General features: G+C 43.5%; 1 protein-coding gene across 2 annotated transcripts; it reads right to left on the minus strand.

Moving 5' to 3' along the window:
• Nucleotides 1–25,026: 25,026 nt before the first annotated feature.
• On the minus strand, nt 25,027–85,606 carry AMOT (angiomotin). Of its 2 annotated transcripts, XM_042974658.1 has the most exons (14): nt 85,227–85,606; nt 76,953–77,025; nt 70,496–70,644; nt 67,638–68,571; nt 60,622–61,099; nt 56,298–56,442; nt 55,111–55,203; nt 52,477–52,622; nt 39,091–39,240; nt 37,914–38,104; nt 29,619–29,741; nt 28,633–28,865; nt 26,839–27,546; nt 25,027–26,478 (listed from the first exon to the last, which is right to left on the minus strand). In XM_042974658.1, the coding sequence occupies exons 4-14, from the start codon at nt 68,507–68,509 to the stop codon at nt 26,381–26,383; spliced, it is 3,237 nt and encodes a 1,078-aa protein (XP_042830592.1). In that variant the 5' UTR covers nt 68,510–68,571; nt 70,496–70,644; nt 76,953–77,025; nt 85,227–85,606; the 3' UTR covers nt 25,027–26,380. The 2 variants fall into 2 exon arrangements, with proteins under 2 accessions (XP_042830592.1, XP_042830593.1); XM_042974659.1 differs by lacking the exons at nt 67,638–68,571; nt 76,953–77,025; nt 85,227–85,606 and having other exon boundaries at nt 70,496–70,582.
• Nucleotides 85,607–144,179: the final 58,573 nt, after the last annotated feature.

Here is a 144,179-nt window from a genome sequence, read left to right on the forward strand (position 1 = left end):
AGTGTTCTGGGACGGACGGCAAGGAGAGCAGAAGTGCAACCAGTTGACATGCAGGGCTGACTCATTCTCCACAGACACAGGCCACCCCAAAACTCGTGTTCTCTGAAGAGTCTGGACACTCTCCAGCTAAACCCCCCTTCACTTTTCTAAATGGCGTCCTCGCTCTCCATAGGCTTCCCTGGGGCTTCAGCTTCTAATTTGCAAGGGCATAACATAGTGGTTAAGACTCCAGGCTCTGGAGCCACAGTGTCTAGGTTCGTATCCAGCTCTGCTACTGAATTGTGTGGCCTGTAGCCAGTTTCCCAACCTCTCTGGGCCTCTTTCCTCCTCAGTAGATGGGCGATCGTAATGATAGCCCTGAATGCTGGGTTTTATAAAGATTCGACAAGTTAGCACAAGTAAAACCCTTAGAACTTGGCCTGGTTCATAGTTAGCACTCAATGAACATTAGCTATTATCCTTCGCCTATTCTGGGAGGCAAGGGATTCTCTTGCGTATCCATAGCACAAGTGGATACCTGAACTGCTGCTTTCAATGCCATTACTATGCACCACATAGAGTGATGTATGGTGGTCTTAACTAGGGACTAGGGACTAGGTAATGCCCCACTATGATAATAATAACAGATATGACTTATTAAGCACTTACTATGTTTCAGGATCTGCCCTGTTAAACACTTATTTTTTTTAATGTTTATTTATTTATTTATTTTGAGAGAGAGACAGAGAGAGAGAGAGAAAGAGAGAGAGAGAGAGAGAGAGAGAGAGAATCCCAAGCATGCTCTACACTGTCCGTGCAAAGCTCGATGTAGGGCTTAAACTCATGAACTGCGAGATCCTGACCTGAGTCGGAATCATGAGTCGAACACCTAACCTACTGAGCCACGTGGGTGCCCCAAATACTTTCAAAATGCACTATTTTATTTAATACTTATGAGAAACCTAAGAGGTGGATGCCGTTGTTTTCTTCACCCACGCCATCAAGGCACAGAGAGGTTAACTATGTAATGAAAAATCAAAGTGAGCTTTGCATAAGGGGTAATTATCATGGGCTGGGGCAATAAAGAAACGCTCTATGGAGGAAATAGAAATTTGCTTTTTCATCACATACTGGAATTTGGCTAAGCAGAAGGGAAGGGGAGGGGGAAATGCAAGCAGAGGAAATCATGGAAATAGAAGGTGAAAAGGGACCCTAGTGTGTGTGGAGTAAAGGAAACAGACAGACTGTCCTGACTGTTCCAGGAGTCAATGACAGAGAAAGGTAGGAGGAACTCAGGCTGATAGCATCCTCCTTCCCACATCATGGATTGAACAACTGAGCCTTGTCACTAGAAGAGCACCAGCCGGCACTCAGATCCAGCAGCAACCTTTTGCTCTGCTTCCCTATTCTGTCCACTTTGGATCATCATGTCTTCTAGACCACCCTCTGGGCTCCCCCGCAAATGGCCATGATATACCCTCGGTTTCCAAGGCCACAATCTCTCCTCCTCAGAACTCCACTGAGATTTGGCAAGGTACGTAGGCTAGGTTATGAGAGTGAGGCTTGTGAGGTCTGAGCTGAAGTTGATCCGTTCCCTACCTTAGGATCCCAAAGCAATTCACATCCAAGCCAGAACCTTGCCAACCTCCCCCCAACCCCCCACCCAGATCTGTCCATATTTAAATTTCTTGTTTCACTGCTGACCCTGACTGTTGGGTTTTGCTCCAGGTGGGGAGAGCCCTCTAGGAAAAAAAACATTTATTTTTGCTACAAAAGTTTGTGAATCTCTCAGCCATGTCAGACCATTGGTGGCATCCTATTGCAGCATATGAAGTCAGGAGAGAAGAGTTAAGGAGAGCTGGATTTTCAAGGAAAGACATATAACTAGAACAATTTTTTCCAGGCTAGAAAGGGTTACTGCCAGCAAAGCGTTTTGTTGCAAGCAAAATTCCAATGGAAAAAAAGCCTCCTCTCCCCTCCCTCGCTTCCTTCTTCCCTCCCTCCCTCTCTCCCTCCCTTCTTCCCTTCCCCCCTCTTTCCCTTCCTCCCTTCCTTCTCCCCTCCCTCCCTTTTTTCCTTCCTTTGTTCCTTCCTTCCTTCCTTCCTTCCTTCCTTCCTTCCTTCCTTCCTTCTTCCTTCTTTCCTTCCTTCCTCCCCTCCCTCCCTTCACTTTCAAAAATGAGAACATTGCAAACAGGGCAAAAAGAATGTCCACCTTACCATCACCCTCTTCCTGCACCCCACCACACACACACACACACACACACACACACACACTTGAGAGCTGGAGGTCTAGGCTCTTTGCATGATGAATCTCATCTTGACAGGAATGAGAGGCCAGGCAGTATGTGAGAATTCTATCTTCTCCCTTGAGCCTGAAATGCATGCCCAGATGTTGCCATGGCAACTCACTAGTAATCAGGCTCCAATCCACACAAGCATGATGCTTCTCTAGTGACCACCCAGTTCTATAGCTTTTATGTTTATTTCCCCTTTTCTGGACATCAATAACATGCTGGAGTCTTAGCAGATCACAGGCTAGTCTGAGAAACAATTATACCACCAGTAAATACAAAAGGAAGAAGAGTAGGCTAAAACTGGTCTGTAAGGTGGAAGACAGTTTATTTGTGGGTCTCCATCAGGGGGCTATCCAACTTAGATACTTTAGCTCTCATGACCTCATACTCCCTTTCTGGTATGTAAGAGGGGTGGGCGCGCTGATTTCCAAAGGCTTTCTCTCCCCAAAATGATTCTGTGCATATCTTTCACATGCACAGAAATGTCAGTGGTAATTGTTTCTAGAGCACCAACTGGGATCCTGAGAATTGAAAAAAGAAGCTATTTAATGAAAAGCCCACGAAGGGAGCGAGGAAAGGGGAATAACTGGGATTTGGTGGTGGCTGGGAGTAGGAGACAAGCTGTAACTTCATACCCTCCAGTTTGGTGGAAAACCACTCAGGGTCAAATATAAGCGGGAAGTGAAGCCACCTTTCACTCTCCCGGCATTTGTACCTTTTGGGCAGGTTGGCATCCCTCACTGTACTCGGTCTCCTAAATTCCTAGATTGTAGGTGCTCATTCTCACCTTCTTGCCTCTATGAGACCACTTTCCCCATCTAATCCCCCTATCAGCTCTACCAACCAAATCCAACATGAGTGTAGGGTCTAGTGTAAGTCCCGTCGCCCCCATGCAAGCTTTCGGTAGCTCTGCAGGCTACACGGATCACTCATGATACTGAACACATAGCTCTCGGGATGCACACCTCCTAATTCTTATCATAGACTGTTCTCCTGTTTTAGCTATTTTTTTTGTTTTAAATGCATTTCTTTTCAAAACTTAGTTACTTTCATATCAATTTTAAATATGGAGAGATACAGAGGTGCCTGGGTGGCTCAGTTAGTTAAGCAACCTGACTTTTGATTTCAGGTCAGGTCATGATATCATGGTTTGTGAGTTCAAGCCCTTCATCGAGCTCTGCATTGACTCTGATTCTCTCTCTCCCTCTCTCTCTCTGCTCTTCCCATGTTCCCATGCTCTCCCTCTGTCAAAATAAATAAATAAACCCTAAAAAAATAAAAATAAATATGGAGAGATACAAAGAAGGAAACAAATGAGCAATAATTTTCCCCCTCCTAACTCTATTGGCACCATATATATATATATATATATATATATATATACACATATAAAGGTTAGAAAATTCAAACTGTGGAAAGGTACCAAATGAAAATCAAAAGTCTTTCCCTGCCATCCCTAGTCCCTTTCTCAAAGATCACTCTAAAATATTTCATGTAGTATCATCCAGAAAAGAAAAGAAGGTAACATATATTGGCATACCTATGTGTATCTATACTACAGGGCATAATTCTTACCCTAAACCCTTGAGGGCAGAAATATGTTGGAATTCAACATTTTTAAGATTTTTACATGGTGATATAGTGCCTTTGACATTTAGTATGTCACTCCCTCAGCAGGGTTTGGGACAACAGAGACATAAATTAGATATGTTCAGTATTAATCAAGCACATTACAACTGATGGAGCAAAGTGAAAATTCACACTACTTGTTATAAATGGAGACCACAAATAGCCACATGTCAGTTACCATCACGTTTCCCCCACCAAATGAATCTAGGCCAAATTTGGGAGAAAAATGTTCTGTTTTCAGAGCTTTGGGGATTAAGGAAAAGTAGATAAGGGATTATTCTCTCTCTCTCTCTCTCTCTCTCTCTCACACACACACACACACACACACACAGACACACACACACACACAGACACACACACACACATAAAGGGGATACTATACCTACTGCTCTACTCTTGCTCCCCTTTCCTCTGAAACACATATATTAGAGATATTTTTGTTATCGGCCGCAAAAGTTCTACCTTATTCCTTCCAATGTTATCCCCCAACATTTCAATGTATGGCTGTACCAATATTTATTTACTTATTTATTTACTGAGTCCCCTACTGGTGAGCCTTTGGGTAATTCCCAGGTTTTTCGTTGTGGTGTTTGTTAGCTGGGTGTGCGTGTGGCTTGGTTTGTTTTCCTATTACAAAGTTGCACGAAATGTCTTCCTTCATCCTTCCTGGTGAACTTTACCAAGTCTACTCGTAGGGGAAATTCTTACCAATAGAATTTGGTAACGTCTCATGTGTTTGGGTCTTGCCTTTTTGGATAGACAGCAAGCTCCAAAGAACATAGTGTGTATCTTTAAATTCTTTGTATCCACCTCAGGGATTTGGCATACAGTAAGTGGTAGTGAATGTTTGTTAAATGACTACAAATAATGAAGATTATGAAAAATGTGAAGGTAATGAGGACGCTCGTGAAGATCCTCATAAAGAGCTTAAAATAAGTAGCACAAATTTCGTCAATTTTGTAGACACAAATAGGTAGCAAGAACTTAGAAATATCTTACCATTTGACCCTGTAGTTCCACTGCTAGAACTTCTGTAAATTATGCCTACAGAAATCATTTTAAATGTAGAGATTTAGGAATAAAAATATCAGTTGGGCTCCACCCAATTGCCACGATGCCGCCATCAGGGACACCAGCCGTATGCAGCCCATCAAGCTGGCCAGGGTCACCAAGGTGCTGGTGGACAGTGGACAGAGTTCATGGACTACATGAGCCACATTGTGAAACGCCCCGTGTGCGAGGGCAGCGTGCTCACCTTTTTGGAGTCACAGCGAGAAGCTCTGGGGATGCGTTGACCTTGTGGCTGGGTCCTGGGTTTCTGGGTGGACCACTTGCCTCACAGGGATGATCTGAGATTATTAATAAAGCATTTACACTGTATGTAAATATATACATAGATATAGATATATAGATATGTATATACATACGACAAATAGTAGTGCTTTTACACTAATAGCAAAACCTTTGAGAATGCCCACATGCTCCACAATGCTGGGGTGTAGTGTGCATGTTTGCAAAACTTTTTCATGATATGGAGACAAGTTTAAGATCAAGTGTGGTGCAGAGTAAGCTAAAAATAATGTATACAATTCTCAACTATGTAGAGGTGTTTTAAAGGCACTGGAAGAGGGGCGCCTGGGTGGCTCAGTCGGTTAAGCGGCCGACTTCGGCTCAGGTCATGATCTTGTGGTCCATGAGTTCGAGCCCCACGTCGGGCTCTGTGCTGACAGCTCAGAGCCTGGAGCCTGTTTCGGATTCTGTGTCTCCCTCTCTCTGACCCTCCCCCGTTCATGCTCTGTCTCTCTCTGTCTCAAAAATAAATAAACGTTAAAAAAAATTTTTTTTAAAAAAGGCACTGGAAGAAAAGTGGAACAAAACATGAGCAGAGGCTGCATCTAGGTGGAGGAAAAATAAGGAACAGGGGTTACCCAGGTGGCTCAGTCGGTTACACATCCGACTTCAGCTCAGGTCATGATCTCAAGGTTCGTGGGTTTAAGCCCCACATCAGGCTCTGTGCTGACAGCTCAGAGCCTGGAGCCTGCTTCGGACTCCGTGTCTTGCTCCCTTTCTGCCCCGCCCCCAGTCCCGCTCTGTCTCTCTTTTTCTCTCAAAAATAAATAAACATTAAAAAAAACAAGGAATGCTTTTATGGGCTTTTTTACACTTTACTATACTGTGCTTATTGCATTTCCACTCTAGCTTGTATTGTTTTGATAAATGGGACCAAGATTTTTTTTTAAGTTAGCTAGAAGGAAAGTGTCATAATCTATTTGAGCTGCTGTCACAAAATGCCGTAGTCTGGGTGGCTGATAAACAACAGAAATCTATTTCTTGCAGTTCCGGAGGCTGGGAAGTCCAAGACTAAGGCACCAGTGGATTCAATGTCTGCTGAGGGCCAACTTCCCAGTTCATAGACAGTGCCTTCTCTCTGTGTCCTCACATAATGGAAGGGACGAGGGGTCTCTCTGGGGCATCTTTTATAAGTCCCTAATCCTATTCATGAAGGCCCCACCCTCATGACCTAATCACCTCACAAAGGCTTCACCTCCTAATACCATCACATTGGGGGTTAGGATTTCAACATATGAATTGCAGGGAGGTTCAATCTATAGCAGAAAAGAGTCTTATTTCCATCTCCACATAGAGGTGAGGGGACATCTTTTGGTGCTTGCTCATACCTTCCCCCACCCGGTACCCTAGTGGATTCTGATAAAGTCCGCAGGATGCATTGCTGACCATAAGGTGTGTGTTCTGTCATGTACCCATTTCATAAACTCCAGCCCAGGTTCAACTACGCCTTCCTCTGAAAGCCTTTTTCTTCCCACCCCCAGCTCTACACACAACTACCCCTTGGACCCATTCTAATTCAGGTTGGCTGCTTGATCATTTTAACAGCTTTTTCATTCTTGATATTGTCTCCGTAAGAGTTGGCTGGTTTCTCTCTCAGATGCTTGCCTACTTGGAGTCCCTAAGACCTGCAGAATAGTCAGACCATTTATCAGAAGGTGGAAATCCAAAGAGGTTAACAAGAGAGTCTGCCTGCTATGGGTCACTGTTTGCCACCGTGAATGGTGCATTTGTGACCATTCGTGGTGCAGGCTCAACTTTGTCATATTTTCTTATTTTTCAAGAGAGGAGAGAAATCCAGATTTTTTTATGTGAACTTTCCTGATTTTTTTATGGTGGCAAACACAGCTCAGGTCAAATAAATCATGCCTGCCAACTACCCGTTTACAACTCCTTCTCTGTGGCTTCTCACATGCAAGGAGTCAATTCAAGCTGTAATTCAGAGCCCCAGATCGCACCTTTCTTCTGCCTGATTGGTTTCCGATGGGTGTCTTTTTCTGAGTTCTTTATTCTTGCCTTGTTTTGGGGACGTCTGTAGAGGGTGGAGCTTGCTTATAAAGCCAGATCCATGTAGTATCCTACCTCTATCCAAGCAAAATCGTGTCCTCAAGCCAGTCTTGTCTTTATCTTAGCCATCATCATATTTTCCCAGCTTACATGCATGATCACATGTCCTAACTGGGAGAATGGAGCCTCTGATCCACCTGCCACCTACCATGTTAAACATACGGGTTCTCTAGGTCAAGAGTTGGCCAACCACAGCCTAGCAGTCAAATCTGCTCAAGCGGCCTATTTCTGCATGGCCCGTGAGCTAACAATGTTGGTGCTTTTTATACGTTTTAATGTTTAAAAAAATGAAAAAACTAATATTTCATGACCATGAAAATTACACGAAATTCCAATTTTAGAGTTCATATATCAAGTTTTGCGCCAATCCCGTTCGTTTATAAATGTGTCTGTGTCTGCATTTGCGCGACGATGGCAGAGTTGAGTAGTTGATACAGAGACTGCATGGCCCACAGAGCTCAAATTATTTACCATCTGTCCCTTTGCAGAAAATGTTTGCCAACTCCTGCTCTCGTGCATGCTCCTCTATGAATTGCTAGCGTGTTCCCAAAGTCCTGTGCTTGGAAAATGCCAGGCTATTGGCAGAAATGAGTGAAGCAGCCCGGATACAAAGCAGTAGGGAAGGACGCGGCAAACTAAACAGGCAAGGAGTCAGTTCAGGCTGTAAGTCAGAGCCCCACGTTGCACCTCCTCTGTAAACCAAGGGCGCAAGCAAAGAGCAGTTAAGCTCCCTATGAAAGTTTGTTCTACTATAGGTGCCACAGTGCTGGGGGATAAGGACTGGAAGCGAAAATGAGGAGAGAAGTCTGTCCATTTCTTCTGCCGCTTTATCTATGTGACTTCTCTGGTGGCTTTTCACTCTCTTGAAACTCTCCACACTCTGGGATTGTCTCTTCCCTCTCTAGACTGGTTTACTCTTTGTTTCTCTCATCTATTTTCTCTCTTTGATTAAACTAGGGTTCTATATCTCCTATCGCCACTCTTTCAGGCACCGGCGTGGACAAGGGGTCACAGAATTTGCCCTTGGCTCCGTTGTTCTTGCAGCTCCCTCCAGATTTACCCAGAGAATGATAGGTTCTAGAAGGAGAGGGAAACCCTACTTAGGCCTATGACCCAAGCTATGTGTGCAAACCTAGCATTCCTAGAGAGCCATGCAATGAATTTTCAGATTTTCTATTAAGTGATACTTTGTCTCCCATTTGCCTACTGTTCTCTGCAAATCTTTCCCTGGGAAATCCCAAGAGGGGAAAACCCTGACTGGCTGTGAAGGATTTGAACGTGCCCAAGTACTATGGACAAATGCTGTCTAAACACTACCAAATTTCACCCCAATTCCCAGCAAAAAAACTTTCCTCTTTGTTCTCTTCTTTCCTCTCTGGCTGTTCCGTCCCAGGCTCTATTACTAACCCCTCTTTTTGTGCCCAACCCTTAAATGCTGCTTTGACCCAGGGTTATTTCCCTGCCCCTTTTCTTTTTGCCCTCTGTACACTCTTTCTACATAATCTCAACCGATCCTGTGGTCTTAAACACAACACTGATGATTCTAAAATCTTTATCTTCAGTCTACATCTCTCTCTCAGATTCAGACACATTTATCCATCTGCCTACTGGTTATCTCATCCGGGCATCCCAAAGACACCTCAAACTCAACATGTCCGCAACTAAATCAATTATCTCTACTCCCCCACCATCGAACCTTCTCTTCCTGTGCACTTTTAGTGCATTGCCCCACTATTCCCCAAGACACTCAGGCCAGAAACCTAGGAGTCATCTTACACTCCTCTCTCTACCCTCCCCTACCACATTCAATCACTCACTATGTCCTGTGAATGCTACCTCTTAATTCTCTCTGACATCCACCCTTCCTCTCCATTCTCACTGCTGCTAGTTGCACTCATTCAGGCATTAATTATTACTTATTGGGGAAAAAAAAAGAAACAACTACAGGAACTTCCTGTCTCAAGTGTGTCCCTTTCAATCCATCCACGAGGGTGCTGCCAGAGTGATGTTTTTCCAAAATGCAAAGTTGGTCATGCCCCTTTCCTCCTTGAAACCTTCTATAACTCTGCAAAGGGTCAAGTCTAAATCCTTGTGTGTGGCATGTAAGACTCTATATGATGTGACTTCTGCTTCGAACACTCATCTTCAAATATGGCTTGCCTGGTTGTCTTGAGAATGTTACATTCCTCAACTCCAAACACCCCATGCTATTTCTGACCTTCATGCCTTTTCCCTGAATACCCTTCTCCATACCACCACCATCCTTTACAAATCCGATAGCACAGCCTATCAGAGCTCTGTTGGGTGACAAGCTGGCTGACATCTGATAGACACTCATCCTGAAATGGCTGGTGGCTACTTCTTGTCAAAGAATGACGCTGGTCATAGCCAATACTTATACAGTGCTTACCATGTGACAGGCAATTTTCCAAGTATTTTCTTCTATTAATCCCTTTAATCCTCATCACGGCTCTAGGAGATAGGTACCACTATCCTCCTCATTTGATAAATGAAAACAATGATTCAGAGTCACAACAGCTTGAACGTTGTCCAGCAAATTTAAACCCAGGCATTCTGGCTCCAGAATGTATGCTTTAAACTCCAGATCTGTCGCTGTCATATTGCGTTGACTGCATCACCACTTCTTTGATTCTCAGCTTCTTCTTCCTAAAACGAAGATAGTTGTTGTAAAGGTTAAATGATAAAGCAATATATGTGAAACGCTTGGTACGGTACCTGATGCTTATTAAGACTTTAATGACGTTACCATCATTGACTGTTAACAGTGAATGAAAACAATGACTCCCTAATGGTGGAGATTCAGATATCAAAGGGAAGGAAATATAGAAAAGTGGTTAAGAAAAGGACTTTGACCCTTAGCTCTGTTGCTTGATGACTGAGTGACTTTAGGCAAGTTACTTAATCGCTCTGTGTCTCCGTTTCTTCATCTATAAAATGGGATAATAATAGAACTAATTTCTTAGGATTATTGTGATGATGAAATGAATTCACAGATGTAAAACACTTAGAAAAGTGCCTGGTTCTTAGATAGTACCATGTAACTGTTGGGTTATGACAATGAATATATTTCTCCAAGCCTCTTGCCTCTTTTGCCCATGTGTATGGTCCACTCTACACACAACTTTGTGTTTGCGACATTTGTGCCAGACAGCTAACTACTTCTTTGTTTAATCACTAATGTCCTTAAAGGCAGATACCTGAATTCTTCACTATATCTCTAAAGCCAGCACAGCATCTAGACCATTGTTTGATGAACGAACGAACGAATGAACGAACGAATGGGTAGGAATCAAAACATGAATAAATAAACAATAGAATTGAAACTCCCTTCCTGCCCACTTTGGGGACTTATTAAATAATTGATAAATGGTACTTAAATGGCAATATGCAAATGACATATTCCCATTCCCTTTGGCTCAATGGGCTACTCCATAGTTCTTCACTGGAAAGCAAGCACGACAGGTTATTCATTTGCCTTACATATCAAACACCAGCATGAAATAATTGCCTTTTTCCAAACCATGGCAGCCTAAGGGTCTGGAACAGATCTAGCTAAGGAAACCTGAGGTTGGCTCTTATCCAGTTATGTCCACCTCTTAATTGTGGAGACCCTCTAAAGGCAAGGGTTTTCAATCCTGACTGTGCATCGCGGTAACTCAGGAGTTTGTTAAATATGCAGATACCCAGGTCTCATAACCGCCTACCAAATTAGATCCTCTGGGAACAGACTCCAGGACCCTGTATTTTTAGAAATCTGCCCAAATGGCTCTAAAGTGGTGCCTTACAGATAGTCAAGATTGGCCAGTAGATGTCACTGAATCCTTCCCAGCCTACGTTACCCACCTGTCCTTCGCTCTAACCTTTACACACTTACTGAGAAAACTGTCCACAGCAAGAAGCTCTGACCATATCCCAAAGACATCCATAGCTCAGGTCACACAGACCATGAGAGAGAACAAGGGCCTTGTCATACATAGCATCTGGGAACCAAATATTTTCCTGGGCATCTTGGTGAAGGAAGCTTGGGGAGGCCTGTACACGAAGCAGTCCTCAGCCTGTGGTTTTTCGTCCCATCTCGATGCATTCACTGCTAAGGTGACGCAGTCTGAAGAAGCGACTGCTCCTTTGGGGGCCTGGAAATAAATAGATATGCTAAATGGAGCGTCAAATCAGAAGCAGCAATACTTAAAAAAAAAAAAAAGAAAGAAAAAGAAAACTATTTTGTTTAATTTCTAAATAGACTTCAATTTTTAATTTACTTCTAGTTCTAGAGAAACAGGAAAGAAACATTGCAGAAGAAGGTACAGAAATAATCCCATCTGCTACAGAATGCCGCTACAGAACCTGACCACTAAAAAAAGAAACAGGCTGTTCCTTGCTTCAGCAACTCAGCTTCTCATGATCCAATCAAGCCAGCCTTACTACAGAAGGTTTCAGCCATTTGCTGGGAAATGTGGCTTTAGTTTAAAACGCAAATGACCCCCTGCTGGCAAACAGTTGTTGATTGCACAAACCTAACACTGACTTTCAGTGATCCTTGTCTGAGAATACAGGCACCACTCATTCACACCATACACCAGTGCTCCCCATGTTTAGGGGCCTCAAATCAGGGTGGAGTTTCTGTTCTTCTCGATTTGTAGCCTTTTCCTCCACTGCTTCTGTGTGCAAGTCTGCGTGAGCCCCAAATGTGAAGAGAAGTGTCTTAGTCAGCTTGGGCTGCCATGACAAATACTGCAAACTGGCTGGCTTAAACAACAGATACTTATTTTCTCACCTTCTGGAGCCTGGGAAGTCCAAGATCAAGGTCTGGCAGGGTTTGGCTTCTGGCGAGAGCTCTCATCTTGGATTGCAGACAACCACCTTCTCACTGTGTGTTCACATGGCCTTTCCTCCTTCCTCGCTCGAGGAGAGTATGAGACATCTCTCTTCCTCTTCTTATAAAACCACAAATCCCATCAGATTAGGACTCCTCCCTTATGAATTCACTCTGCTCTAATTGCTTCCTTTTAGCCCAGTCTCGAAATACAGTCACATTGGGGGTTAGGGCTTCAGCATATGAATTTGGGGAGGGGGTAGTCACAATTCAGTCAATAGAAAGAAGGCAGCTTAGGAAGACTGAAAACAGATACATAGTCCAGCTTGCTAGCAGGTTCTGGAAAGACCCCAGCTTCTGGAAAGAGAAAGAAGCACACTGCAGACAAGGGAGCTAACCACCAAACGGCCGGTGAGTCTGCCCTCCTTAACTCCCATCCTCCACCCCCACCCCCACCCTGTTGCCATCTCCTATAGTTGGATGCGTATGGTTTGCCAAGGAGTGTCTGCTTTAACTCACTTCTCAACAGGCACCCCAGATAGTAGACTTATGCTCCCAACGGCTCATTTTTGCCTCCCTCCAAGGAGAAAGAGTAGGGGAAGTTGGATAAATCGTGTATCAATTACCAACATGACAAGTACTAAAAACAAATATTAGCTAAGGACGAAAAGAGCAGAGACATGAAATACTCGTACAGCAATGATTACAATTGCATTTGTAGAGCATGGCTTACTTTGACTGGGTGCATTCTAGTACATTACCCCATTTGGGCCTCAGAGTAAACCAGGAGTTATTGTTCCCATTCGACGAGTGAGGATGTAGATATAAAGGAGCTTCGGCAGCGCCCAAGATCACAAGCCAAATTACCGTTAGAGTCAATACTGGCGTCTTCAGGAATGTTAGCAGTCATCAATAAAGTAATGGGGACACACTGTTTTACATACCAGAGGTACTATTATGTAGAAAGCACCACACATTTAGTCTTGAAGTCCTCTCCTATTATTTCATATACATTTATTTGGTCTCCTTAGACTGTGAGTTTCTCAAAATCAGGGACCTAGGTTTTTTAGATTATCGAATTGCCCCTAACGTGTAGCATAGAGTTGGGCCAAGAGGACGAACTCACTAAAAATACTTAAATGTTGATATAGTGCTTCACAGCTTGCAAAGCGCTTTCACATATATTATTTTATTCCATTTTTTTTTATGGCAACCACCGGGATATCATTTCAGGAAAGGTCATTTTGTTTTCTCATCCTCGTGATGCCTATTTTAATTCGACTGTAATGCACTCGTTTTATGAAACATTAACTGAGAACTTACCATTACTTTTTTCATTGAACACGGGCACTGATTGAGCACCTACTAGGTAGCAGGCATTGAAGCAGGCACTGCGCCAGATGCTGAGAAGACAAAAATAAATCCTGTGCGTCCCTACCCTGAAGGAGTCTTGTGACTAACTGTGCAATTTGATGAATGTCTGTTAAGTGGTCATTTGGCCTCTGGACTGGACTGCTCCAATGATGAGTATCTAATCATCCTCTAAGCAGTCATTCCATTTTCAGATAGTTCTGATAGAAACTCTTCCTCACCTTGCATAAATCTTCCTCACTTCTGCCACCACCCACTCCTAGCCCTAGCCCCCAGCCCTAGCCCTAGCCCTAGCCCCGGGGACACAGAATGTAAATCTTCCTCTTCACCTGACAACCCTTCAGAATATTCCGAGGCAACTATCATCATCGGCCACCCCCTCTTCAGCTCCCGTGTCTCTGCCTCTGCCTGCTCCAGCTCCCCACCCACAGTCTGGCCTGCTGACCTACCCCCAAGGACTGGGCCCAGCCCCAGTTTCCAGAGCAACTGAAGCTTGAGGTAGGAAGTCCTCAAGTGGCCGCCCTCAGCCTCTTCCATTCCAAATTGCAATCACTGTCCACCCTCTCCCCGCCGCATACATTAGGGCACTCTCCTTGTTCGGTTAGTTCCTGAAGCCCAGCTTCTTCCCCACCTGTGCCCTAGTTTGTACAAGGAGAGCCACCTGCAACTTGAGTGCATTAATTAGATAGGGATGAGGAACAGGGAAGGAGAGGAGAAGTTGCAGATAAGAGAAAGAGGGGATTTCATGGGTGGATCAAAGTGCATGAGATGAGGGTGAAGTCCAGAGCAAAGGTGGAGATGATGGGGTTGATCTTGATCTGGAAGAAGCATGCTTTATCCACAGAGCCTGGAGGGGGAAAAAGATGAGTGCAGGCTGTGTGAGAAGAGTGCTATCTGTGAGATACTTTCTGAAGAGAACAAGAAACTGGCCAAGGGCAAATACCACTGAAATTGGAGCCTCTGAATATGTAGTGGCACCAATTTACTCACCTTTCTCCAGAAACCACAATAACTCAGGTATAGGAGTGGAGAATGTTATTGGCTGGATTGAAAAAAAAAAAACAAGTTAGTGAGCACCTACTTTTTAATCAGGCACTCTATTCTAGGCTCTAAGGATATAATAATGAGCAAAAGTAGAGTCATTTACAATATCAAAGTGGTGCATAATAAGCCTTTTCCCTTTCGTTCCCTGGGAAATCATGCAAAATAGAGTGAAGCCCGGAAGGCTACTCGGGCCCCTTTTACATACCTGGAATCTTCTGCAAATAACTGAGACCAGATAATCCAAATCATTCAAGGGTGGGTAATAAAGAAGGAACTGACACAGGATTGATGAAAGTATACTATCTTTGAAAAAGTGGAAAAGCGTAACAAAAACAAAGCACCATAAAAAAAATTATACCAAGTAGATGAAAATTGTATGCAAACGTTCCTCCATAAAATTAAAAAAAAACAGTGAGATAACCAACCCTTTGACAAATACAAAGTAGACGTGAAGAAACTCTGGAAGAGATGGTGATACAACAGAGGAAGGTTGAACTAGCAGAACTCAGTGGAATGATCAGATTCTGGATATGTTCAAAGGTGGCGCCGATGAGATTTGCTGATGGATTGGACGTGGGAGATGAATGGCATGGGCCCGTTCCAATGTCATGGCAGGGGCTCTGCTGTGATCATTGTCTTTATGTGCCAACTTCACTACGCCATGGTGCCCAGTTGTGCGCTCAAATACTATGAAGATATTTTTAGATGTGATTAACATTTAAATCAGTAGACTTCGTATAAAGCAGATCACCCTTCATAACAGGGTGGACTCCATTAGTTGAATGCTTTCATAGCAAACACTAGGTTTCACAGAGTGAAAGCAGTTCTGCCTCAATATTTGGGGCTTGACAGTTTCTCTCTGTCTCCCTCTCTACGTATACACATACATCTACATATACATATATGCATACATATACACACACATATGTATATACATACATACATGTACAGGTGTTGTTTCTCAGGAGAACCCCAATATACCTCTTTCCACTCTGATTTCCTTCCATTACATTCTCTCTCATCTTTGAGATCTAACAAAGGGGAAGTTCATTGGAGATATACTTAGTTTGTGTTTAGTGACATATATTTATGTGGTTTGCTGTTAGTCCTGTGTACAGATAGATTGTTGCAAAACCATCCTGGTAAAAGAATGGCTTCTAGAAATACCCCTATTGCTCACTCTGCTGACTTATCCAGCATGGTAATACAAAGGTACAAAGCCAGAGTCTTATCACTATATGAATGTGTCTTATGGTACTTGACACTGAAAGTATGTGGATTGAAGTAAGGTTTGAAATGTATGGGTCCAGAAGCGGATCTGTGGAAAATGCCTTTCATTACCTGACTTGTAAAGTGGATGTGCAGTATCCAATTCTCACTAATGCATAAAGACAGAGGCGGTTTTCTTCTGTTAGGAATATACTTGGGGTGCCTGGGTGGCTCAGTCAGTTAAGTATCTGACTTTGGCTTAGGTCATGATCTCATGGTTTATGAGTTCAAGCCCCACATCAGGCTCTGTGCTGACAGCTCAGAGCCTGGAGCCTGCTTCGGATTCTGTGTCTCCCTCTCTCTCTGTCCCTCCCCACTCACGTTCTCTCTGTCTTTCAAAAATAAACATTAAAAAATTACAAAATTTTAATGTGTTGCTATTAACTCACACCTGTTAGAATGACTAAAATCCACAACACAAGAAACAACAGGTGTTGGCAAGGATGTGGAGTAAGGGGAAACCCTCTTGTACCATTGGTGGGCATGCAAACTGGTGCAGCCACTCTGGAAAAGAGTATGGAGTTTCCTCAAATAGTTAAAAATAGAACTACCCTATGATCCAGCAATTGTACTACTAGGTATTTACCCAAGGAATACAAAAATACTAACTCAGAGGGATACATGCACCCTGATGTTTACGGCAGCATTGTCTACAATAGCCAAATTATGGAAATAGCCCTAGTGTCCATTAACTGATATAATATATATATATATATATACACACATATATATATTGAGTGGATAAAGAAGAAATAGTGTAAAATAGTACAGTGTAATATATATATATATAATATATATATATATATAATATATATATAATGGAATATTACTCAACTGTAAAAAAGAATGAAATCTTGCCATTTGCAACAACATGGATGGAGCTAGAGACTATTATGCTAATCAAAGTAAGTCAGAGGAAGACCAATACCGTACGATTTCACTCATACGTGGACTTTAAAACCAAAACAAATGGTCATAAGGGAAAAAAAGGGAGAGGGAAACCAAGAAACAGCCTCTTAACTATAGAGAACAAGCCGATAGTTACCAGAGGGGAGGTGGGTGGGGGGATGGGTGAAATAGGTGATAGGGATCAAGGAGGGCACTTGTGATGAGCACCGGGCATTGTACAGAAGTGTTGGATCACTAAGTCCTACACCTGAGACCAATATTACACTGTATGTGAAGTAACTGGAATTTAAATAAAAACTTAAATAATTATGCATACACTAGATATTAAAGTATTTAATTAGAAGGAGAAATCACAACTAATTATAATTTTTAAAAGCTGACAAACGTCACAAGCATGATAATGAATAAGAAAGACAACACATTATTAATATTTTTTAAGATCCTTTTTTATTAAGAGGACCCTCCAAATTGTTTTAAGTTTCAAGAATCACGAGATGTGGATCTCCCTCTGGGCGTGAGAGAAAGAAAAGAGTTTTAAAAGACAGAGGCATTTTATGTTTTGGATCTTTTCACTTTGGTTGTCGGGAAGAATACATATTTTATGTATTTGTCCTACAACTAGTCTCTAACACCTAGCAGGTTACAAAAAAGTTATTTCCCTTTCCCTTTTCCTAGCTCCACTTATTAGTCCCGTGGGTATAATGGCGGTTCAGCAACTGTCATCCTTCTCTTGGCCATCTACTGTGACATGACATATGCCTTGATTATTTCCCTTCTACCCTCCCTTTTTTGTGCCACTCAGGCCCCTACAACTGGATAAATGCAAATTATCATCGACTCATAGCTTAAAAGAAGTGTAAAACTATCCTGCTTTCCTTCTGTTTTGACTTCAGTTTTTCCTGGGAAATTTATTCTTGCGGATATGTCTTCTTTGGAAAATGACAGGCCTCGTAGGAGAATGGAGTAGGTCTAGTCAAGACAGAATAAAAAGTCAAGCATGGGCACGGCCAGTGGGGGGGGGGGGAACTGAAGCCTGATGAAGAAATCTTAGGCCGGTAGAATATTTTCAGTATATTCAGATTTTAAAACGTCTTTTATCTGTGCCGCATGGCCAATTCTGGATCCATGTGAAAGAATTTATGACCTCAGAGGTAGTATTTAGTCTCATGGAATCAAGGAATGTAAGAGCCAGAAGGGACATTAGAGATCATAATCCTGTGACCTCATATTACAGAACGGTCACTGGGGCTAAATGAGCTGGCCAAGATCATAAATACGGTTGTGGTTGTTTCAAAGACTATAAACCATGTAAACCAATTACAAAAGTAACCAACAACATGTCTTGTTTGATCAGAGCAGTAAATCCACCCACTTAAGAGTCGTATCTGGGGGAAAGAGACAGCCATTTCCCCATCAGTAGTAAGGGTGAATGAAGAAAATAAAATGGCTGCCTATTGAAGTAAGGGTGTGTGTGACAGCTGATGTCCAACCCGGACTTACTCATTTCACTATGTGCAGTTGGGAATCTATTATGTAGCAGGGGGACTGAAGACAAGAAGGCAAGTAAGATAAATGCCAGGAAATTCTCAGCCAGTGTTTGTCCAAGTATGTAGTGTCAGGACAAGCTATATCAAAATCTCCCAGGAAGCTTGTTACAATGCACATTCTTGGGTCTAACCCTAGAACTAAAGGATTAAACTTCTCTGGGGACAAGACCAGGGGGTGTGCACTGAATAAATGCTTGAGGTGATTCCAGTACACATGATTTGAAGATGACTTCAAGAAATAGTGTTCTGGGGGCCCTGGGTGGCTCAGTTGGTTGAGCATCTGACTCCTAATTTCAGCTCAGATCATGATCCCAAGGTCATGGGATCAAGCCCTACATTGGGCTCTGTGCTGAGTGTGGAGCATGCTTAAGATTCTCTCTCTCTCTCTCTCTCTCTCTCTCTCTCTCTCTCTTTTCTTCCCTCCCTCCCCACCCCGCTCCCACCACATGCACTCTCTCTCCTTCTCTCTCTAAAATAACTAAATAAAAAGACCCTTCAAAAAAAGAAGCACCGTTCAAGGTTAACATCAGAGAAAATAATGACGCCACAGCAGTAGAGTCCTGTAAGCATTAAGAAAAGAAGATACTCAGAACAAAGCATGATGATGATAATGCAGCTGGAATAAGAGTCCAAGATATCTGGGTTTTAGTTTTGAATCCATCAACCGTAAAACTTTAGGTTTGTTGTTTTACCTCCTGCAATGGGTAGCTTTCAAAAGATTTTAAGTAGGGGAATGACATGATATGAAGTATATTTGTTGCTGAATCAATATAAATACAAATACAAATACAGGTATAAATATAAATATTTGTTGCTGAATCAATATAATAGCAGCAGCACTAGTGGGGTCGACGTGGCAAATAAGTCAATATGCTACTGAAATAGTCTAGGTGAAAGATAATGGTAGATTAAAATAAGCTGTTGACTATAGATGGAAAGCAGTGAATGGATTTTGTTTGTTTTGTTAAGATCAATAACGGATTGGCTATCAGCTACGAGGAAGAGGGAGGTGTCAACTCTGACACATGAGGTTCTGGCTTGCAACGAATGGTTGAGATCTTAAGGAGTATGTATGAATTGAGGGTTCAGGTGATTGAGCACAAAGTCCAGACTAAGTAGGTCGGGGCTAAAAGCCCGGGAGGAAATGGGGGCATCAAGGGACTTGAGGTGTCTTGGAAGTCAAAGGGCAGATAGAGTCAGATTAGGAGAACTGGGGCGATGGGAGACTGTGGCCAGAGAGTGAGGTGCTGGTGTATGTGATTTCCACGGTGGATCAGTTCTACGTGGTGACCAAGTCTGGGTTAGCGGTGAGCACAGCAGACTGAAGTGGAGTGGTCATGGAGGTCAGTGGAGTTGGAAAGGACAGTGAGCTGCTGATTGGGTCTTTTGGGCCCGGAGAGGACAACTGTGACTCAGGGGCCAAAATCATCAGTGAGCTTGGGAGTGTGGCCAATTCGGTGGATCATGATAAATAAGTAACAGGTGGATGACAGGGACTTTAAAGAAGCTGGACCTTTTTATATGAGTGGAGGAGAAATAATAGCTTAGAACATGCACTGGGGAGACTTTAAAGAAACTACATTCCTCTTTGATATTCAGATTGTGGGAGAATGAACCCTCCTGTTTTTGAGAAAGTAGGTTTTGGGTTAAGGCGGGAGTTGTGAGATCAAAGAAGCTTTGTTGTTTTTTTTTTTAGGTTTATTTATTTATTTTGAGGGAGAGTCAGTGAGCAAGCAGGGGAGGGTCAGAGAGCGAGGGAGAGAGAGGATCCCAAGTAGGCTCTGTAATGTCAGCGCAGAGCCCGACGTGGGGCTTGAACTCACAAATGGTGAGATCATGACCTCTGAGATCATAACCTGAGCTGAAACCAAGAGTCAGATGCTTAACCAACTGAGCCACACCCGCACCCCTAACAAACAAAGAAGCTTTGTAAGTAGCAAAGCACAAATGTACTATCGTCTCGTTTGGTTATATATATCTTGGTTCCAGGAGTAGCACTTTATACTTTTCATCATTAAAAAGTTCATGTCTAGGCATACTGAAATATTTACGGATGAAATGCTATGATGTCTGGGATGCGCTTCAAAATAATACAGGGGTGATGGGCAGGGGTGATAAATGAAGTGAAATTTACCATGCAGTGACAATGCCGAAGCCCAGTAATGCACACTGAGAGGTGCCTTGTACTATTCTGTTTTGTGTAGGTCTGAGTTTTCCTTTAATAAAAAGTTACAGAAACTTCACCTTTATAGATTCAGCCCATTGTTTTTGACTGGCATCTGTTTAATATTCTCATTTTATGAAGCTCTCGCCCCCCTCTCCACAAGCCGCACAAGGATAGATACATACCTCCATTTTACTGACCTCTCTGATCCCGTTAAGGGACTTCTCCAAAGGTAAACATCTGTTTAGCCGCAGATTTAGGACTAGAATTCCCATGTTATTTTGACTTCTGGACCAGTACATTCGATCACCTAATTGAGCGAGTTTGTAAGTTTCCATTAAGAGGTGTTAAAATTCAGAGCAGCTCTCTAGGGCTTTGATCTTGGAAACAGTGGTCTTCATCTGATTGCAGTTCCAGCAAAGTGACATTGCCTTTGCACATGCTATTCCTTCTGCATGGAATGTTCATCCCCATCCCCTAGTTCACCCCGGTTAATACCTGTACATCCTTCAAAACTCAACTTCGTCTTCCCCAGCCCCCACACACATGCTCTGTGCCGTCTCAACAATCATTCCGTCCTTGGCATTAGTTCTGAATCTTGGTCAAACTTTTTTTTTCATTTCATACGCCACAATGAATTGTGAATGTGTGTATGTGTAGTTTTCTGTAGTAAATTAGAACCATGGACTATTTTTATTTTAACTTTGGGGCCTTTAGATAATGGCAACATCTAATATGTAGTTACTCAGCAACTCATACATGCCTGAAACCATTAGTAGAGGTGATCAGCAAATGAAAATACATGGGAGCCTAAATAAATACCCTGGGTTTGGCCAGTTTGGACGTCTGAAGAAAGAGTACTTCTGACGTGTTGTTTTCGTTTTGGTAACCAAGTCCTATCACTCGGGGGGTCTTCACTCAAGTATCAGGGTGATTGCCACCCCGTGTAAAACGTATTCGGAAACTAAATCGCTTACACTTTTTTCCTCCAATAAAAACCTTCCTGCAAGATAAGATGGTGGTAGAGGTGGGAAGCAGAAGATGTTTTTTTATTCTGCAACTGTGTAACTCATATAGACTGTGAATAGCTTATCACAGTAGGGGATGCCCACAGGAGGGGAGGTGAAGTACCACACGGATAATCGGATCAGTTATAATACTGGATAATATCTACAGATGCTCCCACAAGGCAATCTTCGTCACTTTTGAGGGAACACCTGTTTTTTCTCCCCACGAATGACGGCTCACTAAGAACTGGGCACAACGTACTTCTGAAAGAAATGCCTCGGAAACCTTTGTACGAAGGTGCAGTTGACTGAATACCATCTTCTTCGTCCCAAAAAAGAGGAGTGGATTTTCACGCACGGTTTTTAATGCACTTGTCATAAATATGGAGGGAATATGGGGCGCCTGGGTGGCTCAGTCGGTTGGGCGTCCGACTTGGGCTCAGGTCATGATCTCGCAGTCCAGGAGTTCAAGCCCCGCGTCGTCGAGCTCGGTGCTGACAGCTCGGACCCTGGAGCCTGCTTTGGATTCTGTGTCTCCCTCTCTCTCTGCCTCTCCCTCACTCATGCTCTCTCTCTCTCTCTCTCTCTCTCTCTCTGTCAAAACTAAGTAAACATTAAAAAAAATTTTTTTAAATATGGAAGGAATATGTCTCCCAGCTTAATTTAAAAAAATCAAATTTCGAGTTTAATGAATTCTATACCCTCCTCCCATCCATGTTGCAACACCCATCAAGCCAATTTCTCTGTAAAAAGTGTCAACTCAAAGCTTGTGTCCCCTCCTCAGTCAGGGTGGGACACAGTGGTAAACAGGAGGTGCAGGGAGGGCAGTGTAAAGGCAGCTTGAACATTTTCAGTCCAAAAAAGCCGGCTTGTTCGCGGTTTTGATTTGCTTTTAATAACAAGCTCCCTCAACCAAAACTGATGAATTGGCATAAGAACAAGGGTACAAAAGAAACATCAAGGGGCCTTCCAAACTGTTAACTAAAGGATGAATTCTCTGCTTTGGGTGGCCATCATTTTAGCCCTCAGAAACAGGGAGATAAAAAGATGCAAAGCTTTTAATATATGCTGCCTGAATATATAAAGGAAGCGATTAGAGCCTGTGGCCCGTAGTGTTGTCTTAATACTTTATAATCACATTCCGTACTTTAAGCAAATGCAAATTCTGTCCAATGCTGCCCTTGAAAGGCAATTTCAGTGCATAGTAAATTGAAACTAATCACTGATACAGGGTAAATACAGCCTCTGTTGGGTAAACACCAAAGCATTTTCCACACAGTACTGCATTTTAAAATAGCTAACTTTATTGTCAGTGAAAAGATAGGCACAAAGTGGATTCAAACCTGCTTAACTTTATTGGAACTAGCTCAGTCGATTACAGAATGGGGTCGCAATCAACAAGGGGCCACATACATTTTACACCGAAGGCGATTCTTCTCTAGCCATCTGCCAACCCCAGCTATCCATTTTATTAACACATGCCATTAATCACAAGGGAGGCCAGAAAGGAGGTTTGATGATTCCATGTAACCCATCGCTGCTACTGGAAAAAAATAAACAAGCTCTGACACTTGTCCTACTGATGATGAATGACACTCGGGAGATATATTTCCAAGGATCGTGGCGGGCTGAAATTGATGGCAATTAGCCCATCCTGATGCCTTCCTTTGAAAACATGTTCCGTAAGAATGCACACATTTTAAGTAACACATTCCATATGTGAAGGAGCGACTGAGATAACAGGAGATTGTATGGCTAACAGACATGAGAATATAATTTATAAAAGTTAGTCCATATGTATATACTTTAAGCTGCCGCGTTATGAGTGTTTAGGCTCTGCATAAAAAGTAGTTTGCACAATCGGTTTGCTCATTTTCCAATCGTTGTGCCCACCCAACCGCGTAACAAGAGAACACTTGGTATGTTTTCTGCGGCGGATGACGGCAGATATTTCAGGTTCTTGCTCTCCCTGTCACCCTGAAGCTCGAAAGCAACATCGAAAATAAATCCTTCATGAAAACAACAATCGAGATACATGATTTTAAGAGAATGTGCAAGCTACTTTTCGTTAATGAAAAATGGTTAATGGGAGTTTTCCATCAAGTGCAATTCATTCTAATGAAGTTTTTCTGTGCATGGGGCATCAGGGTACAACTGACTTAAATAGGTCCCCAGAGATCACCAGGCAGTACGCGTTAAGACAAGGTCACCCTTCTGTCCTGAGGTGCCAGTAAAATGCATAGATAAGTGGGAGTCCAGAAAGATCCCCCAAGTGTTATACCCTGACAATTGTGAAAAAGGTGATTGACTTGACATTTCTCCCATAAACCTGAATCTTTAGAAGGACACCTATTAGAAATTTTCTGAAAAGGCTGAATCTACCTTCTTTGTAAACACCGTATACGCCATGGACTCCTTCCATCTCTTAGATGTACGATATTACTTGAGCAAATTACCTGGGATTAAAAAAAAAACTGAGCCAAAAGGGACTGCCTCTGGTGTGAGGGGGCAGAGATGCTGTGGAAAGTTCAAAGTAGTACTCAGCCAAGAACTTCCTCCTTTCCCCAAAGTATATGAGGCTAAAGAGACAGCTGCCACACAGCGTGGAACGTATGACATTTGTCACCTTCCAGAATGTGATTAAAATCATGGCTCCCAGAGCTAGCAAAAAATCTGGCAATGTGTAATAACCATAAAAGGAGCAGATGAAAGGTTTCATCTTATTTGTATTTACTTATTTGGCTAGAAAGCAGCAGTCCTCAAGTTTGCTTTCTATTTGAGGACTTTTCCCTTATGACTGAAGGGGCGGTATGAACGAGTATTAGCACAATGGCACTTATCATTTCTATTTGGGATTCATTTGATGACTGAAGACTAACGTGTAGGATGATCACTTCTTTATCGAAATGTCTAGACTGGCTGAAAATCACGTCACTCTCCCTCATCTCTCCCCCGGCCCCACAAAAAGAACTCGTTCGGCAGGTAATTAGGAATGACACAAAAATACTGTTAAATATGCCATTCCCGTGGTCACGGAGGGAGCCTGTAAGATGACCTGAGACAGCCAATCCCATAGCAAGACAAGAAGCGAGGGGGATTGCTCAGGGGGGAGTTTCATGTGAGTCAATGTTGAAATGAGGACCAGTAAAGAGAAAACCTTGCAAAAAGGCACTGCAGGGGAAGCAAGGTAGGAGTCTAGAACCCTGGACAAAGCAACGAGGCCAGGGACATTTTACAAATTACGAATGCCCTGGTCCATGAAGATGCCTTTTCTTAAGATGAGCCTTTTGGTATATAAGGATTTCCCAAAATAAGCATGGTAATTGGCAAAATGGAAAGCTGTGTTGTGTGATCTTGAAAAACTAACCTCTCCAGGTCTCAAATTCCTCATCACTAAAACGAGGGGGTAGGGCTCTATTGCTGAAGTTCCTTCCAGCCACTATGCTTCACAACATAATATATCAGGCCTACTCTTCTATTAATCCGGTTTCTAACTAACACATCCCCAAACTTCTACCCCCCCCACCCTTACCTAACACCCCCCACTTCCCTCACCCTCCCATACCCCTGAAAATTGATCTTAATGACATTGTCTGTGGATCTGTCACCTTAATTAAGGGCAGAGAGGTGACACAGAGCAGGGACCTGTGGCAAGAAGCAGCCCTTTTGTGTCCCTGGAGGCGGCCCTAGGGCAAAGCTCCGGAGCCATGGCCTCCTTGGTCCCTGTCCACATACACATTTTCTGCTGCTCTCCAAAGGTATTCCAAGATGAAGTCACTGGCAGTGAGAAGGGACAGCTAAGGATACATCTGCAGCCCACCTCTCCCCCGACTGCTATTCCCTTGGAGGTTACAGTCAACGATGCCTTTTAAGACGTTATGCTAAGAATTGGGGAAAACAAACGGAGTTATCTGAAAGTAGTCACCAGAAATTCAAAGCATTCAGCCCATCAACAAAAATGCTTCCTCGTTTTGCAAATGATTGGAAACCTGAAACTGGTGACACAGCCAGTGAACTTGTGCTGGAGAAACAATGAACACTAACCAGATTGGTCTCAGGAAAGCCAAGCGAGCTGTGCTCATGGCCACACGCAGCACCTCGCGCAACTCTCCATCAAGGCCTCCGAAGGTCTCACTCCCTAAGAAGGAGGAAGTTGTACAGCACACAGCTAATTTACTCTCCTAGCATCTGAAAGCAATATATTAATTATCCAAATGCATAAATTACTCCAGAGTATATATATGAATGTATGAACCTCCGCGAGGGAACCAAAAGAATCCACTTCCAAAGCACCACTGAAATGAAGATAAACACAATCTCCTGGCACAGGGTAGCTGGGAAATTGGGAGGGAAAATTAGCTCCAGCACCCTTCCACACCCCAATATCCCCTGCCTTTTCTTCAGCTTACACAGCTCCTAAACCTATTCCCTTTCATGAGCCCGAGATGAGAGCTCCCTCTCTGGATGCTGCCTAGATGGTAAGTATACAAAACAGCATAGGTGCAAATTCTCTCCGGCTTCCCACTTCTGAAATCTACATGTTACGCACTGTCTCCCAAACATACTGTGCTCTTCAATGAAAATGATCTGGAATATGGAAATGCTAAATAAAATCACGCACATTGCAAACATTCATGTATACCCAGCGATTAACAGTCCAAGTGTTTGTATAAACCCAAACAATAAACTTTAGAGCACATTCTGATTCATCTGTCTTTAGAGGTACTCTCTGAGTGTGTACCAGAATAGACTGGAGTTTGTATGGTATTACTTAAGTACTATATTGTTTCAATAAAAAGTCCCTTTAAAAAACATCCCCCCCACCCCTTGTCCTCACCCTCAAAATAAGAACAATCAAAAAGGAAAAATGGTTAAAAGCACTCTTGCTGATAAACTGCAGCTCTTGAATAGGCCGTTTAGATGAGATATTCCACCATCTCTGCGTCAGGCTCTTGTCCCAGGATCTGAATGGGAGCTTTTCTTTCCAGAGTATTGGAGTGGAAAACGGGGCCATCTGAATGGAAACAGGGGGTTAGAAACCACTTAGGGATCAAGTAAAGACTCAGACTGCTAGAAACAGCCAGCGTTCGAGCCAGGAAGCCGGTGGCCAAGTGAGACTTGCCTGACACCACCTCCCCTTGTTCACCTGAGCATTTACCGCAACCGGAAGAACCACCTTGACGCACTTCTGCTCCCATCCTCGTGTCCCAAAAAGTCACTTACGGGCTCTGCACCCATCGCTTGGGATCAATCCCCTTTCAAACCCGAACAACTCTGGCCCAACGACCGGCTGTGTGTACACCACAGGGTGCCAACAAGCAATCCGTAATAGTGGGCAGAACCCAAGGCTACCTGGGGTATGGAAGATCATTACCTGTCTTATCTGGATTGCAGGTCAGACTTGGTATAGACAAACGACGTGGTCCAGAGCCGGCAGCTGGACTTGCAGAAGCGTCAGCCTGAGCCACAGCTGGAGTTGGAGCTGGAGCCGGAGTAGCAGCCGCAGTCGGAGCTGGAGTTGGTGCCTGAGTCTGAGCCGGAGCAGAAGCCGGAGACGCTGCTGGAGCCGGAACCGCAGTCGGAGCCGGAGCTGGAACCGGAGCCGGAGCAGCTGGAGCAACCTGAACAGCAGCAGGAGGCGCGACAGCGGCGGCGGCGGCGGCGGCGGCGGCGGCCGAGGCAGCGGCCGGAACCTGAGCGGCAGCAGCTGGAGAGACGGCAGCCGCAAGAGCAGCAGCAGCAGCAGCAGCAGCGGTTGCTGGAGACGGGGCGGCGGCGGCGGCAGCCGGAGGAGCAGCAGCAGCGGCGACAGCAAGTGGAGCAGCGGCTACCATGGTGGTGGTGTTGGTGGCAGCGTTGGCAGTGATGGCGGCGGCAGTGGCGGCGGCGGCGGCGGCTGGCGCGGGGACAGAGACGGGAGCACCAGCTGCGGTTTTGCCGGGTTCCGTGCCCCGCTCCGTCTGCGTGCTGCAATCGCGGCTGCCCGTCTTGGAGTGAGCGGAGAGCAGGGGAGTGGAGGGCGGCACCGGCGAGGGTGTGGAGGGCACGGACTCGGCGCGGTAGTCCCCACCCAGGAGGATACCTACAAAGGGAAGACGGCAAGAGGTCAGAAAAGTACGGGTTCCTCAAATGCAGACATCGGGTTACGTCGTCTTCCTCGCAGGAGGTTCAGGAGAAGCACGAACAACGGGACGCGAGTCTCCACTTGCGCCTCCGAGGAACCCAGGAAATCGGTTCGGCAGGCCCGTCCCTTCTGGTCCTCGTTCTCCACCCCAGCACGGTGTATTAAGCCTTTAAGTTTCCCGCGGATCTGTTTTGATCTACTTTTCCAGCGGTGATTGATCTCCACTGAGCTTGCAGAAGGCTTCTACTTGGCTCCACTTACAACCCCCGTCTTCCATGACCAGCCAGCCAGAAAGGAGTGGGGGAACGATCGGTGGTCACGGATGAGTGCTACGATAACTGTGTAACCTAACGTTCTCATGAAGACCGGGGCCCCCGAAATGCCTACTCTATCCAAAGGACACTGCAAGCATCAGAGGACCAAGGAAGGTATCAGAGGCAACAAAAAGACCTACAATTAAAACACAAAGCTGGCTTTCTCAGGCTCTAAAAATGTGCCTCGTGGTATCCACTGTGCTTCTGGGGTTTTGATTAGAGGGGAAGGAATGGACAGAAATGGAATGAAAAAGTACATTCAGTTCTCATCTCAGAACATTCGGGTAACAAAAACCTGCCACCCAGCTCCATTTAGCTTAACTAGAACTCGGAATCCTTGTATTATGTGGGAGGAGAGAAGGGAGAAAAGTCTGGAATTCTGAACTTTTGACTGACATGAAGGTCACATGGGCTTTGGACAAAGACAAAAGGTCTGGCGTGGCAAAGGCCAAGTCTGAGAAGTTTTTAGAGGAAACTGAAGTTGTCTTCTTTCCCACCCAAACAGAACTCAGAATTCTTATCTTTTAAGGCCTTGGCTTCAACCAGTGTTCTGTCAGTGAGACGTCAGAGTGTGGAGGAGTTCCTGAACAGGCAGCTAGCCTCTCAGGAGGACAGACACCCAACCTGATATATCTTCTGCTCCAGAATCTGGACCATCACTCCCTTTCCTTGCCGAATGGGCACATTATCTAAACGCGTCACTTTAATCTTCTTTATCTACTGTCATTACCTAGGCTCCCCTTCCAGCTCTTGTCATCTCGCTTCTCTTCCATGATGGGGGTGCCGGTCAGCGTGGACGAATGTGAGAGCAGGCCTGACCCGGCATTGGAAATGGACATCAGAGACTTTGCTGGTCGCATGGATGACAGCTGCTCTGTCTTACTTGGCTCCTTCCGGGAACGCTGCTGCAGCACCTTGATCATGGCGTCCTTCTCAATAATTTGGGCGTGGAGCGTCTTAATCCTAGGAGCCAAAGACAAAGAACATATAAAAGACCTCATTGCCACCTCCATGTTCTGGTCTCACTGCCTGCACGGACTTGAGTTTCCATGATCTTTTCAGCTGAGGAGTGGTTTAGTCCTTTCGGCATTGAAAAGCAAGGGGCGGTGTGCTGTGTTTTTAAAAACGCCTTTCTCCACACCCAGATGGATCTAGGAGAGCATCCAGGAGTCGCTGCTTACACCTCAGGAAGCCACAGCAAGGTACCGGTGGGAAAAAGGCCCGTACGTAAGAGAGTAAACGGATGTAGTGGGTGCTATACGGAAGATGCCGAGTCAATGGAACAATGTACTTAGTGAGAAGATGAGGACTTCTTTGAGTGGGCCGCAACTTGAGTTGATAAGTAAATGATCCTGAGTTTATAAGAGATATCAGGTGCCCTACCTCCAAACCCGAATGGATATTCTTTCACTGTGCATTCTGCTGTATCACAAGGTGGAAGTCCAATGCTAGAAGGAATACCCAGAGTACAAATACCAACAATACGGTTCTGGCGGAGGGAAGATGGAAAGCAATTACCAAAGCCAATGGGGAAAGCAAGGTAAGGGTCATTGCATTTCAAACCCAAATGAACAGGCTGGCAGGGGTGCAGGGGTCGGGGGAGGCTGCATTATCAGGCTTCTCATTTGTGAATGAAGATGCCTACCCTTCCATCCTGACCTATCTGGTCTCTATACTTTCTTTGCAGATCCACTGGGGTCCAGATTGATATTTTACCTGCCCTCCATGTCAAGGCAACGCTTGTTGGCCATCAAGATCTCTTCCTCCTCTTTCTGGATGCGAGCTTCCAGAGCCGTGTCATAGCTGGTGTTAGGAGAGTGGCTGATGACTGTTGTATCCCTGGGAAGGAAAATGACTGATGAAGATAAGGCAGCAAAATCAACGAATCTTATCATCTCCCTCCCATGTCAAAGGTATTGCTGGAAAGCGGTAAGCTATAGTCAAACTCATTAGGAATGGTTGGTTTCTGGATGACTGACCGAAAAGAACCTCCAAGACGGGAAGGTTCAGCTTTCAGAGCTAGCTAGAAGAGGTTTTTGGCACGGATACAGCTGCAAAAGTCAGTGAGGGGATTCTATGAGAGGGACACAAACCTCCTGGCAAAGAATCCCTTCACGCTTGTAGATCACGGCCAGGTTATACGAAGATCTTTATATTTTCACTTTATATTATTATTTATATGATACAGAAGATATTATAGACTTTCACTTTATTCTCATGATAGTTATGAAGGCAAAATGGCTGGACTTTGATGAAAGTCCGAGACCGTACTAAACAGCCAGTGCTACAGATATATACCAGCAACTATAGAGACAGCACCAGTAAAGGTCAGATTGGGCAAGTGAGCTGAGCGAAAAGCATGGCCTTTGAGTCAGTGCCACTTAATTCCTGTCTAACCTACATTGGAAACATTCTAGTGCCAAATCAAGGAGTCTCTTCCCCCAGCTACATGACTGTTCTCTTGCCAGAGTCTGAACTGCATGAGGGACCATCATGTCTCCTTTCAAAGTGTCTCAGGCCATTAACTCTAATACTAATTAATAAGGAGTAAAGCGTGTGTGCGCGTGGGCGCGAGACGGAGAAAGAGAAGAAGAAGGAGAGGAGGAAGGGGAGGGGGTGGGGCAAGGCTGATGTCTAAACAGCACAAGTCAAAGATACACGGGGATCCTGTATCGTCCTGGTAAGTGAGGTCATGCACCTTTCTTTAGTTCATTTAGAACCAGTGGTAGAAAAAAAAGAGGGAAAGGAATGAAAACGACGTGGATCCTCTTTGAGTAACTTGGAGGGAAAGAAAAAGGGATTAGAAAGAATATTGATGTAATTATATTGGTCTTAAAGGAAAAGCCGACAATAGACTGGGAAAACAATGAATTAGCACCGCTTCATCATACTTCCTATGAGGACGGGGATCTGTGGGAGAATTTTCTGCTGGCACCTGGCTATGTTCTGTTAGCTTACAGACTGTGACAGTACAGACGGGAGTGAAAGGGCAGGGAATGAAGACACAGACAGCGGGTATTAAAGTTAGGGAATTTTGGTGAGTTCCTCAAAACTCCTGTTGCCCCAACATGCTTACACTTGATATGCCATTTACTTGAATGGTGAAACAAACTGGGCCAAGAGAGAGAAGGCCTTGCAGTGGCTCACCTAAATTGAAAACATTTTAGCATCTCAGGATTCTACACTTGCTCCTAGTGCGACCAGGAATGGCCCTTGTGTTCCAAGGTGCTCAAGGGGAAATGGCGTTGTGTGATGTTGAGAGCACGGGCTCTGACTAGAGACCACACGAGGGTCCAAGCCTCCTTTCCCAAGTACCCCGCCACGAACAAACTCTATGCTCAGGAAGTCAGTTCACTGCTCGAGACGTCCGTCTCCTCAGACAGAAGTCATAATTACACCTGCATCTCATGGCATTTTGGGGGGGGGGGGCTCAAATAAAAGCACGCATGTAAAAGATACAGTGCACAGTAAAAACGCCCAACAAACATATCCGTAATTAGAGAGAAAAGTATGGGTAGGGGCGCCCGGGTGGCTCAGTGAGTGAAGCGTACGACTCTGTTTCCGCTCAGGTCATGATCTCACAATTCTGTGTGTTCAAGCCCCATCAGGCTCTGCGCTGATGGTGCAGAGCCTGCTTGGGATTCTCTCTCTCTCTCTCTCTCTCTCTCTCTGCCCCTCCCCTGCTCACGCTGTCTCTGTCTCTCTCAAAATAAATAAACAAACTTAAAATTTGTTTTAAAAAAAGAGAGAAGTATGGGGAGAAGGAGAGTGACATGCAAGAGGGTGTGACTTTAACCAATTCCGGCCCTAGGTGGAATCCTAGGGGCAGTTCCTGCAGTGCAGAGTTCCAACATGATGGCCGCTTCAGAGCCAGGCCGCTCTAAAGGCTGATGAGCGTGCGGTTTGTCACTGGGGGAGGCAGTGCTGGCCCACGGCCACTTTCATTGCATAAAAGACCATTTTGGGGACGCAGAGCCCTGCCAGCTCATTGATATGGACACTGCGAACTCCTCAGGAATGGAGCCTGAAAATGTGGGGCACTTAGTGAATTCCTCCAGAGCTGCCAGGACGGCCTTCAACATCAATCTTCCTTCTAGAAGACTGGGGCCACTGAGCCAGTGGCTCAGGCAAAAGCAAGCAAGCAGCGTTTGAAGGAGCAACTTGACCTAACTTCCAGTACGCTGAGACTACCCTTAAGCACGTCAGGAGAGAGATGCTGGGCTTGAAAACACAATCTGCAAACCCCAGACTGTACATCCCTGATTTCGACATCCTACATCTAAATTCTTTTTTTTTTTTAATGTTTATTTGTATTGTTTTAAAGGTTTTTAAAAATGTTTATCTACTTATTTCGAGAGAGACAGAGACAGCGCGAGCAGGGGAGGGGCAGAGAGAGAGAACGGGAGAGAGACAGAGTCCCAAGCAGGCTTCACACTGTCAGTGCAGAGCCCGACGTGGGGCTCAATCTCGCAAACCATGAGATCGTGACCCGAGCTGCAGTCAGACCGACTGAGCCACCCAGGTGCCCCCTACATCTAAATTCTTAAGTAAACGATTTCTGGCAACTGTCCCTCCAGGCATCTCTCTCCTTCCAATGAGATTATCCCCATCACCTTGCTTACATCACTTTCCAGAATGTCACTCAGGATTCCCTAATTAAAATAGTTAGCCTTTTCAACTTTTCAACTTCGAATCCATCTTTTCCTGTCAGTAGCATCCTTTTGTTTATTTAACATGTGAACTTGACCATGACTGGAGCCCTGTGGTTGAAATTACTGCGATGCTAAAAAGTGGCTAGACATGCATCAGTCCCTGACTGCAGGAAACTTGCAAAGGGAGACAAAAAAATATAAGGGCAAGCAATTAATTGTTACAGAGGTGAGCGTGAACTTTATTACAACAGGCACTGAAAATTATGAGAGCTGGAACGATCCAAGCTGTGTTTTAAAAAGATAACATTGTCTCTGGCTGAAATGTGATGGGGGATTCGGGGAGCAATACGCTGGATTTGGGCAAACCAGTCAGAACGGTTATTGTAATAATCCCAGCAAGAGATACTGACATCATGAACCGATGCAAACAGGCCATAGGAGGCAGAATTGCTACACCTTGGAGACTGTTTACATGTGGGTGTTGGAGAGAGGGAAGAATGAATGAGAACTTTTGGTGTTTCTAATTCAAAAGACTAGAAAAGATGGCATACAGCTCATTTTCTATGATAGGAATATAAGGAGAGATTTTTGGGGAAACGTTATAATGGGTTTTGATTTTAGTTACATCAGAGTTAACACATCTTAGGAATAGCCATATGACCATATCCAACAAGTTGTTGACAATTCTAACTTTAACCTAAGGGATGTCAGGATGAGAAACAAATCTGAGGACGGAAACGGAGAAAAGCCTATAAGGAAGGAACAGGTAGGCACGTATAATGTGTGTGACCAGCTTCTACCTCCTGCTTTCCCTTCCTTTCCTTCTTTCCCAGATTGACATCATCCAATATAAAAACAAAACACTGCACGTTTGGGAAAGGTTAATGACTGGATTCAGGAAATGCAAACTAGTAAATTACATGGCCGATCGGGTTTGTTATCTTTTTTTTTTGAGAGAGAGAGAGAGTGTGTGTGTATGTGTGTGAGCACGCACGCACACACGGGGGAGGGGCAGAGGGAGAGGGAGAAAGAGAATCTTAAGCAGGCTCCATGCTGTCAGCACAGAGCCTGATGCAGGGCGTCAACTGTCAAATTGCGAGATCATGACCCATCAAAGCCCCATGCAGGACTCAATCTCAGGACTATGAGATCATGACCTGAGCAGAAATCAAGAATCAGACACTTAACCGACTAAGCCACGCAGGCGCCCCAATTATCTTTTCATCCTTTTGCTGCTATTCAGAAATAAATTCACCATTGGTGAGCCACAGTCTGCGTTGCCACATCTATTCTTCTAGGTCGAAGTACTCGGTAATAATTTCCCTTATGTAAATTAAGCATCTAAAGAATCTCTAGGAACACGATAATATGGAAGTCATAATATGGGCCATATTATTGTGATTACTTACCATACTTTTCAGTGACTAAACAATTAATAATAAGCCTCAAACAGTAACTCTTAAACAGTTAATAATCCCTAATCACCATCTTGAAATCTAATCACCATCTTGAAATCATCAAATCAGCAGAGTAGTGGTGAAGGTGTCAAAATGTCACTTTCAATCCCAGTTCTTCTTCTTAGTAGCTGTGTGTGATCTTGGGCAAATTATTTAACCTGTTCCGCATACGTAGAATAGATAATAGTACTTATCGCAAAGAGTTATTGTGAGCATAAGCGATAACGTTAAAGCACGTAGCAGAGTACCTTATATAGAAAACAAACAGTACATGTGATTTCTTGCCTTGACAGCTGTCCCTTTGACAAGTGGTGCTTTGTAGAATCAAAGTGCTAACAGGGGTATGAACAGATCACCTAATAGGTCTTCTCACCTGAGAAAAGGCAGTTGTCTATTATTGTATGACAATCTGTACTTGAGGGGCACCTGGGTGGCTCAGTCAGTTACACGTCCAGCTTTGGCTCAGGTCATGATCTCACGGATCATAGGTTCGAACCCCACGTCGGGCTCTGTGCTGACAGTTCAGAGCCTGGAGCCTGCTTCAGATTCTGTGTTGCTCGCTCTCTCTCTCTCTCTCTCTCTCTCTCTGCCTCTCCCCCGCTTGTGCCCTGCCTCTCTCTGTCTCTTAAAATTAAACAAAGATTAATTTTTCTTAAATCTGTACTTTATTATTCACAACGGCCAAAGACCAGAAACAATCCAAATATCCATCAACAAGTGAATAGATAAACTGGGGTGGCGCACCCAGACTACGGAACACTAGTCAGCAATGAAAAGGAACCAACTATTGATACAGGCATCAACTTGTATGAATCTCAAAATAGTTATGCCCAGTGAAAGAAATCAAGCAGAAAGAGTATATACTACATGACTCCTTTCGTACAACATTCTGGAAAAGGCAAAATTGTAATGACAAAAAGCAGACTGATTGTTGTCTAGTGTCAGGTGGGGGAGGAAGGGATCCAGCTGAGGGGGCACGAGGGCACTTTAGAATGCACCCTCTATCGGGGCGCCTGGGTGGCTCAGTCGGTTGAGCGGCCGAATTCGGCTCAGGTCATGATCTCGCAGTCCGTGAGTTCGAGCCCCGCGTCGGGCTCTGTGCTGACAGCTCGGAGCCTGGAGCCTGTTTCGGATTCCGTGTCTCCCTCTCTCTGACCCTCCCCCGTTCATGCTCTGTCTCTCTCTGTCTCAAAAATAAATAAACGTTAAAAAAAAATTAAAAAAAAGAATGCACCCTCTATCTTGACTGTGGGGTGGCTACATTATTGTATATGCCTGCCAACATTCATCAAACCATATAAAATAGGTGCTTTTTAATAGGTAAATAATACCTATTAATTGAAAAAATTCTACAACCACCATTGATACCACCCAAGCAACATTTCCCAAATGTGCATTTACCTATAAGATATTACATTGGGAACATACAAAGTCAGAGATACTAGCAGAATCCACAGAAACCAAGCAGGTCATTAAAATGTGGCACTACATTTACGGATTGCAGTTAGAGAGTTAGAAACCGTTTCCTTCTCTGTCACTTCTATCCTCCTTCCTTCCTTTTTGCTTCTTCCTCTCCTTCCTTACTCAAATACAGGTTGAGCACTTTCCATATGCAACCAGTATCCTAGACATTTAAAACTTCTTAAGAAGGAAAAGTAGAATATAATGCCTTTACCACAGAAAGGGGCAAAGAGCAGAACCCTGGTCAAATTTGTAGGGTCGAATGAAACCACTGGACAGAAGAGAAAGGGCAAGAGATGTTGGAAAGGAAGGCAGAAGAACCCATAGGTTCTGAAATTAAATTTCCTGGATGCCACCTTGTAAATTGGAAGTCTCATTAAGAAAAGAGGAAAAGGAAACCAATCCCCGTGGCCGAGCATAAGAGGCACTATCTTTGGGAAAAAATAGCATAATCCTAGAAATAGAAGGATCTGGAGGAATTATTACAAGGACCCCAGTCCTTGTCTACCTAGTCTACTTGTCTCATTTTGCGGGAATGTGAACACAGTCTCTCAATTTCTTCTGAGGGCTGGATTAATAGGCATGCAAAGAAGCATACAGTCCCAATACAGGATGTTTGCCCAAGGAACTAACGTAAAGTGTTTCTGGCCAGGTGGAAACTGGCTGCTTTTTATCATATTAGATGATAAGCATGCACTTTTACTGAAAACCGTGATTACACGGAAACTTTCTACCTGGTGATTTAAACGAATGTGGTTTAAATTAAATCTGCTTTATGGAAGGCAACAGATTCTGGGAAGAAGTCTCTCAGAAAGTGGGTTCCCCCAGTATCAAAACTTTCCAGGAAGGCAGGAAGGAAGGAAGGAAGGGAGGAAGGAAGGAAGGAAGGGAGGGAGAGAGGGAGGAAGGGAGGAAGGGAGGGAGGGAGGGAGGAAGGAAGGAAGGAAGGAAGGGGGGTAGTTTCTTTATTACAAGGACCCCAGTGACAACCTCCTAGCTTTCTTGCATTTCCTGACCTGAAGTCTATTCTGAAGTTGATTTTAGCAGTGAACCTCCCAGCATCAAGAACGCTGGCTTTCCCACATTTTCTCACACTGCACACCTTCACGAGCTAGATCTTTCTAAGTTTCTGCCCAAAGATGACAAAATTCACCCTTCGTCTCCTTTTCTGTGTTGGGGTTTCCTGAATAACCTTTGAATAAGCACTGGGCACAGGTGTTTTCTTGGGAGGGAGCAGCTAAAATTACACTTAATTCTGCTTCTAATCTGCCTACAAACTCCCCGACCATCTTCTAGCACAGCTGGGGCTTTCGTGCGCTCCGTTACTGCCCTCGCACGTATGGAGCGCCCTGTTCTCCGAAAACAAAGACAGGTATGCTTAAGCCCATGATGACCTCGAAATCCATGCACAGGTGATTTCAAGCCATGTAAGATTTATCAGGTCTCCATGTACTTGGAGGAAGGCAGAGTGTGTTAGAGAAACAGTAAGACGTCCTCCTGGAGAATCAGGAATACGTGTGCAAATCACGAGCCCAGCTCTTAAGCACTGACCTCCTCCCGATTTGGCATGAGAAGGACTCGCAAATAAATGTATCTGCCACCCACTCGACACACACATCACAGCCTAAACTCTGGCAAGTGTTTCCAGATTCCGCCAGCTCACCACCTTTAGGAGAACGTTCGAAACAACACTGTGGTTTTTAATAACTTTCTGGGTAGAGCCTCTCTGGGTACCATATGCTCTGGCCTCCTTAGATACCCGACTGGAGACCAAGCCTCTGTCTGTCTCTCCAGCAACCAATGCCATCTCCTGATGCGAATTTAGTTTTTGTCGTTTCTCTCTTTCTTTTCCAACGGGTGATTATGAACAGCAGCGAGATGGACAGACTGGACAAGAGCACTGTGTTTCCTCCAAAGACCCATATTTAATGTTTTCACGTGCATAGGGGACACGGAAGAGGCAAAAAGTTTAAGAAAAAAAAAATCCTTCTGCTGCTTTCTCTCCCTTGCCAAATGGCATGTGACCGGTTACATGTGATGAACTCATGGACACGGAGAATGTGGCTCCGCCACTCCTGAGTGACATTTAGTTTCTGAGTAGCCTTTCTCCGGAGTGGCTTTCACTCCCGTCCTGGGGCTAAACAAAGAAACCTACACATGTGGCCGAAAGAAGGTGTGGCTCTAGCGAAGGAGGCCTGCGAACCTTCAGTGGATCTCGTGAAGTTAAGGTTCATTTTCAAATTCCTGACCCCAATTCCTAAAAAGTCTCTGTTTAACCAGGTGAAAGGAAACACACTTAGGCAGACACTGGGGAGGGGAACAAAGAGCACTATAGGAGACAAGGAAAGCAACACATGGAAAAATCTTTCAACAGGTCACCTTTCTGTTCTGCCCACCCACCCATGCCCTCCAAGCAAGGATCCCGGAAGCCAGCCACTTACCTCTGCGCAGCTACGGTTGCGGCGGCGTCTAGAGCGAAATGCCTCATCACATTCTCCTCTAAATACTTCTGCTCCCACTTTGTCATATCGGCTTCCAGGGCCAGAATCCTCTCCTCCTTCTCGCGAAGCAACTCCATCAGCGCAGTGGCGCTGTGTTCTGAAACACTGGCGGGCTGAGGGTTGCCCTGGCGCTGGTTGGGGAGATGCCGAGACCCCTCGGGTTAGTGAGAGAACCATGCTGGCAGCCCCACTTGAAGAGCCCCTATTCTTGGAGAGCATGACTGCCCGTGCCACTTCAGTTTGGATCCTGATCCGGAAGCAAGGGGAATTCAGATTTCCTCCCAAGGCAAGATTTCCTCCCAGGCCCCACTTTCTATCTTGGGGCCTGAACAGGAGACTCCTTTGATCAGGAAAGCAGCTTGCCACATCAAATAGTCATGCCGTTCAGAAAGTGGATGGTGGGTTGAAAAACCACTATCCCTGCCTGCCAGCACGGCACACACTAGAAATGGACATTAAACACCTAGGATTGGGCCCCTACCTTGCCCCCAACTTGTTGTGTGGCCTTAAGTGAGTCACGCAACCTTTCCTGGCTCTTGATTTTCTCCCATCTGAAAATGAGGAGGGGTACGGCCAGATGATTCTAAAGACCGGAGCGTGAGGCACCTGGGTGGCTCAGTCAGCTGAGCGTCCGACTTCCGCTCAGGTCATGATCTCGCGGTTTGTGAGTTCGAGCCCGGCATCCGGTTCTGTGCCGATAGCTCAGAGCCTGGAGCTGCTTTGGATTCTGTGTCTCTTTCTCTCTCTGCCCCTCCCCCACTTGTGCTCTGTCTCTCTCTCTCTCTCTCTCTCTCAAAAATAAATAAACGTAAAAAATAAATAAAGACCGGAGCCAATTCTAAAATGTCTGGAGTCTATTTGTACAGCATTTTCACTTCTTATAGGGTCTACTGTTCACATGAAAATAAAAGGTACAAGACAATAGGCATTAAGGATTTTGCCGGGCTACGAAAGCTAAGGAAGCCGACCTCATTGTCACAATCAGGAGGTGGTCTGGAGGAAGATCAAGTGGGGCAAAAACACCTAAAGATGAGCAAAAGTGTGGCTCTTATCGTCAGGTCCGACACCCAATGGAAAACCACCAATCAGGAGCGGTCTCGTTTTAAGTTCTCCGTACCTGCTGAATTCTGAGCGATTCCAGTTCCCTCTCTAGCCGCGTCCGGAGACGATGCTCCAACTGCTCACGTTTTTCACACGCTGCCTGGAGCTGTACGAGGGCTTGCTGCATCTTCTCGACCTTATCTACATACACCTGCTTCTTTTTCAGCTGAAATTCCAGGTAGGGAGAGATGTGAGACGGCACAAAAGAGGACAGCAGAGTCAGTTATGCAGCCCCCAAATCCAGCCTTGTGTTTACATCTCTTTCTGCCCCGCTCCAAGTAAAGAATGAAATGGCAAGAAGGTCCTTCAGGATGAGGAGTACGCTGCCTTGTACTTATCGTGCAGAAAATGCGATGGGGAAGAGGAATTAGGAGCCCCCCTTGGACAGTTTCTGCTTCTCAAAAGCGAAGTTACCATGCAATGGATTATAAGAGTTTTTAAACCTCTTCATTGACTAGCACTGCCCCACTACACGTTTATGAAAAGAACACAGGTTATTTGCAATTTCTGCCTCACTCATGAGCCTGAGTTGATAACACTGGACTCTGAGAACACAGGATTATAATTTCTCAACTTTATGCTAAGCCCTTTACAGATATCTAAAGACTCGAACTAATGAGTCAAATCCAAACCTAAGTGAGTCAAACGTGATTCTTCCTCTCTACAAGCCTATGAACCATAACTAAAAGCAAAGGTAGAAGCAGGTTGGGACAAAGAATTTGAAGTTTTTAATTTATTTTATAATGTTTATTTTTGAGAGAGAGAGGGACAGAGTGTGAGCAGGGCAGGAGCAGACAGAGGGGGAGACACAGAATCCAAAGCAGGCTCCAGGCTCCGAGCTGTCGGCACAGAGCCCGACGCGGGGCTCGAACCCACAAACCATGAGATCATGACCTGAGCTGAAGTCGGATGCTAAACTGACTGAGCCACCCAGGCACCCCTGAGACTAAGAGAATTTGAGTTCTTTGTCCCCTTGTAGTTCATAGGCCAAATCCTGGCTCCATTGGAATAGAGGAACGAGGATCTCAAGGCTCTTTTAAGAAGGCATATACCTCAACACTTAAGAAGATTGGGCTAAGTAAGTGCAGCTTCCCAGCTTGTTAGCAAATGAGGAGGTTATGCTTTTCATCATATTCGTGGGGTGCCTCTCTTGCTAACAGAATCAACCCACGAATTCTTTCTAATGAATACATTCTTCCAGGCTAGTCTCACATCTGTCATTATCATTAATCATGGAAGCTGAGGTTAGTTAAGGATACTTTCACTTTAAGATCTAAATCGAAATATTATTGATGACCCTGTGAAGAGGGAATTGAAGAATTCAGCTCAACTCGAACTTTTCAACACGTTCCCAAGCCCTTGAGCTAGCTAGCTAGATAGTTGCAATGTTAGAAGTTACCCTTCCAGAACTGCCCAGACGCATTTAGCAGGGGGCAAGCCAGCAGGACCATTGCAGAAACCAGGTAACTTAACAGTAATGAGTCAAATCACTGCTGTCGAGAATGTCCAGTCAGACAGCAATGGCATGTGCCGAACTCTCCTTGTCTTAAATGCCTTGTCCCCAAATGAGGATAGCCAAACTTCATCTAGGTTGTAGAAAACCGATCTTACATTTTCCTATCAGACCTGTGGTATACTTTGCCTAAGTGACTCGGAAAAGAAAACTTAAAAAAATTCTTTTTCTATACTTTCTTGACATTTCCTTTCATTCTAAGATCTACTTCAATTTAGCCTTGTGGACCAGTTGAGGTGAGTTATAAGTCTAGATTTTTTTTTTTTATCCATTAGACTTTTTCCTAGAAAATAAAACAAACAAAAGCCATTCTCTTTCTTTCAGCAAGCTTACACTTTTCCTTCCTGGGATGAGTAACTATTTGTAACACCAATGACTAGGGCAATCAAGACCTTTAGGCCATGGAGGTCTCTGCCTTCCTATTTGCTAAGCTTAGAATAATTGGAGAGCAGGGAATATCCTCTAACTTCACCTTTTGGGTTCCATAATCCTCACGAGCTATTTCAAGTTGAATGCATGTATTTGTGAATCACTCTGAAAATCCTAGGGGAGCAGTGCAATGTTAATGCAGAGAATGTTAACTATAATTACTGAGGCTTACAGCAGTTATACTTAAAGGCAATTAAAGTTAGCATGCAGTTCTTGCCTTGATGGTAAAGTACTCCGGTGCAAGCTCAGAGAACTGAAAAACAAGCAGTCCAGGGCCTGGTGGAGGTCTCCACACCCTGCCTTTCTTGAGAAAGAAAACCTTAATATCTTAGCAAAAGCATCTCCAGCAGTAGAAGTCACTGAACCAACCCTTCCAGAAGGGAAGAGCAATAAAGGCCCAGGGAGTTTTCTGAGCTGGGTGAAGATAGGCATGCAGGTCAGACAGCTTTCACAAAGCAGGCCGAGAAAAATCCAATTATGCTTTGCCACTGAGATGATTATACATAAGGTACCAAGACCACGGTTACTGGCATAATTCACCTCCCACCTCCTTTAAAAGAAGAAAGAGTGTAGTTCACCCATAAACACCATGGTCATTTAGCAAATGCTTAATCTGTAGATAACTTAAGACAGAAAAGGACAAGTGTTGGATGCTACCAATGCAAGACCCTAGAGATGAAATCAACAAGTCAGCTGTATTCTAAGTTACGTACTCTGTTTTCTAGATCTCATCTATATTTAGAAAGGAACAAAGGTCTATATGGTTTATTCATTCCTCTACTATCGTCATATGCTTCACTTTTACCTTCATCGTGATAAATCCCCTTTTCTTTTCTGCCTCGCCCCTGTACACGTATCTCCTGTGCTAAGCTCCTCAAATGTTAGATTGTTAATTAGGACATTCTGGGTCCCCAACTTCATCTTCCAATGTGATCAGAAACGCCAGTGGTTCCTTCTTAGGTAAAAAGAGAGGCCACATAGTAAAACGGTTATGGTCATGAGCTCTGGCCTCAAACAATCTGAGTTCTCCCACTCACTAGGTATGCAAACTTAGGTAGGCTATGTAATTCATCCACCAACAACATGGAGATGATGATAATGGGATATACCTCTATAAAGATCAAATGAGATAACACATGACGTGCTTAGTAGACCACCTCATACAAAAAGTACTTAGAGTTGTTCTTTTTTTTTTTTAAAAAAAAGTTAATGTCCAATCACACATGCTCTGGTCCTTTCAACTCTGAACATTCATGCCAGATAGCCTTGATATGGTTCTCATTATTTCTGTAACTCTAATTATCACATTCATGTCAAATTAAGACAAACCAAACAAACAAATAACAACAAAGACAGAAACCGACTCGTAAATATGAGAACAAGCTGGCAGTTGCCAAAGGGGAGGGGAGTGGGGGATGGGCAAAGTGGGCGAAGGGGATTAAGAGGTACAAACTTCTGGTTCTAAAATATATAAGTCATGGTGATGAAAAGCACAGCATACGAATGTAGCCAATAATACTGTAGACACTTATCATGGTGAGCATTTTGTAATGCACGTAATAGTTGAAACACTATGGTGTATACCTAAAATTAATGTTATATGTCAACTACACTCAAATTAAAAAAAAAAAAAAAACACTTAAAGACATTAAAAACACAGCCATTTTCCCCTAGGAAGACATATAAAACTAATCCTTCAAACGCTTTATATGATAGAGCTTCAGATATCTTTATAAGACAAGGCCATTCACTGGAGATACAATTAGAAGCAAGCGCTAAGTAGCCACAAGGACACCCTATTTTCTCCAAATGACACATTTCTCCAAATGAGAAATAAATACTTTACTTAGAGTCAAGGTACTGCTTAAAAAAAAAAAAAAAAAAAAGAGCCTTAGGCAGACCTCATTCCCTACAATACCACACAGAGTCTCAGATATTTTTTTTTAATTTTTTTAATGTTTATTATTTTTGAGACAGAGAGACAGACAGACAGAGCGTGAGTAGGGGAGGGGCAGAGAGCAAGAGGGAGACACAGAATCTGAAACAGGCTCCAGGCTCCCAGCTGTCAGCACAGAGCCTGACGCGGGGCTCGAACTCACAGACTGCGAGATCATGACCTGAGCGGAAGTCGGACACTTAACTGAGTCATCCAGGCGCCCCCAGCTATTTCTCTATTTGACAGCAAATGAAAGGTAAAGGAACCAAGTGGCAATCAGGGAACTTAGATTCTAGTCCTAGCTCTGCCGTTGATGGTAATTTGTTTCCGTGTTTTCGGCCTCAGCATCACAATTTGTAAAAAATGAGGAGGGTTTCAGGAGTCAGCAAAGGAAATGGTCAGCGGCAGGCTAAATCCATCCATCTCCATTCATTTATATATTGGCTATAGATGCCTTCCGGCTAGAATGGCAGAGTTGAGCAGGGGCAGTTACAAAAGAAACTGTATGGTCTACAGAACTGAAACTGTTTACTATCCGGTCCTTCTGTAGATAAAATGCCAGACCCTGGAGTGATTTTCGAATTGTTCCGTGGAGTGCTTCAGAGGCCACGGTGGTGGGTAAGTTGTATCAAATGGCTTCTCTTTTACGTGTTGTATATATTAGGGTTCCACATAAAACTTAACTTCAACAAAGACTGCCACATCATCGAAAATATATATGAATATATACATGTTCTTGTGTGTTGTCTGTCTGCCCTAGCGATTGGGCCTGTCATCTGACCTCACTCCATCATCTTTTCACACGTGACACCTCAACATGGCTAAATAATTTAAGGTCCCTGAGGACCCCATGGTATTTCACACCTCAGTGCCTTTGGATATGGAGATTTTAAGAAATTTAAAAAGAAATCACTAGGCTAGAGAGATGACCTCAGATGGTCTCTAATAGTCTTTCAATTCACAACTATTTTATGGATCTCAACTTCCCCTTTTCCCCTTCAACGTTGACCAACAACTGAGGAAGGAAGCAAAATGAGATCCCAGAATTCTGTATGGGCGCATTCTTGGAGGCAAAAACAAAATAGAAGTTCTGCTTTAGTTTGTGTGTATGTGCATGCAAAAGACAGAACATGTCATGGGTGTACTCTCCATAGGATCTCCGATGATTCGTTTCTCCATGTCTTCAGCATTCAAGGAAGTGAAAGTTCACTTGAAAAGTTTCTAAAGCCGGGGCGCCTGGGTGGCTCAGTTGGTTAAGCGTCCGACTTCGGCTCAGGTCACGATCTCGCGGTATGTGAGTTCGAGCCCCGCGTCGGGCTCTGTGCTGACTGCTCAGAGCCTGGAGCCTGTTTCAGATTCTGTGTCTCCCTCTCTCTCTCTGACCCTCCCCCGTTCGTGCTCTGTCTCTCTCTGTCTCAAAAATAAATAAACGTTAAAAAAAAAATTAAAAAAAAAAAGTTTCTAAAGCCAAGGTAGTGGCTCAGGTCTAGAGATGAGTACTCATGGGCCTCTAGAAAAAGCCAAGTAAATCCATCATTTAAACCAAATTTTCGGGGCACCTGGGCAGCTCAGCCTGTTAAGGGTCTGAATTCGGCATAGGTCATGATCTCGGGGCTCATGAGTTCGAGCCCCGTGTGCTAACAGCTCAGAGCCTGAAGCCTGCTTCAGATTCTGTTTTCCTCTCTCTCTCTGCCACTCCCCCACTTGTTTTCTCTCTCTCTGCCTCTCTCTTTCTCTCTCTCTCAAAAATAAATAAAACATTAAAAAAAATAAAACAAATGATCTCTGGATATTCAGTGAATAGGAGAAATCATTCCACCCATCCAAGTTTTCTTTCCAAAAGCCAGTTTTCAAAAACTTGTCAGAGCTCCCTTTCCCTTGCTTTCTATAATTCTATATTCTCCTAATGTTGTTCCTTAAATCACTCTTAATTTGTGTCTTGATATTTTAGACTCCCCTTCCCTTCCAACTCCATCCCTACCTGCTACCACAAAGGTCTAATGTATGGGTGTTTATTCTTTTGCTTCTATACCAGTGGTTCTTAACTGGGGGCGATTTTTCCCCTAAGGGGTCATTCAGCAATGCGTGGAGACATTTGTGGTTGTTACAGCTCAGACTGGGTTGCTCCTGGCTTCTTGTGTATAGAACATCCTGCAATGCACAAGACAGCCTCCTCTACTCCTACCAATGAAGAATTATCTGGCCCCCAATGTCAATAATGTTGAGGAGATCTCATTCATGCCGCACCTTCAACAACTGCTTATATTCACACTTTAATATTATCATGCTCTCTTTAGTCACAGAATAATCTGTCATTCGAATCATCTGACCTGACCCTGATTGTTGCTTTTCTCGAAGTCTCTCATAATGTGTACTCTAGTAGTATCAGTCATTGTGTAAGATTTTATTCATGTGTGGATTTGTTCGTTTGTTCATTCGTTCATTCAACAGATACTTACTGAATGCTTATCATGTGTCAGGCCCTATTCTACATCTGAGAGGAGCAGTGACGCAACGAAAAGCAAGACAACGTCCCTGCCCCATTAGAGAGCAACATCCCATAAGCCCCATTAGGGCAGGGCCTTTCTTTTTTCCTTTGCATCCCTCTGAGTTTCTAGTTTGAGTTCATGTTTTCACGGCCCTCTTGGTGACCAGCTCATATGAAATAGCTGTCGAACAGAAGAGTAAAAATGAGCATAGCATAGCTCAGCTGTAACACTACAAACATATAAAAAATAAACACGTACATTCATTAATGTATCTACTTCGTTTGGCAAGTCAAGTTAAGGGTGTCACGTCATTCCGATTAAGAGAGAATTTTTTAAAGGGGAACCAAAGTGGGATGAATGGCAGAAAGGCAATCCAGCGAAGAATAGGGCAGATACTCTTGAGCTCAATCAATCATATTTTTCCATTGCACTTCTGCAATAATTTGAACCCATTCCCAAGCATTTGGCAGATCTCTTAACCTCCTTCTGACTCAGGAAAATCTGATCCCTGCAAATGAATACCACGTGATGGCATCTTTTCCCTCCTTCCAACAACTGTGGACGTCTTTCAAATGTATTTTTTTAAGGATGGCTATATACAAAACTACTCCTGGGGCCCCTAAAGCTACCCATTGATCTCGGCCATTTGCAAGGAAGTCATTTAATGATTAACCTTTTCCATGTATGCACTGGTGGACACAGCATAGGGTAGGATATTTTAGAATTAAGGGATCTGGATTTTGTCTTAGATTTATCACTAACTGTATAATCTGCCTGCACTTCAATGTCCTAATCTGTTGAAAGCAGACAAAACTTGCAAGGTTCATAGTGGGAGATATAATAATACGTTTGGAAATGTTTTCAAGAAGTTAAAAAAGTACATAGGGGGTAGGGAAGAATAAGCAGAACACAGAATTTTTAGGAAGTGAAAATAATCTATATGATACCATAATGACAGACACCTGTCCTTATATATTTATCCAAACCCACAGAATGTACAACACCATGAGTGAACCCTAATATAAACTAGGGACTTTGGAGCAATGATGTGTGAATGTAAGGTTCATCTACTATAACGAATTTTGCCTCTCGGTGGGGGATGTTGATAATGGCAGAGGCTATGCGGGTGTGGGGGCAGGGAGTATATGGGAAATTTCTGTACCTTCCCCTTCTATTTTGGGGGGAACCCAAAACCAGTCTTAACAAGTAAACTCTTGGGCGCCCGGGAGGCTCAGCTGGTTAAGCGTCCGACTTCAGCCCAGGTCATGATCTAGAGGTTCGTGGGTTCGAGCCCCACATCGGGCTCTGTGCTGACAGCTCGGAGCCTGGAGCCTGCTTCGGATTCTGTGTCTTCCTCTCTCTCTGTCTGCCCCTCCCCTGCTTGTGCTGTGTGTGTTTCTCTCTCTCTCAAAAATAAACACTTAAAAAAACTTACAAAGTAAGATCGTACTAAGTAATAAAAATATACAGATGGATAGGTAGAGGGGGTGGGATATTATTACTGGCTGGCTGAACATCATCATATACACACACTTCATTGCCTAAAAGACACTGAAACGAATAATACAGAACTAAGTCCAGTGCCATAGAAAACATCCTTCACTGTGTCTCATTTTCATCTTCCCTTCCATTGCCCACAACTCCACTCACTGTGTCACAAATGTCACAATGGAAGGATACTTTCTGGGGCACCCGGGTGGCTCAGTCGGTGAAGCATCTGACTCTAGATTTTGGCTCAGATCACGATCTCACAGTTCAAGGGTTCGAGCCCCACGTCGGGCTCTGTGCTGACAGTGCAAAGCCTGCCTGGGATTCCCTCTCCCTCTCTCTCTGCCCTTCCCCGGTTCGTGTGCATGCACTCTCAGTCTCTCTTAAAATATACAGGTAAACTTAAAAAAAAAAAAAATAAGGGGGTGCCTGAGTGGCTCACTCGGTTGAGCGTCTGAGTCTTATTTCAGCTCAGGTCACGATCTCACAGCACAGAGCAGCCTGCTTGGGATTCTCTCTCCCTCCCTGGCTCTCCTTCTCAAAAGAAATAAGTGAACAAACATTTAAACAAACACAGAAATAAACTGTACTTTCTTTCCTCGTCTCCTCTGCACACAACTAGTTATCTGTTACTCCGTGAGCCGTTAGTGCTTTCTGTTTGATTTGATTCAGCCTTACTCAGGAGCCCTGGGCTCCAAGTAAGAGTTCCCTCTGAAGCAATCTGGTAACACTACCCTGGTATTAGCAAGCTGCCTCTGTCTGTTGAAACCACCTCTAGAAACTTGCTACCAAGAGAACGGAGTTCATTCTGTTAAGGAGACTAAAGGAATTACACAAGGCTTCTACTTTGGGAATTTAAAAAGGTAAAACCACAGGAAAAAAAACTGAGAGAAAGCAAGCTCTGGGAGGTCACTCCGTCTCTATTTGGGGCAGGGACATAATTTCTTCACATACTGGGTGCAGCAACACCTACCTCAATAAAATATGCGGCCTTAAATCTAGGAAAGGCCATTCTTAGATGAAATGCCCTTCAAATGAGTCAATAATTCATCAGCAGAACACCCTGGAAGATTCCTGGCTAGATAACGTACTCAGATCTTCCATCCAGACTTTATAATCCAGCATAACTATTACGTGAGTTTTACCTACAGCAACAAAACCCTGTTTGTTTCACGATTATTTGGGATGGGACATAAATGTCGATGCCTAGCACGGCTTCCTCTAATCCCGGGAAAGGAGACCAGTCACGGTACTGTGAGGATGGCACAAAGCTGTCTATCTCTCCAACCAAAATGACAAATCAAACAAGTGGCAAGGTAGCCAGACATAAGAGAAACTATCAGCCATAGAGACTAATAGTGGAAAATGGAGGGAAACAATATGAATTTCGTTCTGAAGAACCGAGCGCAGTGGCAAAAGGACACTGGAAAACGCGCTGCCACCAAGAGTTATCGCTGCGATGTCTAAGGCATCACCAGCCATCGTAGTTGAGCCAAGGTTAACACTTGGGCCCCCTTTCCCTGAATCTCTGTGGCCGTCATTCTAGCCTCGGGCCAAAAAACAAGGCTCACTGGTGGTTGTTGTTGTTGGGCTTTTTTTGTGTTGTTTTTTTCTTTTGTTTTTTGTTTTTTGTTTTTTTGCCAGCCCTCCCACATTCCGCTCTGTCCCTTCCAGTGCACTCTTCTCAGTAAGCGGCCCACCCGCAGCATCTTCCCTCTTTGATCTCGCCGGGGCCTTTTTCCCACCATCCCTGAAACAATTACCCAAGCAGTGGCTCGGCTCTGGGTCATCATAAGACAGTAGCCAGCCAGAAGCCTGGGCTGCCTTGAGTCTTGTGAGTGGATATGCCAGGCATCTGTCGAAACTCTCCAGTGAGGTCGAATTGGTGGGGGTGGGGGAGATCTCTCTGAATGGGAGAATGCCATGGTTGCTGTGGGACACAGAGTTCTTTTGACTTGGGAGTTTAATGAGCCTTCACTTCAACAGGACCTACGTGTCCCGAAAGATAAGGGCAAGGATGGAAAGGCACCATTTACCTTGGCTGCTGCTTGCTGCATAGGCTGCAGATTGGTGGCAAGACCTGGATCATAGTGACTCGCCAAACAAACAAACAAACAAACAAAAAACCCCAGAAAACAAAAAGCAAACAACAAAACCCCAAACAGGTCTGTTCTTTAGTAAAAGTGCTAGCCCCTTGCCAGCAAGATACTTTCCCTAACGTCAACAGAACGGGGTCCATCAGAGAATCTCTGCTGAGTGTGGAAGGGGACGGAAGTTGTGACGGCGGGAGAAAGTTCTCTGTACGCCTGAGGCACATTTCTGTATAGAGCTTAGAGAGCACAGTGGATGCACAGTATCACGGGCAAGAGTCTTCATGGGATTAGAAAAATGAAATGAATTTCGAGAAAAGCATCTACGTGAAGACTTTGTACCGAGAAAGACATTAAATGCACGCAAGGGTCCTTGGACCATTAACGTAGCCATAATCTTTCCCTGGCAGTCTTTGTTTTAATTGAGATATATTTGACATATAACATTATATTAGTTTCAGGTGTATAACATAACAACTTGATATATGTATTGCCCTGCCCTGACACTTAGCAGGCTAAGAAAATACTCCCTAGACAAATGACTTAATTTGGGAAAATTTCCCTAATTCTCCTTTGCTAAGCAGACTACAAATATTTCCCCTGGAAGAACTTCTAGGAAAAATTCGGGGTGCCATTTGTGAGCCATAACTTAATTCTCTGTTTATACAAGACATAGGCAAATGTCTGACATATTCCTCTGCCTTCCAAAAGGACTATACATAAGCCATCTCCAACAGATAGAGGAATACATTTTCTATTCATGAATACCATTTCTTGATTTAGAGATGTTCACTGATTTTGTGAACAGTGAAGATTCCTTACTCGATTCGTTCCAGGGCCCCCTTCCCTAATGTCCCGTACTTAAAAAATTTGAGGCCAGGTAGAACGAGCTTAGTGGGGGTTGGGTGCCAGCAGAAAAGCCAAACTTCAATGATCAATTCCTGTATTTGAGAATAAGGAAAAGGAATGTTTCCTTTGAATATTATAGAAGAGACAAGACAAACACCACCTAAGAGCAAAGTGAGCTCTGATAGGCTGCTAAAACAGAAAAGAAAACACGAATCAGTGGATTTTTCTTGAGAAAAAGAGTCTGGAAGACATTACATGGCCTCTGCCCTTGTGATTCTACTGGGTAGAAGGCTCCCAGCCCGCTCTCCCCCATCAAATGTTCCACCTCCTGTAGCAAGAGCAACTCAGAATTTCCCAACCACTAGCCTCTGAGCGAAAGCACAAGTTGGATGAGGGCTAAAAAATTAACAATAATTGATGAGTTCATTTGACATATCTGGCCGCTAGATGCCATGATTCAACCCTAGCCTAAGTTTGCGAACTTCTTTTTTAAATTGTAAATCTACGTGTTTTGGGGGCAGGGCCCTGGAAAACGACTACAAATCTCTGGAACGAATGCCCAGAAAAGCCTCAGAAGTCTGAAGCCAGAAATATATTTCAGGCAACTGTTTCAGTGAGGGCTGCCCAGTGGGAACTACAAATTAACATCCTCTCCTTAGATGTATATTATTTTCATGATTAACAACCAGTTACCACTGAGCCTTAGGACACAGCAAACCGAGAGAGTTGCAGAGTCTTTGTCCCATTTACCTCCTACTGGGTAGGCACCCTTCCTGGAGGGGCAGCAGGACTGTGTATATACCCCAATCTCTAAGCAGTCTGGACAAGCCTCTTGTTGAAAAAGAGGGGCCCAACGGGTGGAGCCGTTTTTGTTGTTTTTTTTTTTTAATGAAAAGATGCAGGGGTTACTAAATCTGAACAAGAAGCGCCCACATTTTCTCCTCGGGAATGGAACCAAAGGATGATTCAGATCGGGAGACAAGCAGCAAGGGCTAGGGAATTCATGGGCTGGGGAGTCATGAGATTCCAGTTTTATTCCTGGCTCTACCCAACAAGCTACTTCTCGGCCAGTCTCTCGTCCCTTCTCAAAAATAATACAGTCTTATCCTTGTCCTGTAATTGATTCTGCAATTTCTTCACAAGAGAGGGAAGGGAAAGAATGTACGAGAAGTAGCAAAAGGTTAAACAGTGTGCTCCTGAGGTCTGGACACCAGACATATACGAATATTCCTCATGTTCAATAAAGCAACTCAACAGTTGACGCAGACCACGGATGAAGCAGGACGCTAGCCAGATTTTATACAACCTGTAGTTTAATGATTAAGCAAGTCAGGTCAAGGACATCATAGGTCAGGCAATATTACCTACTGGAAATGTATGAACCCACAACCCAATCCCAACAAGCACTTTAATCCCCATCCCCAAAAAGCAAAAGATATCTGTGAGTCAGGAGATCTCTGGGAACTAGAACCATTCTTCCCGAGGGAGAGGAGGCAGGTCATGAATGAAGGTAGGAAAGACACTTCACATACCAAAGCCACAAGGCTGAGGGCTTGGTCACGAAACACTTTTTTTTTTTTTTTTTTTTTTGGTCTCAGGTTTATAAAGCTTCCAATTTGTTACAATGGAGGCTATTTTTTGTCTTAAAAAAATTCAAATTTTAGGGGCGCCTGGGTGGCTCAGTCGGTTGAGCATCTGACTTCGGCCCAGGTCATGATCTCGCTGCTCCTGGGTTTGAGCCCCGCGTCGGGCTCTGTGCTGACAGCTCGGAGCCTGGAGCCTGCTTCAGATTCTGCATCTCCCCCCCCCACCTCTCTCCCCCTCTCCCACTCACACTCTGTCTCTCTGTCTCAAAAATAAACATTAAAAAAATTTGTTTTTAAAAAAACATTCAAGTTTTAGAATAGTGAGATGTGAAATTTTCTTCACCAAGTTACACTTTGGCATCCATTTTTGTTGGAACATACCCATTCCCTGAAGTACAAAACACTGAAGCGTCAATACAATGACAACAGACACCCACGATTAATTAATGACAGTCCAGCAGCAATATTCCCTCCATTTCACATGAACACAGTTCAGTGTTGCAATCGAGTAACATCCACATCAAGACTAATCAGATGCACATTTATCATATGCTTAGGATTTGGGGGGCCCTTGTATTTGTCAAGGAAAGACCCCATCCTTGCACACAAATAACTGACACTTTCTCCCTGTCACATAGCCAGTAAGGCCCAGGGCACAGTTCCTGGCCTGCCATAAACTGTAAATTTTCCCTGGGTCCCATCCTGTCTTAGACCCCTTCAAGATTGCTTCTATTTCAGAACCAATCTGCAAAATAAATCCTAGGACGAGAGCCATAGCCATCAAGGTTCTTCTTTTTTTTTTTTTTTTTTTAACCCCAGTGGACCAACTTCCCACTGAATATCGGGAGACAAGGACCATTTTGATTTTAAGATCCTTGGAGTACTTTAAAATATCTGGTACCTTCCGGTTGGGGGACAGCATCGGTGCCAGTTCACAAAAATGGGGAGTCCCCAGTGCCCCTGATTTCCCAGCTCGCCCCCTCTTTGGGACTCATATGCTACCTTAAGGAAACCGCACATACCTCTTCCTCCAGCTTGACCACCTTGGCCTGGGCGTTGCTCAGGGCCTGGTCTCGGATTTCAATGTGTCGTCGTTGGTCCTCATTGGTAGAACGGGCAGTGGCCAGCTCGGCCTCCAGCTTCTCCTTCTCCCTCTGGCTTTCCTTATCTATCAAGACATGAATTATCAATACGGCCATTCTGGAGCTAGCTCAAAAGCTTACCTGAGCAAAACTGACAATCATACCCATTATTAGATATCCTCTAACACACAGCTCAATGCACCAGGATACCCAAGATTGGGACCCTATCATTGGCTCTACCGCTAACTTGTTATGTAAACTCAGAAAAGTCACCTAACAATGGTTGTGGTACACAAGCAAGGTGAATGCAGATGTAAAAAAAAAAGTTTTATGAAAAGTATTATGCAAAGAATACACACACACAGAACAGGTAGGCTTGGGTCTTCGATTGTATTTCCTCAAGTAGTCTTGTAGAGCAACTGAGCCCCCCGAAATTTTCCCAGTTACCTCCTCCTGACAATATGTTAAATCAGTCTAAAACTGGTATTCCGTAGAACGTAGAAAACCTGAAATCCCACCCTTTACTCACTAACGTTATTTTCCAACTGAAATAAGTCCAGGATTGCCTTGTAGATACGTTTTAACGGGGACAAACCTCATACCAGAAACGCAAAGGGACAGTTTTGATTCTCACCTGGGGGTTAGAGTGCCCTTCCTCTGCACACCGTGATACTTAAGTTTCGAAGAGAAACTTTAATAGGGCAGCCCCGGGTTCCCTCCCACTCTCCCTTTACCTACCCATAGAGGGGTACCTCGGAAAGAAATGAACATTTGTTGAATACTCACTGCACACCAAAATATTGTACTAACTTAATCCTCAGGAGAGCCATACAAGGGAGGCATTATTCTCTTTTCCATTTTGTATATGAAAGAAAAAAACACAAAAAAAACGAGACTCGGAGGGCTTGAATAACATGTACCAGGTCTCACAATTAGTAATTGAGGACACACTGGAGCCCATACTTAAGGCCAGGCTGTTCTAAACTCTTTCTAATGAGACTGCCTTCTCCTAGGGCTGAGCTGGTTGGGTCTCTTTAGTGTAACTGGAGCACATCCCCCAGGGAGGCTTTTCAAGAGGACCTTCTTGGCTCTTGCCACAGCCCCAGCCACGCAGCACCCCGTCGATGTCCAAAGGCGAAAAGAACTAAAGGGCCGTAAGTCATGCCCTCTTCCCCGCTTGCTGAGTGGAGTCCATTTTTCCCTTCTAGAACCATTCGACAGTCCCTCACCGCATTGTTAATACAATTTTTTTTCTACTAAACTCCCGCATTGTATAAACCAGTAGCAGAGCTCGTTGCACACCTGAAATACCATCGCCACACACACACGGAGGAATATGAACCAGCAGATCCCAGGGCAAGAATCCATACACTTTTCTCTTTTGTTTTGTTTTGTCCTGGGAGGCCGCCATCTTCTCCACCAGCGAACTAACTTCCAGGGTAACGGCGACACCGCAAAAGCCAACTTCACAACAATTTACACGAGGTACTGATGACACCAGAAAAACTACATTCTTCCCTCTAAGACATACTGACAAAGGAACGGGAGGCTCAGGGAAATGGGGAAGAAAAAAAAAGCCCCACTTCTGAGGCCAGAGCACAACAGAGCAACCCGGGAAGGGAGGGGGGTATTGTAAGTGAAGATCAAACAAACTTGTAAAAGCTGACTAGAAGCCGCATGGAATGACTTGAAAGGGTCATGTGGAGGCCCAGCAGAGATGGGGCCTGACAAGTCCCCACCACGCACTACTCTAGCTGGGAGCCCCAGTGAGGGAGGCTGGGAGTAGGGCACACCAATTATGGACATCTGCAGAAGCGAGGGTAGTTCATCTGTTTCCCCCTGTGGACTCAATCCACTGCATAGTTTTTATTGCTGGTTTTATTGTAGCAATTGGAAAGAATGAGGCATTGTCTAGCTGGGTGGAGTCTATTAGGGACCGATAAAGAACAGGATTAGTTCATTGTCACGGTCCTCCGGAGTATTTCCAGACAAAGGAAACAGTATTATGAGGAAAGACATAGTTCTGCCCTCCCCCACCCCTCCAACTCTCCAACCAGAGTCACTAGTTCAGGCCACAGCGGCGGGTCCTCCTGTAGCTGCCCTTGGAGTCTGCCAATATGTGACGATATGATTTAATACAGGGTGTCGAACCAAGGGAGCCGCAGGTGCACATCAGGTATTCCAAACACTAATCATCAATCCCGCATATTAATCCCATCTCTACCAGAGCCAGCACATGGAGCCCTCAACAATAAATCCCTTCAACATTAAGCGACCCCATGTTCACTGAGGTCCTTTGCAGCTAGCCTTGACAAAAGCAGGGATTTCAAAGGGGCCTCTCTGCTTTAATCCAGAAGGACCCACGTCGATGTGACTAAATGTGGCAAGCAGCCTTCTTGGCCTAGAAGGAAAAGAACAACACTCCCAACTTTATGCCCCAACGGGAAAAAGAATCCCTAGATGGCATTCACTCTGTTCTGGCTGTTCTAGACGGATAACAGAACTGTGTGATCTTTTTACACATCTCGCTCCCAACCACACATTCATACCTGCTGCTGGAGCTTTCAGACTTACTTTTTGCAAAGAGCTGAGAGATGGTTTTTCTAGTATCCTCCGACCCCTCATATTCCTTCTCTGCAAGCTGCTTGTTGGCAGTCTCGAGACGCTCTGTGGAATTCAAAGACAATCAACAAACAGGTCCTCATATACGAACTTCCAAGCACATGGTGTCTGCCCTCTAACTACTGATCTTGAGGGGGGCGCCTGGGCGGTTCAGTCAGCTGAGCATCCGACTCTTGATCTCAGCTCAGGTTATGGTCTCGCCGTTCATGAGTTTGAGCCCTGCGTCGGGCTCTGCACTGACAGGGTGGAGCCTGCTTGGAATTTTCTCTCCTTCTCTCGCTGCCCTGACACCACTCGTGCTCTTGCTCTCTCTCTCTCTCTCTCTCTCTCTCTCTCAAAATAAAAAAAGATAATAAAAATAAAAAAATAAATACTGATCTTGGGCAAAACAAGCCTGCTTCTTCTTGTTACTCAGGAATAGGTGACACACACACAGATTTGCAAATGTGGAACCCCAAACAGAACTAAGCCATGGTAGGGAAGGAGGAGGTGAGTACCGAACACTTTCACTCCTCACTGACAAAACCCAAGTGTGGAATTCTAGATGCGAATGAAGGAATCTACCCCTGAATATATGACATCTTTCATTCACCAGGAAAAAAGAGCACCAAAGTCGTCATAAAAAGTCTTTAAAATCGTGTGACATCAGAGCTAGAAGGGGACCATGGGCAGCATCCAGTTCAGTTGTCTCATTTGATCAATAAGGTCATCTAAATCCAAAGACGGAAGATAACATCCCCCAGGCCATCAGTTTTGATGGTGACAAAGGTTAAGGTAGAAACACAAGCAGGGAGCCCTACAAACAGTGGAGGACGTCACTGTTTCAAGCTTGCACCGCCCCAAGACAGGCTTCTGCAAACCCCATAAGGGAAGAGAAGCAGCACACGTTGTGGGGGCAGGGCCAGGAGGATCCGGGAGTCACGGGAGGGACACTGTGTGATTCAGACATCACCTCATCCCACTTCGATTAAGCAAACTTGGGACCAAGTTCTATTGCAGTTCCCGAACCCTAGCCTTATCTATGCCCTGCAACTTAGCGACCATGCTAGCGGGGTGGTCAAGCCCTAAGAGCCTGAAGGTACACTCCCCCGCCTTTCCCTTGACTACCTTGGCCAGTGCTTCAGAAGGAAGTCCCTCACCTCTCAGATCCCTGTTGAAGTCGTGCATTCTTCGAATTTCACCCTCAAGCTTATTTCTCATGGCTTTCTCCAGGGCCTCTCTTTTGGAGGATGACTTTACAAGGTTCTCATATGCCTCCGAGACTCGCTGGATTTCTGTCTCCACCTGAAAAAGAAAAAAAAAAAGAGGAAAGATAGTGGGGATGGTAGGAGCTTAATGGGAAAGATGGTCTGAAAACATATATGCAAATCCTTAATAACAGCTTCTCCCAGGGCTTTACAGATGGCCCGACGCCAGCACAACACAGTCAGATGAGAAAAGTTTCCCAGAAGAATTGCTAAAATCAACCTTCAGCTCAGCAACTAATTCACAGGGTCACGAGACTCCCTCAGGTTAGAAACAAATACCGTTTCTGCTGTCAGAGAAGGTGGTAGGAGAGAATAAATTTCATCAGTACAGTTATAAATGATTTTCATTTCTGTATAAGAATCTTCCTAATTTTGAAAATACTATTAATAATGTATATGGTACATAGATAACATTATTCCAGAGTTTCCAAAGGGCTTTCCCATGTTTGTTTCAATTTGCCCGGATATCTGCCTTCACAAGGACACCTCTTCCCATCTTAGCAGACAGAAAAGTAAAACTGCCCTTTCTGAGATCGAGTTAGGGGCAGAGGCGAAGCCCAAAACCTCTAAGCCTCAGCCTTATGCAGTAGTTCAGTTCAATCTAACAAACTTTTACCAAGGGCCAAATATTTACAGAACTCTTAAAACTATGGTGGGGAGGGGTACCTGGGTGGCTCAGTCGATTAAGCGTCCGACTTCGGCTCAGGTCATGATCTCATGGTTTGTGAATTCAAGCCCCACGTCGGGCTCTGTGCTGACAGCTCAGAGCCTGGAGCCTGCTTTGGATTCTGTCTCCCTCTCTCTCACTGCCCCTCCCCCGCTCTTCTCTCCCTCTCCGTCTCTCTCTCTCTCTCTCTCTCTCTCTCTCTCTCACACACACACAAATAAATAAACGTTTAACAAATACGGTGGGGGCAGGGTGCCTGGGTGGCTCAGTCGGTTAAGCATCCGACTTTGGTTCAGGGCATGAACTCATGGCTCGTGGGTTCGAACCCCGCATCAGGCTCTGTGCTGGCAGCTCAGAGCCTGGAGCCTGCTTCGGATTCTGTGTCTCCTTCTCTCTGCCCCTCCCCTGCTCGTGCTCTGTCTCTCTACAACAAATAAATGTTAAAAAAAATTTTTTTAAATACGGTAGGGTGTGTGAATATGAATGAGGACATTATTGTTTCCCTTCAAGGAGCTCTCAACCTAATCAAGAACGAGAATATAGAGAAGGATGCATTATTCACAACAGTAGAAGTAAGGGCCACAAAAGAGCAGGGGAGGAAAAGGTATTCCTGGTTGGGGTGAGGGGAGAGGCAAACAATTTCAGGCAGGAGGTGGCATTTCAGTCAGATCCTGAAAGCTGGGTCAGATTTCAATGAGCCGAGGTGAGGGGAAGGGTATTCTATTCTGAGTGAGCGAATGCATTCCCAGAATGACCAGTAGTCTCATTTGGCTGGACACGGTGGGGTACACGGACGGAAGCTGATGAGATCTGGCTGCAAAGATAGACTGGAGTCAGATCATAAAAGGGCTTTAATGCCAGGTATTTGGACTTTCTCCCGTAGTGGGAGACCAGGACAGATTTTTGAACAGAAATTCGTGATCGGAGTTGTGTTTTATGACACCAGTGCAAATCCTGTAAAATGCAACAACAACAACAACAACAACAACAACAACAAAAACCCAACGACACACAAAACCTCAAAGAGAAGGGGTCTTGCCCCAGATCAGCCCGAATCGGGAAGAAAACATGAAATTAGACTCCAGAGTCTTTCCGTAACCAGTATAGCTTCATGGCACACAAAACAGCCACAGAGATATTTGCATATAATTTATATAAGATAAATAAACCCCATGGCCTATTAAGCAATTTGCAAATTAAATCTGACTCCTACAACCATTCCGCATTCCTTCTCAGTTTTCCACCACCCTTCTTAACACAGCTCGGGGTACTTTATGGAGAGAAATATCAGGCCTCCAGCGGGAGACTGGGGGAAAGGCTGGGTTACCAAACAACTCAGATTCCACCTGCCCCAGCTCCAAAACGATGCCTGAGGCAGGACTGCCTGCAAACAAATGAGGCTTACACCAAAGAAAAGAGCGGACTCCAGAGTGTTTTTCTCCTTGCAGATGGCACCAAGATAACAGCACAGAAGGTGAAAACTGGTGAATGGCATTTTGAGACAAGATCTGCGAGGCCTGGGCCCGATAAAGCTCGTGCATGAAATTCAAGTGCTGGGTACAGAAAATAAACATTTCCATTTGAAAGATCAGGCTTGGTATTAGTTGGCTCTGGGCAGCGCTGAGAAGGCAAGGCTTTCCAGTCCCCTCACAGAATGCCACACCCGGAGGGCAGTCCCTTCACTCCCGTTGTTCGGAGTACTATTTCGAGATCTGGTACCAAATTTTTCCCTACCCCCTGTGTAGACGCCGTACCCCCCCCCCCTCCGATTACCAGTGTTAACTTCTGTCCACAGGACTTTCCAGGAAAAGAAGTCACAGAAGGGCATATCCCCTGGTTTGGTCTAGGATGGTGGGGGCAGGGAAGAGGGGTGTGGTGGTGGGTTTCTGTCTAATTATTCCCCTCATGAGCCTCGGACCTTCGTATTTTGTCTAGCACCAGCTGGCATCTACCATACTCTTCCCACTTTCCTTTCCCTCTTCTGCCCCACTTATGCCTCTCATTCACTGTGGCATTGGGTCAACCTTCACTCCCCGCAACACTTAAGCTGTGCCAATGACACTTGGTTGAGGCATCTTTCTCCCCACTGGGGAACAAGCAACAACAAACAACGACACAAATCCTATTCTGCTTCTCTCCCCTGTCACCCACCTTGCCGATCACTGCATCAGAGATGGGGCTGGAGCCACCCTGAAATAGACAGTCTGGGGAGGGGTATTAACCGTTTAACCCAATCAGCCAAACAGGCCAGTCTGCTTTGAGAGTGAGAGTATGGTTAAATTTGTTGCACCAGTATGACTGGGGGAGGGATGTACAGTTAAACGAGAGGAGGGAGAAAATGTAAAAGTGGGGGGGGGGTGCAAAGCCAGACAGAAACGCTTCTCATTCAACCCCAAGAAATCCCGTCCAGATTTTGGCACACTTTGAGGGAGGTGGTTTTGCTACATTAAAAAAAAAAAAAAATCCTCAGCTGACAGTAAGCCCTCTTCGACTTTAGGACCCAGATCTGGTGTTTACAAATTCTCAGTTTCATTCGGGCCCCTGAAATTTCCACTCCTGGGTGTCTCCTAAGGACAGAGTTGCTGAACAAAACCGGGCAATGTCCCCTCCCTCACACACCTTCACCCTCACCTCCCCGGAACAGTTCACGTTGTCGGGAGATCAAAACCACATGAGCACCACAATGAGAAAAGCTGCAAAGAGGCTGCCAAAGGCATAACCCTATTCACCGACAGCCACTGGAGGCCAAGAGCTAAGATTCCTAGCTTAGGGCACTCAAGAGCTAAAGTCCCAGCTGGAGAAGACAGGACGGGCCCAGAGAAGCAAGTGAACTCTATGGGACATACACCCGTTTTTCTATTTCCTCAGCCTAGGGCTGGCACCTGTCACCCAGCTGTGGTGCTAAGCCCCTCCTGCCCCCCACACACTCCAGAGAGAGACAGCAGATGCTGAATGTGAGCTGCAGGGGAAAACCAAAGCAAAAAGGAGGCAACAGAAGAGGTGCTGAAAAAAGTTGCTATGAGAACTCCCACTTGGAAAAGCGCTCTAAGACTTTTCCAGAACAAGGCAGGGCAGGATCTGGATCTAACTACAGTGGTGAGATTTTTGTAGGAATTGTGGTTTCACAGCGAAGATCCCAATTCAGTACCGGGGAAAATATAACCAAGACAAAAGGTCTTTAGGCTGGCAGGACGTTCACCTATACAGGTAATGGCCAGGGTTCTTGACCTTACGAAGAAGTTTCTCTGCCTTTTGGAATTTGAAACCAACCAGTCAAGTTTTCATTAGGGCTACGGTGTCTGGGAAAACAGTGTAATTATGTTTTGTTTTGTTTTGTTTTCTCCTCACACAGATGTCAACTGTGACTTCCCCTAGAAAGTTAGGCAGAAGGCTTTTCCCCAAGTCTGATCCACACCTAACCTTCAGAGAGAAGAATCCAGAAGACCTTCCCAGAAGTCGTGCAGGCACCAGTAAGTGGAGACTTATTACATCGATGTGAAACAAATAAGATTGAAAGACGACTCTGATACCCCCAAACGGGGGCCTCACCTTCTGCAGCCTGGCCACCTTCTCGTAGCATCCTTCCAACTCCTGCCTCAAGTTCCGGTTCTCGTCTGACAGGATCTCAACCATCTGCTGGGCTCTGGACACAATGGCAAAGGGGTCCGCTGGCATCGGCTGATAGGAAGCGGATGACGGTTGGGCCCGAGGCATAGCTGAATAGGCCTCTCCTGGCTGCTGCTGGTGATGGTGGTGGTGCTGTTGCTGCTGCTGACCCAGGCCAGGCTGAGTGAGCCGGTAATGATCGCTCTGGTGAGCCGGGTTCGGAAGGAAATGCTGCTGTGGCCTAGGCAGGTGAGCCGAGTGGTCTCCTTGGTTTGGGACCAAGGGGTGTTGGGCAGGAGACAGTCTTGTGGCTGGTGGAGACTGCAGCAAGGGCAGGGAGCCCCCAGACGTGAGGGAAGAAGTAGGACTGTGAGGCCGTGAGCTCCTGGCCGACAATGACAATGAGATGTCCTGCGCCGGCCTGTAAAACATGGAGGGCGCGCTCAGGTTAAGCTCTCTCCGAAGGCACTGGGGGACAAGGGCACAGGGAAGTGAGATGAGGAGGCTTCCGATGCCCCCCAGGGTCCCTGCAAAGTAAGGAGCAGGCAGGGTTAGACTAAGGAAATCTCTGCAAAGACCTCCACAGCTCTTTCCAGGCCTGACCTGTGAGTGCCTGACAGAGGTGTGATCCCGTGGACGACTGAGCCAGGTGATTTCCAGGTCTGTTTGGTGAAAATCTAAGTGATGTATGCCTGTACTCTGGTTGCTCAAATCTAAGCATCTTTTGTTAGAGAGAGAGAGAGAGAGAGAGAGAGGGGGAATCTTAAGCAGGCTCCACTCTCAGTGTGGAGCGCAAGGCGGGACTCGATCCCACGACGACCATGAGATCGTGACCTGAGCCGAAATCAAGAGGTGGATGCTTAACCAACTGAGCCACCCAGGCACCCCTCAAGTCTAAGCATTTACATTTTTTTTAAGTTTATTAATTTATTTTGATAGAGATAGAGACAGTGTAAGTGGGGGAGGGGCAGAGAGAGAGGAAGACAAGAGAATCCCAAGAAGGCTCCGTGCTGCCAGTGCAGAGCCCTTTGTGGGGCCTAAACCCACAAAACCGTGAGATCATGACCTGAGCCGAAACCAAGAGTCCGATGCTTAACTGAAGGTCTAAGCATTTAAATGAGTCTTCCAGAAGGTGATTTTCACGTCATTATTTTAAACACTCTTCTGATGTTCCGTATGTGGTCAGCACGTGCAGAGTCAGATTTGGAAAATATGTTCCACTTGCCCACAAGCAAATGGCAAACTACAGTCAAAACCAGCCCTCTTCTTGCTATCAGCAACTCTCTTTCATAATTCATACAGTCACAGAAAACTACTTGAGGATATGCAGACACTCAGACATTAGAGACACCACCACTGCCACAATTCATTGATTTCCACACCACGATGTTCAGATCCCCAGCCTATTCCTTGTAGAAAGTTCTAGAAAGAGAGGTTTGGTACACTGCTTAATGTGGCTCTCCCACTTTTGTACCTAACACCGGACTATTAGTCATTAAGGGCAACAATCACAGTATGTGAACAGATCACTTTCACCATCACCACTACCAGCAAGAATATCTGTAAGTAAACGTTGAAGATGAGAAACTTGTTCATCCCCCAGCCCATGCCCAACTAACCTCATATACTCCCACATCCTGTGGATGCTTGTCCTACAGCTGATATTTCTCAATCCAGGGAAGACAGATGGCTAAGAGCATGGGATTTGGATCCCGACAGAATTTGGAGACCTTTTCTACTGCTTACTAGCCGTGTAACCTTGCTCAAGTTACTTAATCTGCATGAGCCCGTTTTGTTCCTGAGGTCACGAATGAATTGCAAAAATACTGGGCTCTTCTCATTTTTGAGCTCAGTAGGAATTACAAAGAGTCTCTTGTCTACCTCCCAGTGAGATAGGTTGACCTTGTTAGGGATTTTACGTATGGGATATCCATTTAATCTTGGCACTAAATTGCATCAAATTCATGGGGGACCTGGGGCAAATCACTAGGAGCAATTAACTTTTAAAACTGGCATTTCAGATGCTAAAGCACGTCCCTCCCACATACACTTCAGTTACTGTTATTGTTCATGTATCTATCCCTACACGAGATCCTCAGTGCGGCGCCTGGGCGGCTCAGTCGGTGAAGCATCCAACTCTCGGTTTCGGCTCAGGTCATGATCCCACGGTTCATGGATTCGAGCGCGGAGCCTGCTTGGGGATCCCTGTCTCCCTCTCTCTCTACCCCTCCCCTGCTCGGTCTCTCTCTCTCGAAATAAATAAATAAACTTAAAAAAAAAAAGAGTGAGAGAGAGAGAGAGAGATCCTCTCTGGAAGAGCTTTTGACAGCTGCAAAATCATTCTAAACACTTGCTAATGGATACCCAATAACCTAGATGCTGGCCAGAACCCAGGCTCAACACCTGGGCTCTGTATCTCAGCTCCATCAATGGTCCCTGTTTTCTGTACCGTGGATCTTCAGCTTCCGTAGGGGTAAAATGGACTACGTGCTCTCCTTCCGCTTTGAGTGAGAGCTTTCATTATTTTTATAGATCCCGAGAGTTAGAATATAATGGGATTTGTTGGGGCTTTTGGTTCTCCTGGGAGGAAAAGAGGGACTTTTAATTTCATGTTCTCCAATCCAGCTCTCAAAATTTAAGGGAAAAAATGACCAAATTAACCTTCATCCTTGTTGCCAAGATTTGGCAACCCCAGGCCTGGGAGGTGTTCTCTTTTAAAGACTGAATGCCCAGTTCTGAAATGGGTTTCCTCCTCCCGGCTCCTCTGGGCCCCATCAGTAGCTCAGGCCTCTCTCTCAAAAGACAGATCATTGGCCTCCCTCCTGCTTGGAGGCTGAAAGGCCCCTCCATGCCCTCAGTACGGGGCCTCCCAGGGGCCTGGGGAAGGAAGAGATCACAAGGTCTCTGGAAAGAAGTCTTTAGAGTCAGATAAGCCCAGGACAGCAGTGGCTCCGGTCCCGACTCTGAGCTCTACTTAGAAATCACAGAGACAAGGGGGCGCCTGGGTGGCTCAGTCAGTTAAGCGTCCAACGACTCTCAATCTCAGCTCAGATCATGATCTCCCGGTTTGCGAGACGGAACCCTGCGTTGGGCTCCGGGCTGGCAGCCCGGAGCCTGCCTGGGATTCTCTCTCTGTCCTTCCCCAGCTCGCTCTCTCTTTCTCTTTCTCTCTCTCTCAAAATAAATAAATAAACACTAAAAAAAAAGAAAAAAAAAGAAAAAAAAGAAAGAATGGAGACAAGGTAGCTGCCCCTCGGGCTCCCCAGGCTGGAAAAGGAAGCAGATTTCACTTGCACCATGATGTTGGGAAAACCGGGCAGTCCATCCCTGGCAGGTTTGCAAACATGAAGCAAGGCTTGGGCAGTCACAAAAGGAGAGGAAGCCCTCCAGCCAACGAACTCCATCTGGGTTCCAGCATCCACCCACCACAAAAATAAAGCAGGACTGTATTAACACTCCTGTGGAGCTCCCCCTGAGAGGAGGGGACAGAGGCATGACGGGGTCGGGGAGAGCTGGGGGGGGGGATGTGAAAGGAAGCAAAACTACGCTCAAGATTAAATAATAAGAGTTAACAGTACTGATAATATTACAGGTGGCAGCTGGGTGAGTGGCACGGTCCCCAAGCGCTTCCACGGTAAGGCAGTGCAAATCACTTCCCGCTGACATATTAACCAGGAACAACAAGTTGCCTGCAGACAATAGAATCACATGATCCCATAGAAGCCCCGACCTGCCTCCCTGCCCCTTCCCTCCCTTCATCCTGCCCCTTCCCTCCCTTCATCCTGCTCCTTCCCAAGACAACCTGGACCCCTGGTGCTCGGCGGAAAAGGGGACTTGGCAGGCACGAGGGACAGAGACCAATGACCAGAATCAGCATCCTTCCCCCAAGCCAGGGGAACTCTCTCCCAAAGACGGCTTGCGAGGACACAAAGGGAAAGCCAAAGCCTGTCCATCCAGCTGACACAGCACCTTCCGCCCTCCCACCTCACCCCCCACCCTCCTCAGTCACACACCCACCCCCCCACACACCCACACTACACACTCCTGGCCCACACGTGTGCAAACCCACACGTGCACACTCTCACCAGAGCGGGTGCCACCAACAGCCTGGATTGTTTCTCTTGCACAACCAGCCCTGCTCTGAACTACAGAGTTAGGTCACCCTCAGATTCCACTAAACAGGGATTTCAAGAAACCTCAGATCTGGGCATGATTTCAACAAATGAAAGGAGGTGGCTGCTTTACAAACAGAAAGGTTTTAATTTTTTAAAAGCAGTTGATAAATGTATAAACTCCAGATGCAGAAAGGGCTCAGCACTCAGAAAGACAAAGATTCAAAAATCTTTTAATTCTTCAGATGGCTTGGCCTTGTTCCCCATCTGGAGTTCTGGGCATTCAGGATATTTATTTTTCAAGCAGGGAGGAGGGCAGAGGGAAGATGAAGTAATAAAAAGATTGTTTATATCATTTTGTTCATTTTAACAGCAAATCTCTAGCATTTCACTGCACCTCTAAAAGCACACAAAGGCTTTCTGAACAGCAATTTGTTCAGAGACCTTGCTTTGTGCCTTGATCTGTAATTTATGGATTAAGAACTAAGAATTCCGTCTTCTAATTGGGGCTAGCAGCAGTTACTTGGAAAGGTACTCACAAACTGTCTAGCAAGTTGGTTCAAGGAAATAAAGGAGGAAAAATGTGTCACCACCTAAAAGCAGCACATTTCTGGAAAGCAGTTCAACTGCCTCCCCTTGCCAGTAATTTGTCAATAGGTGCCACTCCCTCACCCCAGGCCCTGGAGACATTTTATTGCCAGAATTTGTCTGATGCAGACCCCAAACTCCACACAGAGCATCTTTCGATCAGGACTGGTTTAGGTTTGATTATTCACCAAGCGTTTCAAGTACCGTGTTCCTCTCCCATAGAGGGAAAAAAAAAAAAAAACACAAAACTATTAGAGCAAACCTGCGTATTAAAATTCTGCTCAAAGGAGGGTAATCAGCATGGGCCCTACCGCTTTTGGGGATAGGTAGAGAGACCCACAGATAACATAGGAGGGAGGACATCTTCCTGTAAAATACATGCGGCTAAACTTCTCTGGTGGTTTCATCAGCACGGGAAGAAAAAAAAATCCCTCTTTGGGCTCCTTATTATTTATTTAGGCAGATCAAAGGGCTTTTCCATCTAGCTTCAAACACTGTGGGAGTCATTTCAGATCACAAACAATACTGGTGAATGAGTTCTGAAAATAGCTTTCCTGGGAAGGCGGGCCTTGTGCTAAGCGGGGCTTTGGATTCTGCTCCACGCCCCAGCCGACACACTCCCCTCCCACAAGGCAACAGACGTCAGCCCATCCACAGAAGGGACAGAGTCCCACAGGCTCTTCCATGCTGATGGGAAGTGCCAAACAAAAATCCCCAGCCTCATTGACATTTTGCTGGCTTGGATGGGTTTCCACTAAGCTAAGCAGTCCAACTGACCAACCCCTCCCTGGGTCTTCCGTTTCACTGGGCAGATGGGGGCTCTCATTTAAACCGGAAGGGCCCTGTCCGTTACCCCATTTCCTGTTCTAAGCCACTTATCAGAACTTAGACTCCTGCCCTTTGAAAGCTGCACAGAGGAGGTTGAAAAAGGTTAGGAACTCAACCTGGGTTAAGGGAAAAAAAAAAAAAATCCTATACTGGCCAAGTTATGGGTGGAGCCCAAAGTGAATTGCTTCTGGCTATAAAACAGGACCTGGAGGGGGAAAAATGAAATACCAGGAAATGCCAGGTGCATTCTCTTACCTTCACCCTACTCCACCCGACCGCCTTCTCTCCTGAGTCACCCAATGAACTTCGAGCCAAGCGGCTCTTTCCCAAATAAGTGAGGAGACAGGAGGCAAAGAGTTGGACCATAAAGAGATCACAGGCCTAATCTGGGAAGAGGCCTCTGCTAGGTCCAGGGACTTCAAACCTCATGGTTACCCATAATTACCCATGGTAACAGGACAGGGACGCCACACATAACTGCCATCATTGTTGCCCATGGTCGAAACCTTCCCTCTTCCCTGTATGCTGAACTGCTACTGATCGCAGACGTGGCCCCCACGGTAACAGTAAGAACAATGAACACAATCATGGAATCATGAGGTCTGGTGATAAAGCAATGGGACAACTGGCCTCTGAATAATTCAGAAGTCTATTTAGGAATAACTGAACATATGAAATAGTTCTCCTGAACTAATGACAAGTGGTAAAGAAGTCACGGGAACAGTATTCTTTCTGCATTTTAGCATCTGATCAAACTTCGATGTGACATGATGTGAATTTAACTCAGACATTAAAAATGAGACGGGCAACTAACAGACTCTCTACAGAAGGAAGATGGAGCGGTCCAGACTTCATGAACTGCAACAGAAGTACGAGGCAAGTAACATTCTGAACCTGCACATATATAGTTCCCCACCCTGCGGTAATATCGAGGTGTCTGTTTAGTGTCCGAAAGAATCATAGTAATTCTGCAGAAAGATTCGGTCCTAAAAATAAGTGATGAGACTTTTGCGGAGGGGAGTAACCAAAAGTGACAGGATAGTCCAGACTAAACTACAAGATAATTTGCCTCTGCTCCTCAAGGAAAGGCTTAACAACTCCCGAGAAGAGGAACACTGACCCTTCCTTCAAAATCCCGGGAGACAGGACAGCGTATCGCTGGAGAAATCAAGATTCACGTTCCTGCTCGCCCACTAGGCAGTTAGGGCCATGCTCAACCTATAAAGTCAAGGGAATGTTATACGGTACTAATTATGGCTGAAGAGGCTAGAAATTCAGATTGTCAGGAAACTGACTAAGCCAGGGGCCAGCCATGCATTGCAGAGTTGGTTATACCAAACACCTGCCCATTCCTTCCCTTAAGATTCCCAACACACAGCAGAAGCTGGTTGGGGACGAGGCCAGGAAATGACAGAAAGGGAACTCTCTTACCTGGCTGCTCCATACTCAGGGGGATGCTGATACCTCATCAGTTGCCCCTCTGTTCTCCCTGGCTGGTTCAGACGATGCTCACTATAGAAGTGCCCTGGCTCTTGGGGCTTGCACACTACAGATTGGGGTGGCATGCCCTTGAAGGGATACTCTGGTGGGGGGCCTCGGTGTTCCAGGCCCTTCAGGCTATGCTGGCTGGGAGGTGGCCCTTGGGCCTTGTAGAACTCACTGGAACTTGTGGGATTCTTGTAGAGGTCATTGGGTTGTGGTGGGGAGAGGGGAGCGCTGGTAACAGGTGGATGGGCCTTAACTCCACTGGTGGCCAGTGACATCTGCATTAGTCGTTCACTCAAGGAGCGGACATGTCCTTGCTTAAGGTCTCTGAGTCCTTCGTCCTGGTGCATCTTGCCAGGATTGAGCCGCTGAACTGATGGGCGTCCCTCGGTCCTCATCTTCTGGTTGGTGACTCCAGTCACATAGAAGGCAGCTCCAACACTGGCATGCTGTTGGCCCCGAAAGTACTGGGACTGGACCTTGGCTTCTTCATAGGTTGGGAGTTCTTCATTATTCTGCATTCGGGGGGAAAGCTGCTTCTCCATGATGATGTTTTCTGACTGGATTTCCTGTCCCTGGGGTTCCTGTCGAGCAGCATGAGCCACAAGCTGTTGGTGGTGGTCTTGGGGATTCAACACATCATTCTGAGGGCCTGGGTTCCCACTGCTACTGGGGAAAGGAGGGCCATTCCCTGTGGCTTGCTGGTGTATGGCAAGCAGGTTGCGATTCTCATTAGGATTGCCATAGCGGAGCTGCTCTTGTAGCAGACGCTGCAACACTGTGGTTCCTCCACTTGGCTGCTCTTCAGAATTTCTCATCTCTATTGCCGGTGGTGCCTTGTGAAGAGAGAGAGAAATTGGGCACCTGGGCTGCCCTTGACCTGGGAAGGGGAAACAGGAAGCTTAACACCCAGTTGATGGATAAGTCATTCCTCTAAAGGGGAAGAATATGGGTATTTGGGGGGTGAGGATTCCATTCCAGAGAGAATACAGAATTAATAGGTTAATTGTTGGTGACTCCTGGCTCTAGCACTGACGTGATGAGGAACTTGGGGGCATAAGAACTCACTGTTTCCTCTTTCACGTAGCATGGGTTAGATATCCAATCTTGACTTAATTCCTAAGAGAACTGGGGAAACCTGGAGCAGTCAGGTAGGGTGACCAGAGAGGGCAATTTTCCTAGGTCCTTACTCAGAAGATTCATCTCTCCGTATTCTACTTAAGTGAAAAATCCAACTCTTATGGCTGTGGCACTGGGGGCAGGCTAATAGGGAGAATTTACCCCCTAGACAGGATCTGTAAAGCAGGCCAGCATGTGAAGGGAGCTACAAAAAGCCAAATAAATAACTGGGACAAATAAAAGGTGAAGAGAGCTTGGCTCGCACCGGATAAGAATGATCCCACTTGATGCAAATCGTTTTCTCTGATCTCATAAAACTCTGAAACACAGTTTTTTTTTTTAAATCCTTTTTGTATTGTCCATTTTGGATTCTCCTTGGCTTAATAAGAGAAGGGCTTGAGATAACTGATATTGACAAAGTTTCTCTTTCAGCCATCCAGGAATAGTCATTGAGATTTTTTTTGTTGTTGTTGGCTAGGGAAGAGCTTAAATGGGAAGCCCTTTTTCATTTGAAGTGTGCCTCTGACAGTATTTAGAAATTGAAAAATAAGAAGGTCATCCTTCTAGAAAGGGTACGATTACCATATCCCTCCCCTTCCACACCACGACTAATTCTTCCCAAGGAAGAAATATGGGTTGAGTGAAACAGATATCAATAGTAAGACGACTCAAGATTCAAATTCTAATCCTGATATGGATTTACAGGGTAACCTAAGCAACTGATTCCTCTTTTCTTGTCTTGTATTTTCCCACCTGAAAAGCTAGTAGTAGGGTGAACTCTCCCCAACCCTCTGTCTCTCCCCCCTCTCTCTTTGCATAGTATAGTACACACAAACTCATTAGAGGCTCATACAATTTTTGGAAAGAGTCTGTCATGTGAATACTGCAATTCAATATATTCAATAATGAAAGTTTTACTCTAAAGGTCTCGAGCAGTGTTGGAGAATGGGCATGATGTCGCACAAAAAGTCGCCGTAAAGGTCAACCTAACCAGCCTCAGGTTCTTAGATGAGAACTCTGGAATCCTGGCTTCCAGGCTCTGATTTCTATGATATTAGACAGCCTCCAGTCTCTCTGGAAACATGATCCCTTTCCTTCAGTCCTGCAGGGAATGACCAGAAGATGTGTATGGTAGATAGAAAAAGGTCATCTTCTTTTTTGTACCTCTCGCGTGATTACTGCTGCCTGGTTTCCAGTTGTTCTAAGGAGCAGTTTGACCCCACAGTTAACCTCCCAAAGGCTCTTTTTTAAATCCTAATAATCATATTCTTTGGGGAAGTGTGCCCCAAAGGGCTGAGCAACCAGCCCTTTCCCTCCTTCCCCGTGACCATCTGTGACTCCTGTATTTAAACTGTCAGACTGGGATTTTCTGAGAGGCTGACAAGCATAACATGTAAATCTCTTTTGGTGCCTTTAACCTGAAAAGATGACTACCAAACTACTTTTCCTCTCTCAAAAAAAAAAAAAAAGTGGAAATGGGAGCATGTATGGTTAAAACAAAATCACTTGCGAACCTACCCTACAAGGCAGGGAAATGCAGAAATTGAGCTGCCCCAGACCCTGAAAGCATACCACCCCCTCCCATTCCACACCCACCCCACCCTGCACACACACAGGCTCGCACTCACACACAGGCGCACGCGCACACACACACACACACACACACACACACAGATGGTCCATACCTATTTCTGCTTTCTTTTAGGCTTAAAGCCTTGATCAGGATAGGGAATTCTCGCTTATGAGCAGCTCCAGAAACCGCAACGGCAGATTCCCTCTCCCCTAACACTCAGGTTCAGGGTAAGCGCCGCCAAGAGTCCAACCACTGGTCACTCTGAAATGTTCAGGAGGGGGAGGGAGGGAGAAATAAAAACGTCGTTTCTATTTTGCCACCAATGGCCAACAGTTAACCAAACCAGTCCTTCCAAGGGAATGACTTCTCCTCCCAGGTGTTTGCCTTTTCTATGAGTGGCAGAGTCCATTTCCATTAGGGGAGAAAGAAACCTCACTACCAGCACCTGTGTTCAGGAGGTCAGCCAGTCTCCAGAGGAATCCAAATGTTCAGGTCCCAGACTGGCAAAGATTGCTGCTGCTTCCATTCTGAGTTGGCATGGTGGGACATGACAAAAGACACAACCAATGTGACCTTTAGGGTGAGACCTTTACACACATCCCAGAAGGGAAGGCAGTCATCAGATGGTAGATTTTTGGTCAAAAAAAAAAAAAAAAAAAAAAAAAAAAGAAAGAAAAGAAAAGGAAAGGAAAAAAAAAAAAAAAAAGACAGTTAAGCTCCAAATTAAAAGCCACAGCCTCAGAGGGGCAGAGGAAACCCAAAACTTCCTTTCAACCAAGTCATTAAGTATTTATTGCATACTGGCCATTCCAGACATTTGCCAGCCTCCTGCTAGACACAAGGAAGGAGGCAAAAGATACACAACGGATAGGTCCTGCCCTCCCGGAGCTTACAATCTGATTGACGGCTCATGCGTTCTTCGCAGCACATGGTACCAACTGTTCTCCAAGGACAAGATGCCTCCACTTGCTTTCTCAGCATTTCCACTGCCCAGGAGCTCCCCGAAAGGAAACTACTAGACTCACATTAGAAAGACTAGATGCAAACACCCACCAGATGTGGATTTTGATAGTCCTTGTTCTGAATTACTGGGTTAACCCCCCGCAAAGCCCTGCAGGCCCAACCGAGCTGGTTATAAAACTGAGGAGTTTGTGTTTAGGTGAGACACACATCATCCACATTCCTATTTTCTGTCCCAGCCTCGCCATGACTCACTCCTGTCACTCAGAGGAAAGGCTTTCTTTAATCCACATCAGAGATGCCATTTGAGGAGCAAGGCAATGCAAAAAGGAAGCACACAAGCGTCTCTGTATTTTGGGAGCCTGTCCAAAACATCCAAGTTTAAAAAAAAAAAAAGCCACAAAACCACACAGTGATTAATTTAACATTATTTCCTTGTGATGTTGCCAAAAATAAACTGAAGAGATACAGCGTGAGCAAACACGGATATTTGTCTTTCCATCTTGTTTTGGCCCAACATATAATCCCAATCATAACCAAAATCATCTCCGATCTGCGAGGTAATTATTTTAGGGTGTCTTCCCTAATTTCAAAGCAGAGGAACAACTTCTAATTGGAATCGAAGCTGGACTATTAACAGAGTGTAGTAAATAACACCGTGCTTCTATTGTGCGATTCTGAACAAAACAGTTGTCTTTTTTTTTTCCCAACCGAAACATGCAGAAAACAGCCCGAGGCCTTTAAACTTGAGCCCCTGGCGAGAAACCACCATACAATTATTTTCCAGGACTATTTAGATTCTTCATGCCGATTTTGACTGGTTTGTTCCTCATCCCTAGCTTCTCACAAAGAAAACTTTACTTGCCCAAAATCTTACTCTCTTCCCTTAATTTTGTCCCCTCTCCTCCATATCCTTTTCAAAACCCAAATCACTTTATGTCAACCGGACACAGATTGGCCCTCCCCACTACCCCGCCCCCTGGCCTTTTTTGTTTCTGTCTAAAAGAGGAAAAGAAATCAGCCTAAGAAAAGAGCTTTGCTGATTCCTCTCCAATTTACAGATTTTTTTTTCTTCAGGAACTTATGTTCGTCTACATGTTAAGAGTCACATAAGAAGGAAAACACTAGTCCATTTATTTATTAGCGAAAGGAAACGAAAAGATTCCTTGTCTCGTGCGCAGGAACTAAAATAGTATGAACTCTGCAACCTTCAATCTGCCCACACCTTCAATCATGCCACTGCCAGGGTTGTGACATCATCTTCAATCAATAAAATAACCTTGTTTCTCCTGGACAAACAGGCTGTCCCTGAGAATATTTGATAGGGGAAGAGAGGATATCCATGGTTCTCTCTTTAAAAGTACGATTTGAATCTACATGTTCAGCTCTTACGTAATAACAACAGGGGAGCAGGGCCAAGCTAAATTCTTACTATATCTGCAGTCATTGGACCCTCCCAGTATACCTCAGTCAAACACAGTTTTGGTTGAACCAAAACCCATTAGTGAGAGCCCAGATGCTTCTCAAGCCAAGTCCCAGAAAACCCACACTACAAGGTGGCCAGAGCAGACCAAATTCCTACCCTTCAAATAAGCTGTGAAATTATGGCTGCAAGATCTTTCTATCCCTCCTCCCTCCTGTTCCTAGTCTTCCCTCCACCCTCACTCTGCCAACCAAGATGAAGGTAAACAGATGACTGTTTCTCTGCTAAATCTCGGTCAATTTGCTCCATATGATTTTACTTCCAGCTAAATGGAAAGGAGCCAGTTCAAAGCTTCCCCTATGTGTACGCATCTACGTGCATATATTTGTGCACAACACACACACACACACACACACACACACACACACACTCCCACACAAAGAGAGAGGCAAAACGGCCCCCTGAATTCTCTCGTGTCCTCTCAGGTTGGTTGATGTTGTGTCCTGAAGTGTCCTAGAGAACACCTTTCCCAACAGTCTTGCAATCCAGGATACTAATTCACTTCCTTCGGGATGTAAGAAATAATAGTGCCTTTGCTCTAACCTTTCAGTGGGTGACACGCAGGCAGTATAAACACCATGGATAAGAGCCTGGACCTAGATTCACACTGCTGAAGTTCAAATCTAGGATCTATGGGTTATTAGCTGACCTCATACATTTCTCTTGACCTCTCCAAATCTTATTTCATCATCTTCAAGATAGGGATAACAGTGCTGCTACCTCCTATGGCTGTTATAAACATCAAGGGAGGTAATCCATGTAAAATACGAAGCACAGAGCCTGGACATAGTAAAGGCTCAATAAAATATGTCTATTAATGTTATTTCAAAGTGGCCCTTTATCTAGAAGACCCCAGCAATTTTATGAATTAAAGTTTTTAGTTGTCTTTAAAACCTTTATTTGCCACGCAGTCTTTGTGCATGCAGGGGTTCTTAGATCAGCAGAGGCCAGAACTAGAAAGACTCTTAGCAGACCATCTAGTGGCCCAACTCCCTCTTTCTGTATAATGAAGGTGCTAGAGCTTGACAAGTGTTGGAGCCAGGGCAATGGTCCTTCCACTCTAATATATTATCTAGCATATTAGCTTCTGTGTAGAAGATGCTTAATAAATATTCATTAAATTGAATTGGCTCTGTTTTGAAGAGACTATAAACCTGGCTCACTACTACCACCAATTTTCCAATTCCATCCAAAGTAAAATGTTAATGGCGGGAGGAAAAATTCAAAGAGGGAAGACAGAAAGATGTGTGTAGTTAGAAGTATGGCAGAAGGACCTTGCAAACTCTTTCCTCTTTAGGCCAAGATCGGCAGGTGGGTCAGAGAGTAACATGAACCTCCACTGATCAACCATTTCCAGGCCTATGTTCTTGATCTGGTCAATGTCACAGCAACTTGGAATTTGCCCTTACTTTAGTCTAGCACGGACTTAAGAAACCGAGTTTGAGTTGGCCCCACCTCTTCGCTTCTAGCTCTACCTCTATTTAGATTATGTTGTAAGATTATTTTGAGAACCACAACAAGGCCTTTGCATTTCCAAATCTTACTGACAATCAGGGTCAGTTATCTGTTTTTGAGATGGTAACTCAAAGGTGTGGTCAACTGGGTCCCACTTTCGCTTTTCTGTACTCTAAAGCAATTAACTTGAACATGTTAATAGGCAACGGAGATGATTAACCCTGAAGTGTACATGAGCAGTGGCATATTTAGGAACAAGAACACTGTTGCCATCACCATGCCACCTCCCTCCACACACACCCATTCCGTGGGAAAAATAGAGCACATCATCACATCCCATTTCTCCTTGCCTCTGAAAAGGGATAAGTCGCCCATGAAATCAGACTGAGCATAAACTGAGAAAAGTTTAAGAATATACCTAGAAGCTGCCTACTTTACCAAATTCCTATCTTCGGTGGTATACTACTCACTTTTATTTTTGTTTTTACTTTCTTTTACAAGTAATGTAAACACAACAGGCAAATATTTGTAACGAAGAGGAAAACATCGCTCACAATCCCAGTACCTCGAACTAAACATTGTTACCAATATAGAACACTTCCTTTAGTGTTTTCCGTGTGTATTTGTGGTTTTACAAGGCCACGAGATATTAATGTACATAGGAGTTTGGATCCTACATTTATTTCACTTTGTCGTAAGCGCTTTCTCCATGGTGTAGACAGCAGTGTAGACTTCACAACAAACATTGCCATGACTGTGTAACTGTCCCTTACATATGTGTATCAAGATTCACTTACCCATTCTCCAATTGTTAAGACATTTAAATTGCTCTCAATTTTGTGCTACTCTAAATAATGTTATAAAAACATCTTGGAGACTTGGCCTTTTGCAACATTTTGGATCTGCTCCTAATGATAGAATCCCAGAAGTGAAATTAATGGATCGAGGTACTTGAATGACTCTAGACAACCCACTACAAAAATAAAACTAACAAAACACCAAAGCCCCATGAAATCTCTCCGTCATTTAATGAAACTTTCTCCTCTCCCATTTTTCCACCAGGGCAGAGCAGGACTCCTGGGAGGGAAAGAAGCCAAGAGAAGCAGTGTAGTATCCCAGTGACTTGCGAAATGGCAGAGTGGAATGTGGGCTCCCCTGTGAAGCCAGCTTGCATGCACTTGCCCCAAATTGCCACCCGGCCAAGAAGCTAATTAGTAAAAGCATCAGGTGGGTGAGAACAGGTTCATGGCCTGTAATGGCTTATATCATGTTTCATTTTTGCCCTTGGAAAGATCTGACAGTCAGCTTGAAGACATTCAGTTCTAATGACCCAGCCTGCTACATTCTGAGAATTAAATTTGTTAGTTTTCGGATACCGATCTTCAATATATTGTAAAGGGTATTCTTCTGTGTAGACCTAAGTATACACGACCAAGGAGCCTATGTGTGGACCTCTATTTTCGGCCCCAGTTAAGGTGCCGCATTGAAGGTCAGCTCTGTTTAATATTATATGACTAAGTGGCACCTGTCTTAAATGGTCAATGTGTTATAGACAGATAAGCAGAGAAGGCAACAGGCCAGAGATGCCCTGGCTTAGCAAGAGCAGACACAACAGCCATTTCTTTCCTGGGCTGCTTAGTCAGAGCTCTCAGAAGAGGGTAGGTCCGCTTTCCACCTTCTCCTTGAAGGTTGTTCTCTAATCCTTCTCGATCTTCCCTCCGCTCCCAACTGTGCTCGATATGGAAAATTAATTCTCTCCCCTTGGTGTTGCCCCTGGACTTTGCACACATCTCTATTGCAGCTCTACCACACCGTATTTTCCACATTTATTGAGCATTTACTATAGCCAGGCAATGGATAGCTCCTAGGGTGGATTAAAAAAGAAATAAACCAGAATCCAGTCCTCCAGAAGCTACTGGTCGAGCAGAGGGGACACAATCCAACGGGAAACACAGAGGACCCTGCAAAAAAACTCTGGGCCACCTGAGCAAAGCTTCCCAGAGGAAAAGACCAATGAGCTGAAGATGAGACATCTGATAACCAATTTGATACTGGGGAAGTTGGAAAGGGAGGAGCCAAAGATAGGCCCAGATATATCTTTGAGAGTCATTAGCATATGGATAACAGGTAAGGTCAAAGAGTGGGCTGGAACACGTAGGGCAAGGAGTAGAGCAGAACCAAGGATGAAACTAACGATGGACCCTTGAAACAATCATTCAAGGGTCAGGTACTCTGCCAATGTGGTAGTGAGAGAGAAATTTCTTGATTTACCTCATGGCTTCCCCCACCCACCCACCCATAGATCTAGATGTTGGAATACATGCTCCAGGTACAGAAGTCCCCAGTTGCAATGCAGAGAAAGAGAAAGAGAAACCGACGGAGAGAGACAGAGACAGAGACAGAGAAGCTAATTTTGTCTTTTAAGCTTCTAAGTACCAAGGCAGAAATTGGAAGTTGCCAGACTGCAAGAGATTAGAGGTCACGGGCTGGGTGCATGGTTTTCCTCCGTACCCTTCCCAACACCTAAAACGTTAACTGGCACATAAAATATGCAGAAGGGTTGCATACTGCATACTGAGTAAATCGCAACTTCCCAAAGACTTTGCTAGAAGCAACAGAGGGAAGACAAGGAATGAAAGACAGAGAATAGCAAGAACCATAATTCTGTTACCTTTAGTTTCTTAGCCTTTCTTCCGAGGAGACAAAGTCTCTTTCCCTTCTGCTAGTTGTCCTCCTCAGCAGCTCTGTGAGGAAATAAAGGCAGATGTGATGAATTCCATTTTACAACTGGAGAAATTTAAGCCCAGTACAGATAGCTCATGATAACCAATTTGACCCAGGTTTCACTGTGGCTGTCTGGTGGAGCCAGGATCAGCACCCAGGTCTTGTGACTTTCCTGCTCTGTGCTGGGTTACTAGACACAGAACTCTGTGGAACTGACTCTCCAGGGTTTTTTTTTTTAATGTTTATTTATTTATTTTGAGAGAGAGAATGAGAGAGAGAGAGACTGGGGGAGGGACAGAGAGAGAGAGAGAGAGAGAGAGGGAGAGAATCCCAAGCAGCCTCTGTGCTGTCAGCACAGAGCCCAAGGCAGGGCTTGAACTCACGAGCCGTGACATTAAGACCTGAGCAGAAATCAAGAGTCGGTCGCTCAACCAATGGAGCCACCCAGGTACCCCGACTCTCCAGTTCACAAGAGAAATTCGCCACGAAAGCCAAATTCTCTCAGGACTCTAACAGTATCGTGAGCAAGCCAGTGCACTGCACCTCTAAGAAAATACCTAAGACGTTTCCCCATATCAACACCAGAGCGGTTAAATGTAATTTGCAGTGGTGCTGCCCTAACATCATTAGGGGTTCCCTGTTCTGCTGTAGCACTTTTGAAGGGAGCCCCATCTGCCTTCGGTCTGGTTTTTGTGTCTGAGTGGGGCTCAGGTGTTGACTGCAGGTGTGGCATCCAGCAGGTGCATGGACAGGAGCCAGAGTTTCATATCTTCATACCAAAGGGCCTGAGTCACTCCCCAAAGGCAGCCCCTCCTTCTCACGCTGACTTGCAGGCCCCGAGAAGCTGTCTTGACTGAGTGGCCACTGCAAAACTAAATCTAGACTCTGCCTTCCCAGGAAGGCCTAGGGTAAAATCAGTTAAAGGTGCAAATCACAGGACCCAGCCAACTGTCCCACTCTCTGAGACTAGTGTAGGCATATGCTGCGGGCATAGCATCATAGCATCAGGGAGTATACGTACAGAATGACTGTCCCCTACTAGTTTTGGAGAAAAGGAGGACCACAGCAGACCCATGTTACGTATTTAGCTACAGAATTCTTATTCTACTCCAAATGGCCCTGAAACTTCATAAGCAAGTATTCATTCCCCTAAAAAAGACAGAGTACAGTAGAAAGAACACAACAGGAACCCTGCCCTCCAGTGCCCATCGTGACCACGCTCTTTCAGGCTGCCAGGAGACAACCACTTAGCCTAGTCACAAAAAGTACCAGATCAGAATAGTCATTGCATTGCTCTCAAGGAAGCCTGAGAGCCTGAGGCAGACAGAATGCTCTTGGGGGTAGGGGGGTCATCCAAACTTTCTTAGCTCCAAAAATTGTTTACATTAAAAAAAAAATTGCCTCCCCTCCCCCCAAACACACACACACACACACACACACACACACACACACACACAGCAAAGAGAAACTAATTGCAGAAAAAAACCACAAATGTTACCTTAATAAAATGGTTTACTGTCATTCACCGTATTTCTCCAATTCATATGGGAAACTCAGATTCATAAGCTTTGGTTTATAGCCCGTGATCCAAAACGTAAAACTGGTTACTAAACTAAAATGTGATCACTGTATATAAACAGAGTGAGACAAAAATCCGAACTGAAAACCTAAATGTAATAAAGTGGAAATTAGATTTCTTCAAAATAGGCTATCTAAATAATTTTCCCCATCTGTGATTTTTATCTTACTTTACTGTCACATGGAAAGAAGTGCCATTAATTCAATGCGAATCCTGCCCCTTGAAAACAACCAAAACGAGTAAGTGATGTACTAATTAGCTTCCTAATGGGGAAGGTTTTAATTGAACTCTTCTCTAACAACCTTCATCAAAGTTTCCAGGGCAACTTCGTAAAAGGATGTCAAACCTGGCCCATATTTTTATCTCCTTAAAAATAATTCTCGATGCACAGAAACACAGAAAGCTTATTTCTCTTCAATGCTGTTAACACTCAGGCCACTACATTTTCTGATGTCAGCAATCCCCTTCCCACAAATATTCCAAGTATGCACCACCGTCATTCTCCTTTCAATTATGTGGTTTCTCTGCTCCTTTACTGATTGAGTCCAGGCCTCTCGGATAATGAGAAGCATGTGCAGCGAAAATATGCTCTTAAAAAACACATACATCAGTTTCATCTGCATTATGAAGGGGGGAGATCATTTGTCCATATCAAAAGGATCAGAATGTGAAGTTTGCTATGGGACACATAAAGGAAAAATAGATCAGCACCAGCACCTAAAGTTGGGGGGCAGTTATGGTGATCTGAAGCAACACCAATAAGAATAAGGGAGACCCCCCCCCCCCACAAATCCACCCTTTCTAGCTTGGCCACATTTATATTTAATGTTATCTTAATGTTGCTTTGGGGGGTATTTGAGTTCTGACATACACATGGAAATGAGCCACGAATTGTACAGCAAGCATAAATATTCCATCATTAATAAAAACCAGCTGTGTATAAAACACTACAATGGCTGGGTTTCAGTTACTGGCTATCATCAGTATGTGTCACAAGCAAATATTACTCAAAACTTTCTCCCTTAAGACACACACACATAGACACACTCACACACACAGACACACGCCGAAATTTGTTTTACCCTTTTTAATCTTTTGGAAGAGCTTTGAAGAACTCACTGATCTCTATGGCACATTTCAACTGATGTCTCTTTTTGAAGCTATTTTTCATCACCCTGGAAGATGCTAGAGTCCTCTTATTCGAACTTCAACTTACCCCATAGAAGGAAAACGTTTACTTAAAAAAAAAAAGCCAAGAGGGTCCATAACATAAATGTTGGGATGATCAATCATAGTCAAGTAAGGCATTGGGGCACCAAGGGGCACTGTAAGTTATAAGAGAGCAAAGCTCATTAAAAGTGAACACCTGCTCAGGACCTTATAATAAGCCTTCTCTGCCATCATGCAAACACCTTTCATCCAATGACCTCAAAGCATGTGTCCAATATGAAGCATGCCTAAACACCTCTGTGAGGTATTAATATCCCTGCTTCCCAGAAGGGTAACTGAAGCCCAGAGCAGCTAATTCATTTACCCTTGGTCACATGACAAGTCAGAGAGGGCTGGGCACAGAAACCCAGATCCTGGCTTCAAGTCACAGAGTCTAATGCTGTTTCATGGAGTTGGGGCAATAATGAAAGTGACTTTACAAACGTCAAGAGCAGCCTTACAGAGTTAAAAAAAAAAGATAATTTTCAAAAATTATCTTACGAGATATTAGCAAATACCTCCATCTGCATTTCCCCATGAATACATATCATAAGAAACGTACTTAACTTGTAACTTTCTAAGTACTAATAATCCATACTTCACCTTCCTCTTCTGGTTAAAGGTATTTAATCTAATTTATGATGAGCCACTGGTTTCCAGGAATGAATTCATCCAAAATGGAGATCACAGGTATATTATGCCTTCTCTATCAAAGGAAAATGAAGGGACCACATACCTGAGCTTTCGCTATACAGTGAAGACCTCAAATGAAGAGCCCATCATCCTGCCACACCTACATGTCTTCAATTGTCCCAAACCCTTAGTTTCCTTACGATTTTTTTAGTCTAATTTAAACATATTATTTTCAAAGCTATGAAACAAAACATTTGTGCCTTCCTGCTTTTCCTTTCTCCTTGGGGAAATTGTATAGTCTACCCAAATTTGTACTCTCTTGATGGGATATCATGATACAGTGATTTAAGAATTCATTCCTAATGATTTAGACAAAGTAAACAGTGAACCTTAGTTGTCTTTTCGCTTAAAAAAATGGGGAGCGGGGGTGCCTGGGTGGCTCAGTCGGTTGAGCGGCCGACTTCGGCTCAGGTCATGATCTCACGATCCGTGAGTTCAAGCCCCACGTCGGGCTCTGTGCTGACAGCTCAGAGCCTGGAGCCCGCTTCGGATTCTGTGTCTCCCTCTCTCTCTGCTCCTCCCCTTTTCACGCTCTGTCTCTCTCTGTCTCAAAAATAAATAAACGTTAAAAAAAAAATTTAAAATAAAATAAAATAAAATAAAATAAAATAAAATAATGGGGAGGGGTAACAGGAGGTCAACGGAATAGACTTAACAGCCTAGGTAGATACACGAACACCCCTAAATTACAGAAACGTTGAGGAATTACTTATTAAATCTGTTAGTCTCTCCCAGCGTTTCAAGGAACAAACATATGCGATTCTTCACGCGTACTCAGTCAGGTTCTGACTTCATTCTTCCACATGGGTTTACAAAACTAAGTCTTAGTTGGGCTCTTATTTGAAAGAAACTTTGTAGATTTCTATAACCCCTCCCCCCCCCCACAACTATGTAAAATTCATGTTAAGTACAGAAACAAGGGCATGAGAGGAACTAGGAAAAATGTAAGCAGGTGATCTGTTAAGACAGGATTCGTGATGAAGTTGTGGGCAGGATCTTAGCTTTTTAATTTGATATGTTGTTAAGATACAAAACACAATGCATTTATATTGCTATATCCTTAGAGGCTTTTTTTTTTTTTTTACATCCAGATGACTACCTGATTGTATTTCTAATGACTGCTGCACCTCATTCTGGTACGAATCATTCACACTCACGTCCCAAGTGGAGGTCTAGGAAGGGAACCATAAACTTCTCAGAACTGGTTCTCAAAATCACCTTGTCCAGCTCCTCACAATGCACAGAGGACTTGCCAAGGACAGTAAACTGAGTTAGAGGTGGGCTTAGAGCCCACGTCCCATGCACCAGCAGGCTCACTAGGAAAGCTTATTGTAGATTATCCGATGAGAAACGGCACCACATGACGTCACTTACCAGAAGCAATTTTCTGGACCCTTGGGTTATTCAAATACAACAACCAGCATTAAATTTCTTTACCTCTATGGGGCAGAGTCCCACCGTCAGACTTAGCAGTGTCTGTGAAGTCTGATTTCTTTCCAGAAAGTCATACCACCTCCCATCTACAAGTGGTTGTCCGCTGGAGCTAAACGTGGCCAGCATTATTACAAGCCAGAACGATCTAGACAATTAACTCCATCCCATATAACAAAAAGATTTCAAAGGCCAAATAATGGCCTCACTTAACTCAAGCTATAATAATTACAACAAAATTCTAATGTCTTCCTTGATGCAATAAATATGTTTCTGAGAAGGCCCGGTTATAGTGAAGCTTTATATTATCAAGTCATAGCTCAAAGGCACTAACTAAGAAAGCTACTTCTTTCCAAGAAACCTGTAGTGGGTTCTTTTATAAAGCAAATGGCCTCTTATTTTCCTTCTTTTTCCCCTTGTTTTTTTTTCAGTTCAGATTTTGTGTGTTGTGTGCAGAAGGGGAAACTTCCCTCTTTTCTCCGGGTTAAAAGGGGTCAGGAGCCCACCATGGAGGAGGGCAGTGCAGTATGGGCAGCGTGTTTAATGCCCCCTTAGTTCCTTCAACCAAATTCTAACCTTTGACTTGGGGGTGGGACCCTAGATTTTGGACCAAAGTCCACAAAAGGCAGCAAGGAACGAAAAAGTAAGCAAGACTAAAGGCAACACGTCATAGAAAACCACCAACAAAAATTCCTGGGGACAGGAAATCAATAGAGCACAATTCTGAACAAATTGGTTTAGTCCCAAGCTAATTAACTTGTCAAGCAGATCTCCAAACCCACTGAATCCATGGGCGAAAGAGGTGATGTAATAAGAGATTTGGGAACATTTACCCATTTACCATCCTAAAAGGCTCAGCCACGACCACACACACCTCTGTCCACCCTTTTCAGTGGGTTTTAGCTGCACTTAATGGGTGCAAAGGACAATTTCTTCCAGACAGTCCCTAAGAATAGACTGTTCTCATGCATTCCAAATGCTCAGTCTCCATGGAAGAGGCTACCTGGCCACAAGCATTTCCCAAGAGGGAATATATCCACTACTTCTCCTCACTGGTAACATCCCCTTCACTTCAACAAAACAAAACAACTTATAACCACCCCGAGAACTTTGGGGGACTTTCTTTGGGGGTAAAGGAAAAGAAACCTTAAGAGGGGAGTAGGAGAGTGTGAGAAACTCCTCTTGTTTCCAAATGGAAAAAGGCCTTAAAAAGCTGGATCAAAGGAAGAAAGGGGGGTGGGAGAGACAGGCTGCTTAATTACAAAGACACCCTTTTAAAGAAGGCACAGGCCCTGGGAGAGGGCTCTTAGGAGAGGCACAGAAGCAGATGTACCCACTTAGAATTCTGGCACTCAGACCTCAAGGTCATAGCATCCATCCTTCTGTGTTCTGAATAGACTGTTCTTAAGGCATTCTAGAAAGCATCTGATTCGCTCTTTACAAAATTTCAGAAAATGCCAAGTCCACAAAGTGCCATGGCTATACATTAGTCTCATAATCCCTACTTCACCAACCAGAAATGAGCTTTCAATTTCCAAATCCAAAATGGTATCGAGTATGAATTTTTAAATTTCCTCCTGAAATCTTTTAAATTGGTAAACCGATCCCCAACTTTCACATAAAAGTAACTACGCACAAGCATGGGCAGAGGTTTACTTCATAGCAAGCCATGAAGTTAGAAAAAGCACTTTCAATTTTATGGAGCCACAGACTTTTCCAAAGAAAGAAGTATCTTAAAATGAAGTATGATGTAGTGCCAGAAAGTGTCTGTAAATGACACCGGATAAACCCATACAGAATAACTGGAACCTGAGTTATCATCTGTAAATAGATGCAACTACTCTACAACAACCTGGCTATTAAAATGTCCCAGGCCACTTATAAAATGTAGTTTGGTCAGGCCAACTTTTCCCTCCCAGCTGATCTGAAAGACGATAGCCTTTAAAATTGTCGCCCTGTAACGTTCCTTCTCTCCCTTCCTGCTTTCCTTTCCCCCATTAAAATCAACCAACACAATCATTTAAAAATAGAGCCAAAGAATTGGTTCCCAAAGAAGCAATGGGTTGGTGACATCTTGGTAACAGGTCTTTGAAGACCACCATTCTTAGAAGTTTGCCATGCTTGCTCAACTGGAGATAGGTGGGAGACGAGTGAAAATTTATCCTGCCTCCAAAATGGTATTTCAAAGTATTCTTAGCTACTAAATGAGGGTGCTGAAAGGTCTAACTGAGAAGGCTTCACAAAGGCTGGCCCGGGGAAAGGACTTTTCACAAAACCTAGTTCAAGGAGACTTAAATCACCTTAGCCCTCCATTATTGAAGATTATGGTGACTAATTATCTTCCTCTCTGGATGGGAGATGAGGGTTATATTCAAAAGAGTTTTAAACACCTCCCAACTTCCACTCTTAACGTGGTGGTCCGGGAGAAGCCGGAGGAGGTAGGAGAACGAAATTAGACACTCCAAGGTGTTCTACAACTCTTCCTAAAATACATGCCAGAGATTGAAAATGCTATTTCCTCACAAACGTTTCCTTTCCTCTCATTTAACTGTATTTAGTTCTTTGCTGCAAATTATTATTATACTATCATTAGTGGCAATTTACCAGACTACAAAGACTGTCACTTTCCCTCTCACTTTTCCTTTCCTTTGTTTTCACATATCAATAAGTCCACCTTGCTGTCGAAGCTCCAATGTACAGTGGCCAAGGCTTGGGACCCTCAAGGCACCTGCATGACCCTGCAAAACTCGTTACTAACATCTATAAAGCAGATAATGGGCAATCCCCTCCTCACCACCAAACACACACACACACACATCTACCAAAAGGAGTGTAGCATTGTAGATTACTCGTAGACTTTAAGACTTCAAGAATTCACAGCCCCCGGGGGAGGGGAGTGTGAGCCCCCACCTCGACTCTAAACACTTAGGAGGAACGCATCTAGCAATCTGAGATAAGCGCCCATAGACATTCCTCCTGAGGTAAATGTTGACCTGCAGTTCCCTCATTCTTTTTGTGCTTAATTACCTAGATACCTACAAGAACCCAAGGAGGCAAGGAAGTAAAAGTACCGTCAAGTAGTGGTACCCACTAGCATCTCCGTAGGACGGGAAAGGAGCGCACACTCTTTAACCCATTTAACTTGCTGCTCATCCTGGAAAACTCAAGGCCGGCTGCAAAGAAAGTAGAACACCCGGGCATCCCCACATGCATCTAGATCGACTCACTCACGCCGAGGGCACGATCAAGTTCATGCCACCATGGATTCCTGCCCCAGTTCCCCGCGAAAAGTAACCATGCGTCTCCTACCCCTGAAGGCACCGAAGACAAGGTGACGACTCTCTGCTCGCTCAAGTGGCTTCGGTCCCGGGCCGGAGGCCAGGGATGGGCAGGGGGAAGCCCCAACTCCCGGCTGCTCCCCTCCTCGCTGCTCCGTCCGGGCTCTCCTTGGTGGCAGTGGACAGGCAGGATACCGGGCCGGAGGGTGGAGCAGCGGATGGTCGGAGGCAAGACAGACTGGAGGTGGGGGGTGGAGGGAGCGGTGAGAACTAAGAGAAGATGAGGCGAAAGAGAGCGGAGATGGAAGAATAAATCAGGGGGTCTACCAGCTTGAGCAGCCAGAAAGCTCCTCGGAAGGAAGGGGCGTGACTGCGATGAAGGCAGCTCCTGGGCAAAGGATGGGAGGTAGGGGAGGGGGACGAATGGGTGGCTTTTCTTCTTGCGGTGAGCGGCTAGGACCGCCCAGGCGTGGGGGGTGGACTAGGGAGGGGGGCGGAGTAGAGGGCGGGGAAAGAAGGGAGGGAGCCAGCCTGGACCCTGGGGAGGGGGGGGCGGGGGGCGGAAGAGAGGCGGAGCCAGGGGGCGGGGAAGTTTCAAACAATTGAACGGCGGGGTCCAGCCACTCTGGCTAAAGCGGGGGGTCCTAGCTCTAGTCCTCCCACTCGTGTGGCTTTACGCGCTTACTGTAGTCCTGAGAGGCTACGCAAGGACTGGCTGGGAGGAAGGAAAGGGTTCTGCAAAGACTACAATAATAATCTACGACACCAGCGGAGCGGAGTCGCGTGGGAGAGCCAGCGCGGCTCCCCGCCCCACAGCGGGAGGAAGAAACACAAATAATAGAAATGCTGAAAAGCAGCTTCTCGCCGTCTGCTCAAAATAATGCAGGAAGGCACAGCGCTCCTTCGTTTTCCTTCCCCTCTTGCTTCCTATGACCAGCAAGCCCCCACCCAGGTCGCAGCTCTGTGCGACACCCTTCTTTCTTCCTCCGGTCCCCTTAGCCTCCCCCTTCCCGCCCCCCTCCCCTTTGGCGGGCCGCGCTGGCGGCGGGGGTGGCGTGGGCGGGGCTCCGCGGAGTCTCCGCCTCCTGGGCGGGCTGGGAGGGCCGGCCTGGGCGGAGCGGGCCGCGAAGAGTAAGTCCCACCCACCTTTCTTTCGCTGCTACCGGTTGGTGAATCCCGGCCTAGGATTCGCTCGCGATTGGTCACTTGCGTCGTCCATCCGATCTTTTTGTCCCACCCGCCCTCAAAATTAATAAAACTAAACAAGAGACCATTGTCTAGCTTTCCGTTCTCCCCCAGCTACTGCTGAGGAAAGAAAAGAGACGCTTGGTTTCTCAGTCTCTTAAGAGAGTGCGACAGTGTGTCCGGTGGCTCCCGTACACCTTTGTGGCACTGTCCGGCCCTCTGGGAATAGGTAGCTTTTCTTCCCCCTTAATTCATTAAGCCAGGGAGGGTAAAAAGTACGTGAAGTGTCCGTGTGATGTTCGCAGTTCCAGGCTGCGAACAAATGATAGTGCCTGAGAACACAGAGAGTTGAGAACAGCATCCTGGGGACATTGAAAACCTACCATTTTACATCTGGGAAACAAAAGCACAAAGAAACAGCAGTGTAGGGGGTAGCAGAAATACATGGAATTTGGAACTAAAGGAAGAACTCCTTTTGGACTGTGGCACTTACCAGGTACTTGTGCGACTTTTAAGTCGCTTAACTTTTCTGAACCTTAATCTCTCCATCTGTAAAGAAAGGCTGTAAGACAGCCAATTAACCTAGTGACGATGGCATATGAAAATAAAATGGATTGCGTGTGTGAACTCTAAACCACAGAGCACCCCATACGTGTGTGTCTTCCTACTTTTGTGTATGTCACATGGTGGAGAGTCTCACCTGTGTCCCACAATCAACTATTCTGTTCATCTGTTTCAAGCATCTGCATCCAAGGTGTGTAGGTTTGGGGCTTTATTTTTAAAAGTCAGCTCTTTTCCTACAGTTTTTAGGGTGGATATGAAGTTAGATCCCTGCAGTTAGAATAATAAATTAATCCCTTTTCTAACCAGGGTGGGTGAGAGTTCTCTTTTCAACAATTCTGCAGTGGCGCCACAACGTAAATCTATTGTGGTGCTGGGACTGCAAGAGGAAATCATGCTGTGTATCTCCAAAGTGAAGTTGAGAAAACAAACATGGGGGGACACTCACCGTGGAAGTCACCCTTCGCCACAGATCTGAATTTCCTAGAAAACCTTACAAGGAGGAAACGAGCCTAGGGGCGCCTGGGTGGCTCATTCAGTTAAGCGTCTGCCCCTTGATTTCGGTTCAGCTTCTCACCAGGTTTCATGAGTTCCAGCCCAGAGCGGGGCTCTGTGCACTAACCATGTGGGGCCTGCTTGGGATTCTCTCTCTCTCTCCCTCTGACTCTCTGTCCCCTCCCCCCTCATGCTCTCTCTGTCTCTCTCAAAATGAATGAATGAATGAATAAATAAATAAATAAATAAAAACACTTTTGTAAAAAAGGAGGAAACATGACTAATTGTAAAGGCCTCGACAATCCAGGGTTATTATCGTGAACTCACGCCACTGAAAAGGTGAAATCCAATTCAAGCCTGCCAAAAGGGAACCCTCTGACAGGCCATGGGTGAAGGCATGCAAGAGAAAATGTACTCAAAGCAGACACGATCTCACCGTGAACGGGGTCCCAGAATATAACAGGGTCCAGGAAAAGTAATCAGCTGGTGACATGTTGTGAGGTAACCTGGACATTCAGAATGGTCTGCTTGGGCTTCTCAGAGATTCAGAAGCAGGAATGTGGGCAAGATAGATAGATTCTTGGTGTAATTCAGGTTATGTGTGAGGTGAAGTTATTGGGGTGAGTTTTAAAAATTTTTTAATGTTCATTTATTTTTTAAAGAGACACAGAGTGCAAGCAGGGGAGGAGCAGAGAGAGAGGGAGACAGAATCCAAAGCAGGCTCCAGGCTCCGAGCTGTCAGCACAGAGCCCGACGCAGGGCTCAAACCCACAAACCGCGAGATTGTGACCTGAACCGAAGTCGGTCCGGGCACTCAGGTGCCCTGGGTTATTTTTAATGGGGAAAGTGAGAGGATTTTGAGTGTTAAAGACATGGAGGCATCTCGTTTGTGAAGCAAGGGAAGATTAGTCCAGCCTTGTTATTTGGAGGGGTGGCCAGCACAGCTAGACGGGGTGAGTGTAGGCAGCAGGCTACTACTGATCATAATAGCAACAGGAGGATACTTGTTAAAATGAACAATGCTGATAAAATGGAAAAAGTAGTTTATGCCCGTGGTAAAATCAGTACTGAATCAAATAGAGTTCCTCTCTACCACTCGGTTCTCATAGTCCCTTTGTCCCTTTCTCTCTATGCCTGTGTGTAATCTTCAAAACATATTATTTACACACACACACACACACACACACATTATACACACACACACACACACACATATATATATCTGTGTGTAATCTTCAAAACATATTATTTTCATACATACACACACACACATATATACACACACACATGTTCCATTTTTGCGCCTTATAAGTGGGGTCATCAATCACAGTGCACCTTGCATTTCTTTACTCAACGATGTCTCTTAAATATCTTTCCATCTCACGACAACTTGCTTCAACTTCGTTCTTTTCATTCTTTTCCGTGATAGCTCAGTGTCCCATTGCACAAGTGTGCCCAAATTCTTTTATGCATTCCCCTATTGAGAGTCCATGTAGGCTATTTCCCCCCTTTTGCCATTACAGAAAATACTGGGAAGCCAATCCTGGTGGCAAAGGCATGGTGGCTGTTTGTAGAATGTCGGTCCCCAGCTTTGAATTCTGATGGAGTAGAGTGAGGGAGCCCTGAATTTAATGGTGGATCAGGCCGTGTGTGAGTCACTACTGAGGCCTGTGGCAAACAACAGGTTTCTGGGTACCCGAGCTTGGCCCAGGTCTTCAAACGTCTTAGGTGTTCCTTCTCTCCCGCCACGCAAGACTTCCTTTTGTTTTCACCCTGAAAACCCTTCAGTTTGTTTAAACTGGGTTTGAATTTAAACCTACGCTTCTTTGCCAGTTCTACTTAAAAGGTAGGGGGAGGGGGAAGCCAACATCAACAAACATTGATCGAGCCCCTATTACGGACCGGACTGAAAAAACAAAGAGGGATGAGGCTTGGCTTGTGCCTTCAAGGGTGTATAAAGAAAAAGGCAACTAACACGCATATGCTAAGCGCTAAATGAATGGGATTGACAGTAAAAGCTGTGGAAGTTGAGAGCGGGGAGCGAAAACTCGTTCCAGAGAGTGAGTTTATACAGCAAAGTATGCCACACGCATTTAACTAATCCCTAGAGCATCCCCCGTGTCTTCATATCCTGACTATAAAATATGGAGAGGCCTCGGGGGGATACCAGGAGAATTAACCACTCACTGAAAAACACCTGTGTAAAGACACTGAGTTGCCTAAGTGCATTAAGACCCTCCGTATATTAATAATGGGTATAATGATCATTTTAAGCTTATGAATAAAGAGCCTCTACGCCAAACCACCTGTCCTGTTTGGCCCTATCTTCCTCCAATAAAATGCAACTCCTCATTTAACAAGGCAATAAAAATCAGTGTCTATGCTCTTTAAAAAAGGTAGTTTAAAAAATCAAAAGTCGCCCTTAAAAACATGCTAAATGAAAGAGGCCCAACACAAAAGGACAAACGTATGATTCCACTTAGGTCAGGTGCCTAGAACAGGCAAATTCAGAGAGACAGAACATAGCGTAGTGGCTATCAGGGCCCAAGGGGAGGAAGGAACGGGGAGTTGCTGTTTAATGACCACAGTTTCTGTTTGGGAGGATGAAAAAGTTCTGGAAATAGATTGTGGTGGTGGTTGTACAACATTTGGAATGTATTTATTGCCACTGGGTTGCATGCTTAAAAATGGCTAAAATGATAAATTGTACTTTATGTGCATTTTTACCACAATACAAAAAATTTTTAGGGGCACCTGGGTGGCTCAGTCGGTTAAGCGTCCACCTTGGCTCAGGTCATGATCTCCCAGTCCTTGGGCTCGGGCCCCGCATCGGGCTCTGTGCTGACAGCTCGGAGCCTGGAGCCTGCTTTGGATTCTGTGTCTCCCTCTCTGCCTGCCCCTCCCCTCTCTCTCTCTCTCTCTCTCTCTCTCTCTCGCTCTGTCTCACTCTCTCTCTCTCCTTCTCAAAAATAAACATTATAAAAATTCTTTTAAAAAAATTTTTTTAAGGTAACAACCCTCAGGCACGGTGTCAGATGACAAGACCAGTGACGGAGGCTGCCTTCTTCTTGGCAGCAAAGGGGACAGGTTGGTCAACACCATCGGAAATGCAGGCCCAACGTGTCCAGGATTTCTGATTTTTCAAGAGAAACCAGAATTGAAATGTTCTAATGTAAAATTTCTTGGTTTTTAATTTTGGCAATTAAGAAATTTTTCAATTTTAGGGGCACCTGGGTGGCTCAGTCGGTTAAGTGTCCGACTTCGGCTCAGGTCATGATCTCGAGGTTCCTGAGTTCAAGCCCCGCGTCGGGCTCTGTGCTGACAGCTCAGAACCTGGAGCCTGTTTCAGATTCTGTGTCTCCCTCTCTCCCTCTGACCCTCCCCCGTTCATACTCTGTCTCTCTGTGTCTCAAAAATAAATAAACTTTAAAAAAAATTTTAAAAAAAAGAAATTTTTCAATTTTAAAAAATATGATCTTTGTGTGCAATGTTTTTGCCCAGGGCACAGGAAAAGTAGGAAGGAGAATGTAGCTTGTAATCTATTCCTCAGTCCCTGGCTAGGTTCTTCTAGAGGGAAAGACCACAAAACCATTGTGCTTTGTACTGAGTGGCATTCTCCTCCACCCACCAAATCAACTGGGAGTGTGAAACGAGCACATCTTCCTCTAATTGCCTGGTGAACGACTAAATCATTTAAATGCATCTAAAAACAAAAGCACGTACACCAGGGAAAAGAAATCTTAAGGGTTTATGGCTCCACGTAACTCTCAAAATATATCAGTCAAACCCTGAAAAGTAGCCTTCCTTCTTCAGGATCTCTCCTAAACTCTCCTATTTCTTCGCAAGGATACTAGCCCTGAACATGCAGAAGCCAGCTGATCAGAAAATAGCAGCTTTATCTGAACGGGAAAGGAACAAAGGGACACATATGCAATACGAGCATTGAGTTGAATGCTCTTCCTTTTGGATGCCTCCTCCCCCCTTCCCACCCTTTGCAAGCATATAAACATCGAGGCACGCAGACACACGCGCACGCGCACACACACACACACGCATGCACATGCACACAAACAGTCCAGACACAGGAAGTTTGAAGCCTGATCCATGTGTGGAAAACAGCAATGTGGGAATGCAGGAAACAACACCAGAACTGTGCTCCAAGGCCAAGACCTGCTCCAGCATCTGGGAGCCAAGTTACTCCTGGGGTACTTGTGGGCCCCAGCGTGTTGGAAGTAAATCGGCTGTAGAAAAATAAAGCTGCCTGCGAGATTATTCCCCAAGCACCTCCTAGGGTCCTGTTTGAGTAACCCGGGTTCGCCTCTTTATGATTTATGCAGGGCTTCACTTCAGCTTAACTAAATACCATATCTCCTTCAGCAGCTTGAGTTTCTGGAAAGGCCCAGACTGTCCACGCTCCTCAGTAGGGTTTGTTTGCAAAGTCCTAGGCTAGCTGGAGCAAGAGGGAGGTAGGAGGACCTCGGAACACACATCGAAGTCTGCACTCCAAAAGGTAGGTGGGGGGGATAAGAGAAAAGAATATGACTTAGTCAATGATAAAACACAAATCTCTGAAAGCAAGTCAGAGAGAAATCAAATTCCTGAGCCAGTTAGCTCTTTAAGCGTACAAAGTTAGCAGGATTTAAAGGAAGTCCGTCCTCTGACATTACCCTTTGCAAATAAACTCTTGATTGATTCGGCTCTCTCTCTCTGCTTCTGTAGCTGCCAGAGTGTCTGAGAGTTGTTATCCCGGTCGGAGGAGGCGAGGCCTGGGACTGGAGTGGAGATTTATCTTCCCTGGCACATTGCCCCACTTCCGGAACTACAGGGAGAAGGTAGGTCAATGCCATTCCGGTGTGATTTAAGGCAGGCCCACCCTGCCGTCCCCCATCGGCCTTCCTTTCCAGTCTGCCATGGTCCTGTGAGATTCACACAGGAAAGACCCTTGTTAAAGTGCAAATGTGTAACCTGGGAAGGGTTAAATATTAAGCCATCTTTGGTGTGCTCTCATGGAAAGGGTATAGACTTTTGGAGTCACTAAAGCCTGGATTCCGGTCAGAGCCCCGGCACTTCGACCAGCGAGGTAAACAGCTTAACCACCCTGGGCCCTAGTTCCCTCCCGTGTAAATGGGGGCTAATAATTTTTTCCACCACGAGGAGTTGCTGTGAGTATTAAATGAAAGAACGCTTTTAGAGTTATCAATCACGATACCTGGCATTTAGCAGTCACTTAACACAGGGGGGTAGGACCACAGGTTTGCTCAGCGGCCTGCAGGGTTTAAGGCCCTCATAATCGCTCTTCCCTACTAACCATGCTCAGAAGCGCAGTGTGGTACTAAGCACATGAGCTTCGGCACCCAAAAGACCTGGTGTCGTAGTCTTTGCTCCCCTGCTCACTAGCTCTGTGACCCTGGGCACGTTCGGAGCCTGTTTCCTCGTTTGTAAAGTAAGAGTAACAGCAGCTCCTATTTCGAAGGGTGGCGGTGAGGATAAGATGATAGCAACATACGGATCTTAGCAGATACTGGTATTTCTCATAGTTTGTATGGTGAGCCGACTCGTTTCCTTTTACACCAAACAGTTTCTAATCTAAAGGCATGGGCGGTTTCAGCAAGCGTGTTGACAATCCTTCAGCAATGATAGCTATGTGTCCCTGGCTTTCTGGTCTCGGCTAAGGAATTTGGGGGGTGATGCTGGAGCCGCTGTGGACATCTCAGCTCCAGGCTGTTGGACCTTCTACCCCAAGACGTTCATACCTCTCTTCTCTCCACTCTCTTCCCACCCTTCCCCTTGCTAACTGAATCTTACGTATCAGGCCTCAACTCAATTATCACTTCCTCAGGGAAATATTCCCTGAGCAGTAACGTCTACCCCAGTCTCCTGTTTATCTTTCAACAGTGGTGTGAATTGTGGATTCTGTGTGATAAACTATATCAGAAGTGGTTTAAATATAAAAATAATATTTGGGGCACTTGGGTGGCTCAGTCAGTTAAGCATCCGACTTCGGCTGAGGTCATCATCTCGCGGTTTGTAAGTTCAAGCCCCACGTTGGGCTCTGTGCTGACAGCTCAAAGCCTGGAGCCTGCTTCAGATTCTGTGTCTCTCTTCTCTGCCCCGCTCGAACTCACTCTCTCTCTTCCTCTCTCAAAAATCAGTAAGCATTAAAAAAAAATTTTTTTAAGTATATATATAAATAATATTTAAATTATTCAATAGGTAAATTATTTAACGTTGTCTCCCAACCTAGAAAATTATCGGTCCAGGAAGAAGCTGCAGGCTTATCCTGTAGCTTTGCGTACCCCCTGGTTCTCTCTTGCCTCCCCCACTTTAGGGATACCCATGGGCTGGTACAAGTTAGTAATTTTTTAGAATTATTGCTGCATGAGGTGGGACATTGAACTAGATGATGTTTAGGGTTCCTTGCAACTCTTGACAGCTGGCAGTCGTCAAGAGTGCTGGCAAGTTTTCTGAGTGCATGTCCTTCCTTCCGGTTGGTTCCTTGATCTGGGTGCATCATGGGAGTTTTGAAAAGTGGTGTGTGTGCCAATGTGGGCATGCACTGTTCCAGTAGGAGGTGGTATGTTTATTTGGTGCCTCGCAAATGAATGCTGTGAGATCAGAAGAAAGGCAGTACAGGCACGAGTGCTAGAGAGTGGATGAATTAGAAAGGCAACAGTGCTTTTGATGGCTAGAAGATGGTTCCAGATGACTTAATAGATGGCGTCACTTCCTACACCCCCATCAGAACTGTAAACTTGGAATAGATTTACCAAAACGCAGCCCAGTATAGTGGAAGAAACAAAGAGATCATCATTCAGATAGAACTGGGTTAAGATCCCCACATTCAATTGGTTACATGACCTCGGATAAATCACTTCACCTGTCAAGTCTCAATTTTCTAATGTATTGGTTGAACACATATGTATTGAGTATCCACTATGTTTTCAACACTGTTCCAAGTACTTGGGTTGCATTGGTAAATTAAACAGACAAAATCCCTGCCCTTAGGGAGATTATATTTTTCAGGGCTGTGGGAATGGTGGGTAGACCTTTAAATCTGTGAGGATTCATGCTGTTGTCCACACAGTCCTGGGACATGGCAGGTACTCAATAAACAGTAGCCATGATTATTATTATTATTATATTTTTAATCGAGCAATAACCATCTGTGAAACCAGGTAATGTCTATACAAGCTTAAATTTCTATACGAAGGATTTGTTAAAAAGAAAGAAGAAAACTCAGGTGAAGCCAGGTAATTTCTACACAAGAGACAATAGATGGCTTGAGCAAAGTACTCGAGATTCTTACGGTTTGGTAATCGCAGGTGGTTCGTATGAGTTTTTCCATCCTAAGTGGCAATATTTTTTCTGCTATGGTTTCCTCAGGAGCAGTTCCATCTGTGGCAAAATTTAGCCCATGGTGGCCCTTATCAGTAGGTTGAACCTCCACTTGGACAAACTTTCCTCTTTCATTATCTCCAGGAGTTCAAAGAACATAAATCTGGGATCACGACATTACCCTATAACCACTCTAGTCATGCTCCTACCCCTGTGATGTCAACTGACCAAACTTTTAACGGAAGTTCCACGTTCCACCCTTCTAGTCCAGTAGCCTCCTTTCTAGAAGCAGAGGGTCGGAAAAGGGAAAAGAAGGGAATACTGCTCGTAGGTTTTCATGGTTCATAGTTTCTAGCTTGATAAAAAAGAAAAAAAAATTGTCGTTTCTACCTTGTTACAGAACAATAGAACCATGACTTACATTTCACAATTTATGTAGTTCATTTTACAAGGTATCCTGTTTCTGGGGCTATCGCATTTCCAGCATTACTGCTCCCCTCCTACGCGGAGTGAGGCAGGCATTGGGTCAGGGAGTTAGGGAAGCCTGGTGCACTGTGGACTTCCTCCCCCTTTCCCTAGGCTTCGGTTCTCATCCTTGTTCCTCTCTCTATCAGATTACTTACCACATTGTTTTGCAGCTATTTATTCTCCAATTCCCAGCTAGACTTAGGGTTCTCCTGAGGTCACGGGCAGTGTCTTATTCGCTGCTGTATCCCCGACACCTAGCTCATGCTGTATCTGGCACATAGTAGGTGCTCAGGAAATACTTGCTGGCTGAAGGAAACATGGAGTTCATGACACAGATTTTTGTATAAATGAGTCATTTGTCACCCTTTGCAATACCCCGATCCTACTTTGTGTTGAGATCCAAAATCAAAGCTATTTTTCTCAGCATCTGGGATCGACCGAGCAGGCAAAGTTACTGCTCTGGTGCCTCGTGCTGCCCCCGTGAAAGCCCCTCGAAGCCACCCCAACCCCATCTTTGTGGCTTTTCCAAGCTACCCCTCAACATTTTAAAAGCTCATCCCCTCATTTCCTTGGAATGTGGACCCGGGCTTCAGAACTGTTTCCAGTTAGTGGGGCACCTGGGTGGCTCAGTCAGTTGAGCGTCCCACTTTGGCTCAGGTCATGATCTCACAGTTCGTGAGTTTGAGCCCCGCTTCGGGCTCTGTGCTGACAGCTGGGAGCCTGGAGCCTGCTTCGGATTCTGGGTCTCCCTCTCTCTCTGCCCCTCCCCCCCTTATTCTTGCATGCGCGTGCACACACACTCTCTCTCTCTCTCAAAAATAAACACTAAAAAAAAAAAAAAGAGAGAGAGAGCGAGAAGTGTGTCCATTTAAAAGCCTTTTCAGTTCCCAGCGTTCTGCAAGCCTTAAATGTCTTCACAACTCCATCATCCTCACCTTCGAATTGTTCATGTCCCCCCTACCCTCTCCAGCTCCCAAGTGGGTCACCTCTGCCAGGGATGTACTTCTTTGCCAGCCATTCCCCACCTTGGTGTTTCCCTCCTGAGAAGACTGGCAGTAGTGTGACAATAAGCATCGCGTCTGGAATCTGGAGAGATTGGAGTGTGGCACCGTTACCCGAAAGCTGTGTGAACGTGGGCAAGTAGCCCAACCCTTCTGAGCCTGTTTCCTTACCGCATACAATTTGCGAAAATAATCTCTGTCGTTGTCTTAGGATCACACTGGCTTGTTGTGAGCCTCGGATCAAACAACGGTTGTGAGAACACCTGGGAGACTGAAATATATGGTTACTTTTAGGACACCTGTGGTAAGTGTGGTTACCACCCACACTAACCCTCCACCTCCCAATTAGGCACTGAGCATTTATTCGGTCTCCAGCACTCTAGCCGTGGGCTAGAGCTGGGTGGGGGAAGCATTGTTCTTCCTATCTTCCTGACAAGTTGATCTCCGCTTAAGACATGTTGCCCTCAGGTCATTTCCGTCAGCATCTGGGGAGGGGGGAGCCCCTCCCTTGGTTTCTCAAAACCATGTTTGTCAGGGGTGCTGTAGATTCTCTGTAGTTTCTACCTTCAGGCCTGCTTTGTGCTCCCTAGTGAAAAGTGGTTCCTGTGGGGGAAGGGGAAAGGGAACACGTCTAACCTCTTCCTCTCTCGCGCCAGAACTCCCAGTGTCCCCAGACTCCAATTTTTCAGGCATGATTTCTTTACATCCATCAGGGTGTACCCCAGAAGGTATTTCAGGCTGATCCCAGGCAGGTAGGTTACATTTCGCAGATACCTCACTTATTCCCAAAGTGCAGTCTCGGCTGCTTGGTAATTACAAAGCCCAGGACTTCCCCTGCCTTTGTGGTCAAAAAACACCCTCAGCGTTTGCCTCTCCTTGACCCCAGCTTCCAGACTGCCTTTGGGTCTGTTCTGAAAGCTCCTGGGGGAGTTCCCCAGCTTTAATTTGGCCAGATGCTCAGTGTCCTGCTCAAATCACACTCACTGCGATTTTTTTTTTTCACTTTGAATAGCTTTTGCAAAAACCCTTAGACTCACTCAAACCTGCTCCCCTCCTCTAGCTAGTACTCCGTGGTGGGAGTAGCCGCTCTCTTTGTGAGCTGAGGATCCCTGGTTAGTCAGTCTTGGGATTTAGAATTCTGTAGAGTTAATCTTACCACAATAAGAATTTTTCAAGTTGAAATCTAATTGAAATTTACACGTACGCCATCTTTTAGAGCAAAGGTGCTAACACTTTTCGTAAATGTTTTTAAAGGGTCATTTAAAGAAACTAAGGAGAATGTGCCACCAAGACTATATAGGTTTGTAGCTTGTAAAGCCTAAAATATTTACTATCCGGCCCTTTGTAGAAAACGTTTGCTGCCTCCCAGAGTTTCTCTTGATATCCAAAAACAGCGTGAAGCCGTTTGACCCTATCACCTTCTCTCCCAAGGTTACAGGAAATTTCTGACTTATTTATTGCCACATTTTACCATCTCATCTATCTCTTCCATTCAATTTCTTGTCTAGCCATGAAGAGTTGAAAAGGTTTCTGTTCTACCTCCTGAACTCACATTTCATTTCTTTCCCAGGGAATAAACTAACTTCCTTTGGTGAGACCAGCTCCTTGATCCCGCCCCTCCTGCCTCTAATTAATGTCCCCTTGGCTTTGGTGGACACTTTGGAAAGTGAGAGCTCCTTGATCATTTTCACAGAGTCTTAGAAAAATGCCGAGGTAACTTGAAGACAGAGCAGATGGTAAATATGAGGAGATTTTTGTGGAGGACTGAACCACGGAGACACTTCAAATCCCCCTGCAAATGAGGACTGACTCTGTTTCACCCACAAGGTGATTTATTTCCGTAGCTCTTTGGAAGAAGGCAGGATCAGTTTACGAGGGCTCAGTTTACTCAGCAGAAGGGCTAATCTGCTCTGGTAAAAATGTATTTTCTGCCAAATGTTGCCAAACTCAAACAAAGAACATCAGAAGCCAGTCCAAACACAAACACTTACCATAAAACTGTTACATACCTACCGTATGATTGGTGCCATGTGGGGTGCAAAGAAGTCTAAACTTGGATTCAGCCTCCAACACCTCCAGTGTGGCTGGAAAGACAAAATGCGAAAATAACTATGGAAGGCGTTCTCTGATACAATTTAGATGAGTGAGTAGCCTCGATTTTAAAGAGTCTCTCTGTGATTGTCCCACAGCTCGCATATATTTGCCACCTTGTCATTTTATCCCGAACATACGGTTGCTGGAACCATGCTCACTGTATAGGCAAGAGAAGGGAGAGAGCTGACTGAACGTTGGCAAAGAAGGTACATAGTGTGTGTTCAGTGAAGATTTGTGGTAGATAGAGAAGTTCATGAAATAATAGCATTAGCAAGGGTTTGCCATCTGAAAAACTCTGGTTTGTTTTCAGCACAAGTGAGTAGACAGTTTGTGTAGAGGCTAGGAAAGGTGTAGTTCAGCTATGAAAGGTAGGACCGGAGTTTTGAGGAACCTGGATGCCAACTAGAACAATTAGAAATCGTTCTTTTGGAGGTTTGGGACACTGACAAAGGTGGTGTTTTATGAAAAATAACCTGGTGGTGTAGAGAATGGTTTAGAGGGTGTGTACCCACTGGAGGCCAGGAAGACTTTGAAAAGCATTAAGAACAAAGAAAACCAAAGCCAAGAGTGTCCAACCTCTTACTCATTCGGCCCAGTTCTCCTTGAGCATAAATGCTATTTAGTGAGGGAACAAGACTGACAGGAACCACGTTTGCCTTCCTGGCATCTCTTACCACTCTCTGAAGAATACCTTAACCACTGCATACGTCACACTTCACAACCAAGGTCCACACACCTATCCTGGGTCAAGAGCAGCTGGATTGAACCGGGAGCGCTAAGGCCAGCTAGTGGCCAAGACCATGAAAGTGTTTCAAGGATACCTGGAAGTTTCTACCTTTTTAAAAATGTCTCTAACACCTGCTGTTGAAGATTTAGAAGGCACAGGTTTATTATGGCTTCACAGAACAACAAAGAAACATGTTGACTGATGATTCCAAAATCAATACCACCTGCCACATCTCTTACACATCCATGTATCAAACTGCCTGCTGAAATTCCCTGAAAGCTACATAGGCATCTTAAAATGAACACATATAAAGCCAAATGTATCATCTGCCTCCACCCCTACCCATAATTCTCATCTGCCTCTTCCTATCTTTCATCTCCATAAATGACACCACTATCCACCTTATTGCCTAATTACTCAAGCCAGAATCACAGGAGACTTACAAAAATAAAAAATAAAAAAATATGACAGAGTACAGGACTCCTGCCCCAAAGGATTGACCTACTGCATGCCAGTCCATCATTAGAGCCATTTTCCTTTTGGTTTTGAGGACTTTTTGATCTCTAAGAAGGGCCCCCTTTAAGAATAATATACTTCTGTGAAGGGTCACCCCTCAAACTGACCCCTTGTTATTGGTTATTACCTTAGCAGGCGAAATCACCACGGCCAAAGCAAGACTGTGGCAATGGATACAAGTAAGGGCACCTTACTGGGAATACACAGAGGGGAGAAGGTGGAACATTATGGGAAATGGGGTCTCTAACTATGAATATGGGAGTAAAATAAAGACAAATACTGCCTACTTCATCAGTTTACCAAAGGCTTACCATGGTGGCATCAGGATTCAAGTGATAAGGCCTGGGCTCTGTTACTGAGATTGGCATTGAGTTGGCCTTAAATATGCACTCTCCCCTCCCCACACCTTAGACCCTGAGGTGAAGGCCTCATATTGTCACATAAAAAGAACTGTATATTTTATTAAATTTTAGGAATGAAACAGTGCCACATTGTGGTCCCTGCATAGTGTTTCATAAAATGTGTGAAGAGCTCCTCATTTTAGAGCAGGAGAAATGTCAGTGGGGATATGGATGTATCAGGAAAGATACAGGTAGGAAACAAAATGAAAGGTGCCTTAGAACCTTCCCCATTCTTCCTTCGTGGCCACCCCAGGGAGAGGGCGTTGTGTGAATAACTATGTCCCTCGGTAAATGGAATAGTCCAAAATGCCAGGAGAAATCTGGTCTTCAGAGTACCTAAATAGTCTACATACGTGAGCAAATAAAACAAAAAATATGTGTGTGCCAGGTTACAGGTTAGGGAAAGGCATCTATGGGGCCCTGAAAACAGCCTAATCTATCATCAAAAACTGAAGTCTGCTTTTATTTATTTTGAAAGTTTATTTATTTATTTTGAGAGAGAGAGACGCACACACACGCACACACACACAGTAAGGGAATGCCAAGCAGGCTCCTAGCTGTCAGCACAGAGCCAGATTCGGGGCTTAAACTCACGAACCATGAGATCATGACCTGAGCAGAAATCAAGAGGTGGGCATTTAACTGACTGAGCCACCCACGCGCCCCTGAAGTCTGCTTTTAAAGCAAGAATAAGACCCGTCTTATCTTTCTATATCCCTGCTGCCTGGTACAGTGCCCGGCCCATGGTAGCTATTAAGTAAATGTCTCATTGATAACCCAAATCAAGGTGTGTATTCGTTTCCTAGGGCTGCTGTAATAAAGTGCCACGAAAGGAATGGATTATAAGAACAGAAATGTATTCTTTCACAGTTCTGGAGGCCAGGAGTCCACACTCAGGGGGTTAACAGGGCCATGCACCCTCTGAAGGTGTGAGGGAAAACCCAAGTGCCACTTGACTTCTGGCAGCTTGACTGCAATTTCTCCCTTTGTCTTCACACGACCATCTTTTTTCATGTGTCTCTGTACCTCCTCATAGTGCTCTCCTCTTTGGGTCTCTTTCCCTCTTATAAGAACACCCGTCGTATCGGATGAGGGTGACCCAAATGACCTCATATCTTTTGGAGAACAGCGCGTACCGGCAACAGGGCCCAAACGAGCCCACGTTCCTAGCAGCATTTCCTGGTTATTAAGTTTAGAGAACATAATCTTTCTCCAAAACTAGCTTTACGCTTGATCTCTACCGTGGTCAAGCTCTCACTCTCTCTCCCAAACATGCTTTTTCAGGGGAAAATATAGGTACAATCTTTTTTTAAAGGCCATGCTTTTAACATCTTAATTTACTGGACAAATGGTATGCCCATCCCCATTGTGTTAGGTTTGCTTACTTTCTGTTTTAAAGTGCTCTTTGTTCAAATTCCTTTGGTGTGACAAGATGTTTATTTTCTCTAGTTTGCAAATATTGGGGGTGGGGAAAGGAGGGCTCTTGAGGAAGCAGGAAGGACTGAGATACTGATGAAGTAAACAGAAAATGTTTCAGTCCTATCCCATGGTTTGCTAGGCCCAGCTAGTATGGCTGTGTTCCCTAAGGACTTATCTCCCATATCCTATCCCCACATCAGGGACTTTGGGTTGCCACAATGAGCCCCCCCCTCCTCCCACACACACACCAGTTCAATACCTAGTTTTAGGCCCTACTTGCCTTCCTGGTTCCTGATCAGTAAGTGAGAAAGTAAGTTAAAAGCAGAGTTTCTCAGCCTGGCTGGCATGGTACCAGGGATGGGGGGCGGGGGGGTTGTCACAGGCTCACTGAAATCTGCAAGATTGTGAGTGAGTATGTATATTTCTATTAGTTTCCTGAGACTAATATAAAAAATTACCACCGACTTGGTAACTTGTGCAAGGGAAGTTGTGGAGGCCAGAAGTCTGAAATGAAGACATCAGCAAGGTCATGTTCCCTCCAAAGGCTCTAGGGGAGGTTCCTTTCCTTGCCCTTTACAGCTGCTGGTGGCTGCCAGCATTCCTGGACTCTTGGTCACATTCTGCCTCCATTTTCACATTGCATTGTCCCCTTCTGTCTTCTCTGTGTATTTCTTATAAGGACACCTGTCATTGGATTTAGGGCCCACAGGGATAGCTGGGGTGATCTCCTCATCTCAAAATCCTTAATTTAATTACATCTGCAAAGACTCGTTTTCAAAATAAAGTCACAGTCACAGGTTCTGGGGATTAGTTCATGAATGTATCTTTCCTGGAGTTGCTTTTGTTTTTTTTTTTTTTAATCCCCTGAGGGCAGTTCCGTAGAGTTTATTTACCAGATTCTCCAAGGTCTGTGAAATAGGGACAAATTAAGAGCCAATGACTTTGAAGGACTTTGGAAATCCAACATTCTATGACTCTGGAGCTGGTGAGATAAATGTGACTTGACCTTAGTAAAATACTTTGCACATAAGAGGTACTCAGTAAATTTGTGTACATTTGATTTGGCATTGGAATTATAGAAATGTTGATATCGATATCTGTCACATTATCGAGCATTTACTACGTACTATGTGCTTTTCTAAAGTGTTTTATGTACATGGGTGGCTCATTTGGTTAAGCGTCTGACTCTTGATTTCGGCTCAGGTCATGATCTCACAGTTTGTGGGATAGAGCCCCGTGTCTGGCTCTGTGCTGACAATGCAGAACCTGCTTGGGATTCTCTCTCTCTCTCTCTCTCTCTCTCTCTCTCTCTCTCTTTCTCTCTCTCTGTCTCTCTCTGCCCCTCCCCTGCTCCTTTGCGTGATCTCTCTCTCTCTCTCTCTCTCTCTCAAATAAATAAATAAACATAAAAAAAAGTGTTTTATGTGAATCAACTTATTTAATCCTTACGACAACTTTGTGAAGTACCATTTTCAAGCCTATTTTTCATATGAATAAGCTGAGACACAGAGACATGAAGTAACTTGCTTAAGGTTGCACAGCTAATTGGTGGCAGAGCTCAACTCTCACTCAGCCTGGCTTTAGAGCCTATGTTTTTCACCATGATGCTTTGTAAAAGAACCCTGTTTCAATGTTAAAATTTAAAATCCCATCTGAGACTGGGTTCTGTATGAGAGGGGGGCAATATGGTACACAGGACATTATTGGACCAATGGACAAAGCTTGGAAAAAATATTGTACCAATGGTAATATGACTGAAGTTGTTAAGTGGATGGTGGTATGTAAGAGAATATCCTTATAACTAGGAAATATACACCAAAGCATTAGGGGCAGAAGGTCATGATGCCTGCAACTTACCCTCAAATCGTTCAGGAAAGTAGAGAGATAGATAGATATAGATAGATAGATAGATAAAAGAAAATGGAGCAAAATGCTAATAACAGGTGAATCTGGGTAAAGGGTGTGTGAGTGTTCTTTGTGTCATTTTATTCTTATAACTTTCCTAAGTTAGAATTTATTACCAAATAAAAAGCAATTTAACAAAATGTATGGAACATTAATTGGGGAACTGGATGGATCCTCCTTGTTAAAATATTTGCATTTTATGCTAAATAAGCAAATGACATAGTTTAGCATTATTGTTCAAATTTGCTGACATTTATTGAGCCCCTACTGTGTGTTAGGGATAGTTACACATATTGTCTTTATGAATTCCCCCAAACGCTATGCTATTACTAATCCTCTTTTACTGATGAAGAAACGGAGGTCCATAGAGGCCCAGTGTTTTGCTTAAAATCACAGGATAATTATGTGGCAGAGCTGGGGTAGGAACACAGCTCCTCTGGCCCCCAGTCTAATGCTTTTTACACTATACCACAACTACCTCCAATTATAAATGGCCCATTTCAACCTTCCTCAACTTAGAAATCTTTAACTATTTTCAGCCTGACTTTCTAACCCAGTGGTCAGGGGGTCAGTGGGAGGGTTTTCTCCCCTCTTTGGCTCCACAGGGATTACGGCCTTGGGCCCTGAGGAGCCAAAAAGGGAGGATCAGCCTAAAGAAACAATGTTTCTGTGCTTCTTTGATAAATGGAATTAGCATTCCTACACGAACAGGAAATGTTGAATTGTTAATAGCCTCCCTTGGGTTTATTATATACAGTATATCTACATGCCTTAGCTATACCCAGGAGGTATTCAAGATAAGCAGTCCCATCTGAAAGTGAGGCTGTCCTGTTTTTTGTCAGTCTGTCTACTGACAAGAGTACAGATGAGGCATATTGCTCAATTGTATACTATTACAACATGGCACAAACCTATAAAGTTAGTTGCATGTTGATTGAAACATTTTTTATGATAGGATGAACATAAGCCAACCAGCATATCTATTGAATGTCTTATGTACATAGCACTGGACTGAGTATAGTGTCGGGGGGTGGGGGGGGGAGAGGGCTACAAGGTAGATATAGACTATGTGACCAGGACTTAGAAACTAATTAGGAAAATGAGATATACAAACAGAAAATGTTACTACAATATAAGGTGATATAGACCAGATGTGCAATAGGTGCCCAGAGGCTAGATAATCACTGTGGTCTGGATTCCTTAGGGAAAGCTTCTTCTTGGATGAACTGGACCTTGAAGGATGAGGAAAATTTGGATAGGCAGAGAAGAGGTATTCATCAGATGGTCATTGAGATGGGAAGTCATGGGGTTCATGAGATAAAATTGAGTCAGATTGTAAGGAGCCTTGAGGTTGGTCAATGGAGGTTTATTAGGAGATTGAGCCAGTGAGTTGCATGATGAAAGCAGTGTCTGTAGAAACCCTGGAGGCATGAAGTAGAATGGAATAAACATTGATTCACACACAACCTTGGATGCACATTAAAGTCAACTGGCGGCTTTACAAAATACTGATTCCTCACTCCTAACCCCAGAGATTCTGACGTAATGGTGTGAGATGTAGCCTGGGCCTTACGATTTAAAAAAAAAAAAAAATCCCCCAGTATTACTAATATGCAGCAAAGTTTGAGAGCCTCTGCCGTGGAGGAAGGAGAGATACTAGCATGGAAACCAGCTCGAAGGCAATTATAATGCAAGCTTAAAATCATGAGTCTTGGGACTACTGGAGTGAGTGGCAAAGGCAATAAAGAGGAAGGTTTGGATGTGGGTGACTTCCATAAGAACTTCCTGAGCCTCTGGATAGGCTGAAGACAAAGAACCAAAGGGAAAATTTAGTGGGAAGATTTAAACATGCCAGCATGATTTCCAGGCTCAATGTCTTCTTCGTGGTAGGCACCCAACTGATCTTTGTTGAAATAAACTGAACTTAGCAGAATAATTTGGAGACTCATGCTCCATTAGTAGAAATCTGTATGTCATGGAGGAAAAGGCAGTTTGGGAGGAAGAGGGAGATTTTGTTCCTGGGCCAAGTATGAAAGTTATCCAGGTCCTGAGTCCCTTTTGAGAGGTACCACTGGGATTCTGAGGCAAAATCAAAGCTGGGGACCACCAGTAAGAAATCATCTTCATGACTCATAGCTGACGTCCTGAGACTGGGTGATATCATCTAGGGAAGAGAATATACTAAGAAGAGAAGCCAGTCGAAGATAAAACCTTAGGGAAGGCAGACTTATATTTTTGTTATTTTTACCAATCAGAGGGTCCTGTGCATGTTGGTAAGCAAAGAAGATCCAGGTAAAATATCTAACAGGAGCAGGAAGAGAAGAGATGCCCAACATTGCATCACTATCCTACGAAGTAGAAGTCAAGGTTCCTCTCTTCAGATAGATTATATAGTCCAGTTGTGTAGACAAGCCACAGTACTGGTGATACTAGTTAGTAGAGCCGTCCATGCTAAACGTAACAAAAAGTACTAAAAGTGTTCACAGGAAAGCCAGGAAGGTTGAGCTTGGACAATGACTGGGTGCACAACTTGTGTTGAGGTTGAGGGAAGGATGAAATGATGAATCCAGAGATCGAAGAAAGCAGAGGTAGAGAGGACAGGTTTACTCCTCTTAAAAAGTAGGTCTCAGCACAGGGTGGGGATTGGTTAAAAAAAAAAAAAAAAAAAAAAAGCAGGGCCCAAAGTCAGGAGACAAGCAGATCAATCCCCTTCATTTGTCTTAGTCTAAGATGTCCCTGGATGAACATTTTAATTTTTTTTAATGTTTATTTATTTTTAAGAGACAGAGAGGCAGACTGTGAACAGGGGAGGGGCAAAGAGAGAGGGAGACACAGAATCTGAAGCAGGCTCCGGGCTCCGAGCTGTCGGCACAGAGCCCGACGCGGGGCTTGAACTCACGAACTGTGTGATCATGACCTGAGCCGAAGTCGACCGCTTAACCGATTGAGCCACCCAGTCGCCCCCCTGGGTGAACATTTTAAAAAATATTGCACAGCTGAGTAGAGGATGGATTTAAATGAGTATGAGTCAGATGGTCAAAATAGGACAAAATCAGGTTATTTTAGTACATCTCAGAAAGGTCCGAGAGTCTTACGCTTCAGTATTGAAGTCTCATTAAATGAATATTAAAGTATCTTAAGCTTCATGACGGTGTATCAAGATGAGATGTGCCAGGGTGGCCCAGACAATTCCTCAACTTCACAGGACAGGCTTGACTGTGCCCCTCAGAAGAATCTCAAGTTGCCAACCCAGGGTGTAGGCACAACCTGAGACACTCTACAAGTTACTGAATCAGCTCATTATTTGTTTAGTGCCCTACCATTTGTTTGACATTATGTAGACACAAGGCTCTATTGAATGAGGAGAGTGTGTTCCCTGATAGGGTCATAACTGGGGCCTTGGAATTGCAATCCAAACAGCCTGTCACACATTTCAGTCACACATAGCAGCAATATAATTCTGCTGCTTTGGAAATAGTTAAAAGCTAGTTTTACAATAAGAAGACAAGCTCTTGAAAACAGGGAGGGGTGGGGTTGGGGTGTGATCGACAGACTGTCATTAGTATTTGACAGATATCCATGATTGTTTTTTCTAACAGGAAAATGGTGATTCTTAAAAGCAGTTTTAGATTCCTGCTCCTATTTTTTTTTTTTTAAAGAAGAAAGCCTCTTTCTTCAACTTTTCTGTGGAGTGTCAGTAAATGAACTGTTTCCTCTCAAATCATGCGTATTGCCTTGCAGTCTTCAACTGCATAGTAATATATCACAAACATTTGGATGTGGGAAGGAGAATAGCCAGAAATAACCATTTAGGTCATATGGGCTTTTCAAATGCATCTGTTTACGCACAGAGGGTCCCTACAGAAGACTGTTTTATTTCAGGGAATATTTTACGCTGATGACAAACTGTAAGTCAGTGAGTCATTTTCATGGCCTGACATTTTTCTGTAAAAGTGCTTGAAAGAGGGCGCGTCACTTTTACAGGCTGCTTGGGTCCTGAAGCAAAGTTGCAGGCATCTTGTATGACACTCATAGGTTATGTTGGATGCTGGACCTTTATGAGATCAGGTTAAAATGGAAACTTGCATTTTCCAACTTTATTTCGATTGCCTTGTTATAGAATGTGATACTAGTTGCAATAATGTGTAGTTCAAGAACCACAGAGTAGGACTGGTATAATCTAGTCGTGATACCTGTAATGGGACCGTTAAATATAGCCATCATGGCTTTCCCCTGATTAAAACCCTTCATTTTCATATATCCCTGGATTTCCATTGATACACTCGTGGTACTTTCTAAAAGAATTCCGGAAGTCACCAAATTCAGTTCCAAAGGTTTGTTTTTTTTTGAACTCAGAAACAATTTTCCCATATAAACAATGTTGTAAATTATGGGTACACTCCCAAACCAGTCCATCCAAGGCTTCTTAACCCGTAACACGCTTGAAGTAAAGTAGTGTGTACATCATATATAATAGCATTTCTACGAAAATCAGAGTTCAGTTCCAAAATGGGAAAACCAGAATAAATTTCCCTTTCCTTCAGCGAGTCCCCTCCAGTGCTGCTCCCTGCCCCAGCTCTGAGTCCTTTTATTAGTAAGGCAGCGTGAAAGTGAAACATTCTTGGTTCCAAGACGGATGTGGTTTCCTTAGGGGCAGAAAAGCAGAAAGAAGGCTGAGACTTTAGGCATTTGAGGTTGGCCACTCTTTCTCTTTTCCGTCACCAGGTTCGGTCTACCTGCGGTCCTGACAACGCAGCCTCTGAGGATTTTCTTTTAGGATTTTATTGATAGCAGTGGTGGAAACCGGAATAAAAATGAACAGATCTGTGCTTCTACTTCTCTGTATTTATTCACTCACTCAACAATGCATTAATCAATTCCTATGTAGCAAGCCCTGAGCTCTAAACCCTGGGGATACAAACATGAATGAGCCCTTGAGGTCCTCCCAATCCAGTGACTGGGCACAGACGTATAAACAAACCATTGCAATGCCCCATGCTACCTGCAGTGATAGAGTGCCATATTAGGTAGAGTGGTGATACAAAAGAGGCAGTGTTCTCCTTGGCTTGAGGGGTTGGGGGTGTCAGAGAAGGCTCCACAGAGCAGACACGAAAACCTAGGCTTGAAGGATGAGGTGTTTGTCAGGCAGATAAGGGAGTCTGAGGAGGCATTTTAGGCAAAGTCAAGGAGTCATGAAATACCGTGTTTGGAAACATAAGAGCGGTTTGGTATGGTTTGAGCACAGGTACACAATTGGGCAGTATTACGAGGTGGGGTTAGGCAGGGGCTTTAGGTGAAGAGCCTTGCATGTCAGGCTGAAGGCTGCATTTTATCTCATAGTGGTTAATAGGGAGGGTTGTGGTCAGACTCACCGCTCTGGTGGTTGTATGGAAAACTGGTTGAATGGGAGAGTAGAGGGAGGCAGGGATCTTTTAAGAAGGACAAGCAAGGAAGGAGAGAAACATTTTTGTTTAGTTATATTTTTAATTTTCATTTAAAAATTAAATTGTGGTAAAACACACCTAACACAAGATTTACTGTCTTAACCATCTTTTAAGAATACAGTTGAGGGGCACCTGGGTGGCTCAGTCGGTTAAGCATCCGACTTCGGCTCAGGTCATGATCTCGCGGTCCGTGAGTTCGAGCCCCGTGTCGGGCTCTGTGCTGACAGCTCGGAGCCTGGAGCCTGTTTCAGATTCTGTGTCTCCCTCTCTCTGACCCTCCCCTGTTCATGCTCTGTCTCTCCCTGTCTCAAAAATAAATAAATAAAAACGATAAAAAAAAAAATTAAAAAAAAAATACAATTGAGTGATGTTAAGTACATCAACGTTGTGGTCCACCTGTCAACACCATTGATCTCCAGACATTTTTCAGCTTCCCAAACTGAAACTCTCTACCCTTTAGTAACTCCCCATTCCTTGCCCCCAGCTTCTGGCTGCCACCATTCTACTTCCTGTCTCTGTGAATCTGACTATTCTAGATACCTCATAGAAGTTGGAATCATACAGTACTTGTATTTTTATGACTGGCTTATTTAGTTATTTCAATGTTTAGTTTTTTTATTTTTGTATTTTGAGAGAGAGAGAGAGTGCAAGCAGGGGAGGGGCAGAGAGACAGTAGGAGAGAGAATCCCAAGCAGGCTCCTCACCGTGAGTGCAAGCCCCATGTGGGTTTGAACTCATGAACCTTGAGATCATGGCCTGAACCAAAACCAAGAGGTGGACGCTTAACTCACTGAGCCCCCTAGGCACCCCAGTTATTTTAATTGTCAAAGTCAAGGTGACTCCTGTTTGTGCTTAAAATAAGTCTGAATAATATTAAAATGTGTGCAAGGAAAAGTAAAAGCTTGGAATGGAAGGTATAGATTTTGTTAAAGAGATTTTCAATACCCATTTGGGAACTGACAGTTGCTGAGTGAATTCCATATGACATGCATATGGCATTTGTGTGTTGAATGCTTTACATGTGTAATTTGGTTTACCTCTTAAGACGTATGTGATTTTATTTACTTGTCATACTTAATCACGTAATCATCTATAGTCCCCATGGAGAGGGGTATGACACTAATGGGGCAGTCAGGGTTCATGCCGTAAAGACTGAAATGGAGAAAAGACCTTCTGTGCCAGTGAGAAAATTGGAATATAACTCCTGGAGCCAAGAAAGGCCAACCTTCAACATTGAACACAGCAGAGCAAGGCAGGGGGAGGGTATATAGATCATGGGGGGCTGGAGTTCACGGGACCCTCCTCAGACACCCTGGCTTCTAAATTTGAAAGACTTGTCAGACGTGCTGTCTGCTGGGGATAGCGGTCTTAATGAGCTTCCTCTGGGTTGACTTGAGAACTTTTAGACTGGCTGCCAGAAACTTCTGACACCACCATGATCCTCCGGTGTAGATACAGTTGATACAGGTCATTCTTGCGGCTACATTAGCCTAGACTAACATTCCTTAAACTGTATTTCGTGGAACCATACTAGTTTTCTATACGATGTTAGTATGTAGTCATCAAAAAGAAACAAGCAAGCAAAACCCTGGTCAAATACATTTGGAAAACTGTTCATACTAGATGCTTCTCCTAAAGATTGATGGCATATGCAAGCTTATTAAAACCTCCAAGATGTCCCATAATGAATACTATACCTGTGGAACATTTAACCACTTTTTCCCAAACATTTTGACCCCATAGTTTAATTTAATTTAATTAATTTTTACTCTTCTCCTTAGAAACAATAATATATATGTGGTAGGACCCTAGTGTTCTATGGAGCCCAGAAGTACAGTGAGTAGGTAGCCACCATCCAGGAGTTGACAAAGGCTGCCCTGAGGAAGCATCCCAGATATGTAGGATTTAGAACTGGGCTTAATAAGCAAGAAGCCAAGGAGATATCTTCAACTTCAAGTGCGATTAGACTATCGCCAGAATGTCTAGTGTGATGGTTTCTGCCAAGAGGATTAGCTAAATTATAAATCCCTAAGTTCAAAGTTTTTAAAAACTGCTTACAAAGAGCTAGCCTACCCTGTCCTATTTCCCACTCCAGTTTAATAACTTTTTTTAAAATTTTTTTCAATGTTTATTTATTTTTGAGAGAGAGAGAGAGACAGAGCTTGAGAAAGGAAGGGGCAGAGAGAGAGGGAGACACAGAATTCAAGCAGGCTCCAGGCTCTGAGCTGTCAGCACAGAGACCGATGTGGGGTTCCAACCCATGAACCGTGAGATCATGACCTGAGATAAAGTCGGATGCTTAACCAACTGAGCCACCCAGGTGCCCCAAGTTTTATAACTATTATGGAGGCTTCAGTGCCTTCAGTGTCCAGAGTTGAGGACTGAAACCTCTTATCCATGACTTCCTAGGCTACATTTTCTTTTGCCTAGGTTCCTGGAAGACGTACAAATCTGATATGAATTTGGACGGAGGGTGAGAAAACCACCTTCCAACTAAATATAGACAATGTGAATACCGGTTCACTTTCTTCTGTGTAACAACCCTCAAGTTTCCCAGAGACTTATGAACATTATGTTTCATTACGCCCTAGAACAGCGTGGGATTTCAGTCTACTGTAGCAGTAATGTTATGTACAGACATAATATGATGTACTCCAAAATTCTTGCTTGAGTGAATAGAACACCTCATTCTAGACAGATCTAGTGGCATCATTAATTTTATGAAACGTTCCAGAAATGTCAATCCAACCTTTTAAACGTCGGATTTCTCATCCTATAAGGGATAGAAATACTAACTACCAAAGTCCACACCATGCTCTAAACATCAAAAATACACCACAAATTGCCTGATCTTTCTAGGTTTCATGGGATATCGTCAGCATTCCATGGGATGTAGCATGACGGTCAAAACACAAACCTTGGAGTCAGATCGACTAGATTTAAATTCCAACTCTGCAAATGGACTTTTCTGTTACCTTTGCACATTATTTAAAATAGAGTAACAGTACCTATTAAATAGAGTTATTGTCACGTAGTATATGTAATACTGGCATAATGCCATGCCCATAGCGATAATAATAATAATAGAACCATTGACTGAATACCTAATATGTGCTTATTGTGCTGAATACTTTATATGCATCATGTATTTTGGTATATGCAACACTATTTTGTGCCTGGACCTTCATACTTGGATCGTGGGTATGTCACAGCTTTGGAGCTCTCTTGCCATCCACTGTTTTGAAACTGAATTCTCTCAAAAATATGCACAAATATATGCACCCTTGGGCAAACATCCTACTCCCTATCTTTCCTTGACCATTACGTCTCCAATTATGGCTCAGATTCATCTCCTGGATCTGCAGGGTTCATCTCTGAGAGGTTTTTCATTACATTACACTTCTCTTCCATACATCATCCCCAGATTTTTGAACAATGACTCCATTTTAGTACCCATTACAGCAAGTTATGCAGGTTGGTGTACCACCCTCACTGGACTTCTTATGAGATTTCATGTCTTACAGATTACATACCAGATGGGGCTTCACCTGTGTATCTTTCAACTCCAACCATGCCCACTGCTATCTTGATTACACACGTCTGCCTGACAAAGATTCCAACGGCACAAATATTCTTGAGCTAACAACATCCTAGAACAAATGTAGTTCTAATCTGCGTCAAACCCCTGGATAATATCTGAGTAGAGGCCCAAGTCTGGATTTTTCTCAGAAAATTAGATTACAAGTTCTTGGACTCCGTCGTGGTTCTATCTTGGTTTTTCTGTCTCGCATCCCTACTTCCTCTGGGGAAATGTTCCTCCTGTCCAATCATGTGATGCTGGTGATTCTGCTAATCATAGTGCCTACCTCATTGGTCACAGGCGTGGGTTTCTAACCCAGACGCCTCCAAACATAACACTCCATTCCTCTAACCACACTGATTGGTCTGGGTTGAGCACGTAACCAAACTTAGCTCATTCGAGTCCTTCCTTGAGGTTTTCAGTTTTGAGCTGGAGAAAAATGGCTTTGCTTTCTCTGTCATAAATCTAGGAGAAGAAAGAGAGGTATAAGCAGTCATCATCCCTGCCATATGGAAAAGCCTAACTCATTAGAAGAGAACGAAGGCCAACAGACAAAGGAAAGCAAAGGCAAAATATGGACAGAGGTATTCCTGATGGCATCACTTGAGTGTCTGTTCTAGATATTTCAGATGCACCTTAGATTTCCCGGTTATACAAGCCGATGATTTTATTTTTCTTTTCAAGCGACTTGATTTGGCATTATGTCATTTGCAAATACGCTTCACCATAACTGCCATTGTCTACCTGGTTGCCTGGCTCCCTTCAGATTTCAGATATATCCTGTGTTCCAGCACCTCCTTCTCCTTTTGTGTAAACAGGACCTCACTCCATATGTGGCTCTTTGCGGCCCATGACCACTGAGCACAATCCAGCAGTATTAGACTCTAATTGGTAATGGAACAGACATTTTGGAAGTAGCCAGTAGCCATCCAGTCAAGAAATTGGTCCTCAGCATCAGGGTAGGGTGAAGTAGAAGCAGACAGGGTTTACAACGAAACAGTGAGGCATCTCTCTTAATAGGGAACATATTACAATAATGAAGAAATCCAGAGGCAAACAATTCTCAGAACATGAAATAAGTTAAAGTTGAGAGGAATGAGATTTTCAGTTTTTGGTGCCGTCTGGTTATTCTAGTTATCTCTAGTTAACTATTTACCCAGTTTCTGCCAGCAGTATCTAGTAACCCATTGTTATTCAAATAAGAAATGAGACATTGGGGGCGCCTGGGTGGCTCAGTCGGTTAAGCATCTGACTGGCTCAGGTCATGATCTCATGGGTTCATGAGTTCGAGCCCTATATCGGGTGAGTTTGAGCCCCGCTTCAGGCTTGCAAAGCCTGCATGGGATTCCCTCTCTCTCCCTCTCTCTCTCTCTCTCTCTGCCCCTTGCTCGCTCGTGTTCTCTATCTCTCAAACATAAATAAGTAAACTTAAAAAAAAAAGAAATGCGACATTAGTATTCAGTGGAGTGTGTGTTTCTGATTCTCTTGGCTCATTCCAATTATTCTAGTAGTCTGTAGTATGTAGCTGTGAGTTATCTTCTTACTGGGTAACTAATTACATGATTTTTCTATTTTTCTCTAGTTTCCTATTCTTCTCACTTGCTATTCTAACAAAAAATAAGAAGTTAGATTTGGAAGGAATGAGGTTTTTAGCTTCTTAGTTTACTCTGGCTATTCTAGTGATCTTCACATAAGTGGTTGTGTAGTCAACACTTCTGACATCTAGTTATCAATAGTCATCCAAGCAAGAAATGAGAATTTAGAGTTGAAAGTATCATTCTAAGCTTCTTGGCTTACTCAAGCTATTCATTATCTAGTCATTAGTTAGCTAGTTACTAGTTAACTATTTTTCCCCAGTTTTCTATAGTTCTTAATTATTCTAACAAGAAATAAGAAGTTAGAGAGGATTTTTTTTTTTTTTTTTTTTTTTTAGTTTCTTGGCTTCCTCTAGTTGCCGTTAGTTACATCTCCTCATCAATAGTTGTTTGCTGAGGTTGTTTCTTTTTCTTAGGGACACAGCTGGATGACCTTGCCCAGTCCTCCTTTGTCTAAGTGGGACCACCTGTCTAAGTTCTTCCCTGTGCAGTGTGAGCGGAGGTGATACGTCTTCTGGGCAGAGGTGGGTAAGAGTCAATGTGCTTTCTCCACACTCTCTTTCTTTCCTCTCCCTAATGATCTTAGAGATCATGTGTATTGATATGGTATTATTATATTATTATTATTATTATTATTATTATTATATTGATATGCTATTATTATAAGACTGAAGGGCTCTGGGTCGCTAAATGACTGGCCGGAATAGAGGCCCCTCTGCCTTCTTCTAATTACATTGGACTTTGACTTGAATAAGGAAAAAAAAAAAAGAAAGAAAAAGAAAAAAGAAGAAAAACCTCTACAGAATTAAGCCACTGATATCTTGAGATTTGTTATGGCGTTTAGCCTATCCTGACAAATATATCCTATCATAGTATTTATCATACTCTATTGTAAATTGCCTGTTTTATTTATCTGTCTCCTCCATTAGACTGTGAGTTCCTTAAGGGTAGGGCCATAATCATGCACCACTATATCCAAAGTGTTTAGTGCAATGTTCAGCACCTAGTGATTACACAATGGATATTATTATCACCATACAGTAAACAGATGTTTATGCACTGACAGGCTCTCCCTTATTATCTCACTAGTAAGGACCACTCTTCATTAAAGAGGAGATGTTAATACTTTACTAATGGAGCCTCAGTCCTCTTCCTTAAGTTTTGATTGTAGGTAGGTAGAAGAACTTTGTAATGTTTTTGCTCTGAATGATAAGGTTCAAAGATTAGCCTGTGGCTTACTCACTGGAGATTTAGAGATTCTTCATCTACATAGTTGGGTTATATTTTAAGTTGCCTATAAGCAGCCAACAGAATTTTTCTAAAAAAGCTGAATTTCTCTTATGGAGTCCATAGATGTCAGTATAACATAAAACAAATGTATTGAAAACTGGCTTCGTGGGATATACATAGCAAGGATATTTTGAAATTCATATATAAGGGGGTCTATGAAATGGCAATTTGCATATTCATTCTGGGTAAAAATCCAACCAAACAAAACACAATCAGCTAAACTAGTATTTGGCAATAGACAATGAAAAAGAAATCTGGTTTTTTGAATTTTTCACTTTCCCAGGTTGAGCAATCATATATAGGAATGAGCCTAGTGTTTTTTAAATGAGTGTTTATAACCATCAAGCAAATTTGACTAAAATCTCATCAATCTCTAGCACATGTTTTGAAATGTGACAGTCATTTTCTAAGCTGGTAGGAAAAAGAAACTTGCAGTGTTAGGCGGAAACATTTTTCGAGTCTTAGAAAAGGTCACTGAAAAGATTTCTGAGAAAATTCTAGAACATTCAGGCTATGCCACTTCCTGAATCGGTTTGTCCAGTTGAAAAGGAAACTGAATCCAATTAAAAAAAGAAAGAAAGAAAGAAAGAAAGAAAGAAAGAAAGAAAGAAAAGAAAGAAACTGGGGGTTATCTCAAGGTCTACTTCATGTCAAATAACCATTTTGCTTTTATTTTTCAACTATCCTTTTGGCTTTGTTTGATGCAACCTGAGTATGTGCGATATTAGAGTGCTGCCGGGCACTGATTGACTCTGTTATAATTCAATACACTGGGTATACTTGTCTTTACTGCGCTACACATATCCTTGTAACAAATCCTCTAAGGAAAGTGCAGGGTGACAGGGAGCTATTGTGTCACTACTAAATGACAGTGAAGATAAGGTTGCAATTTTCCAAATGAAAGTTTTTATTTATAATTGTATATGTGGCACATTCCTTAACCCACTTACATAGAAGACATTGCCAATTCCTTCTGAGAGTCAAAAAGGGACAATTAGGTCCATATTCATATGCTAATAAGCATTGCATTACTTAAATCTGTTTTACTTTTTAAATGATGAAAATGAGAATTGAGTAGTGGCAATGGAAGCCTATAAAAATCGTGATTATCTTCTTCAAAGTGCGGCTTTCTACATTGACACGTTTCAGCTAGCAGGCTTAGTAGCTATTTTTCAACAATAAAATTTGGTGAATAAACCTCATTTTCCCCCATAGCCTTTAAAATAAGAGTATATCAAGCTACCTTAAAAACATCTCTAAGGAAAGCAAAGTTTGCTACAAATGCTGCAAACTTCCCATTTTTTTTATTTTTGGAAGCCTGCCTTCATAGAATATGCTAGACTCCATCTAATTTTTTTTCCCGTTTTAGAAAAAAAAAAAAGTCAGCAGGAATAAGAGCAGAAGGTATTCCTGTGTTCTCATTAATTGGTATTTGTTGTTAAACTCCAGAGAGTTTGGGGAGCATGGCTATTTTAGGTCTTGGAGATTAATCCTGATAGATCTCACAGAATCCCTCAGTCTTGAGATGCGTCGTCGGTCACCGCGAATATTCAACGACAAGCTGATGTTCCACATTTGTTAGGTGGGCTGCCTGATGGTTAATAAATAAGATCAAGGCGTGAGGAAATTACCCCCTGACTTACTCAAGGGGTAGATTTGAATTTACCAAGATTATCAGGAAATAACCCATCATGAAATCCAAACGGATTCACACCTTAATCAGGGTGTTTTGCAGTGCTTGGGTGGCAGCGGGCATTGATTCTTTGGCGCATAATGTTGAGCATTAGCTCATTATTGAACATTAGCTATATCACATCACTGAGCAACCTGCTTGCCTGCTGCTTCTCACGTTTAATATCCTGAACACAGTAGTGGAAATAGAGATGAGAATGCCACAAGCCGCGGTGGTGAAAGTTTCCTCTCAATCAGGACTCTTAGGGGACAGAATCGGGGGTTCTTCAGGTTCCTCCATTCCTCATTTACCTAGCACAAAAGGCAACTGATTCTTATGCGTACCAACTCGCAGTGCAACCTTGGGTAAGTCACTTAACCTTTTGGTGCCTGAATTTCTTCATCTGTCAAATGCCTATATCCGCGATCACCGGTCCTCCAGGCGGCTGGTGTAAGGATAAAATAAGATAATGGTTGGAAAAGGGCTTTGTAAATTATGAAGTGCTGTGCAAGTGCCCTGTTTTAATAATAATAATATGTTAAACAAATGGATGTGGCTTTTGTTTCTGCTGCTGCCTTTTTGCCTTAGAGAAGCTAGCCGTTTGCACTCTTGCCCTTTTAAAAAAAAAGTCAGAAATTCGGAATCCATCTATCTGGCTACTTCGTGTTCGTGAGGTTGTTCCGGGGCGAATTGCCCTTTAGTAAATTGCACCAGCTCCAACTCTGGTTCAAACCAGAAATAAACAGGAAGGTATAGTCTGCGGCATTTGAAGTCTTGTAAAAGTTATGTTTCTATAGGACGGGATAAAATGATCTGACTGGAACTACACATGCAGATTCTCCTCCACAGTGCCTTAGAATCAGGACAACCAAACAAAGAAACAATCACGTTTTGAACCTAATAAGTAGTGTGAGTGAATGAAACAGGGTGAGTTGTCATTTTTGCTTTTTCCCATGAAAACATCCTGAGATATTGATTGATTCCACCATGAAATCCAGACATTGTATGGACATTCTTTTAATCAATAGGAGAATGAAAAATATATGTCAAATTTTTTTTTAATGTTTATTCATTTTTTGAGGGGCAGAGAGAGAGAGAGAGGGAGAGAGCGCGTGTGCGCACAAGTGGAGGAGGGGCAGAGAGAGAGGGAGACATAGAATCTGAGGCAGGTTCCAGGCTCTGAGCCATTAGCACAGAGCCCGACGTGGGGCTCGAACCCAAAGATTGTGAGATCATTACTTGAGCTGAAGTCAGATGCTTAACCGACTGAGCCACCCAGGCGCCCCCCAAAATATATATGTTATATGAAAAGAATAAGAAGGTTGGTAAGCCATGAAATCTCAACGTGCAATATATTGTTAGGTCTGCATGAAAATATTCCTTTGGAAAGCCGACATCGCTGCTGATCCAAATGCGGGCTCACTGTCACCTGGGAAATCATAATTTTTCTTATCAAGGTATTGCAAGTTCTTGGGTGTAATTTAAAATTTTAGAAAACGGGATCCGAGATTTAAACTGAAACTAAAACAAAATTAGGCAACCTCTTGACCGACTAAGAGAAGGATCCTCAAATCCTTTTGTGAGAGCAGAGGTGGTTCATGAAAAAGCATTTGGGGAGTGAGAGCCTGAGGTTATTGAGTGCTCCCATGGAAGGATAAAACTTGGAGGCTGAAGAGGCCTCACTTAAACATTCCCCCCTTGTAGACACAGCCAAAAGAGACGTTTTATGACTGCGGTGACCTTGGAAAGACAGGATAGCACAATTTCACACACCTGTTACAGTGGCGATCTTTAGAAGTTGCCTTCTATCAGGCATCTGGCCAGCCTAAAGAGAATTTTAATTAAGAAGAGGTTTATGAGGTAACATTGCTTGGTCTCTCTCTTCTCCAAAGCCCTTTTTGATACGAAGCAGAAGGTTGTTCAGTCAATCAGTTGCTTATCAGGCCTATCTTAATGATACCTTGGAAATCAGTATGCGAGGTAAATTGTCCTTAAGCTGTTACTATACTGTCTTAGGAAGTGTGCGCTCTGTCTGTTCATTTCCGAAAGGAGATTTTCTTCATCTTGAGACTCACAGCTGGAGCATGACTAAAACCTAAAACCAGCCAGGAAACCTCCTGCTGGGTGCAGTTTCCCTAGCTCTCAGCATAATTATGCAAATCCATTTTTGACATTAGAGAAAGGCCAGTGACAATGTCAGGCAAATGTTATCCAACTTTCACTTAGCCCCATTTTAGGTATTCACCGAGCTGATATTCAAGCGCTGAAATATGAACGCCATTTAAATGTCTGTGGGGGTTGCATTTTGGTTCCTGCTACTTGAGCGGTTCAATTAAAGGAAGCGACTCATCCACACAGAGGCCTCAGAGGCCTCTCCGCTTCTGTCTCCTCAACCAGCTATGCTCCTTTCAGTTTACTGGTGGTTCTTGTAACACTCCCAGGCGGCGGTGGTTTCCATGACACTGGCCACTGTGAACTCTGCTATTCTGGAATTTGGTTATGTCTGAATGTAAAACAGAAGCACCTGCAGCCAGCGTTTTGTCCGGACTCTTCTGTTTTGTTTTGTTGATTTGTTTTTATGTAGCTCTACCCAGCACAGCCACTGTGGACCAGGAGCCATAAACATGTGGCTTTTCACATAGAAGAAAGTGGTTACAGAAATCGATCTTATTGGTTGGTCATAGAGGCTACAGAGAAATATGTTTGTGGACATCATGAGCTGGAAACAATCAGAGTATGACTTAGAATGGCCTCTCCATTCTGTATGTGAGTTAGAGAACCCAGATTTTCTGATATCCAGTCTAGTATGCATTCTACTGCATGACATTGTTTCTAAGGAATGTTTGAAGTCTAGGTCTAGCCTTTCACTGAGGCAATATGGACATCTTCTTCTGCCATAGAATTTGGGAGGTATCCAGAACCTCTGGAGAGGACCGGAATCCAAAGCCTTACCTCTACCAAAGCAGGGAGCTTGGATATTTGCCCAACAGCAATTATGACTATGAAGAGCAAATGACCCGGAGGATGATGTTTTGAGGAAGGTTGAATTACTGAAGGAGCTCACATATTCCAGAAAAGATCAGTTGGCTTTGAGAGACTCTGGTGGCTTCGCTGAAGTAGATTTCTTTGGGCAAGCTGGATTCCATGACAGTTAAGTCAGCCTTGGTATCCAGGAAGTCTGGAAAATATGCACAGTCCATTAAGAAATGTGTTATGGGTTTTCAGGCTTTACCAGAGAGTGACTTGGGAGATTACCAGTGTAGATTACCAGGGCTTTAAGGGGTATAGACCAGAGGACAAAAAGGGGGAAGCAAGAAGGATGGAAGGGGAAAATAAGACCCATACAGATGAAAGGATAATTGAACAACAGAGAGGTATATGAGCAGGAATTCAAAGAAAGGAAGCAGGGATCTTAGTATCCATAATGAGCTCTTAACTGTTGAGGTAGAAATAGCAAAGCCAGATTGACAGACCCTATAAATAGTATAGACAGGACATAGGGTGCCAAAGACAGGATATAGTCTAAGAGTAGAGCTGCTCATGAACCAAACTCTGATACCTGAGTTAAGAAACTGTATCTCTAAGTCTGAGTAAGAGCAAACAAAAACCAGAGATGGAAGGGACAAATCTGATATAAGAACCAATAAAGTGAAGCCAGGACATAAAGAAGGCACTCCATGTTTCTGCAGTTTTATTCCCAACATCTCGCACAGTGCCTGGCACATAGTAGGAGTGCAATAAATGTTTGTCAAATGAATGAATTATGGACGTATGTTCTCTCTGAAAGACCTATTCTTCTGAGTTGGGTGACTGGTGATAGGGACAGAAAAATGGAATGAAAAGAACATGGCAGAAAGGTGGGGGGGGGGTAGATTTGAAGGTAACACTTGGGGGGCATGGATGGATGCCTAAAAGATAGACTCAGTATAGTTTATTAATCTGCTGAAAGCAAACTTTTTGTTTCCTTTTATATAAAATGAGATGATATCTCTTTGTGAGCATACTCTTAAGTTTGGAGTGTCAATATAAATATGAATTATTATCATTATTGTGCACCGTAGCTAAGTCAAGATATGTTTGTTTTCCCTTGTCTGTGTCCTTGGAGCCTTTGTGACTTACAGAATGGGTTTGGGATATACATGGATTTGGTAAATCTCAATGTATTTCTTCCCCTCCCCATGTGAAAAGGACTAATGTGAGGATATTTCTTGTTAGGCTCATATGTCACTACTTGTATCGACTTTAAAAGAGAATCTTCAATGCCCTTATGATCAAAGGGTACAAGGAAAGTCACTAAGTTACCATGCCAAAATATTTATTGGTCATGAAAATTCAAAAGCACCATGTTTATAAGAGTCTCCCACCCCCTCAATTTTTTGTTTCTTTTGTTTTTTGCAATGGAACATTGCAGATTGACCTCAAATTCCAGTTCAGTTTAGACCCATAGGAGCTACTTAGCAAATGCATAGTAAACAGGGGCGCCTGGGTGGCTGATTCGGTTGAGAGTCCGACTTCGGCTCAGGTCATGATCTCACGATTCATGGGTTCGAGTCCCACGTCAGGATCTGTGCTGACAGCTTGGAGCCTGCAGCGTGCTTTGGATCCTGTGTCTCCCTCTCTCTGCCCCTCCCCTGCTAGTGCTCTCTCTCTCTCAAAAATAAGCAAACATTAAAAAAATTTTAAAAATGCATAGTAAACAAATGAATCAATCAACTCAGAGGCATGATATATGTTGTGCAGTAAAGGAGATACTCAGATGTCTCACTGGTACTCATTAATGAAAGAAAATAGTATTGTAATCTTCCTTTCTGTAGTCAACTTCTTATAACCCCAGCTGCTGGGTCATGATGTCCTTGACATTCAGCAAAATTGACTGTGTGAAAATGAATCATTACAGAATGTTAACTTTTTAAAAAGTCCAAATTCTAGATGCTTGAATTTTTGCTTACTGGTCCATAGTAGTTTAGCCTAGCGTCTTTGGGTTTGAATTTTGCCTTTCTTCCTTTGCACAAAGTTTGTGTAAGGGCGTCTCACTTTCCTATTCCATGAAATTATGATGATGACAATATCTGTTATGTAAGGTTATTATGAGGTTTGTATATTGCTAAATGTATATCACTATGTAACAGTGCTTGGCTCGTACGAAGTCCTCAATAAGTGTTTTCTGTTAGTATTATTTTTTCATGATTATTTTAAAAGATTTTTATCAGCAGATAGATGGAAGTCTGGGAGAACTGCTGGTAAACTGAGCTTAACGTGCTGGTAAAACTATTCTGTAGTGCTTTCCAACAATTTGTTTTAAATGTACAATGATGTTTTAGGATAGTAATTGAATTGTGAAGAAAGTGCCATATGGGGAAAGGAATACAGAGATGAGACTTATAAGAAGAAAAAGAATAGCTTAGGAGAGAGTGTAGAAAGAGAAAAGGACCTCAGACCTGAACCTTAGAGCAAACCCACCAACTGGAGTTAGTAAAGTTAGATGGAGCTAGTGAAGCCAAAAGAGGAGAGTTCGAGAAGTAGAACTAGAGTATCTACGCAAAACACAAGGGAGGAGACACATTTTACAAGGGATAGGTCAGCAGTTTCAAATACATCTGCAGAGGAAGCAAGGATGATTAGGTTGAGAAGTCTATTCATTTTTGTTAGATTGTTTCTTGATAGCAAGGATCGAGTTTTACCAATATTTGTATTCATTTTGCCGGCATGGTGCTGGCTCATGGTAGGTAGTCAATGTACACTTGTTAAATGAATGAATGAGAGGGACGTGGGAAAGGGGATTTTCCATGGAGTTTCACGACAGAAATCAGATTTCAAAAGGTAAAAAGTAATTGGATGCTGAGCAGATGGGAGGCACCAGTTGAGGAGATGGTTATATCACAGGTGGGAGAATTAAGAACATAACTGAAAGAAGTCATGGGTAAATAAAAGGTCTTTTTGAAAACACTGTTGGCCGGGGGGAGGTGGGGGACCTGGGTGTTCCACCCTGAACGTGTCCCATCTCATCTGATCTAAGAAAGGAAGGTCTGACCAAGGTGAGGTTTGGGGATGGAAGGGAGGGACCATTAGAGATACTGTGTCGGGTGGTCTAAGTGTCCTTGGTATTGGAGAGTATAGGTGGGGCTAGGGAATTGAACCAGAAAGATCAGAAACAACTCTACAGGATGCTTTATCTCTGATCTGTGGGGTGGAAGATTGGGCCCATTGGCCTTAGCCAAAGGCTAAGGGTTTCACGTGTTCCTCGGGTTCTGAAATTATTTCCTAAGAATATTTTGTATATTTGGAATTAATTTAAGTCATTCATACTAAAGCTGGAGGAAATAGATAGATAGATAAATCTTTTAAGCACCAAGCAGCACTTTTATAAAATGGTGTAAATTCATGTCGAGTCCTAAGAATGTTCATTATTATCAATAGTCACTTTGGCAGAGCATAATTAATTTTATTTTGTTTGCTCTCTCAACGCTAAGGCAATAACATTTTTAAATCTAGGAAAAGAGATGCTTTAGTGTTTTCATGACAATAATTCAAATGTGTAAATTTGGTTTGTAAATGTCACCGTCACATTTGTAGCTCTGTGGATTCCAGGATTTGAATTTAATCAGCCTCTGTTAAATAGTTTTTGGTGAGTTCTTTTGTTTTTGTGTTTTAATGTTTTTGCCTCATCATTTAAAAAATTTTTTAAAGGTTTTATTTAATTTCCAGTTAGTTAATACACAGTTTAATGTTAGTTTCAGGTGTATAATATAGCGATTTAACATTTCGGTTTTTAAATTTTTTTACGTTTAGTTTTGAGAGAGAGAGAGAGAGAGAGAGAGAGAGAGAGAAAGCACACAGGGAAGAGGCAGAGAGAGAGAGGGAGAGACAGAATCCCAAGCAGGCTCTGTGCTCTGTGCTGTTAGCACAGAGCCCAATCCGGGGCTCAAACTCATGAACCATGAAGTCATGACCTGAGCCAAATCCAAGACTCCCACGCTTAACTGACTGAGCCACCCACGTGCCCCATGATTCAACATTTCCATACAACACCTGGTGCCTCATGACAACAGGTGCCTCAATACTTTTTTTCAAAAGAGAAGAATTGATATATGTCTGAATGAGAGCAACTGGACTGAATCTGAGCCAAAAATTTCAAGTTGATTTGGTCCATTTTCCTTAGAGTTTTGGATGTTTCTGTTACAGGAAGTTGCTTAAAATCTCTAGGTTTTTCCACGTCCACAGCTTTTAACATCTAGATTTCACCCTCAATATCTCTTTCCATTTGCTTCAGTGGAGAGAGCAAGAGAGAGAGTGAGCTGACGAGAGGCAGAGAGAGAGGGGGACAGAGGATCCAAAGCGGGCTCTGTGCTGACAGCAGAGAGCCTGATGTGGGGCTCCAACTCATGAACCATGAGATCATGACCTGAGCGGAAGTCAGATGTTCAACTGACAGAGCCACCCAGGTGCCTCAGATCTGGATCAAATTTAATACTTGGTGCTTCCTTGAATTTTGGGGGCAGCCTACAGCTTTTATATTGGCCAGTTTATAACAAAAGCTGATTTTCCCCTCTTGCAGTTCTTTATGATTTTCCCTGTTCATTCTGCTCTTTGACAGCAAAATTACTCTTTAAAAACTTCAATGTGTGGTTTAAAATCTGAATTCCGATTGCTGAGAGTTTCAGGGTTTTACGCTTTTTGTTTTTGTTAAGGCAGGATGTTTTGATTTTTGAGAACTTGTTCGTCAACTATCCAGCTTATTTTGCATGGATTTTAAGTTACCTTTTAACATCTCTGTCTTTTGTGTTTAGTATATTTAAGGTGGACACCATTATTATAACCCATTGGCCATGAGGTCCTGAGGCTCAGTTCTACCACATTTTATTAAATTGTAAAGATATAGTTTTAACTCTCAAGCATGTAGATGCAAAGGCTGCATTCAGATATTTTCTGCTCACAGTAAGTTTCGTAACTGAGCGAGTTTCCTTCTTCACTTTGGCCAGTAGATATCTTAAAACCAAATTTGAAGTCTACTTTCAGTAACTTCATACGACCACAGGTATACATTTCTGGCGGCTGATCTCCCCCGCCCACCAGTTTTATGATTTTCCATTTGTCCTGTTTCTTTAAACTTTTTGTTTGAGGCTCCTGGCTGGCTCAGTCGGTTAAGTGTCTGACTTTTAATTTTGGCTCAGGTCATGATCTCATGGTTCATGAGTTTGAACCCCCTGGCAAATCTCTCTCTGCCCCTCCCTTGCTCGCACGCTCTCTCAAAATAAATAAATAAACTTAAAAAGTAAAATACACTGTTTTTTTTCTTATTTTATACATGCTTATGACTTCAAGCCCTTGGCAGAAGGAGGTAGATGATAAGTAAATACAGATAAATGGGGTCTATAGCACAGACTTCCTATAACCTCCTGGTTTTCTGGAAGACACTTTAAGAAATTTGTTATCACCTCCTAAACCAGCACTACCATGGATAGAAATGTTTACCTAGTCACTTCCTAAGAGGTTTCTGCGGAGGAGCCACACGACATAAATCTGGAGAAACTTCCAGCCACATCGACTGCCGTTATCTTATCCCTGAAGGGTCAATAACCTTGGAGAGTAGGCGTTTGCAACAGAGCTGTGGAAAGTGCCTTAGCAAGTTAGGGCCATGCCATCTTCTACTGAGGGCCACTGCTTAGTACTGCTGCAAGTATTATAATCTTAAAAAAATGCCTTGCCAAGAACTCTCTGAATATGGTACAACTTCTGTCTTCTGTTGCCTTGAAGCAGAAATGCTTACCTGAAGTAAGGCGATGTGACATTATGTGATACTGCTAGGACGTTGAAAAAATGCATATGGAAAGACAAGGTCTAAGAATGGCCCTTCCTTTTTGAGAATCTGCATTGTATAACCTTGAGTCAGTGAGCGCAACTTCAATCATCCAGAGCCTGAGCATAGGTTTGTATATTTGAAGGGACCTGTAGATTTGGGGCACGCGTGCGGTCTGTGCTCTGTTGACTCAGTTGGTCCGAATTCTGAGTGTTTTGAGCAGGCTTAATATTGGTAACTGCTCTTTTGATCTAGGAGACATTTAGCAATACTGTTTTACCACCTAGGAGCTTTTTCTGGGCCATTAAAAATGTCAAATTGAATCCAGTCAGGAGTTTTACCATGTTCTCCATATACAGGGTGATTCTGCTGAATCTTATTGAAGAAATCATCAAGCAGTATTGAGTTTGATGGTACAACTCAGGGTCGAAAGCCCTCAGAGCTGTTGCTGAGGATTTTGTTATTTACGTTTCTGACCTCAGGGTGGAAACGTGCCCCTTTTGACAATTTCACGCAATATGTGGATCTCATGTGAAGGTAGAAAGATGAGCGATCTTCAAATGGCATATGTTTGCGACCTGCAGATGGTCAAGAACACCTTATGAGTCTGCTTCGCATTTTCAAAGTCTATATCAAGGTAAAATGGAATCTCTTGGCACGTTTGGCTTCACAACACTCACCTAGCACCAGAGTACCATTCCTTCCACACAACACACAAATATTATACAAAAACATTGCCTTGCTTCCTGGAAGAAGAACACATAGTAGTTCATGAAGGAACAAGCTGAAAGTTTCTACTTAGCTGGCAGTTGAGATTTGAGATGTTATTTAGGCCCCAGTGGGGGAGTAGGCGGATGGGGCAACAGGTGGTTAACCTGACCTAGGCTGATAAAGACTGGGTGCTGGGTGTCAGCATGGCAGAACTTCCTGCTGGAGACAGGGTGGGCCTCTTGTGATCTATCCTGGTTTGCCTGTGCTTCTGAACTACCTTATTCTTTTTTTTATTGAACAAATTTTGCATACAACAGTTGTATAAATTGAAGGCGTACAACCTGTTAACTTTGATAAATTTATATATTGTAATATGTTGCCATTATAGTGATATTTATCACATTATATAAGTATAGTGCAGCATTGTTGTCTATAATCGTTACACTGTACATTAGAGCACTGTGGCTTGTTTAGGAGTCATTGCGAGTTTGTACCCTTAAACAGCGCCCACCCCCTCTTCCTGCTCCCTCTCCCCTGGTAACCACCATTTTACTGTTTTTTTTAAACAGATTTGATTTTTTGTAATTTTTTAATGTTTATTTTCGACAGAGAGAGAGAGAGAGAGACAGAGCATGAGTGGGGGAGGGGCAAAGAGAGAGGGAGACACAGAATCCGAAGCAGGCTCCAGGCTGTGAGCTGTCAGCACAGAGCCAGATGCAGGGCTCACACCCACGAACCGTGAGATCATGATCTGAGCTGAAGTCCATCACTTAACCAACTGAGCCACCCAGGCGCCCCTGATTTTTTTTTTTTTAATTCCACATATAAGTGATATTATACAATACTTGTCTTTCTCTGTCTTACTTATATCACTTAGTGTAATGTGCTTAAGGTCCATCCATGTTGTCACAAATGGCAGGATATCCTCCTTTCTGATGGCTGAATAATATTCCATTGTGTATATTTACAACTGTTTTACACATTCATCCATTGGTGGGCATGGAACAAACTGATCAAAAATGGCAGAAGAGCTAAATAGACATTTTTTTCCAAAAAGGACATGAAAATGGCCAACAGGTACATGCAAAGATGATCAACATCACTCCTCATCAGGGAAATGCAAATCAAAATTACAGTGAGCTATCCCCTCACACCTGTTAGAATCATCAAGAAGACAAGAGACAACAGGTGCCGAAGACGATGTGGTGAAAAGGGAACCCTTACACACTGTTGGGGGGAATGTAAATGGGTCAACCACTATGGAAAACAATATGAAGTTTCCTCAAAAAATTTAAAATACAAATGCCATACAATCCAGAAATTCCACTTCTGGGTATACACCCAAAGGAAATGAAAACAGGATTTTGAAGAGATATCTGACCTCCCTTGTACTTAACCTATAAATAGCAGTCTAACTCTGACTTCCTGTGTCCCTGACACTTTCACCTCTGGAAAACCATAATTTAACGTCCTAGTCTCCATGTTTAAAACTAAGCATGATACAATGGTTCCATCACCACCCCCAATGCCTGTTCTTTTTCCTGGGAGTTTTACTTCTCTACTTGATCCTTGATCACTTCCAAACTTAGACAAACCCAGTCATTGTTATCCAAAAGGAAGGGCCTGGGTCCTAAACACCCTATGAAAACAGGTTCAAATAAAATATGTGTGTGTGTATATGTATATGTATATGTATATGTATATGTATATGTATATGTATATATATACACACACATATATGTTTTTTTCTCTTGTGCTATGGCATTGTGTTGCTAAGAGAGATATTCAAAATATTTAACAATCAGAACACAATGCCAACAGTCAAGGTGACTCTGCAAGTCTTGGAAACTTTTAAGGCTGTAATTGGGCATATCAGCTGAATATCAGCCTTGGCCATAACATTTCCACCAGATGAATCCTAAAGCATTTTACAAGCATAAAGGCAGTCTTTAATCAATCAATCAATGAATCAATCAGTCAATTAAATGTTTATTGCAAACCTACTATGTGCCACACACTGTAAATTACTGGTTATAATAAGACCTATGAGCTAAAAAAAATTTATAAGCTATTCCTATAATTATACGAGGGTTGGAAACTGTGTTAGATTTCCTCCGAAATCTAGAAGAATAAATACTCTGTGCTGATGGGAAACTACGTTCCTAATGATTTGGACAATCTAAACGTGATAAGCATTGGGTTTCTTATTTATAATATCAGTAGGGGAAGGATTTAAGATGTTTTTTTCTCCGTTCTGGGGCCCCAAAGAACTGTACAGGAAGAGGTGAGCTAACTAAACCCTTAAGCGTAATGCCCAGGAAGGAGAGGGAAAAGAAACTTTCATATTACTTCTGGATTTTCATATTTTTATTAAATTAAAGAGAACTTATTTCCAACAACATTATTCTTAATTTCTTCAGGTGCTTTGATAGTTGGTGAGGACCTGAAACTACAGACTGTAGACCAAACAGAAGGGAGAAAAGACATTCAAGGTGAGCACTGAGGAGAGTTTGCATGCCTAATGATCAAGAATTATCCAGAAATCCTGGGTGTGGGGGGGTGTCTCCCACCAGGCTGGGGCCAATTATCCAGATGTTGTGGCTGGAGTGAATGATGTGGGAGGGTTTGCTCTGCAGGTAATGAACTTGATGAATGTTCCTTTACTTCAACATGCGGCACAACTGAGCACATACATTCCTCTCAGGATTATATTTTTATAGCAAAGCCAAAAAGAGGTATGAATCCAATGCTTCATTTCTTTTCAAATTAGCATTTATTTTGGATGTCTTCTGAATAAGGGGAACATGAGCTATAATATCAGGCCTTAGGAAACTCCTGTGAAAGAAATTCCTCTAAGAACCTTCTGGATGCCATGAGAATTTTGAATATCTTAGAGAGCCTGAAATCTTCTGGACACCGATTGATGCTTAAACCATCTCAAAATCCGAGTTTAAGCTGGCAGGTAAATAGTAAGATGCTCAGTAAATGATGCTGGCTGCACAAGTGGATGTGTAGATGGATCGGAGGGAAATGTAACTGTTTTTGTTTGAAGAATCATTTTTGCGTTGTTTTGCTTGTTTTTCTTGAAGAATGAGGAAATTTGAGAACTTTTACTTTTCTAAGTTTATTCATTTATTTTGAGAGAGAGAGAGAGTGCGAGCATGGGAAGGACAGAGACAGAGGGGCTCGAACTCATGAACTGTGAGATCGTGACATGAGCCGAAATCGAGTCGGACACCCAACCCACTGAGCCACCCAGGCCCCCTGAGAACTGCTACTTTTAACAGAACTTTCTGGCATAGACAACAACTTCCCAGAATACATTTAGTGAAGGGAGTCATCAATTGTTGATTGAAGGCTGAAGCAATTGTGATCCTTACTTCCTTTCCTCATAACATTCTCTTCCGTCATAATGTCTCTTGCCCAATGATGAGGAAAAATGAATGAATTATTTTGTCTGATATCCGTCCTGGGCAGGGACCGTGTTTACTAGGAGTGATCCCACTGAAGGCATTGTCAGAGGAGTTGAGAAGGTAGAAACAATTCTGCTGAATGTAAAAGGAAGATAACTTAATAATCGTTTAGGCCTCTGTAGTTGCCTTGAGGATGACTTTAAAAACATCCATGGAGGAAATTACACCTCTATAAGTAGCACTGGTTTTAGAATTCATCTTCATTAGTGTCCTTTATCATGAGTAAAATGCCTCCTCAGAGGGGGAAATTTGTTTTAATTTTTTTAATGTTTATTTTTTTTTTTTGAGAGAGGGAGAGACAGAGTGTGAGTGGGGGCGGGGGAGAGAGAGAGGGAGGGAGACACAGAATCCAAAGCAGGCTCCAGGCTCCGACCTGTCAGCACAAAACCCAACGTGAGGCTTGAACCCATGAACCGTGAGATCATGACCTGAGTTGAGGGAAATTTTTAAGTAATCATGGTAATCATGAATCTTTGTTCCAAGTCTGCCAAAAAAAAAAAAAAAAGCCCTTTCAGACACTTTTCCAAGAATAGTTAAATAAATTTAAACACGTTTCATTTTTAAAAACACATTAATACATTTGTTGTACTTTATGCACAATACTAAATAGTTTGCTTTAGTGATAGTGCATCTAAATGCTCTTTTAAATTGTTTTTTAATTTTTATTTTTCAAGTTTAGTTATTTATTTTGAGAGAGACAGAGACAGTGTGAGCATGGGAGGGGCAGAAAGGGAGGGAAGAAGAGAGAGAGAGAGAGAGAGAGAGAGGAAGAATCCCAAGCAGAATCCACACTGTCAGGGTAGAGTCAGATGCTGGTCTCGAACTCACAAAAACTGCGAGATCATGACCTGAGCCGAAACCAAGAGTCAGACCCTTAACCGACTGAGCCACCCGGGCACCCCTAAATACCGTGTATTTTTTTAAAAAGAAGACTATTCAGAAAAGGTAGAAAGAAGTTATAACCCTTTGGTTTTGTTCCAATTCAGATCATGTCTACATAACGTTAATCTTAACAAATTACCTGCTTTGGTCTTTGATGAATCTACCTGTGGAAAGTAAAGACTATCTTCATCTGCATACTCAAATTGTCATATTGTCTAGGAATCACTGATTCCGTCCTTAAACATTGTAGCATCCACAAAGTCCTTACAATGACTGTACCTTGAGAGAGAGCCTAGCTGTTGTTTGTCGAACAAGTTACTTGTTTTTCAAGCTTCACAAATCAAAGTGGCTAAACTTTCTTGATTGTGAATCTTCAGGGAAAGGGCTCAAATTAATTTAATCATTTTGAAAGCACCAGCTAAATTGTCAGTACTATGCCAGGTACTGCATCTGGAAAGGGAGATAAATGGAGCAAAATGCTACTCTGTTTATTTAGAGCTCAGATATTTGGCACCTGCAAATGCCTAGAATATTTGCAAACTGAAGTAAATAAAGAAGCCTCCAAGCGCAACCATTCTTTTGCAAAATAGCTGAGAAGATGCAATGTGTTTGGCTAATTTTCCAAGCGGAATAAAAGACTGTTCTGTTTGACTAGTGATGATGTCTGTATGAGTCAAACCTTGATAGTGACAGCATTCCAGTTTTCATAAAATGGAAACAAAAAGATGAAAAAAAAAGTTTATTTTCACCAAAATGTACCAAAACCTGGGCACGCCTTGTGGTTTTGCACGATTTTTTGGGGAACAAAATGCTTAAAAGGCTGAAGTAGTCAAGGACTTCCATTTTCCAAGGACTTCTCTGAAACTTTTGATATTCAAATCAATTTCTTCAATGTATCTATCTTGGTATCATCCTTGCTAGTTTCCTTTTCTTCATTCTTCTTTTGATAACTGGACTTACTGTACCAGATCGGAGTAGTTCCTCAGCATCAGTTTCATCAACTGTATGAAATCCTAAATGTGTTGTAGGATTTGTAGTTTCACTTTGAAATCGGTTTGCCTTGTATTGTCTGACAATATCAGGAAACCTGCCAGACAATGATCAACATAGGTTCCTACTAGGCAGGAAGAGATGTTTGGGTAGAGACTAATTTTATAGGTGGTCAGTTCATTTTTGAATAATTTGTATTATAATAACTCTTGTTTCTCCCTTCATACCCTCTTAATTCTGGGGACACAGGTAATGGATACTCGGCTAATGAAGAGGAGAAATTCAAAGGCTTTGAATGAGATTATTTAGTTACACTGTTCTAAATGCAAGATTTTGCTGTACTATTTCATTATCAAAAAGAATGCACTTATCTCTTACACTGAAGCCTTGAGCACATATTTTTATTGTTCTAAATGTTAAATGTGAATGGATTCTGTCTCCTCTAAATGGTAAGGAACCTCCCAAGGGCAGGACATCTGGTAGCAAAACAGAATATATCTAACATGATGGAAGAATACTTTTTGAGGTAGCACTCAGCCCAGAAGTTGTTCTTTTTCTTGTTAAAATTCAGAGTACCTTATAATAATGTCTCCCAAACGTGTCCTTTGGAATTTTTACTTTCTATGAGAAATTAACAGATGTTCCAAGAGAAAACATGTCCATGTTCAAAATTAACTTGGGAAAGGAATGCAAGTGCCATGGAAAACAACATTGTGGTTCCTCAAAAAATTTAAAAATGGAACTACCATATGATCCAGCAATCCCACTATTGGGTGTCTATCCCAAATCAGGATCTCAAAGAGCTACCAGCACTCCTATGTTCATAGCAGAACTGCTCACAATAGTCAAGATGCAAAAACAATCTAAATGTCCATCAGTGGATGAATGGACGAAAATGTGGTATATACATAAAATAAAGTACTATGCAGCATTTAAAAAAGAAGGAAATCTTGTCATATGCTACAACATGGATGAAACTCGAGGGCATTCTGCTAAGTGAAATAAGCCAGTCATGAAAAGACAAATACTGCGTGATTCCACTTAAATGAGGCATCTAAAGAAGTCAATTTCTTTTTTTGTGTAAGATTTTATTTTTAAGTAATCTCTACACCCAGCGTTGACCTCAAAGTCACAACCCCAAGATCAAGAGTCATATGCTCTGCAGACTGAACCAGCCAGGTGCCCTAAAATTGTCAACTTTATAGAAACAGGAAATAGAATGCTAGTTGCCAGCGGCTGTGGGGAGGAGGGAAAGGGGAATTGTTGCTCAGTGGGTATAGAGTTTTAGTTTTGCAAGATGAAATAGTTCTAGAGATCCGTTGCACAACCATGTACATATAGTTAACAGTGCCATACTCTCCACTTAAAAGTAGTTAGATAGTAAATTTTATTATGCGTTTTTTTGCCACAATAAAAAAAACCTTGTGGAAAATATCATACGTTGAATCTTCCTTTAGGTATTTGCCTTGAATATTAGCATAGTATCAGTGTTGAGAATCACTCCAATAAGGAAACTTGTTGAACTTTCTTTAACCCACTACTTCCCAAGCTCATTTTTTTTCATTGTTAGTGAGGAATATTTATTAACCTTCTAGAGGACATTACCCAGCACAGCACAGAGAGAAAAAAAAAAATTATTTCCAGGCAGCTGTAATAGATTCAGTTTTGGAGATAAAATATTTGACAGAGCCCATAGTTCTTCGAACATCTATAAAAGTCATTGCGGTAGTAAATAAAAAAAAAACCAAGAGCTATAGAAATATATTTGATGAAAACTGTATTTAGTTCAGTGATTCCCGAACCTGGCTACATCTGCTGGGTCACTTTAAAAGACATAGTTTAGGCTTTCTGATTTAATAGATTTCAAGAGCAGCCAGGTTTGGGAATCGTGACTTTCGAAGTCTGAGTTTTGAATAATTGCATACAGAGAGATTGAGAATCATTTGAGATTTTCATATTTGCCATGATATAAGGAAATGAGGGCACAGATCATGGATGAAGACAGGATAACAATTTTTTTTCACGAATTCCTAAGAAAGGACTGGAAGTCAATACCCAAATCCTTATTAGTGATGCTTGAAATTATTTGCATATCGGTTTATACATATTCATGCTAAAGTGAACTGCTTAATAAATTACACACATAGTCCATTACATACAGTAGGTTTTTCAACCTGTAGGTCATGTTTTAAGCATTTTGTCTGCTATTATTGGTGTATTAGAACTGGTGTTCTCCTTTGCTGATTATAATCAGGATTTCTTGGCTGGAGAGTGGGCAGACAAGCAAAAAGTTCTTTTTTTTTTTTTTTAATGTTTATTTATTTTTGAGACAGAGGGAGAGCATGAACGGGGGAGGAGCAGAGAGAGAGCGGGAGACACAGAATCCGAAGCAGGCTCCAGGCTCTGAGCCATCAGCCCAGAGCCCGACCGTGAGATCGTGACCTGAGCCGAAGTCGGACGCTTAACCTACTGAGCCGCCCAGGCGCCCCAAAAAAGTTCTTCTTGTACATTGGTACTATACCAAGACCTGTTTCTGTCTGGGTTATACTCTCTACATGGTAGACAAACACTGGGAAAGAGAGTCAAGGAATCAAGTTGTTGAAAAAGAACTTGAAGAAGAAGAAAAGTAAGCACGAAAATATGAGGATGTAGCATAAAAATAACATTAGGCTGCAAACCGTTCTTGTTAAATCATCATGAACTCAAACCCAATCAACATATAAGCAATTTGATAGGTTGTAGGAGGATATGGATCACAGCGACACAAATCAAATTAATAGGGTTGATTTCAGGAGCTAAATGATCTTTTTGAAAAAAAAAAAAAAGAACTCAAAACTGAAATGGTTGGGGGCTTGGCTGGCTTACTAAGTAGAGCATGAGACTCTTAATCTCAGGGCTGTGAGTTCAAGCCCCACAATGGGCATGGAGCCTATTTAAAAAAAAATTTTTTTTTAATTTAAAAACTGTAATGGTGGCCTCAATCTGGGGATTTTGTGTTAATTCATACTCAACATGGACCGAAAGTGCCAGAATGCCAAACCAATGATACCTGCCCCCATATCTGATACTTGCAATTCAACCTGAGAGGTTTTATTTCTCTATTCTAATGTTTTATCTCTGATGTTAAGAAAAACAAAATAAATGTGGGATGGAGGTAGCCAATAGGCGCGCCCGCTGGAATGCCTGGGTTCAAACACAAGCCCTGCCACTCACTGAATGACACTGGGGAAGTTGCTTTGCCTCTCTCAGCCTCTCTCCTCAACTGTAAAATGTGGGAGTATAATCACACCTATCTCATAAGGTCGTGAGTGTTAAATAAGATAATGTATGTAAAGCACCCAGAATACTACCTGGTCTATGAAAAGCACTCAATAAATGGTAGCTATTATCATTGTCAGTCATTGATTTCTTGCCATGAGCAAGTTTCAAACTCTTTCCTCAGTCAGGATTCTAGAAAGAGTAGACAGTGCAGCATGGAGAGTAGAGCAGGGGGCTAGAAAATGATGAGGGACAAAATGTACTCACTAAGGATTAGACCTATCTCACGGCATTCCAGTTCAATCTTAACATTTCCCCCCCACACACAGTTTGGATAAATCTTATTCCACATGATGTTTATTGTACTACATCTATATGTTATTTTATATTATAAAACTTGTTCTCCTGATCTCCTGACTGCATAGGGGAAGGAAATTTCTTTGATATGCTAATTCTATTTTTTATGGAAGTAATGACTCCAGGTAAATTATTTTCGTCTCTTAGACTGGAGCACTTAATATGGCAACTGCGAAAGAATACTGTTAAGGGTGTCAGAGCTCATTTTCTAAGAAATTGCTATCAGAAGAGAAGCGATCACTTAGCAAAAAGAAGGCCTTTCTCAAGATTGGCATATTTCATGTCTCCAGGAAAAGTTGTTGGGGTGGGGGCTTAGTATCTAGGCTGACAGGCAGAATAAGGTACTTTCCAGGTACTGAACTCTTTCTTTTTCTTTTTTCAAGTTTATTATTTATTTCGTGAGAGAGAACAAGTGGGAGAGGGACAGAGAGAGGGAGAGAGAGAATCCCAAGCAGGCTCCACATTGCCAGCGCAGAGCCCGACGCAGGGCTCGAACCCACAAAGCATGAGATCGTGACCTGAGCCAAAGTCAGACACTTAACTGACTGCACTACCCAGATGCCCCTAAACTCTTTATTTTAATATTGTCTCTGATATTTAGATTTCTCAGTCCACCTAGAAATGCTCCTGACCCATGACTTTTAATTTGTTTTGTCACTCAGATATACACTTGATATACTATAGGTCACCATATCAAATGCCCCGGTAGATTTTGTTACGATTGTAGGATTGGTGGGGGGGGGGGGGGTTAGGAATGGTGAAAGAAAGAGGCAAATCTCTCAAGACAACAGACTAAACTGTCCATCCTCTGCCTGCCACCTCTGTTAACTCCCACCACTCTCCATCCCGTACATTCTTTTCCTTGTCCATTATCTGTCTAAAATGCTCCGTGCTTTCTTGCTCCCCCCCCACCTGTTCTCATTTATTAATTCATTTCACAAACGTGCTTTGAGCGCCTGCTATGTGGTATGAACTGTGCCAGAAATTGGAATTATGGCAATAAATAGGACAGATGTGGTCTTGGCTTAACATCCTTCTTTTCTTCCTATCTTTATTTTATTTTTTTTTAAGTTGATTTATTTTGAGACAGAGAGAGAAAGAGCGCAAATGCCTGTGAGCCAGAGCGAAGAGAGAGGGAGAGAGAGCATACCAAGTAGGCTCCACACTGTCAGTGTGGATGCCGGTGCGGGGCTCGATCTAATGAACGGCGAGATCATGACCTGAGCCAAAAGCAAGAGTCAGATGCTTAACCGACTGAGCCACCGAGGCACCCCTTTCTATCCTTAAATGTACTACCATCCTTCAAGACCCGACTCAGGTCATCCTATTGTATGTAACTCTTTCTGATGAACTCAACCTACAGGACCTCTTCTTGCTCTCAACTAGCACTTAATTGGTATACCGCTCATTTGTCTCTATCATATACTCTATTTTATAACAGTTGTTAAAAATGCTTCTGGCTGCAAACAATAGCATGCCTAATTCATAGCAGCCGAACACAGGGCCATCAAAAAGGAGGTGGCCCCAGAATTGAGCTGGTGTCTTAACAATGTCATTAAGGTGACAAGCTGCTTTGATCCTTCCACTGCCTTCCTCGGGGAGTCAGCGATGTCTTCCCTCACAGTTTGAAAGAGGCTGCTGTGGTTCCAAGTACCACATTGTCACATGACAGCGTCCAAAGCAGGATGCACCAGCAATGCCAAAAGGGCTTCCTTTTTCCGTGCCTTTTTCAGAAGCCACCGACCATTTTTAGTCACGGGCAAAGCGGTATGGGGCTGCCATTGCTGGCTTAAATCGTTATGATTCACCTCGTAGGTCTGGACATATTGCTGCCAGAACCATATTGGGGATCCGTTAGGAGAGAAAGAGTGAGAAATTACTATTGGCCAGGAAACACCACATATACCAATGCCTTTATGATTTTGATTTGTACGTTTATTAGCTATGCTACCTTGGACAAATTAGCTACCTTTTCTAATTCTCAGGTAATGCATCTGCCAAATTAGGCATAATAACACATATCTCATAGGACATCCAATGAAATATTTCTTTTAAAAATGCCTCACACACAGTAGATCCTCAAATGTTTCCTGTATACATAGATTAGGCATGGCTCTAAAACAGCAGATCTCTAACCATGTTCCTAGATTCTCATCTCTAGTCTCTGTCGTAGCTTATACAGATAATTATATGAAGCTTTGCAATGTTGGTTCCCCGTGTATATGCTGAGTAAGCGATTGCCCATGATTGTAATCCGGAGTATTAAAAGAGACACTCAAATCTAAAAATGCCTTTTTCACAATTCCTGTGGCTCGCGTCTCCTGGTATAGCTCGATGATCTTTAGAAGGGTAACACAGAGTAGCATTTATCAGGTAGTAGGATCTTAGTGTGAATTGTGTGATCAAATCTGTTTCAGCGATAACTTAAAGTTGCAGGATGAGGCGTGGGTTTAGAAATCATATCCAGTAGGATTAGCTCATTTTGTTTCATTTGGGTTCCAGAGCTCAGGATATAATAAATTAGTTCAGACTAAGGCGTAATATCTAACTCTAATCTAATATGTTAAATGGCCTAGTCACCTCTAGGTCACACTCTTGAATCACACAGATCTGAGCTTGGATTCCAACTTATCTATCCTCTTCGAGCTGTGTTCTCTACCTGTAAACTAACTGAAAATAGTAGCAATAACGTAGAGTTGAGAGCATTAAATCAGACTATACAAAAGGGCCTAGAACACTAAGGGTGTCCAAATGTTCACTAATATTATTGTTCTTTATTAATATAAATCTTATAATCAAAATCATGTTATAGTATAGAAATATCAGGGAAGATGATTCTTACCTTGCTTTGAAGAAATGGACACATAAAGGTTGACTGACTTGCTTTCCATCTTACAGGAAGATGATAGAGCCATAGAATATAGAATATAGAAGGCAAGAATATAGAACGACCTTCTGCCTGGGTGACTCAGTCGGTTGAGCAACTGACTTCGGCTCAGGTCCTGATCTCACCGTTCATGAGGTCAGGCTCTGTGCAGACAGCTCAGAGCCTGGATCCTGCTTCGGATTCTGTGTCTCCCTCTCTCTCTGTCCCTCCCCCCACCCCTCTGCCCCCACCCATGCTCTGTCTCTTTCTGTCTCTCAAAAATAAATAAACATTAAAAAATATTTTTAAAAAGGAGTCTCTCAAAGACCTCTATCTTCTTGACCAAAACTGATTCCTAATGACACAGCTAGTTTGTGGCAGCTGTTTTGATAACAGGAACAGGGTTAAAAATACTGTTTTATTTTTTAAATTAACGAGCAACATACCCCACAAACACTTGTGGTCCTTCTTCTATCTACCATTGCATCCTTCTCACCCAGGGTCAGGAGGAATCAAGCTCTCACATGGAGAATCGGAGTTTAGATGTTGTTCCATGGTAGGTGCTCAATAAATACTTGCAAAACAAATGAATTATTTGGAATTTTTTAAGAGCTGAAAATGTAATGGTTAGAGTTGGCTTTTTTTGTTTGTATGAAAATATAATGACCCTACTGGATTTTTACAACTGGATCGTTTCGGCAACATATTTCTTTTTTTTTTTTTAATGTTTATTTATTTTTGAGACAGAGCATGAACAGGGGAGGGGCAGAGAGAGAGGGAGACACAGAATCTGAAACAGGCTCCAGGCTCTGAGCTGTCAGCACAGAGCCCGACGCAGGGCTCGAACTCACGGACCGTGAGATCGTGACCTGAGCCGAAGTCGGACGCTTAACCGACCTAGCCACCCAGGCGCCCCTCAGCAACATATTTCTAAAGACACTTAGAACATAAGAATGAACCAGGCAGGCTGGGACCTTTAATTTTTCTAATTCAGATCTGGACTTTGGATGAGCTTTCATTTCATACAGAATTTGACTTTAATAACGTTGGTCTTCTCTCAAACTGCTCACAAATCACTTCCTGCAGTGAGAGCTAATTTTCTAAAGGAGCAGCAAAGCTCAATCCTTGGGGGCAAACTCAGCTAGGTCTTTCTGACTTTTTGAGAAATGAAACATTTAGACAATGGTTTAACTCTTTTTCTTAGAACAATCAGCATAGATGTAGCGCCTTGAAAAGTAAACGGATGAAGGAACCCTGAATTAGGAAAAGATGACAGTCTTTTTAACAGTGGACATTCTATAGTCATGACTGTCTTTACTCTCTCCCTACACCTCTTTTTGGGTCCCGACAGAGTTTTTGTTTTCTCCTCTATCGCTAATCCCAGGAAAGGGCTTCTTCTCAGTCCTTTTAGACATCACGACAAATATAAAGTTGCTCATTAATTAATTCACTACATTGTCATGTTGTTTACTGAGTGTTTGCTTTCTGCCCGGCACTGGTAAAAATCCTGAGGAGTCAGAGATGAATGAAGCATAGTCTGTACCCTCAAGGAATTCACAACCTCATGGAGGTAGACCGACAAGCAAACGGATAAATTATAAAGTGACATAGCGAAGTGCGATTACCGAGATATGAGCCAAATACTGTAGGAACCGGAATGCTCTGTCTCCCAAGAGTATCTGATTTATCATCTGCATCTCTAATTCTGAAAGAGAATGCAAGGTCCTCATTAAATGATTTCAAGCCTCATAGAACAAGCTGGAGAGATATTTTTGGCGAAGGGCAACTTCCTGTTGTCCCTGGAATAACACAAAGAGGCTGTATACCCCATGTTTGTGTAAGACTAGTCTTGCTACTAATAGCATGTCTTGCAGCAAATTAGTAATAACAGCATATGGCTCAAAAGGAAGTACTCGCACCAAATAGCTGGAAGAAAGACACGTCTTCTGCAAGGTATCTGAAGCAGTTCTGGGGATGAAGGTACCATGACACGGAGGGTTACCTATTTTGGGGTGCTGACGCTAAAGCAATGATCCCACCTGGCATGGCAAGTTTAATGGCAACTAGGCAACTGACAAAATAGAAAGGAAAACAGTGACTCTAAGCACTCAGACGTGAGAAGTTGTTGGGTCTTCCACCTGTCCAAATGGTCCCGTTCGGAAGTTCTCTTTTATTTTGCGAGGGGACCCTGCCATCCCACTGCTCAACAGTGGGGAAAGACCCCTGAGATCAGTTCCTCTGCCTCTGGATGTGAGAGGTTTGACACATATGACCTGCTTAGCAGTGGAACGCTTTTGGGGTGCCTGCCTGGGCGGCTCTGTTGGTTAAGCTGATTTGGGCTCCGGTCATGATTTCACAGTTCATGAGTTCGAGCCCCGCGTCGGGCTCTGTGCTGACAGTTTGGAGCCTGGACCCTGCTTCAGACTCTGTGTCTCCCTTTCTCCCTTCCTCTCCCCTGTTCGCACTCTGTCTCTCTCTCCAAAATAAACATTAAAAAAAATAAAAAAAAAAACAGTGGAAAACTTTTGCCAATGTTGCCTGCTAACAAAATAACAAACAGATAAAGACTAAACAAGAAGTCTCTCTTCTTCAGGGCAAGTGTGTTAAGGAACCTGCACATGAGGAATACTGAGTTTGTCATGGGATTGTAGGATACTTTACTTTTACATGAGGCTTCATTTTGTCTTTCCTTAATGCTAGGACCCGTGATGATATTGTTTTTCTTGTGACTGTCGATATCATGTGTGAACACAATCTTTGCCAAACCATTGATCTCTTGGTAATAGTGTGAGGAATTAGTAGCATGCTCTCTAGACTGGAATATCATTTGTTTTAAGGTATATTTCCCAGTGTGATGAAAACCTCAGACCATCTGGTGCTATAGACGGAACGTGTGCGTCGCCTCAAAATTCAAATGTTGAAGCCCAATTCCCCATGGCATTATGAGGTCATGAGGGAGGAGCCCTTATCAAAGAGACTCGAGAGAAGGATTTCATCAGACACAGAACCTGTAGACACCCTGATCTTGGATTCCCTAATCTCCAGAACTGTGAGAAACAAACACTGTTGAAGCCACTCAGCCTATGTCCTTTTTGTCATAGCAGACGAAAAAGACTGAGATGTGTGGTTTCCAGTCCAACGTGTAAGGAGCTTGGAAGTGGCCACTACATCCCAGCAAGTAAAAATGTAGAACAAGTGGAAAACTCAATGACTCTTCTTAGATCTGTCAGAGAAGTAAGGTCACAGGGCAAACTGTTACCCCCAAATGGGAGAGACAGGTGAATACAAATAATCACAGGTTACCAGAGCAGAAACCCATAACTAGAAGCCTCTGCCAGAACCAGCGATGGAGTAGAAAACCCTGAATTACAGTTGACAAATTTCGGGATGCTTAATGTTGACAAATTGGAGAATTAAAAACTCCAGGAGGAGCCAATCATAAGGAGGGATCCACACTTTTGTGAATGGTATCTCTAGGAGCTTGACCTGGTTTTAGCAGTGAACGTGGGAGAAAAATTCCCCCAGGCTTTTGGCAGGAGGGAGGAGGGGAAAAGTAACCATTTTGAAATAAGCTAGAACATTCAATTCTTCTTAATAAGGCCTCCCTCAAGATACATTATTTTACCAGAACCTAAACTATTGGGTTTTTGTTTTCAGAGACTAACCAACCAGAGGGAAGGGAAATCTGCAACTCCAGCCCTCTATGTCCATCCTGTGCCACCTAAGGGGGTTAAATAAATGGACAGGTACTTGGGAAGTTCACAGGCTAGAGGCATAGGCTCACTAAAAAACTGAAATCTAATTGTAGGGCTATAGAACACTTCCAGTCTCCCTCCCCGACATGTTACCACCACATTACTAAAGGCCTATTTACAGCAGTTCCTTTTGCCCAGTACATCATGTCTAGCTATCAGAGAAAATGTCAAGGTAGCACAAGACTCAGATATGGCAGGGATGTTGGCTTTGTTAGACTGGGAATTTAAAATAACTATGATTAATATGCAAAAGGCTTTAATGGATAAAGTAGGCAGCATGCAAGAACAGGTAAGAACAGGTGGTAATGTAAGCAGACAGATCAAATTCTAAGATAGAATAGGAAATAAATACTGGAGATAAAAAGCACAGTACCAGGGGCGACTGGGTGACTCAGTCGGTTAAGTGTCCGATTTTGGCTCAGGTCATGATCTCGTGGTTCATGGGTTCAAGCCCCACATTGGGGTCTGTGCTGACAACTCAGAGCCTGGAACTGCTTTGGATTCTGTGTCTCCCTCTCTCTCTGCCCCTCCCCCTGCTCATGCTCTGTCTCTCTCAAAAATAGACATTTAAAAATTAAAAAAAAATTTTTTTATATAAAAAAATCAGAGTAAAAAATGAAGAATGCCTTTGATAGGCACATTGGTAGATTGACCACAGCTGAGGAATGAATCACTGAGCTTGAACTTATCGTTTTAAGTGTATTTATTTATTTTGAGAGACAGAGAACATGAGCAGGGAGCAGCAGAGAGAGAATCCCAAGCAGGCTTCATGCTTCAGACTGAGCCTGACATAGGGCTTGATCTCACGACTGTGAGATCATGACCTGAGCTGAAATCAAGAGCTGTACAGTTAACTGACTGAGCCACCCAGGTGCCCCAGTAATAGAAACTCCAAAAATGGAAAAGTGAAGAGAAAAAAATTACTGAAAAAAACAGAACAGGATATCTAAGAACCATGGGACAACCATAAAAGTTATAATGTGTGTGTAAAGTGAATACCTGAAAGAGAAGAAAGAGGAACAAAATAAATATTTGAAGCAATGACTGAAAATTGCACCAAATTAATCACAGACACCAAACCACATATCCAGGAAGCCCAAGGAACATCAAGAAAGATAAATAACGGCGATGACAACAACCAAAAAACTACACCTAAGCATATTATATTCAAACTGCAGAAAATGAAAGGTAAAGACAATATCTTGAAGGAAGCCAGAGGGGAGGAAATCCCTTATTTATACAGGAACAAAGATAAGAATTTACATCTGACTTCTCAGAAGCAATGCAAGCAAGTAGAGAGTGGAGCGAAATATTTAAAGTTTTGAGAGAAAAGAAAACACCAACTTAGAATTATGGACCCTGCAAAATTATTCTTCAGAAGTGAAGGTAGATTCAACATTGCCAAGACATTAGTGCTTCCAAAGTTGACTTGTAGATCCAATGCAATCCCCATCTAAATCCCACTGAGTTATTATTTTTTTTTTTTGGATATTGACAAACTGATTCTGAAGTTTATGTAGAGAAACAAAAATTACAAAATAACCAACCCTGCATTGTAGGCCAAGAACAAAGTTGGAAGACCGATACGGCCGGATTTCAAGAGTTAGGATAAAGTTACAGTAATCAAGACAATGTGGTATTGGCAAAAGAATAAACAAAAACAGGAAAAGGATAGAAAGCCCAGAAATAGACTCACATATATATAGTCAACTCATCTTTGACAAAGGGGCAAAGGCAATACGATGCAGGAAAGATGGTCTTTTTAACAAATGGTGCTAGACCAACTGGACATTTACACACGAAACTATGAATCGAAGCACAGACTTTATACACATTACAAAAATTAACTCAAAATGGATTGGAGAGCTACATGCAAAATGCAAAACTGTAAAACTCCAAGAAGATAATATAGGTGGAAACCTATATGACCTTGGATTTGGTGATGGTTATCATATACAACATCAAAACAAATTGAATCCAACAGCGAGACTATTCAGTTTTTCCAAAGGCACCAACTATGGGGCCAAAGGTATGATCCATAAAGAAATAATTGACAAGCTGGACCTTATTAAGATTAAAGACTTCTGCCGTGTCAAAGACACTGTCCTGGGAATGAGAAGACGAGCCACAGACTAGGAAAAAATATTTGCAAAAGACATATTTGCTAAAGGACTATTACCATAGTATATATCATTATATATATATAT

This window comes from Panthera tigris, chromosome X (genome assembly GCF_018350195.1).
Source record: "Panthera tigris isolate Pti1 chromosome X, P.tigris_Pti1_mat1.1, whole genome shotgun sequence".
Lineage (NCBI taxonomy): Eukaryota > Metazoa > Chordata > Mammalia > Carnivora > Felidae > Panthera > Panthera tigris.

Excerpts from the sequence above, each read along its gene's own strand:
- AMOT (XM_042974658.1), bottom strand. The coding sequence starts at position 68,509 with ATGAGAAATTCTGAAGAGCAGCCAAGTGGAGGAACCACAGTGTTGCAG. Across the intron at positions 56,443-60,621 it reads AGGTGGCCAGGCTGCAGAAG|GTGGAGACAGAAATCCAGCG; the intron begins GTGAGGCCCCCG and ends TTTCTTTTTCAG. Across the intron at positions 26,479-26,838 it reads CTGCAATCCAGATAAGACAG|ATGGCCCCGTTTTCCACTCC; the intron begins GTAATGATCTTC and ends GTTTCCATTCAG.